The 123241-nt window shown below is 40.5% G+C and overlaps 3 protein-coding genes across 5 annotated transcripts; 2 read left to right on the forward strand and 1 right to left on the reverse strand.

Moving 5' to 3' along the window:
• Positions 1-3712: 3712 nt before the first annotated feature.
• On the reverse strand, positions 3713-21923 carry PECR (peroxisomal trans-2-enoyl-CoA reductase). Its single transcript, XM_084209547.1, has 8 exons — positions 21796-21923; positions 18648-18781; positions 11165-11330; positions 10412-10493; positions 8745-8841; positions 6447-6557; positions 5718-5829; positions 3713-5596 (listed from the first exon to the last, which is right to left on the reverse strand). Exons 1-8 carry the CDS (start codon positions 21914-21916, stop codon positions 5508-5510), a joined length of 912 nt encoding a protein of 303 aa, XP_084065673.1. The 5' UTR covers positions 21917-21923; the 3' UTR covers positions 3713-5507.
• An 82-nt stretch (positions 21924-22005) lies between these two features.
• Positions 22006-34267, forward strand: TMEM169 (transmembrane protein 169). The gene is made up of 3 exons (XM_084209308.1): positions 22006-22089; positions 31740-32178; positions 33625-34267. The coding sequence occupies exons 2-3, from the start codon at positions 31875-31877 to the stop codon at positions 34245-34247; spliced, it is 927 nt and encodes a 308-aa protein (XP_084065434.1). The 5' UTR covers positions 22006-22089; positions 31740-31874; the 3' UTR covers positions 34248-34267.
• A 15588-nt stretch (positions 34268-49855) lies between these two features.
• On the forward strand, positions 49856-99467 carry XRCC5 (X-ray repair cross complementing 5; the record flags this gene model as incomplete). Of its 3 annotated transcripts, none has more annotated exons than XM_084209275.1 (21): positions 49856-49897; positions 52069-52182; positions 52713-52896; positions 54570-54618; positions 56128-56250; positions 58886-59074; positions 61954-62068; positions 63688-63826; positions 65878-65990; positions 69378-69440; positions 70106-70243; positions 70890-70980; positions 72206-72333; positions 76359-76555; positions 80766-80856; positions 82285-82354; positions 89617-89726; positions 90209-90305; positions 92338-92405; positions 97103-97174; positions 97974-99467. In XM_084209275.1, the coding sequence occupies exons 1-21, from the start codon at positions 49880-49882 to the stop codon at positions 97986-97988; spliced, it is 2184 nt and encodes a 727-aa protein (XP_084065401.1). In that variant the 5' UTR covers positions 49856-49879. The 3 variants fall into 3 exon arrangements, with proteins under 3 accessions (XP_084065401.1, XP_084065402.1, XP_084065400.1); XM_084209276.1 differs by having other exon boundaries at positions 72263-72333; XM_084209274.1 differs by lacking the exon at positions 97974-99467 and having other exon boundaries at positions 97103-97219.
• Between the last annotated feature and the right edge of the window lie 23774 nt (positions 99468-123241).

A 123241-nucleotide genomic window follows, 5' to 3' on the forward strand; every position in this document is an offset into this window, starting at 1 on the left:
GCAAATCCTGGACAATCTCTCAAAATCTACCCAAAAAAGGGTTGGGAGGCTACTTTAGTCACCCTTAACAAACCCCTGAAATAATACTTGAAAAGAAGTTAAAGATTTACATGTCAATTTCCAGTGGGAACCACATATGGAACTAATTGCCTATCAAGGTCCATAACGTGATTATTTTGAGATCTTCAACGAAAATAGGCTGCAGAGAATGATAAAATAATATGCCATAATATTTTTTAAAAGGCACTGAAGAAGACGGTGCTAAAGACCAACTGATGAAGCACATCCAAGAAAGGCACGAGGCGAGGCACTGACTCACTGATTCCAGAGCCAGCATGCAGGAGACACAGTCATCTCAAAGCTAAGACACTTTGCTCCAGACTTGGGAAAATTGTCAGTGGTGTTCACAAGACACTTGTCATGATCAAGTCTTTAATGAGGAAGTTAAAAAGGTGACCTTTTCTGCCAAACGATAGGGAAACAGCCAAGAATATGCTGATGTGTGATGCTCCTGCACCATCAAGCAAAATCAATGAGCCACAGCTGCTTACACAGCTTTGAAAACACATCCAGTGTTTCCCTTGTCTCAATGTTCCATTTTATTGCCATTTGTCAGCTTTAGCATCTTGTTACTGGATTTAACTGATGGAGGAGGGCTTAGCCAATGATAGGTTTTAAAGTCAAAGTTCTTTCCCTACAGAAGAAGCCAGCAAGGATTGTGGAAGATCAACCCACATTCTTCTGCCCATGTGATGCTCTGTATTGCTGCACAAAGCCTGCCCAGCACAGAGCAGCATCCTGAGAGTGCCTTGCAGAGGTGATGTACATCCTGACAGGCACCAGTGTGACCATGCCATAATCCTGAAATCAGAGCATCTTCAGTACCAGGAACAGGATAAACATCTAAATACTGATTTGAGATAAAAAATACCTATCAACACCAAGGACCAGCACTTATGACACTAGCTTACACTGAGCTCAGGTCAAACCCAGGGGCATGGTGCTGGGATCATGTGTCATGCAAAATAAATCTTACAGGAACAGTGTAATTGCTGATATGAAAAATAACAGTAAAAAATAGCTGACAGGAGTTGAAATAAAGTATATCAGTTATTTATCCATTCACTTCAAACCCTGTACAGGTGACAGAAGTTGGGAGGTGTGGGGCTGGAAATTATAGAGTAAGCACATCCCAGGATAGTGTACTCAGGCAATTGACTAAAATCTGGCAGAATGGCTCTCCCTGAATTCCAGAATCAATACCTCATTGCAATGAGAGGTTCTCACCTCCTACATGTATTAGGCACATGAGGCTAACAAGTGCCTGTATTAGTTGACACTGGAGCCACAGCTTCTAAACACTCTAAAAAGGAACAAACCAGCCCCTTTTCAGAGTCATGCCATCATTCTCTTTTTTCTCCCACGTTTCTTTGCCTCCCCACCACTCCTTCCTATAGATGGCATCGTATTACCACATTTTGAATGGCATCCAGAAAAGGGTTAGTGATTAATTCAATATATATTTAATCAAATGAGGGGTTAACTGACAAAGGAACAAGCTGCTGGAGACAGAGCAGATAACAGAAGTCAAAATGGCTTCTTCTGGGAGATGCAGTAGAGTAAAGCTTGAGATGCCAGGATGTTATAACATGATCCAGAGTGTTTCCTCACCAGCAGGAGGGCCAACAGTCTGTTTATAAACTTAAATCCAGCTCACAAGCATTGAGGAAAGAGCAGTATTATTTCAAACCTTCGCTATCTTGTGTGCTATGGTCCTCTGCCTTCTCGTGACAGAAGGAAACAAGTGCCTGCATCTCAGTACTTGCACCCAATCTAAATGCACCATCACTGTAAGGCTGATGAGGAAAGAAAGGAAGAGCAAATATCTTGGGGAGGACAGTCCTAAACCACGGCTGGAAGATTTATAGAAATGTAATATACACTAAGTGATCTTGGGCAGCAGTACTCGTAGGTTTGTCTCCTCCAACCCCATCACTCAAGTTTACGAAGCAACTCATTTACCTTTAGGACTCAGCCATATTCAGTAACCCAGAATAAAGACAATGTTGACTTTACTAATAACACAATTCCCCTAACATCTGCAGCACTCAGCCATTTAACACAAGGCTGCTATTTGAGATGGCAAGGGGAAACTGGGAGATGCTGATTAGAAGTATATTAAATTACACTATCTTGCAAAGAGCACACTTTCTTAAAGATTTAGGGGATACTCTGTGTGACTGTTCAGAAGACTAAACACAGCAATAAATGCTTGTAACAAGCAAATGGTTGCCTCCTTTTTGTTCATTTACATCTTAAAGCAGACAAGGGACCTTACTGCAGAATGACACTGCACAGACTATTCTCCCTTTAGCAAACATGAAAACTGTTAATCTTTAAAGAATGAAGATTTTACAACACAGACTTCATTTTACACTAAGTAAACCCACAAAATAATCAAACTTCACTTTATGCTAAATAAATACCCTGAATGAACAATATTCTGCTGAAGAGTACAGATACAGATACAAAGAGTATCTGTAAAAGGTAAGGTAAGGCAAGTGCAGCTGAGAGAAGTTGACAGTAGTTTCCCTTCACTGAATTACACTGCTGTCACAAATGTAAAGTTCTATGACACATATTCAGATATAACACCAGATAGTGGTGTATTGCAGCAGTTGGTAAACACCTATTCATCCATCAAATGAATATCTGATAAGGGATAGGCAGAATAGGCACAGGCTTAGCCAGAAGTAAATACTAAAGCAACCAAAAAGAGATTTCTAACAGAATGGTAAATTAACTGTCATTCTAACATTCTTCTGTTTGCTTATTACAACTATACAGTGCAGTAAATGTTTACATTTCAGTGTTTGGTCAGTAAATTTTGATTCTTCCTGAGGTTCCTTAGCCCTTTTCTCACAGTTGCTTTCACCTCCCTTGTAAAATAAATGAAAGAAAATAAAGCCCTGTTCTCTGAACTCCAGATACCCCAGTCTTAAGGTCAAGGATGTTTTTGCTACCACACCCATTTCTTTTAACCTCTCAATGTCCTTTGATCAAGGGCTGTTGGCATAGCAAGAGCATTGCTATGGTTGATATTATCTGCAGAACTATATCGAAACCTGAAACAGTCTTGCTGCCAGCTGACACTGGGTATCTGCAAGGTGCTGCAAAACTTTTCAAATAATTTTAATCTACATAAAAATGGACTAAGAGGCAAGAACAAAATAAAACCTCTGTTCTGAGAATTAACCACTTAATGTAATACATTGTGCAAGATGAAAAACACAAAAACAAAGTAAACCCCCCAAAAATACAAATAAAAAAGGCAAAGAAAAGCTGACAACACTGATTTGTCCCCTTCTCCTTCCGAGGAGGTATTTGCTATATTTTTAAACCAGATTTACCCTTAGAGTGTTCTGAGTATATTCTCCTACTGCACTGAGCTAAGCACGTTACGTCTCCACAAATGCTGCCTGTTTCAACTTCCTGCCAGTTAAAAAGAAAAAGCACACACAGCCTCTTCTAAAGAACTAATATACATCTTCTTAGTACATCCATTGCTTTACTGAAAGTTAAAGAAGGCAAGGTCAAATTGTATTCAGAACAAGCAGAAAGGTTTGTTATAGTTTTACTTGTGAAGGAATTTATTAACTGCAGACTGAACCCCGTCTCCCACACAGGAGAATGCTCACCTTTCTAATGTTCTTATGATTTCCTGAGGTGAATGATTAATTTCCCCATCATTACATATAAACTTCCCCTCTTTATGAATATTCACACTATAGCATAGTTAAAGAGGAAATTTGCAAGATTAAAAATTGATGATTTCCAAGTTTGTACTCAAATATTTCAGTGAACATTTCTAGGATATAATAAAAGTAATCAATTCACTTCCATTTCACTTTAAAGCCACAGTGCACATGTACCACAGAAACTGACAGTCAAACATGAAGAGAAAGTAAGTTCCACAAGTCTCAAGCTTATTCATGTTCAACCTTCTTTTCCAGAATGATGTTAAGGATGTCAAAACAAAGTGTTAATAAACTAAATCATTTCACTTGAATGCAATGGGCTAGACTTCTAGAGTTAGTTATCTAACAGGTGCATATGCTTCCAGGAATCCTCTTGCTGAGTACCCTGAACTAATATTTGCAATAAACAAAATATACCTTGCACATGAGGTTTGAAAAAAGTTGGCTTTATCACTGTACCAATTTCTCACATAAATGACTGTCCAGTTACTAAGAAGATAAAGCAGAAAGAACACACATGATGGCTCAAACTCCTCCTCCCCCCAACACTGGTATTAATTTCATTTCCATGAAAAAGCAATCTACATGTACCTATATAAGAACACATATTTTACTGAAAGACACAAAAGTCAAACATCTCTGCAGAGAACAATCATCAGACTCTTACATTCAGTCCAAAATGAAGCATTAGAAGTTCCCTTCTGTAGCAGCAACTTGATTCCAGGAATTTCAGTTTTTACAGCAAACAAACACAGTCATTACATATTTTTTATATTTTCACTAAAGTGAGCAGACATGGGAACATTTGGCTTGAAGTGAATAAAAAATTTACAAATATAGTCTCTTCAAGTCACGTATTATAGGATTTCTGGTTTTTAAATGGTATCTCTGCATTGGTCACAAAAACCACACCTGAAGACAGTAATGAACAAAATTCTATTAACACTGTAAGACAACAAGTATGGATAAAAGGTGTTATAGCTGGCAAATGAATTCCAAATTTCTCCTTTACTAGCGTAGCATACTGCAGAGAGCACTGCAATATACACCACAGATTTTGTATGTTAAATTGTTGAATCTATAGCGTTCTGCATCACTGTATTTATTATCTGCTTATTCTGTTATCAAATTTAAGTTGCAGCCAGCTTAACTCCATTATGTCATTATATCAGCAAACAATTCAAAACATTCAAAATATGATATGCCATATAGTTTGAAATATTAATAACAGTATTCCATCTTATTTTTATTTATTTTCAGAGACATACTTACTCTACTCGGTCTTTAAAACCATTGTTGAACACTCAGTATGTGGCTGAACAGAAACAGTGAAGAGCTAACACTGACCCAAGGGTTACTGATGCAAGTAACAGTAAAAGATTTAAATTACCTTCTCTGTAAATTCATCAAGGACAGAAGGATTCCTAAACATTCCCTCCTGGCTGTCTTCACTGCAAAATAAGTATTCTTTTTATTCACTTCTGGCTGGGATTCTTCATTACTTAATGCCCATGCAAATGGATAATTTGTCTTTTATATCTTTTCCCTTCCCAAAAGACTGAATGTTTTCAGAGTGAGTGTTTTCAGAGAAGAGATGTACAGTGTAAAGCCTTTCAAAACTTTTACATATAAACCAACAAAAATCAAGGCACTTAATGCAGTTATATATGAGCAAAATAAATTATTAGTGAGAATAATAAGGTCAATCACAAAGTGAGATTATCAGCAAGGGTAACAAATCTCTTTCTTTTACAGCTTCGGTTTGAACTTGCCAGAAACCAGCTTTTCCAGCATTTCAGAATTTTTTCCTTCTGGTGGGGAAGGCCATCTGTCATGATCTGCAGAAAACAAAGAGAAAACAAACTTAGTTGATTGAGAAACTAGACATTTTACTTTTGTGTCCTCCCACTGCACAACTTCAGTCACTTGAAGGGCATTATTTTGTAGCCCAATTCTTACCAGGTATTTCTAGGCCATGGCCATACAAACTCTGGCCACCATCCACAACCATGGTTATCCCAGTTATGAATGATGCAGCTGGAGACAGCAGGAAACATACTGCAGGGGAGATCTAGCAAAAGAATGACATTTTAAAATCTTAATTTCAAAATCTCAAATTTTAATCTTTCTTAAACTGCTGGAAATTGTTCATGTCAAAGAAGCTTGGGAAAACTTTTACAAGCAAGATCTAGTAACATTTTCTACTTAGTAATAAAAACTGTAACAGCCTGAAAACCATCCTTCCAGCCACAAACATCAAGCATTTAACAGAGGAAAACCAGTAAGCTGTCACAGAGCAGCATCAGATACCAAAAAACAACAAAAAAAGGTTGATCAGTTTATCAAAGATGCATATTCTTGGTGGAAGAGAGCTAAGTGCTTTTAAGATACACCTTTTTCCCCCTTAATATTCATTCAGTCCCTCCTGCTAAAGTCAACTTTTTCAAGAAATAATGTCTACTATCAAACCCTTCAGCTGTAAGAGGCAGCTGAATTAAATTTTCTGTATAACAGTGACTACTGGTTAAGTCTCTCACTTTGCACAACCACACATTGGTACAAGCTTTCTTCTTTTTAAATATTCCATCACAGTGCAAAATTAAATCTTTTTTGTTCTCCATATAATAAAGAGGCTTCATAATAGAGACACAGAAGTAGGTGTACCAGAAGCACTGTGAAATACATTACCTCCTCAGGAACAGCTGACCTCTTGGCAGGAATCTCTGTTATCCTCTTTAACCACATCGTTACACCTTGTTCTCCATAGTTTGCAACAGCAGTTTCTGAAAATATCAGTCCCTATTTAAAAGAGCACAGTGAAACTTAAGTTCTCTTTGCATACATTTAAACTGATCATTCTAAAATTTGAAGTTGTCATTACTGATTTTCTGTGGGACTGAACTATCTAAAGAGCACTTGAATACAAGTTTTTGAATGTAATGGCATAGTATAATTTACACAAGAAGGTAATTTGGCTGCTAGCCACATCTCTGTTCAAGCACAATAATTCTGATTATTCCAATTCTCTGCTGTCACTTCAATAACAAAAAAGTGGAGTATAAAAAAACTCAGACGCTGCTTTGAAATTACAAGCATTTCATGTTAAATTACAGCAGGAAACTACAAAGCCACAAGAGCAAGTTCTCAAAAGTTTCTTGTCATCAGTAGGAGCACTAGAGCAATTCATTGTGAATTACATAAGCAGGCAGATTTCAGTCAGAATTCTGACTCTCCCTACTTAGCTGCTCCAGAAGCAGAAAAAGATGACTGTTTGCTCTGGTGACCACACCATCACCAGAGCGACTGGTGAGAAGGAAGTTTTGAGAAGGAAGATAGCAATGTGAACACAGAGTGACATCCACCAGTAAGGACAGAACTTTTGGGAGTCAAGTTAAAGTAAAATAGCAACATTTGAATTTACCCATGAAGCATATGCTAAGATGTTGAAGATACCTGTATAATGTATGTGAAACTCTTTTCTTCTGAATGCACACTTCCCTCTCTATGTACCTATTCCTTACAGGTTACTCTCCTCCCATAAAGCAGTAACAATTTTGTATTAGCACAGACCTGATGGGTCCACAAAGGTGACAGAAGAATTTCTGTAACTACAACATGGACTTTTGTTACCAGCATAGTAACAAAGCTAGCAAATACTTCTAAAAGAGCCAAAGCCCTGAAGTGTTTGCTTGTCAAAAATGTCTTCTGACATGTGCTATAATATCTAATCAGCATGATTCATTAGGTAATTAGCATGCCTGAAAAGTATATTCATATAATAATGCTGTCTTAATTACTTACTTCCCCAAGACTTGATAAATCAGAAAAAGCAGATAAACAGGAAATACAAGTCAGTACATCTTAACATTTAACATGTCTCCAGATGAATTTGGTCTCACAAAGGTTACATAAAAGCCTTTACCTGAATGATTAACAAACATCTGCCATTAAGCATTCTGTGCCATGTCAAACAAAGCAGGCCAGATGCTTTAGGACAAGAGGCAAAAAGAGTACACAGACATTCTACAAAAACAGTAGGAAGATCTTCCTAGGGATCACTTAAACAAACATGACACTTCACTTATGACACTTACTGTGAGATAAGCTAAATTCTGACTGTAGAAGTAGCTGGAAAAAGTTTATGTTTCCTCTTTTCATTTCAAGGGAGTAAATGTGCAAAATAAATTGTGGATAAGAGAGAATTATAACAGATCACACATTCTCAAATGTCAAGGCTAGAGCTTCTATGTAACTTCTGTATCTGCAGCACTACAAAACGTAGCTGCTCTTTCTATGCAGTTATTTAAAACAACTCTACCTGCAGTCTACTTCCTCAGAAATGTGGCAGGCATATTTCAGCTGACCTGTATAGTGGTTTCCTGTCTGCATCAATTTGTTACAAAAAAAAATCAAAACACACATTTTTACATATGATTTCTCTGAGAGAAGTTATACTCCAACTACGGTCTCTTTATATGCCTAAAGCTAAACTAATTTAACATGTAGGAGACAAATTAAAAGGCATTATGTGAGACATGCAGAGATTTTCAAAATAAGTTTGTAAACATAGGTGGAAACCATCAGCATACCTGAACCTCAAACAGAAAAGTTTTCCTGAACTCAGAAGTAATGTATCCATTACTGAAACACAGAGCATTCAGTAATTTTATGTCAAGGCTTTGTAAGACAGGTCACCAACTCCTACCAGTATTATTTCATTTAGCTATAAAAAACCAAAAAAACCAAGCGTGCCAAGTCAAGGCAGAAAGCAGAAGCAATTTTATCCCACATCCTCTGACTCATCATCCAAAAGTACAAAACACTGTCAAATGGTCCAAAGAACACAGTAAAGGAATTATAAATAAACAAATATATAAATAATCCACAAACGGTTACTCGTAATAAATTTAAAAATCTGTTTTGGTCCAAAAGCTCTAACTATGAACATAATAGCTACTTTTAATCAGACCATTTGCCATTACTTACAGGAGCAACGCTGTTGATTCTCACTCCCCTGTGAGCCCATTCTAAAGCTAAAGTCTTGGTTAGGTTATCCACTGCAGCTCTTGCAGCTCCTGAGTGCCTATGGAGACAAAAAAGCAAAGGAAGCATCTGTTCCCTTAGCTAGGAGTGTCCAGTTAATTCTACTGCAGCCTCATTAGGGTATTCAGAGTTGTTTTCTGTGGCTGGACCAAGCATCTGGAAGAGAGAGACTCTCTAGTTTCCAAGTTTGACCATAGCTTCAGTGTTTAAACAAGCCATGCTGTGATTTCCTGTCATTGCTAGAAATACTTAAAATCTCTTTCCCAATGCAACACGGGGTCAGCTACACTCTACTGCAGGAAGAGGCTTATAAAAAGAGAAACAACTGAAGTTCAAATTCTGTAAAAATACCTGCAGCTTGCACAGGTAAAGCAACGCTTGGAAGAACAGTGAGTGGCCTGGAAGATTGTTTAAATCTTCTGACAATCATGATTAAAGTAAATCACTTTACTTCAGTAAAGTAAATTCAAAAATTAGTGTGATTTCAAAAATTATTCAAAAATGACTGTGTAGGTGGATGGAGATAGAGACATGAGAGTCAGAGTGAACTCCTACACCTCACTGCTGTAGGTAACCAGTCTGAAATGATTACAAGCTTGAACAAATGCAAACAAAATTACTGCAGTAATGAATTGTTGACAGTTGGAGTCAGAGAAAATGAATAAATTTAGCTGCTTTAGCCTAGCAAAAGAAACTAGGAGGAGACAGACACAATAGGTTCTCAAATACAGGGAAAGAATAAGAAAAGAAAAACCTAAGATAACTTATTCATATGTTTAGGCCAGAAATAGATAACATTTAGGCACACTCTGAGGAAACATGACAACTTCTATATTCAAAATTAATATCTATAAAAAACTCCTATCAGGTGACTTTAGGCATGAGTGGTGGCTGGACTAGTAAAGGCATATCTTTTTCAACAGTACACTTCCGCAAGAAGTTCCAATCAATTTAATTTGGAAGTAGTTCTGTCGATCCATCTACATACAACGGTTACTTAGGAAAATTTTTTCACCATTATTCAGAATGAGCTTGTTTTTCCTCTCAGTTCAACTCAAAAAAAATCTTCAGCCTATTTGCCATGACAGCTGAACCAGATACCACAGTGGAGATACTCAAATAACTGCAGCTTTAGCACCACCGTGTGGATCTCTATATTTATTTTGTACTGTGATGAACAAGCTAGTGAGATAATATGCTGCTGTTCCTTAAAAATGTTGGTTTTGAAAGCATTCAACCCTGAATAAGGGCAAAGAGAGATAATGCAACACTTGCTCAAAATATATTTTTATATTTCTTCAACAAAAACTCAATTTCCAAGTTAAAAACAAACAAACAGCAAGGGGAGCCATTTCCAATTAAAGCTTCATAGTTAAGCCTTGCTTCATAGCTTCTTACAAACAAGTGGAGAGAGATCAGAGATGCCATCTACTGGATTAATAAGAGATCCCCACACATACAGCCAAGTGATACTCTTGCTCTCTCTTGACCTAACTACTATATTTCTATACTCTGCTGCTGCCCAGTACACACCTTTCTGAAGTGCTTAGGAACAGTTAGCCCTCCTGGGGGAAAAATATAGGAAAGTATAAAAAAAAAATATATATTACGACATTCCCGGAAAGCCATTTCTCACGGCAGCAGTAATGTTGACAATGGCTCCTCCATGCTCCTGCATCCAGGCATTGTACACTGTATGAAGGAGGAAGATAACCTATAAATATCAGAAGAAATGCATACAAATGAACTCGCCAACTGGAAACCAAATTTGGAGTCTTAACTGCAATCACACTACGCATTTGTCCTACTGGTTTAGAAAAACAATCTGCTGTTTGTACCCCAGCCTTGCCAATCCAGAGGTGAGGCCAGGAGGCAACAGGCACAGTCCAGGCAAGGCTCAAGGATTGCAAAGAAGCACTTGATGGAAATCCATTTCATGTTTCCATGTAAATTACTTTATTTTCCACATTCCAAATGTTATCTGAGAATGACATACCATACTTAAATTTAAGCCTAAATTGATATCCCTGAGGAAAGTATTTTTCTATGTTATACACAGTGAATACAGGCCATGAAAGTTAAGTGGTTTTCCTACAGTTCTTTAAATGAGTATCCAAGTCAACTGACTTCCCAAACCTGGCCTTAACCAGGAGATCATGCTTGCCTAAATGTATGTTTGTATTTATGAACAAATGTAATATACCATTTAATGCAAAGCTTTGGATAAGATTCAGGAAAGCAAAGATCCACTGGCATGTAAGTGCATGAAAAGAAGCAGCTAGGGAAACTTGACATTTCTTATCTTCTTGTATTTCTGTAAAAAAACCCAAGTAAACATAAAAAGCTTAATGTTCAGACCTTACCTGCTTTGCAACAATAGAAGGTCCCTGTCAGATTGGTTTCTATCACAGCATTCCAGCCTTTTGCACGGATGGCTTCAGAAGGACTTACAAACTGGCCCCCTCCATTATTCACCAGGAAGTCAATCTTCCCATGCAGACTCAGTGTAGACTTCACCAAAGCCTCTACCTGAAACAGTATTTGTTAGTGTGGTATGCTGATCGAGGTCTACACCCAGTTTTGTTCTCAGACAGTATATTCTCCCTCATGCCCTTTTCACAGAAAAAGAGGAGGGTCTAGCCTTCAGAGAGGCTGTAAGATTGGTATGACAGGATTAGCCAGCCAAGAAGGACTGGGCTGTATCCATGTTCACTTAGGAAATTTTGCTGGTATAATGCAGGTGCTGCATAAAATACCAGCACCCAAAGAAGAAGGGGATTTAAGCTGCTGAAGATTTGTCAAATCAAACACACACAAAAGCCCACTCACTACACACAACCTACTAAGAATCTCCTGATATTTTTCACAAGAGTGGGGGTGCTCACATGAGATCTGCAAAGAGTTCCACATAAGGTAGCTATTGTTACTTTTATCTGACCATATACCTGATCATTTTAAATAGAAAACATAACTCATCTTGTGGTCCTCATCTAGAAGTTTAGTATATTCACTACAGCTCTGACATATGAGTTGGCAATAGCCAGTCTTCTTAGAAAGAGCAAGAAGGTTAATTATCCTACAAAACATGAAGTCTAAAAAATGCTGGAAATACAAATTGTTTTCTTTAGTAAAAATATTATTGCAAGATAGTAATAAGAACGCCATAGCAACAACTTAATAATTTAATATTTATCTCAAGAAACAGGAAATGGGACAAAATTATGGTTTCCTGCTTACATCATCAATCATAACTAGATACCATGCATCAGTTATTCCTACTCAAGCATATATAAAAAGATAACCTGGCATCTGTGGTCAGAGAAAAACAGAAAAAAAATCCCCAAAAACCAGGTGGAGCAATACTGCCACTCAAACAGATTGGGCTAGGGGAAGGATATCAATCAGCCTTTCTCTGTATTGAGTTAGCAACAGAACATCAGAAACAGAAAAAAGTACAAGCAATGCATTATGTGTATCTCACAATGAGTGTTACCAATCCAGTCTCATAAAGGCTGCCTTACTATTTACTTACTAATCTTTTATTTCTAACAGCACAGAATGGTTTAATAGGGTAGTATGGATCCTGTAAGGATGCACCTCCTGAAAGAAAAAAACCCTAAGCAAGCACATAATGACTGAAAAACTAGTGCTTGCTGAGAAAAAATGCCTTCAATACACAAACCAAATCTTCAAATTCTGAATGTAATCTTATTCTTCACTTATTAGTCACTGCAGGTTTTGGGATGTGAGGAAAAAATGCAGAAAACCAAAACATTTGTAACAGCAGTCCCAAACTCATAGCTTGCAAGAACAGCCATGCCACAAGGACATTCTGGCTTTTACTTTTCTCTTGTTGTGAGCAAAAGGAAGTCATGTCTGGCTAGGCAGGAAAAGTTATACTTTGGTCAGCAATATCAAACTCTTCTCCCTGTCAGTCTGAGAATCTTGCTTTGAATATTATTCTCTGTAAGTAATGAAATATGGGCTCATTTATGGAACAGAAATTATTTAAGTACAAAGAAGATTTGAACAGACTAAGGCTATTCAGACTGTGGAGAAATGAGAGAGAGACTTAGAATGATAAAAAGAAAAGACTGAAAACAAATTAACAAGAAAAATCCACTGAGAACAGACATTAAAGCAGCTTTTCAACAGCTGGACAAAATGTATGTTTTATGTTATAGCATATCAATTCAAAATGCTGCACTTAAAGAACTGTTGTTGTTCCTACACGTTGCACCATATTCTCAGGAAAAAAAAAATTAAAAACCCAGCAACAACAAAAGCGTAACAGTTCTGCTTTCTGAAAGCCAGGAAAGGCCAGAAGGCTCTCCAGTGACAGTTCAGATGGCTCCAACTGTAGCAATCTTCACAAAGTCTTCTGTGCTGTAGAAAAGTATCACTGCAGTGCTTCTCCCAGTTACAATAAACACTGTGACTGCAGCCAGCAGCACAGGGAGAAGGAGGGTCTGGTAGAACACATTTAAATCACAGTGACTACAAAAGAAGATTCTTTTCTATTGCTATAATTAAAAAATCCACTTGGAAAGAACTTCTTAGAAAAGCTATTAAAGACTCTCTTTGGAAGCAAAGCAAAGCTGCATGAGGTAGAGCTACCAGTTTAAGACATTCTTCTGAAAAAGACAGAAAAGAACAAAATCAGGCACTTCAGACATAACCAGAAGATTGGAACACTGCAATAAGGAACTTTTGTGTGTGACTGCAACTTAGATGTATTAGTTACATACTTACAGACAATTGAAATGACAGCAGTCACTGACTCAGGGAAAAGGGACAAATGTCCACATGCATTCACAGGTGACCCTGAGTCAGTAACACACACAGGCAAACAAGCCACTACAGAGTTTTAGATTTGTGATTTGGTGGCTAGAACTAATAGGCATTCTGGCACAGTGGTAACAGGTATTTTTACTGTGTTACTGCTGTGTTATTTAAAAGTACAACAACAGGAATCTCTCATCCCCAACTCCCCACCAAGCCACAGTCTTTCACGACAGGCTTCACACAGACAGGCATTAAGTATTTATAAACCAACTGAGCCCGTGCTATGCTACAAAGTTTATTGGAAAAGAAAAGCTGCTAGTGAGCTCAAACACAAGGTATGTGCTAAGTAGCACTGCATTGAGTCTGTCTGAAGTTGTCTTGTTGATGCCCAGCTGACAGATTTTACCCTCGGGGTCTGGTCCAGCAGCAGGTTCTGCTGCTGAGTTCAAGTATGGAAAGGAAACATCGTGAACAGAATTCTGAATTGTTGATTTCAAGAACAGCCATGGCCTACCAGAAGCACAAGGATTTATCTTCCACTTCCCTAGACACGTAAGCTTCTACTTATCTAGGTGCCAGTTAAAGAAATGTTTGTCCCCAGAGTATAGCAAAAAGGCTTTACAAGTGTAAGGATTTAAAGAGTACTGTTGCCTGTCTCAAAACACTGTCAAGGAGCTCACCATAAGATGATAAGTCACCAAAGCAGGAACTTGAGAGAAGCACAGAAGGGAGGAATTTGCAACAGGAAATAGGCCTAGCAGAGCTAAGATCAGGTCAGACCATCTTGGTTAATGCATCTGGACAAAAGTGCCCACTGTGGCAAACTGTGGGAAAGGAAGCAAATGCTCATGCACATCACCCCACGTTATGAGAATGGCACCTGTGACCACCCCATGGGTACTTGAAACTTGGCCCATGTGAAGGTGGTACCCCCAGGAGACTGACAGGACACTGCTGCTTCCATGGCTTGTGACTCTCATCTGCTCGGTCTCTGTCTCTCCCAGTCTCTCTCCCTCCGTTCCTTCCCTTAATTCAGGCATTCATTCCTCACGTCCTGTCCCTGTCAACAGATTTTGCTGTAGCTCAAAATTCAAGACAAAAAAAGAGATAAATAAAGATACACGTGCACACAGAACTGCCTGGTTTGCATCTCAGCAAGAGCAAACTGATCTGCTCTCAACACATTATGAGGGTAGTGCCAAGAAATATGCAAACAATGAAAATCACTTCAGTTTCATAATCACTAAGAAGCAACATATATTACTATATAAACTCCAAACCACAGGAAAAGGGAACAGGTGCACAATCACTGCTCCAGGATAAGGCTCCATGACAGAATATAGAAATATATTCTGATGACAGAATAGAGAAACCTCAGGTCCTCCTATCCCAGAGCCCTCTACTCTGCCATTTAAAAAAATAAAACAGGTTTTTTATCCTTTACAGAACACTCAATGGAAAACTAGTCAAAGCAGCAGCAAACTCATGACAAAAATAAGCCTGACAGGTTATGCTGTGGTTCAAAATCCTCCATCAAGCAGGATTATTTCTTGCACATTAAACAAAAAGTAAGCTTTGCTAGAAAGCAAAAGGGCTTCAGAGGATGAAGATTTAGAGACTTAAAAATGTGAATTCATTAAGCTATTCCCATGATACTTGGCATCAAGCTTCTGCAGTAATTAATTCACTGCACCTTCTTTGCCTCTTCCTAGGCCAGAAAGAGCTCTAACAAACATCCTGGACTACATGATGAGGGATGAACCTTCCAATGCTTGAATTTCACAGCTCCAAACTAGAGGCATGAACCGTGTCATCCTCAAAGCAGGTCAGTTACTTTAAGATTTGCAATAGGAGGCAAAAAATAATCTTCTGGCAATTTGAAAGCACCTTCATCTTTCTTCAATTTTCCCTATTCAAAGTCCCTCCCTCCAGCTTATAAAATGCAAACCAGGACAAAATTTATAGCAGCCTTTAGAAAAATGCAGAACAACTGATCAAGAAGAAGGGATTAAAAAAATGGCATTCTGTAATAAGAAGAATGGCTGATCCTAATCCTATAGGTGATCAGGGTGGCTTCCTTTGAAAAAAGATTTACTCTTAGAAAGACTTCAGTGAGATGTCAGAGAGAATGATACATGAATTATGTAGTTCTTCAGGAAACTTCCTGGGCTTTGAAGCTTGTGATAGATCACTTCTGACATCTGAGGGAGCCTGAACTCCAAAGTTTTTTTTTCTTATTGAAACATTTATAATGTTTTTCTCCTGCACATGTCCTCTGGTACCTGGTATAAGAACTAAGAAGGAGGATGTAGTGACTCACAAAGAATTCTTGCAGAGGCTGCTCCTCTCTATCCAACAGTGTGCTCCCATGATTTCTGAGGTAAATACTCTTCACTTATACTAAGCTGAAAGCAAACAATGAATTGTAATGTTGCTAATGAGTAGCACACAAAGCCAACACAGTTGTAACTAGTCTCACTTCTTTTGTGAGGGAAACCAAAAGTTCACATGCCCTCCCATCCCCTCTTCTACTGTAACAGGAAGCTCTTCCTGTATTTGTGAAAATACTGAAGTGAGTTATATTACTGTGTTACCTCAACTCAATAGTTGCCTCCTAGGCTAGAAAAATCCTTAACAATATCTCTTACTGATTCCTGCTCCTATGACTCCAAGTCCCAGGCACTAAAACTTAAGTTAAGGATGGAGTAGGTTTGGAAAGTGGATGTACAACACTCTTTGAATCAAAGTAAAAGCCCAAAGGTACTTTTCCTCTAGTTTCCACAAGGGAAGCAAGTGCAAATTAGGAAAAAAGTGCTTTTCACCATTGTTGCTCTAGGAGACATAATAAATAAGCAATAATAAGCAGTGGGATGCGGAAAACCTGCCATACACCTCAGTTCTGATTGAGTTTTTAGCAGTGTTAAGTTAACAACTTTAATTTATCTAGTTTCAACTTACAAACCAAAGTTCCTAAGTGTAAGGAAGCTCTATCCTCACTACAAATTTGAGAGCTGAAAACACAAATTTCTGGTCCAACAGTAAGTAACATGTGGTCAGGATTTAGCAATCTTTGAGAATCTCAGCATTAACAGAAGAGAACAGAGCCAGAAAGGCACAAGCTAAAGAACAAAAATCGCAGGATATGGCTAACCAAGAAAATATCTGGTCTTGGAGATGGGCATCTGGAATGGAGAAATATTTACCAGGTACACAAGTTCTTATGTTAACACATAACAGAAACTGCATTCCTTGTTCAGATCATCAGCAAAAGGCTTATGAAATTTTCATAGTAATTTTTTTCTAAATAGGACTTCAACATAATAAATAGGAGCAGTTGCAGAAGTGAGTCAAACTATAAGAGTAAATCAATGACTGAAAAGTTCAAGACAAGAGTTTAATCTGGCTCGTTCCTCTGAAGCCTGTCTTCAATAGAAACGGACATGAAAGGACAATGGTTGAAGAGAACTTCCACTGATAGGAGACATCCAATAGAAGCCTCACTAATATCATATGAAAAGTTCTAGGAAAGTTCTGGTGCGCCTGTAAATGGGTAAAGTTTAAATTGGAAACAGGACGATTTTATGATAAAACTGCAAAGTAACAGCAAAGACAGAAGTTTCTTCAAGTACCAGTATGGCTACCCATACACAGAACTCTTTACACAGCATTATAAAGAAGCCTTGAAAAACACCTTCAAAAATTTCCAAAGCCACTTAGGCCTGTTTTGTCAAATAGATATTTAGGCACACTTAAGAAGGAAACAAAAAAGGCACAGCAGTTTAGTGGAGATTACCTCATTTCACCATCCAAGCAAGCCCCAAAGCATCTCACAGAACGCTGTATTTCTCACTAATCAATTTCAGACTGATATAGAAATAAGATTCGCCTGCAGAAGGTTATTAAGCATGCCAGAGTACTTTCTGCAAGAAACAGACCTGAAAAAAGCTTATACCTTTTTTCCTCTTTACCTCTTTTCTTTCCTGGAGCTTTAGTCATGCAAGTTGCCCTCTGACATCTGCCATAACCTATTATGTTGTGCTGCTGATGCCAGTAAATACACACCTAAAATTCACTGGTAGGTGAAGTGACATACTGCACAGCCCCAGGGTTCATCTCCTTCAGGAGAGAAAGTCTGAGTAGATCACTATAAATATTTTATGGCACGAACTGTTCCACAAGGGAAGAATTTTAATTTGTTTTATGGCTATATCCTAGGATATTTCCAGAATCCTTATAGATACTGAAGGTCATTAATATTTAGGTTAAGACAGACTTTGAGAGGTTTAAAAAAATGTAGCAATCAGTGGTTACTGGAAGATTTTCTAGCTGTTTTCAGAAACTTAAAAATCCAACCTGAAGTTGGACTTTTAAATATTTAATTACAGAGATAAAAAAATAGGAGGTGCATGCAGGCTTCTGAAGAACCTGAATTATGTACTTTTGCTCTTGATGTTCCATTTTTTGCAATATGAAGAAAATATTTAAAAATCAACTTGAATAGTAACAGAGTTTGCAATGAGGCAGACCTCAAACTGTAACCAAAATTTCTGACATGGCTAAAATATTATATATCTGTGGGGTTTTTGGCTTTAGTACAAGCCAAACTGACAATGCAGGGCACTTGTGTCAAGTCACAAGCATTCAGATTCCATGCTATGCCTTCCTGTTTGAAGAAACTATTCTGAGGTCTCCAATCTTCACAAGTTTACACCCCCTCACTTCTGTCACAGCAATGTGACAAAGAATCATGCTAAGTGGGCTCTGCCTCACTGTAGAACATGCCAGTTCCAAGGCCCGCATCTCCCAGAAATAGCTGAAATATGTAAGAGTGGTCAGAAAAATATTTGCCAATATTTACAAATGCTTTTTTGCTTAGGTGGCTAACAAATATCTTCCCTTGGGAAGCACACCTATCCAGATCAATTTGACTGATCTCTGCTCCACCTTTCCCTTGATCTAAGCTACTTTTGAGAAGTCCAGAAATCTTTAGAGATTTGAGAATTTATATACACAATATGCTTTTGATACATTCAGCCCCAGAACACGGTCAGTAATCTTTACCTCTTCTTCTTTGCGGATATTGCATTCCATGGGGGTCACTTGGGCAGGACTCATGGAGGCAAATCTGCTATTCAGCTCTTCTGCTGCAGCTTTTAATCGATCAAATTTACGAGAGGCAATAACAACACTGCAACCTGTGTGTGGAGACAAAATGAAACATCATTCAGCTAACACAATATTGCTATTTTTTTTAATAACATCATGGAGATATCTTGTAGGATGTGCATTTATTAGTCACTGACTAGAAAATACAGTGTTGAAGTTCTTGCAAGCGAGAGAAATACTGATGTCAGATGCTTCTTAGCAACAAGATCCCTCTGTGCCAGGAAAAGAGCAATTAAAAAAATGTCCACAAGATTTCCTCTCCTTCCTGCAGAAGGGAAGATAACCTGTGAGTTGCAGAGTCAGCAAAGCAGCTTTCAGACATCACTTCTGCTGCTTCTGCTCACAGCTGCCTCATTTATCAATTAAGTGATTTAAAGATGTTTCAGCAGGTCTTGATTACAAAAAATGCTTGCTCTTAGAACCACAAAAATAATCTTCTTGTACAACTGGCTGTAATTTTGACTAGAAGTGAGTAAATGTAATGGTCTGGTTTTTAACTCTACAGAGACTGAAGGGAAGGATAATAGCTTCACAAGATTAATCCCTATCTGCAGTCTACAGACAGCGGGAACAGAGCCCTCCCTGTGGCACTGCAGAATCCTAGCTGCAGAAAGGAGAGAAAAGAAAAAAAGGTAGGAGCTCAAGTACTCCTTTTTTTCAGCTTTTGGAGGCAGAAGGATTCATTCTACAGAGAAAAAAAACAATGCAGGTGCCAAATTTAAGTCAAACACTCACACTACAACCAGTCTAATTTCTTCTGTCACACCAGTGGACTCAGGACAGCTTTAAGGCTTCAGCAGTTGCTACTACACAGACTAAACCAAAGGACACCAAATTAATTCCTAGTGCAAATCCAGCAGGCAATTTCATGTAATGATAAGCAAATGGATAAGCAAATTACTAGCCAAGCAGGCAAGGAGGTCTTGCTGCCAGTTTGCTCCTTCCATCATCTTAGCATTTCAGTAGGCATCATCTCTTCTTCCTATCAGGTCTGCTGCTCATCTGCTTTAATACAAACCATCCTCAACCAGCCAAAAAAAAAAAAAAAAAAGGGAAAAGTTAACATCTTCCCAGGTGTGGGGATTTTTTTCCCCCTCTGTTGCAGAGTGGAACTTGGCCTCTCATGTGATCAAGCAAACATCAGAATCAACTCAAAATAACTAGGGGGAGGAAAGAGCAGCAAGCTGTTCATTTGACTCAGGCAGTCTTGTGAAACCATGTATTTAAAAAAAAAAAAGTTTAAAATAGAGGAGTTTAATTCTTCAGGGGTAAGCTTTACAACTACATATCCTTAGGAATAGGAGCTTCACCTTTAATTAGTGGTCATCTTAAAAAAACGCATACAAAGACAGGAGTCTCTGAGGTCTCCTGTTTGTTTGGGTTTTTTTTCCAATTAAGAACTCCATTCACTTGCACAACCACCTAACTAAAGGAAAGTTCATAAAATGCCACATACAATTACCAATTACCACAAAATACTGAATCACAGTAGCCCAGTTGTATTTACCAACTTAGAGTGCTTATTAATACACACATTGATATAGAATAAGGCCCAGTAAGAGACTATATTTTAGCTAGATATACTAATAGGGGGAGGGAGAGATTCTAATCACTTAAGAACATTTGGTACACACTGTACAAACTGACAACATCACTCAATTTTCTTCACAAAGAACAACCAAACCATTTCCTGATAGGGTCAGGGAAAAGGGCACAAGTTTCCAGATAACAGGTTTAAATTTGTCCAGAAGGCCTCAAAGGAGACTGGTTATATAAACAATGTATGTCATGACTAGCATTATGTGTCACTGCTCTTATGCCTGTAATAACCAGTCCCCCTTACCTGAAGCGCAGGGTAGTTCCTGATCATCAGGTAAGGAAGGTTATTCAGTCAGTCTAAAGCCCTGTATGGCTCTTTCTCCATTTTTTCCTCATGTGCTTTGTATAGATTTGTTTTCTATTGTGTTCTATTTAGGCTCTTAAGGACACACTTTTGTTATTGTATTTTGCTTGAGAAAAACTGCAAAGATCAAATTAAGCACAACTTTAAGATAACTGGGTAACATCACCAACCAACAGTGTGATAATGCTTAAAACGTGCTTCTTTAAAGCAGCATGTAAGGACCCCTAAAAAAAAATACTCAGTTCCCCAGTAATACAAAGGTAACAGAACGAACCCTCCATTCAGCTCTACAAAGCAAGTGGAAAGCTGCGGCAGAAAGGCCAGGAGAGGCACAGATGTCTCCCAGCACAGCCTTAACAAAGAAAGCTCTTTACTATGCAGTGCAGCGGTGCACATTCCAGAACGCAAACCGCGGGAGCTGACACCGAGAGGTGTAACACCAGCGCTGGCATTCTGACGGCGCTGAACCTAATCATGACAACCAACTACTCAAACCCAGGCTGATGCCGATGATCCCTAGCAGAGATGAAATCTGCAGGAAAGGTGTCGCAAGGTGGGTGTAGGAGTCATTCCTACCTCTCCTGGTCTCATGTCAGACAGTCAGGAGACTGCCTTTCACTCTAGGTTTTACCACTTCTCTGTATTCAGAGTGGAAAGAAAAGCTACGCCGTGCATCACGAAGACGTTCTTCAATTTCAGGACGTTTCTGAAATCGCAGACACTGGGAGAAGCACCACGTCTCTAAGACGCTACTGTGCGAACAGCAGTTTAAGGGTACGGCTCTGTAAGAGTCAAGGTTCGACAACTCGTAAATCCTCCAGTTAAAGCAAGACGAGAACTCATTGAAGGGAGAGTCTGAGAGAAAGGGTCCTGGTTTAACATAACCTCACTGACCTCTGCGTTTAAAATGGCGAGTGTTTTGCGGGCCAAAAGGCACAGCCACACACCAATCTCACCTCGTACCCCTTGCTGAGCCTGTCCCAATGTCCCATCCACGGGCTCCCTGCACCGTCAGCCCCCCAAAGGCAGCAGAGCCCGTGGGCACTTCCTGACGGCCCTTCCAACTCCATCCGCCCTCCCACCGTCCGCCTGGCCCCGCTGCCCCACCGGGGCTTCCTGCGGAGCCCGCCCCGCGCCCACCTAGCGCCAGCAGGTCGGCGGCGATGGCCTTGCCGATGCCGGTGCCGCCGCCGGTGACAATGGCGACCCGCCCGCGGAACAGCCCCGCCGCCAGCAGCCCGCGCCCCGCCGCCGCCGCCATCTTCCCCCTCCTCCCCTCCCTCCTGCCCGCCTCAGCCTCAGCCGCGCCCGCCCCCGCCGAGTGACGCGCGGCCCCGCCCGCCCGGGGCTCGGCGCCGGGGACGGCGGAGCGGTGCTGGCGGCGGCGGTGCCAGGGTCCTGTGGCGCGGCACAGCGCGGCACCGCGGGCGGCAGGTAAGGCAGGGGGAGCGGCTGTCCGCCGTCGGTATCGGCCGGGTCCCGCCCCGCGGGGCAGGCGCCGCTCAGCGCCCGGGAGGGGTCGGCGCCTCCGGTGGCGCCGCGGGGTCGCCGCTGCACCCCCGCAGTGAGCGCCCACCTGCCCGCAGCTGCGGGCTCGTCCGCTTGCAAGGGACGGGTTTTCTATTCGCTTTGGTTTTGTATTGCGCTTCGGGCCACCTTCCCCTGGACGCGGGCAGGCACCCTGAGGAGCAGCGGGAGCGGAGCCGCACCGGGAGCAGCCGGTGGGAAGCCCGGAGGATGTCACGGACAGAAGGTGCTGGTGTGCGCCTGCCACGGACCCGCGGGCGGGCGCTTCTCTCTCCGGGCATGGACTTTGCAGGGAAGAGGCCGTGAAAGCTGAGGTGACAGTGTTTATAGCATGTCCCCAGTAGAGTCATTTTGGGCTCAGTTGCCTTTGTGGTGGTGGTGGTGTCCGTCCCGCCTCTCCCGGCCCCCTTAAAATGGCCCTAAGTAAGCTCACTGTTAACTGCGCAGCTGACTCAGCGGACAGGCAGCATTATTTTCTTTTCTGTCCCACAGTGAAGTGACAGATCATCTTTGTCCGTTGCAGGTGATTTTAACCGGCGCTGATGTGCCCAGCAGCATGTGTGTGCATGTTCAGTGTCTTTCCAGGGATGTCTTCTGTCCTTTTCAATAGAAGAGACGTTTAAAAGTATGTCTCAATTTTGTCTTGTTATTTTTGCCTTAGGAGAGTTGGCTAATGTGAGGAGAGAGTGAGATTTTGGGTTTTTTTTTAATTTATATAAGTAAAGTGGGTGAATCATTGCATCTGTTTTGGGATTCTCATTTGTGAAACAAATTTATTTACTTTTCCAAAAGCATGTTTTAAGGTTTAATACTTTAATCCGGGACAGTTTTAGGATAATGTATTTATCCCGTAGTTGTGTGTTTCAATGGAAACTGTGTACTCTCTTTTTAAGTGTATGGGAGGGGAGGCACGGAGAAGTTAACAGTGTGTCCAGATTCATTGACCTGAAATGAAAGGGTGACAAGACAGGGGTGCATTTCTGCATCGTGACTTGGGCCAATAAGGCAACTGTTAGACAAAATTGCCTTTTTGGGGTGGGTGGGTGTTTGCAGAATATATCAGTGATGAAAGCATTCACACTTTCTGGGGGCAAAACGTGAAGCACTGTGAGTGACACTGCAAAAAATTTTTTTCCTTCCTTTAATATCTTCCACAATCTGAGACTTCACAGATTCCCATTAACTGTCTCTGGCTGCCCTACATATCTTAGGCAGGCCGTATCAGAGCAATCATTAATTAATCCCAGGGAGAAGCACTCATCTGTGCCAGTGAATTAGATCTTCATATTCCAGCCTGCCTGCCATCCCAACTGAGCTGCATGACTCCAAGGAAAATCCAGTAGGCTGTTCTACTCATGTGACCTCCTTGACTTCAGTGTTCTTCCTAGAGAGCACTATCAAAGAATTTTTCTTCCCTACCAGGATATATTTCTTGGTTTCTGGAATTTCCCCATAGCCACAGAAATGCCATTAATAAGGGGCTGAACCCATGAGTAAGGGTTCTGTGAGTGATGGGTGGGAGGAGAAAGGGGAAAGGCATCAAGACTGTAGAGGAAGGAGGAGGGAAAAGAGACATCCATTCCTTGGCATTCAGTGGAGGGTAACCCCTTCTGGTACAAAATGTATTCACAAAAAATAGAGCTGGAATAACCAATGCTCACAGATATTTTCAGCAAAGCAGTGGCTTCTGTTCACTGTTGTGTCTGTTGCCTTTGAACCAAGGATTCAAACTGTACCTTTGTGTGAATGGATTTTACCCCAGTCGTTGAAATTATTTAAGCTGAAAGGAAGAAAATCTTATTAACTAAAATCAATTTTAATCTCCTCATATGCTCGTACTTTCTAAATCACAAAGGAATGTTATTTTTCTTTTATTGATAGAAAGCATTAAAACACGTCGGTCTGTCACTCCACACAGACAGTGGTAAATTCAGTAAGCAAAGGCTTTTGCGTATTGATGTTACTCTATAAACTTAATGTTAAGATTCTGAATTTTTATGTGTTAGAAAATAGTGTCTGATTAGACAGCTTTTTTTTTTTTTCAGTATATGTCAGCTTGAATTTGGAAGAAAATAAATCAGCATTTAAAGCCTTGGAGTCTTAATTTTTGTTCTTTGAAGTTAACCATCTGACTTTTTTTGCCTTGTTATAACTATCACTTAAAACATCAACCATTCAAAAGTCAGAATGACAAAAAAGGAATTCAGTAATTTTTTCGAGTTGTCAGCTCATTTGGAGTTGTAGAATTAGCATATGTCATTCTTGAACATCTACTTTTTTATTTACATATTGAAGAGAAAAAACTAGATTTCCTGGTTTTTTTAGATTTCCTAGCTCCCAGATTGTGTCTTGGCTTTGAATGAAGTAGTTCAGTTTATTGAGATGAATAGGAAACTCTGCGTTTTCAGAAAAGGCTACTTTTGTCCAAAGCTGTCGTTGTGCTTTGCCAGCCTACGGCTCAGCTATTCAGCTGATGACACCTGCCAGTCCAGTATGCTGCCATGCTTTAAAAATCCTGGCACTGGTATGTACTGCCTTGAGAACTCCTTATGGCATCCTATCCTTCAGGGTGTCTGTGCCCTCCTATCGCTCAGAATCCACATTGGCAAGGGGAAAGGTCTCAAGAGTAGTTAAATACCAACCTGATGTGAGAGAAGAGGTGGCTCCAAACAGGAGAGAAACCTCCACGGGATCCAAACCCTGTGAGAGGTATGCCTGGGGTCAGCAGTCTCACAAGGAGGTGAGGGCAGAGAAGATTTAATGGAAAGCATCTTAGTGCCAGAAATAAAATTTTAAGGTTAGAGACAGTTTCTCATAGAGCATTTCTGCAAGTTAGCCTTCAGAAAAATGCAGGCTTGTACTTCAGTAGCCTCTGCTTTCCCAGACCCCTCTCTTATTGGTGCTTCAGGCTCCTATTTTTCTTCTCCTGGGACAGCAAAAACGACACAAAGTGTAACGACAATAACTACTACTCTCCCGTTACAAGAAATGCTTGGATTGAACCAAAACCAAATGAAAGCTGGTGTGAGTTTGTGTCCTTACCTCCCTAGACCTTTCCATGGGATTATGCAATTCCTCTTTGGAAATCCCTGCTACTTTCTCCTCCTGTCTGTACATTCTCTCCCGAGGCTGCTTTTCCTTTCATCATCTCTTAACAGCAACTGAGAGCCTTCCTGTTTAGTGGCTTCTGGTTTCCATGTCAGAACAGCCTCCTGGTCAGCCCCAGCTGATGTTCAGGCTTTCTGGTCAATTCATCTTTTTAGGGACTTCCTGTCTGGAAAGGCACTTTACTCTCAGCTATGTCTTGGGAGATTTCAGTCTAATTAGACGATAGTCAGGATTTTAAAATCTTTTATCATTATCCCTAGCAATTTCATTCCAATGATTTAAAAATAAAAATAAGGAGGCAGACATAGGAGACATACCAAGACACACATCCCACTCAAAGCAGAGTTTACAGTGGTGCAAGATACAGAATATCAGCATCAAACAGTTTGAAACAGGTTCATAGAAAGATTTTCTAAACAATTACGCACCCTGTTAATACCATACTAATGATAGTATGAAGCATTCACTTGTCTGCAGTTCAAAGTGCTGCATTTTTAATATCCTGGCATCACAGGTCTCTATCTGCACTTGTATCCAATCACAAGTCCCCTGAGCCAAGTAATTCCTTCTGCTGGAGATACTGTCTAAATATCCTAGATTGTATTTACTGTGCAATGCATTAAACAATCCTGAATCACTCCCAGGGGAATATTCCAGTTCACTCTCTGTGCAGTTGTGCTCTCCAGCAACTCCTGGGCTGCAGCCCAGTGTTACTCAGAGAAAGTTCTGATTTGAAGCCCTCAAATATCTTGCCTAAAGAAGAACCACAGGATGTGTGTATCTTGTTGTTGGTATTTTTCAGATAATGCTTTCCAGACTGGATTTATAATTGACTGTATTTTCCATTAGGCTATATGGCTGCAACTGCTTCCTCTCTAATTGCAGGTATTTCAATGTGTGGTTTCTCCTCATTTTGTCAGTAAAGTACTGTCTGGGGTGTTTGATCTTGTCAGCACAGAGCAGGGCAGGAAAGGGGACTGAGACTGTCAGGGGTCTTCTGTGTAGGAAGAAAGGAAAAAAAGCCTGAGGTGTTAACCAGGGTCCTTGCTTCTAGTTATTGTAAAGGTCAGAAAAGAGTTCAGCATGCATTGAAACCTTCTCTTGTGAGCATTGTGTGATGGAGGTCTTGGAGCTCTTCACTGGCATCCCCTGCAGTCTTGTCTGTAGCAGAAGTCCTGTGTTAGCCCAGGTGCTTCACACCCACCACCAGTGTTTCATGGCTTTGGAGCAACTCCCAGTGTTACCCACTTCCCTCTGTGTATGGATATGCTGTGTAGAAGGTGTTTTCTCTGCACTCTGGTTTGTGTATGCAGCAAGTTCTAGTGCATCTTCCAAACCCAGTGAAGGACAAGTTGGGTCTTATACCAATAAAAATAGATGCTACACTTGATCCCAGCCTAAAGGCACTGCTGTGGAAGCAGGATGTTTGACCAAAGCTGGTGGGATTGACTTTGGTCAGATGTTCCTATGGTGCAGTGTAATCCAGCAATGACTTGGGAGATGGGGTAGGGATTGCAATGAGCACCTGCTGTTTGGAGGTGCAGGATGGCCTGTTTTGGCAAGTCCAGAAGTGAGGGGTAGGGCAGGGAAAGCACGCCTCTACAGTTGAAATCTAGTTTTTCTTACAAAATTTAGAGTCTTTGGTTGAGTTTATTCAAGACTCATATCTGAATGCTTGGTTTGCTTTGAAGATTTCAAGACTTCCATTTCCAAATCAGGCTACTTTTAAAACCTTGGTTGTCTTTAAAGGCTAATGTGCCCATGCCATTCCTTGACATTTCTGGCATAGTGTAATAAACATAAAGAAACAGATATCATCCATGTGTAGGCAGTGGGAAGCTTTATGTCTTTTATCACAATTTATCTTTCTTCTAGCAGTCTGCTGAAATAAGTGGGAAGATGAGGGCAAGATAGCATTTCAAGCTTTTGCTCCAAAAAAGGTAGACTAGTACAGCTGGGGGATTTTTTAAATGTTGGTATGCAAGAAAATTGATTGGGCATTCCATTCAATACAAAATAAAAATGTTCAGCTTGTATGTTGTCTTCCAGTCTTCAGTAATAAGTGATCTGCACAGCAGTTATTGTTCTGTGACATTTGGAAAAGTTATGGAACAGCAAAAGAAAATAAAAAGAACTGATTCATAAAACAGATACTCTGCAAAATGTCCTTGACTTTTAAAAATATCCTTGGAAAATGTCATTCAGAAACAACAGTGATACTATGGAATATATCTCTCCACTACTTTTTTGTAGCTGTAGAATGCTGTCAGCTAGCATTTGGTGTCTTGTGGAAGAATGGAATGGAGAGCAAAGGTCCTGAGGCACTCAGCACGGCCCCAGGAGCAAGGAAGCCCTTAATCCACACCCAAGCAAGTCCAGTCTTGCTGCAGCTCCAGTGATGGTCAACAGCTGAGCTGGCCACAGCAGGTTTGGCTCATGGTGTGGTGCCGGGCGTGCCCTAATGGCACCTGCCAACAGGCAGGAGCTGTGTGCCTGTGATAAACTGGAGGGACTGGGCAAACTTGGGTCTGTCAGTTCTTGCCCCCAGAAATCATGTTGCTTGCCCACACCTCCCTTTGCTTTTAGCTTGAGCTTTCAGCACCCTCTGCTCCTGAGGGGAAGGCATGGAGCATGGGGGGCTCCACTAGCAAACACCTATAAACTTTTTGGTGACTTGGGTCATCTTACTGTGTTATCCCCAATGCTCGGGTGCTCAGTGCTGTCCTCTGCTTGTGTTAGTCCAGCTTAAGGTCTGCTCCTGCTTGGAAGCATGCCCAGAGAGAGCATAGTCATTTTTCTCATTTCTCTTTCCAAGAAATGAAAGTGCTTGGAAGCCTGTGGATTAAGCAGGGAGGGTGTGCACTTTGAATTTTGGTGTTTGCTTTCTTTTACCTTGCTGGCGTGGCAGAGGTAGATGTTTTTCTTTGTGTTTCTTGCTGTTGTTATACAGACAAGGCAGTTTGAAATCAGCCACTGCCAGGAGGGGTAGTTTTTCCCTCCTTCCTTAGACATTCCTTCCTGTAGAAGGAGCTGCTTGGTGAAGAATCTGTATGGCTAAAAATAACATTTTATTTTTTTCAGTGAGATAAATCCCCCTGTTAAGCTCACCACAAGCTGCACAGACCCTGGTACTGATAGGGAGGAGCTGTTCTTGCCTCACTGTCTAATATGTCATTCATCACAGCCTTGAGTATTTGCTAGTTTCAACTGTGCAGTCTAGTTTGAGCTATTTCACCATAAAATAAAAAGGAAAGACATCCTCTGTTTTAGCAGGTAAGGATGCATATGTGAAAGATAACGTGGAGTCATTTAGGTATTTAAAACAGATCCAAAGCTGTTGAAGGAGCCCTACTATTTGGCCCTTTTCCTACATAAAGTGTGAATTAAATTGGCTTTCTTATATATGTCTTGTCACATATTTTTCTAGGGCCTGGGGGCTGCATGTTCTGCGTTAGACGAATGCAGCTTGTCATAACAAAATTGGTTGGTGGCAGACAGATTTGTCCTGAACAGCTGGATTCCTCTAATACCACCTATTTTTCATGTGTGCAGTTTGCCTCTGCAGTTACAGCAGATAACCCCTTTAAAAATACTAGGGATTGGAAAAGATTCTTTGGGAAACATGCATGCTCAAAACCACACACATGCACATGCACAAAATCAGAGGCAGGGGTTTAGTGGAGATGGGATCAGGGATGCAGAGGTTATGGAGTAAAAGCAGCGAACAAAGGAAGATCTGTGGCTGGGAAGCTCTCCTAAGGTGTGTCTCTGGGGTAGATTTCCCTTCATCTCTTCCCCATCCTGCATAAATCACAGTGCTTCTAAAGCACAGGTTGTTTTTTTTGTTTCTGCAGACAACCCCTGCATGATGAGAGTGAAGACGCCGTGCCAGTTCTTCTTATGTTTTGTACATTTTATGTGACTATAAAAATAAAAATTTATGCTCCTTGCTGCTTACCATCTACATTTTTTCCTCTCATGTCTGCTCTGAGCAGTCATAAAAAGGTTACTTGTACTGTAGCTGGGATTTAAGATCAAGGATTTTATTAGCTTGCAGGAAGGCTCTTCCTCCCTGTCTGCGTTCAAACCAGATAATTTCCATTCTGTTAGCAGCAGGATCAAACCCTGAAAACCAATGGAAGAAGCTTCCTTTGACCTAAATGGTGCAAGGCCAAGCTTTTAGGCTCCTGTTTTGTGTGTCAAAGACTATTACTGTCACAGGAAGCATAAGCAGCCGTATCTTTCCTGCATAGTAACAGAAGACTGTGCTTCTAAAAATTACTCTACAAAGTGCTTTTGCAGAGCAGCCTCCCCAGGGTTCTCCATCTGTTTTCATATGGAGATTAATAACAAATTGTTTGGCTAATAAACTGCTCCTTGCTATCTCTGAAATATGACCATTTCTTTTCCTTCCCTCCCATGGACAGATATTAGATTCCTGTCTGCCCCTGTGCACCCACGTGGGGGGCATCACTAGTATGAGATGCACAGCAATTGTTAATGTTTCAGCTCCATAGCAAGGCTTTTAAAGGGTGAAGGTTTTGGTGGGTGGCTGAAGGAACTGGTGCTGTGGACAGCTGTGTAGTGCTGAGGGTTGGCCTTATTGTTAGAAGTGGTAAAGAAAAGGAAGAGAAGAAAATTAAGCTCTTTGTATACTATTGTGATTTCTGCAAGAGCCCATTTCTTGTTTGCAGCTACAGAGAAAATATTTCCAGGAAAAATGGGACTGAGGCTTGAACCTGTTCAACTCAGCAGCACTGCTGTGGGATGTAGAGCTGATGGTGGTATTTTGAAGTGCTGTTCAGAAGTTCTGGACCAGCTGGCAGGGGATATTCTAGCTGCTTCACTGGGAAACCGATGAGAGAAAAATAAACGTGTACTGTGAGAACAGGCATAAGATCAGGAGGGGTCTTTGTGATCTTCAATCTGACTGCTCCCTAATGCAAACATGAACACTTTCCCTCTTCTGGTCAAGTACAGGTGACAAAAATTCTGCCAAGACAGCCAGTCCAGATTTGGAAGTTTCCTGACAGTTTATCAGCAGTGATATACCAAGGGACACCTACCCACTTTGTTAAAACACCTACCTAACGTCTGCCTTTTTGCGTCTTTCAGCTTTTTATCTTGCTGCATCCTCCTCTGCTGGGTCATAAGGATCTCCTACATGCTTTTGCTTTTGATGTAGACAGACTGACATCAGATTTTACCTTCTTGTGCCTTAAACAGAATTATCTGGGCTCCTTCACTTCCTTATCCCAAGGGCATTGACTCAGCCACAGCAACAGTGCTTCTTAGGGGCTTGTCCCCCATTGCCTGTTCCCTCTCCTTTTATCAGCAGGAGGAGGAACTGAGCTGCCACTCTTGGATTACCCTGCTGTGGAGGTGTTTCTAGTCCTGGTGGTAACTCACAGAGGCAGTGGCTGCTAAAGTGGGGTGGGAACATCAGACATAGCAAAATAACTTGGGGATCCATGGGCATCTTCTGGTCATTAATCAGCGTTCTGCCTGTGTGGTGAGCACAAGAACAGGATACAGATTGCCAGTGCCTGTCTATGAGAGATTCAGGAGGAATATCACCTTGCTCCCTTCACAGTCAAGGCTGACATAGTCCTTTGGGCTTTGGCATCACACTGAGAACTGACATTAGCTTATCATCCACTGTGAGTTTAAGCAAGGCCACAGCTGGATTAACTTTAAGAAAAAAAAAACCAACAACCCAACTACAAATACTTGCCTGTAGCTTTGTGTTATTTTTAAATGTTACTTGTAAGTCATCCCCGTCTCAAGTCAGTAGGGACTGAACATAGAACTACAGCCAGGAACTTTAGGAATCTAATCAACTTCTGTGTCTCCAGACTTTTAGTAGATTATTCCAAAAGTGATGCTTTTGGTTTCTCTGTTTCCAGGCCTGTTTGGAAGCAGAATCTCACTGTTGACTCAGGGGCTCATTAGGCTCAATCACGTAATTTCAAGGTTTTAGAGATGCAAAACATAAAGTTTTACAGCTGATCTTCAGAGAAAAATGTTAGAGTCTGTTGTACTTCCTGAATGAATTTACTACAAAGAGTGAGTTTATTCCATTGCATAAATTAATTCCATTTACCCCTAAAAGCATTAAAACAAAAACTATTGTCTTGTGTTTGTTTCCAGCATTGCAGAGGAATGTTAAATTCATCCAGTAAGCTGGCTATGTTTAATTCCTTCTTATAAACATTAATACTCTTTCCAGTAGCTTTGGTTTGTTATACTGAAAACTGGACCCTAAGAATCAAGATAGATTAGACACCACAAAACATGTAGCTGTGTAAGAGAACTGATTTTCAGGACAGTAATAGAGATCTTCAGATGACATTTAAACCAGTTGGACGTAACTCTTTTGAGGGAAATTCTGCCAATCTTTTCTACTTGGTAAGACAAAGACACTTTTTCAGCCTTCTCTCTCATTTTAGGCTGGGAATGGAGTGCATAGTTTGGATACCAGCAGTGGGACATCTTACCAGAACAAAGCATCCATGGGACCATTGTTAATCAATGACTTCTAAGCGCAGGACTGGTGCTGTTGGATTGGAAACAGGTGCTACAAGATGCCAGGTGACGTGACTGAGAGCAGCAGTGGGATGGAGGAGACTGTGCAGAAAGACAGCAAGTCTGGAGGCCAGAGCCCTCGCTGGGGGACAATGAGAAGGGCTGTGGCAACCACTGTCACCTTTGATGGGGAAGCCACTATGGACCGCAGGAAAAAGAAGAAGAAAGAGTCCCGGCCCGAGTCAATAATCGTGTATCGGTCCGAGAATGACAATAAGGTGGAAGAAGAACAGGTGGAGGAAGAAGGAGGGGATAAGAGCTCTGAGGAAGGCTCCAAGTTCCTGGGTCAATCTATGACAGATGGTATGTAGTCCCGAGAACACTCACTTCACATAAGCTTTTTTGATGCCATCATGCTCTAAGGTCAAATGGAAGTGACTGTGGGACCAACTCTCTACAAGACTGCAGGCAAGGAGACCTTGAGTTCATACCTGAAAATGCTCTGAAACAGAAAGCATTACAGGCTGGTTTGGGATGTCTCCTGCAGTTCTTTGCAGACTTTGGTTATTGCTACAGTTTTAGCTTTAAATGTATGTGCTGGTTGGGGATGATGTGCTAGTTGCAGTGCTATGCATGCATTAAGCCAATGATGTCACTGTCCATGCCTGAACAACTGCCTGCTAAGTGAAAGGATGGAAGCAGATGGAGTTAGTGGCTCTACCTTTGATAGGGAATTTAACTCATTATCTAGGATTTGCTGTTGCCTTCTGTTTGCATGCACTCAGCACAGCTTCCTCTTGAAGGGTGATTATTTGGCAAGGTCATTAGGGGGGATCTTTGAGTCACTTTCACTTCTGCTATCTGGTACCCTTGCAGGGAAGAAGTGTGGAAGGCAGGTCCTGTGGCTAAATATTCCTGTGAGTCAGCAGTGCAGGCTGAGAGGGGCTCAAATGCTCCTGGTCCACCAGATGCCCCCATGATCCCAGACCCTATCATTTCTTGCCAGCTGCCTTCCTGCTTTTGTAGAGCACTTCAAGCTGCTCAGCCTCTTTTTAAGAGTTTCTGAAGACCTTCTTCCAAGCTAGTCAGGCTTAAGACCAGGAGGAAATAAACTGTAGCCCCAAAGAGAAGTTTATGGCCACTGCATGACCCATCCTAAACCAATGTCACTTGAAAGCTAAAGCAGTCCCTTTGTAACTTTAACAGCACTGCCCAGTTTGGTGCCTCTACTGATCTCTTCAAATGCAAATATAATTTTATGACAGTTTGTTAAGTTTTTCTAAACTTCAAAAATTAATTTGGATTGAGATACAATGCAAATGTAAAGTGAAATATTAGCTATTCAGGTATAATTCCATGTGTGCATGTGCTTATTCCAAAACAAGAGTCTCAGTGATATTTATCTAATTAATCCCAAGTGTCCATGCTGCTCAGCAATAAATCCATGAAGTACAGATAGAAAATACGTATACCATTTTCAATTGAGTTACTCTGTCTCATTCTCTCTCATTCTCCTATACTCTTGCAGCACTTTCCCTCCATGTATTGTCCCTAGTGGAGACACTGGACTTTTCTCTCTTGTGATTTCTATCATTTGGAATTCCTGTCTTTTTCCTCATTAGCTCTTCTTCCATTTTCTTCTGTGGTAATTTTCTTCATACTGCATTGCTTCTTGTTTTCCATTTTAAATTTGATTTTTCATGTAACTCCATATGGACTATCTAATTGTCTTTGGGGTCTTTGAAGATTTACACAAAATACTTTGTACAGAAAATAAATCTGATGTAGATGAGTTTATCTGTGTTGTAGGTGTCTGGAACATGCCTTTAGACAGCCGCTATGTCACCTTGACTGGAACAATCACCAGGGGAAAGAAGAAGGGTCAGATGGTGGACATCCACGTCACCCTAACAGATAAAGAGCTGCAGGAACTGGCTAAGTCAAAGGAGCCTCCTAAAGAAGATGTACCTGACAAGAAGAAGAAATGTGATGTTGGGTTAGACAGAGGACCTCACATCGTCCTCTGGACCATCATCTGCCTCCCTGTCATTTTTGTAGTGTCCTTTGTGGTTTCATTCTACTATGGAACCATTACATGGTACAACATCTTCTTGGTGTACAATGAAGAGAGGACCTTCTGGCACAAAATCACCTTTTGTCCCTTTTTGATTATCTCTTACCCAATTATAATTATGGTTGTTTCTTTCTCCCTAGGCCTGTATTCAGCTGTAGCCCAGGTAGCATGGTCCTTTGGGTACTGGTGGCATGCTGTCAGGGATATGGAGAAAGGATTCTGTGGCTGGCTCTGCAGCAAGCTGGGCTTGGAAGATTGTTCTCCGTACAGCATTGTCGAGCTGCTTGATTCTGACAATATCTCAGGTAGTCTCTCTGGCAAGAGCTCTGCGCAGGGGGTTGAGACCTCAGCAGTCTGAGCCTTTGTCCTGGATGACTATTTTGGTCATACACCAGTATTCTCACCTAGAAAATAACACACTGATTAAAAAAACAAAAACCAAACATATATATTTAAACACAAACTTAATGAATAAAATATTGGGCTGAGAGTCCTCTTTAAATGTCACAGAATGCAAGAATGCTAGCTTCACATGCTCTGGGTGGGGAGGTGCATGGCTTTCCAAGGATTTGTCATGTGTTGTAGCTAATTACAGCTTCTGGGAGTCACAAGAAAATCCAGGTCTGCAGGGCTCTGGCTGTTTGTGGAGTAGCAGAGACATATTATGAAAAGTCCATGTCTGTCAAGGTAGACTTTACTTTTTAGCAATAGGACATAATAGTGACCTATGACAGAGTGAGAAGAAGTCTCTGCTCAGGGCATGAACTTCATGAGGTAGGAACCCATTCAGAGGTAAAGGCTAAATTGCAAAATGTGTGATGTTCCTGCAGTTTTCTTAGAAAGGGAGTTTTCCCAGTCCTTCCAACAAGAGCAGCTAACTTAGGCAGGCTGACTGCTTAGACACTGTCAAAGTCCAGTGTCACAGACCACTGGAATAGTGGGAGAGGACAGCATAGCTGCCAACGAAGGCAAGTGAGTTGACCTGAAACAGCCCCATCCCACAATGGGAGAGCAGAGCTTGCTTTGTAATGTGGTGTGTGGGGACCTGATGGGGCTGTCACCAAGATCCCTCAAGTGACTGCAGGTGCTCAGATAGGTGCTTGGAACACATCTGCAGTAGATCTCTTGGTATGTGCACTGCTGGGGAGGAATGATCTACAGGAGTCATACACAGTGTGCAGTGCAAAAAGTTGTATTATAGGAAGGAAATACCTGCTCTGGGGAGGTGCCTGCCCCTAAGGAGGGGACAATCCATTTACATCGCACTGCAATGCAGGTGTGGACTTGCAGCACCTGGATTTAGGGAGGTGGAGTTGAAGGCACTTGGGATATGAAGGGCTCTGAAACAAGTTATTCTGGTTTTCAAGTTGTTCTTATGGAAGAGCTGTTAACCTCCCCTTTCAGAATGGGGAAGTCCAGAAGTTCATGTCTATCTGTGCCTCTGGAAATCTGTGTCGCCTTTCCCACCTCATCCCTCTTCCTGTTTAATTATGTGGAAGAGCAATGGATCGTACATCCTTCTCCCCTCATGTCTCATTTTCATAATGGGTTTCCCTCCTTTTTGCATTTTTCATGGCATCATAGTGGGCTCCCTGACCAGGCCGAGGTGGCCACCACAGGCTGGAGAAATTCTAAATGTCTGTTTAAAAAATGACTAGCAAAAAAGTTCTTTATTCTCGATCATCTATTGGGGTTTTGGCCTAAGAAGGAGATGAGCAAAATAAAAGAGAGGTATAGCAGATTCTAATGGGGACTGAGTAACACATCTGAAACATAGTTAATTTTCTCAGTGCTCCAGTTCAGCTGGTGCTGCTGGAAAGTCTGTGAGGCCCAAGCCAGAGGAGCCCACCATTTGCTTGCATGTAGGTAGGTAAGTGTGATGTGCAGTCTGTCAGCTGTGCAGTCACTCGTGTCTCTGGAGGTGTTTCCCTATGGGGGGGAACTGCTCTAGTTTTAGGATGGGAAAAAGAAACATTCAGAAGCTGAATTTCACAGAAACTAATGCTTTGTGTTGCATTTTAAGGTTGAGCTCAAGACTACACTGACTGTCCTGGTTAGAACATCTGGGAACTGGTGATGTATAAACAAGTCCATCTGATCCTCTAGTCCTGACACTGAGAAATAAATAGTTCCTGCTGCATCCTTGGTCCCTGGGAGGTCAAAGGAGCCTCTTAGCATTGGCTGAAGGCTCATCAGTAAATAATGCACAAGCCAAATATCAAGAGCAGTCTTGGCCCCACACTTAACTGAGAAAGCAGTGGTGCTCCCTGGGCACAGGTAGAGCCAGGCTGTGTTTGTTGCTTCCTATGTCATTTCTTACTGCTGAAGTCTTTCAAAGCAATTACTAACTTCCAGAAAAAAAGTAAAATAGACCCCAATCTGTGAGACAACATCAGGAAGTTTAGTGGGATTCAAAGATACTGACATACACATGGGACTGGTTCAAGCAGTGGAATGCCTTTCACAGGCCTGTTCCAATCAGGCAGGCTGATACGCCTCTGAATTAATGGAGATGCTGAGGATAAGCCATGCCAGTGCTGGCAGTCTGTAGTGACCCAGTGCAGCCACTCTGCTTAATGCTGCTCCACATGGAAATTGCAGGCTCCCACATGGCTGGAGGATGGGAATAAGTGATGCTTAACAAGCATTAAGGAAAAAGAAGGTCCACTGGCAAGTGTTCTCACGCTTTGCCTAGAGGGACACTGCTGGCATGAAAGGGGTGGATTGTGTATCTTGGCCCCAACATGCAGCAGACAAGTTTGGGGAAAGGATGGCTGGCAAGTGAGCATTGCTGCAGAGGGAGAAACCCGATTCAGCTGTCACTGCCAAACAGCAGCTGTTCAAGGCTAGACGAAAGGCTGGGGTCAGTAGCACAAAGAGCCTTCAGCTTACGGAGGGCTCGAATGATAAATACCAGCTCATTACAGAATACTTCCATGTGAAATGTCTGCTGAGCTGCAGGATTTGCTTTCAGGATTGCTAACAGCCCTCTGGAGTGGAGACAAAACCAAATCTGTGCCTCTTACTGCTACACAGACACAAAGGAGCATCAGAATACTCTCCCTCTGCAGTGCAGCTGTGCTTCTGGGTTTGGAGGTCACATTTTGGGGGATATGCTGGGACAATCCATCATGTGTTTTCTACTTCTTTACACTTAACTAAGCTTTTATTGGCTCCTGCTAAATTCAAGACATTCTGTCATTGATTTTGGTGGGGGCTATTTAAGCTTGGGGTTAGTTCTGGTGCTTGGGGTTAGTTTTGGTGCTATTTGTAAAAGTTTAATCAGACTTTTGTCTAAGCAACTGCATAGCTTTTTCTCTTGCCCATTGTCCTCTGTAGCAGTTTGCCTGTTGCAAAATATATAATAATTATAAATTGTTGTAATAGAAAAAAGCACAAGTTTTTGTCTTGTCCTACCCTGCTTTCAGAAACAAGTAATTTCTGTTTATGTGCCACTGTCAGACTGCAGGGAATTCCAGTTATTCCGATTGTTGAGTGTGTTTCTGGCTGCTCTAGTCTGGATGTTTTTTAATTAAAGATACTGTTTGCTGATTGTTATTTTTAATTGCATTCCCTTTTCCCATCCTTGCTGGCCTGGGTGGAGAATAAAGATGTATGTGGCTTTACAGGAGTGTTGCTCTCATGCTTCTGTTTTACTTTGTGTTAAAATCAGGGCTGTGGGATGGGCAGAGTCATTCTATGCTGATAATTGATTAGAATTCCTTGTGTTTGAAGATCCACTTTAAAGTGTGTCTGAAATGGGTCGAAGTTCTGCCCCTTGTTAAACAGTGCCTATCCAGAATTGTCATATATCTCCAGGGCCTGGGTTCTTTGTTTTTACTTCATAGCTCACAAATGAAAACTTTTTATTTAATTTTACTTATTGGGTGTCTGTTTCGCTTTAGCCACAATGATCTATAGTGGGGAACACACTTCCATACCAAAACAGGAAGTACTTATAACTCTTCAAACATGGTTTGTGTGTCTGTGACTGTGACTTGGAGCTGCTATTTACAGCTGTGCTGGGAAGATTTCTTACAACCCTTGGGTACTTCAAGCACAACTCTGAGAAGTCAAAGGAGAATCCACCAGCACAGTTATTCAAGGTGTCTAAATATTAAACGGCACCTTTGGATCTCTCCCACATAGTCTTATTACAGCCCTACCCTCCTGCTGGCACAGGGAAAATACTTACTCAAAATCTTCTTTCTTCTAAGAAGGATAGATGGATCTTCAGACAACCCAAACAAAATTCCTAGCTGAGGGCTAGCACAGCTTCAGTAAAACAGCTCTTTGAGCCAAAAAGCTACCTGTAGGTAATTCCCTCAAACTGGAAGTGCAACAGCTGGAAATAGCAGGAAGGTGCTTTCGGTTTGATGCCTGCTGCAAACACGGCCAAGGGAGTGCAGAATTTCTTATGTGGCAGATGTATGTTGGGGACTCCCCACCACTTCACCCAGTGAAGAACATAATGAAGGACACTCAGCTTCCTGTGAGATGGAGATAGTGGGCCCAGAGAATTTAGCTCATTAGCCTTTGCAGTTCTCACTTCTGAGGTGCAAGGTAATTATTTTATAAGATAATGGTTATCAGTGAGAGACTCCTATTGAAGATCTTTGCCTCAGGCAAAGCACACCTGTGTGACTGCACCCCATTCTCACCAGAGGGAGAGGAGGTGCCAATTCTGCCTGCTGACTTACCCACCCCATTCAGTTTCTCTGAGGACTGAAACAATACCAGCATGAATGTGCTTTTATCCACAGCAAGTCCCTTGAACTCACCCTTCTAGTCCCTCCAGCCTGTGCTTTGAATCCTAAGGCCAGGATCCTGCAATTCCTCGCTAAGATTGTCAGCAGAGGTTGCACAATGGATCCTCATAAGCACCCCCCACAGATACCTTTCAGAAGCTGCAACCACTAGCTAAGAAAAGCTACTCCAATGTGCTCTTGAGCACTGACACATGCAATTACACTAGCATTACAGAGAGAAAATAAGGATGCACAGACCACAGTTCTGCACTGTGATGGACACAATTTGGCTCAACATTTATGCAACCCCTTTTTGTCCCAGGCAGTGAATTATCTATGGGATCAGTGCCCTCCCTGCTTCTTTGCAAGCATTTGGCAATGTGGAGGCAGTTCTATTAATGTGTTTTCATCCCTAGATTAGTCTATGCATGTTTATTCCCTGAATGGAAAAGGGAGCTCAAAAAAACAAAAAAGAAAAAAAAAAAGGAAATAAAAAGAAAAAAGAGGTTGAATCAAATTCAGGAGGGGCTAATCCACTTGGAAACACAACTTTTCAATTAATTTAGTGAATTAGAATAGACACTGTGTTTGCTTGTCTTAACTACTAAAGCATGATTTCTCTTCCAACAGGCAGCCACTTAATGATGAGGGAGGGCTTGTGGTTGTGTGTTAGGTCCAGGTAAATTACCAGGGGGTTCAAAAATCCCTGAAGCATCCTTCCACATAACAGGTGAAGTGTGATTGCATGCAAACAAGCAGTCCAGAGAAATGAGGCTTGAGGGTCTGTCATGTATCCCCTCTGGTCACCCAGTTCCATTAACTTCCAGTTCTCCTAATTTCATGTCATTACACGGTAGCTGAAGTCTGTCAGAATGCATTAAAATACAGAGAATGCCTGAGTCAGGCCAACAATGCATTTTTCCCTGTGTTTAAAAAATACCCTTGCTTTTAGTGTGCTAAAACATAAAACCTTATTCCCAGAGTACAGCAGCTAAAATCCATTGTGGTTTGTATCCATTGAAATTAGATATGCCATGGATAAATTTGACCTGGAGCCCCTTAAGATACAAATCTTAGATGTGATCTCCTTGTCTTAGGGCTCCTTGTCCCAGCCATTTCTTCCAGGTGCAAACTCAGCTTTACAAGATAAAAAAGGATAACTACTGATTTCGGTAGTATGTTCTGCCTGCAAATAGGATAAACCCCCCACCTCCCAGGCAACATGTTCCCCCAGAGCAAGGTTTATTACAAGTTCCTCCAGCAGTAATGTACATTAAGACAAGTATATTTGAAGGTGCCTTAGACTATCTTCATATATATGCCAAATTCTTTCTGCTTCTACAGTGATAAGGTAAGAGAATCAATTCTACTACAAAATACCAGTGAACCAGCTCATTAGGATATAACACAAATATAGCTTAATTTATTCTAGCCTGATTATCTGAATAACCTGCAGTTGTGATCCGAACACCCCAAATATCATAAATAAATGGAATGGCTTTTATGGTGTCAGTGCTGGGAAAGAATCCAACACTCCTTAGGCAGCTCCTGGGGTAGTCAGCCTAAGGAGAGCATGCATTTTATTCAGTCTTCCTTTCTAAAATACATTCTTGTCCTGAAGTATGGAAGTGTCAGTTTCTAATGATGTACTTAAATGTATTTGTAGTGAGATGCCCTTATAATTACAGGCAATTACTAGAATATCCTTCCATGATAATAGAGATTTTCCTTAACACTTTATCCATGGAAAAATGGCATGCAGAATTAATAAACACAAGCAATTTTAACCTTCATTAATTTATTCAAATGAGCTCCTCTGTGACCTAAGAGAGGAACAGAAATAATTTGTCGTATCTGCATGTAGTAAAGAAAAAAGTGAAATATTTAATATAATGAGCAGTATCATCCCAAGGCACACATACTGTCATTGATAATGGTGTCTCAGTTCTCCCTAAATATGCGTTGGTGGAGCTGCCTTCAGTGACTCACAGTGATTATAGCACTGGCTTGTCTCTAATGCGATTAAACACCGCTGGAGCGATGGACTCTAATATCAAAACAGGCTCCAAGGCAAAAGTTTCATGTCATGGGGGTGATTTCACCCAGCCCCATGATCATAGCAGGATTGCTCTCAGGCTCCAGTTCCACCCTAAAACCAGGTCTGTGTTGATGGCTAAATTTGCCATTTATTTCAATAGAAAGTTATAAAAAATTAAATGTCTGTCTTGAGTGTCTAGTACAAAAAAACCTGCAGAAATCATTGTCATCTTGATGACTTCCTTCCAAGGAATTTCTGCAGAAAATAACTAACAGGGAAAACTTGAAATTATTCTTCCCCTGCCTCTACATTTGACACTGTCACATATCTGCTAGTGTAATGGGTTAGCATCAATTTACACAAATAGAAACCAAACTTAATCCCTTCTTTCCTCTCAAATATAAGCTCCCTCCTTCACATTGCAGCTTCATCCCTCAAAGCTGTACAAACAGAAAACTCACAAGAATTAAAACATGACATCCCCTCCTCAATGCTGCAGTGCTCCATTTCAAAAGTGCAATTAAAGCAAATATTTTTCAAAAGATCCAAAATTTCATCCTTTCAGTCTGATTTAATCTTCTTCCAGGTGCAGGCAAACAGAAATTTGAAATGGGATCCTCTCAGCTCAGAAAGAGCCTTGTTTCGCAGCTGAAGACTCCTCATCTCTTCCCACAATTGAATGGATAAGGAACAAAATCCTGTGCTACGAGGATTAAATTAGATTATTACCCAGCGCGCGCGTGCTGTGTGTGTGTGTGTGTGTGTGCAAAGACGCACGACGCTGGCGAGGGCAGGATGAAACTAAAGGGGAGGATACTAAAGGCTTATCCTTGTGCATCTGCTAAGCAAATCCTTGACGCAGTGAGTTATCCCAGCTAGCTTGTCCTGAACAATCTGCTGCATGAAAGCGCTTTCCAGAGCCCCTGCAAACACAGCTGCAGCGCTAATGGCTGCCAGCAAAGGCACTGCACAGGCAGCGGTGTGCTACAGACTGCCAAACAAAGGGCACGTGGAGAGCAAGATGGATGAGATTCTGCTTCTGCCACAACCCCAGCTGAAACAGCAGCGACCACTTGGTACTTGCCACCTCCTAAAAAAACACTGGCTTTAACTGTTTTCCAAACACTATTTGATACACTTTTGCCGGGCTGTTGCTTTCCCCAAAGCACATATACCTGACATGATCTGTCTGGTCTTCTCCAGGAATCCAGGTGCTCTGGAGCTCAGCTGAGCCCAACTATTTCTATTTGTTTGAAAGAAAATCAGACCCTACATAGGCAGATAGTCCTATAAAATGTAATGCAACAAATTATTTGTTGCAACAGATTCAACAACTAATCCAGAAAAGTCTGCCAGAGTTGTTTCCACGGCAAACACAGGTCTGGGGCTTTTCAGTTACTTAGTAGTGGGAAATATTTCGCCTCTCGTGATACCAGGCTGAGTGGCCCTTGCATCACTGCCTGCAGAAATCCTTTGGCAAATCCATGGATTTAGAACTCGCGAAGCAATCCCAAAGAGAAACACAGATTTTAGATGCAGGAAGACATTTTTAAATCTACTTCCCCCAAAGTTAAAATGTAAAAGCATATGGGGTTTTGCTGCTGTTATTGCCTAATTTCTGGCAGACTCATGAGCAGAAATTCCTCTGCAATTCGGCAGTGCTCCCTACCTACTCCTGCGGGCTGCAGAGGTGCCTCTGCCTGGTGTCTGGGATCACGTTGCCCTCCAGTGGCCGAACTGAAAAACGGGGATAAAAGGCCACCGCACTACTTCTCTCTGCTTTAGAAATGCATCCAGAGAGGTCTACGCGCCATGAAATTGCAACATACTAAGAATTTACGTCACGCTAATTTTTAATATATGAATATAAAACTAATCCTACCCTTCCTTCCTGTTCCTCGTAGGTCTGCAATCTGGAACAAGCTTCATCCTTAGGACTTCATGCTCCTTTTTCTCTGGCTTGCCAGGTTTACATAGTGGGCCATGGGAGAATGTTTAATGAGAGGCAAATACAGCATTTTGGTTTCCTTATATTTGAAAGTGTGGTCAAACTCCATTTTCACAGATTGTGCAAAGCAATCTCTTAATAATACATGCCACTGTAACATATACAGTCTTCTCAAAAATACTTTTGGGGGTTTTTTTTCCAATAACATGACATAAATGCTGATAAACTAGTATATGGAAACAAAGGCACAATATTTTAAAATATACAAAAGTATAAAGCTGAGCTGCCCCTTGCAGATGATTTTTTTGGAACATTTAACATAATGAGGCATTCTCTGTTTTGAAAGTGAAGCTCCATTCACAAATGCCTGTGAGTGCTCAACATTGATGCAGATCTGACATATCTCAAACTGAGCACTAAGAAAACGTGATTCACACAACCAGTGCTTACTGGTGAGAGACTTGGTTCAAGTGACACCTATATCAGATTACAGGCAATCTGCTGAACAAAACCAGAGTTTAATTCTTGCAGTGCCATTTAGTTACCATAATCATAAGAATTTCCTCTTTCACTCTCTGTCTCCCAATTTTTGGAACAAATGAGGCAAGAGTCTCATGACTCCTTGAGTACAAAGCCCTAACTTTATCCCAATATATATTGAAATAGATTATGACATTGTCAAAAAGTACTGGGCGCTGTAGTTGAATCGGAATCACAGCATAGAGAAATACTGGGTTAAGGTTGGAAAAAAAACTTTAATGTCAGAAATTCCTGTTATTTTGAAGCTGGACTTTTGCAACTTTAAGGTTCTCTTTACTTCTTACAGAAAAACAAATAAATAAAGAAAATGAAATTACATTAAATAGTCTCCTCCTGACAGTTACATGAGATTCAGCTGGGATGAAACCTTTAGACCCACAGCATATGCTTCTGCCTTTTGAGCTAATTAAATAATTGACAGCTGTGGAAGACTGTCCATTTACAAAGGTCATCTGCAATCAGGCAGCAACACAATTAACATCAGCAGCAAAAAGTGATTAGAGATAAAACAGGAAATGTCAGAGCTTTGGAGTGGAGATGTTTTCAAATCAGCTGAGCCAGGTGAATTCAATCCAAGGCAAATATAAAACTGCCCAAAGCAAGCTTTAATGATTTCCCTTGAAAGTCATGTGTGAGATTACAAATATAGCTTCTACTTTGAAAAGAGATGAGAGAGGGCAATGGTGTTAGGGAGTTAGAGGCTCTCTGGGTTCTAGAGAGTGGAAAGCAGTGTAACAAATAATTAAACCTTTAGTAGATACTCAGAACATAATAACATAAAAGGAAAACCAGGGGGATTTAAGGAAAAATGTTGTTAAATCATCCTCCCACCTTCCTTATTTTATTTAGAGAGTCTTTGATGCTGTTTTAAATGACATTCTCCTGAGCAGGCTGGGAAGTGTTGTGCATTTTGGTGCATGACAAAATAGCTGCAAAAGCAGGTAAAGTAATATATCTTAAGCTGTGCCTAGGTTATTCCTGGGACTGGCCATCTTGTGTTGCGCAGTGTCCCTTTATGATCTGGCTGAAGACAAACTAGTTCTTTTGAAATCTGGAAGTGTCATTAGAAGGAGGGGCATGACAAGCACCATGGCAGAGAAGATAAGAGCTAAAAAAAAGTTATTGTTGCAATTTCATAAATGGATTGAAAGAGGAAAGAAACCAGGATTGTTAGGCACAGGTGCCGTTTAGTTCATTGGGAATAAAAACCAGCAGGTGGAAGAACTACTGGATGGGCAGCAATTCTGCAGGACAGAACATGCAGGCTACAGAAGAGTGTGATTCTCAAGTGTGACTCCGTGACAGTGTGGAAAAGGTAAAAAACCACCTAGGGGGAGAATGGGCTATCAACACTGTTGGCCTGTGATTTCATGCTTTCCCTCTCTGTGGCACTTGATAAGGCCTCTGCTGGTGTATGACAGCCAGTGGAAGGGGTGTTTTTTCTGCCTGAGAAATGTGCAATTACTGCAAAATCTGGAGAAGGGAAAGATGAAGCTGTAAATTCAGCAGCTGGGCCAGGGGGCAGTGACAAGGAAAAGCAACAGTGACATGCCAGTGGGAGAGGAACTGAAAATATAGAGCCTCTGTCTCTCAGCTCCATGCTGAGGAATTTGAAGAGCCTTTTCTCCTCTGCAGTCCTATGGGAATTAGGAGTTCTGAGTACGCTGCTTTGAAGTAGTTTATCAACTATGATCTATTTAGGACTATTCAGGAGCTCCTGAACTGGAATGTGCCTGGCAGGACACACCCCGAGTCAATATATAAGCTTAACTCATTACTTCTCCTTCCTATGTATTTCTTTTGTGTTTTCAGGCAAGGCTAGATGATATGGTATAATCACAAGCCAGCCTTAGCCCCAGGCAGCTTTTATCGCCTAGGGTTAGGGTTCCACCTAGGGTTAGGGTTTTTAAAAAGACAAAGCCCACAGCTCCACGCACATTGCCGCTGCGAAAGGCACACCCAAGAGAGCATGAAAGCGCCACAACACGGCTTCCTCCATGGATTTTTCCTTGGAGCCAGCCTTAGCACCAGCCGGCTTTTACCGCCTCGGGTTAGGATTAGGGTTAGACAGGCTCGCACACTCACTCGCGACTCTTGCACACTTGCTCCTGCACTTTCTCGGACACTCACTTGCCACTGTTGCACACTCGCTCTTGCAAACTCACTCGCAAACACGCACTCTTGCACACTTGTGAGCGAGTCTTACACACTCGCTTGCGGCCTCTCTCGCGGACACTCGCACACTCGCTTGCGGCCTCTCTTGCGGACACATTCGCACACTCACTTGCACACTCGCTCGTGCTCTGGGTCACGGATGCTCTTGCACATTTGCTCACTCGCGGACACTCTTGTACACTCACTCGCGGACACTCTTGTACACTCACTCGCGGACACTCTTGTACACTCACTCGCGGCACAGTGAAGCTGTGGGCTTTGTCTTTTTAAAAACCCTAACCCTAGGTGGAACCCTAACTCTAACCCTCGGCGGTAAAAGCCTCGGCTTTTTCCTCGGAGCCAGCCTTCGCCCCAGGTGGCTTTTGCTGTCTACGGTTAGGATTAGGGTTTTTAAAAAGACAAAGCCCACAGCTCTGCGCATGCTGCCGCTGCAAAGAGCATGCCCAGGAGAGCACAAAAGCGCCACAACATGTAATTTCCCTACTGCAGTAATGTCTTTGTTTCCTAAGAGGCTCATTTCTTTGTGTTGCGTTAACTAAATTGAAAATGGACAGAACAGGTAGACCAACAGATGAAAACTGCTAAATCCCCGACAGGATTTTTTAGAAGTTATTTTCCAGTTTATTAAATGCACAGCTTTTAATGTGCCAAATGTTGTTGAGTCATGGAGAGAGAACAAGCCCTCTGGAGCTTGAGCTGAACCTCAAAGCCAAAGACCAGTTTTGCTTTAGAGAGTGTGTATTTTCCCTGCAGATGTATTCTACAGAAGTAACTAAGCAAACACTGTGAGTTGGGATGGTGTCCCTTGGGAAGGGCCATCAGAAATCACTAAATAGACATAATAAATACTAGTGTTAGTCTGCACCACAGTTTTGGCATGCGCTTTCAAGCAGGTGTTTGGAAAGACCTCTTGGGAGAAGACAACTACACACCTCACAAAGCCCAGTGTAGGAGGATGCTAACACATGTGCTTCCAAGCTCTGCTTTGTTTTGGGTGCCAATTTCCCATCTACTTTGTCTTCCAGCCTGCTGCCAAGCTTGTACTGATGGAAATACAAAGCTGATTGGTGTCACAGTGTGTTTACCCTACTTTATTTATATGAGGAAAATTCAGTTCATAATTCCTCAGTTTGCAGTTAGCACCCACTTTTATGTATCATCCCAGGCAAAGAATAGGTAATGACTGCAAAGTTAATTCTATTTTTCTGTAGAAAATTCTGCTTTATGTATCCATTTCAATAAAGCTATTGGGCTAGATCCCAGATGGCTTAGGTATTCATCTTTCCACCAGGCATTTATCCAAAGTTTTACCGTGTGGGTAAAGAGGGAGAAAGGCCAAGTCATCTTGCTACTTTTACATTTAAGCCTTTTACATTTGCTCAGAGATGCAATAAGCAGCTGGGTCTCAGCTATAGCTATAACACTCCGGGTAATACATTCCTTCTTGCAAAAAAAACAGGGAAGCCATTTTCCTTGTTGCCTTGTAAAGGCATTGAGTGAAGTTAAGCACAAAGAAGACCATTCCTTGCTGCTTCCCAGGAGTGTGCTTACTTAATCCAGGATTGGTTTGGGGGGGGGGGGGGGGGAATTAACCAAAGAAGGAATGAGCGGAGCAATGAGTGAGAACCTCACTGACACTGAGGGGGAACACACTTTGGAGTGAATGAGAGTACAGCTGATCACCCTGGATCCTGAGTCCTCTGAGATGTCACATATTTATTGTTTAGACCCAGAGACTGGCATTCTATTCAAAAGAAATGGACAATTAGTCACAGACTTGCTTTGCATGCTTTTACAAGCAGAGATCCTCAAATCTTCATCCAGGCTAAGAAAGCCCCAGTGCCCCAGATGGAGTTGATTAGTCAGGTTTCATGATTACCAATGAGGCAGCTCTGTTCAGACTTGCAAAGAAAAAAGGAAATGTGGATTAAGGTTTGTTTCAGGAATCATTAGCCAGTTTTCCTTGGAATGGTGGAAACAGCTCTGAAGAAATCTGGCAACATGAAGGTGTGAAGTGGAAGTGTTAGGGTTTATTGTTTGTGTATTTTACCAGAGAGCTAAAAGCCCCCATTTATGTCAGGCTGAGAGCTAAAGGACAGGAATATCACAGATGGAGTTTCATGGTTATAGGTGTCTTTAGTTTCACTCAGACTTTATAAGGAAATGAGATACTGGTACCTAGGCTGGGCATAGAAACCTCCTGCAATCAGAGGTTCCCAGTTCTGGCCTAAATTGGGTTTCCTTCAGTAATGTTTGCAATTACAGCTCTAGCTGCAAGAGCTTGGACCAAAGCCTGGGATTCAGCTTTCATGTCAAATCTAGGAGTCAGAGAGAAAGGGTTTATGTCAATATTCTGTTCCAGCAGTCAGGCCTGAGATTTTACTTTCCAACCCCAGCATAAAAATAAAATGTTCATTGATCATGATGCCTTGGAAAATGCTTTTCTGCTGGTGTTTGAAAAGCTATTGCTGATTAAATTGATGAGTTCTTGTTTCTCTATTCTTCCCTTGTGTGTGTGCACATCTCCTGTCTTGTCTCTAGAATTCAAGCTATGTTGGAAATCAGCTGGAGTGGGGTTTGCCTGGTTGTGAACCCAAGGGAGGGCTTTTGGACTCAGATAACATCAGGAATAATAATGATGATCGTAAGCAGCCTGATTTCCTTGGCTGATTAATCTGAAATCTCCTTAGAGACATTCAGGAAGACAATGCAAGATTTTCTCTGGCAGTAGCTGACTGGGGTTTTTTGTCTACCGGTTTCCCCTGAAATGTTTGTCACATTGCCAAACTGCTCTGTTCCTTTGATATGCAAAGTGCTTTGAAGAGAGAATCCCTCAATTACGAGTATTCCCAAAGCATGGCAATGTAGTAAGGAGGGAAAGGGGATTTTTGTCTTCAGACATCACTCAGTATAAAAAGGAAACATTTGTGTTTGTAGGGTCGTCTTCTGATACAAGATTTTTGAAGTGTTCGTGTAAGATTTACTCTTTTGTAGCTACACTAGTATCCCCACCTGGAGCTCTGTTTTGAGAATAAATATAGATAATGTATGGATTTTGAGGTATACCTAGAAGTGAAAGACACTGGTAATGATACCCTCAAAGGATACAGGGAAAGTAACGCAGAACAAGAATTACTAAATACATGTGATGAAATACTTGCCATTCTCATATATCTCTAATGATTTCATAGCCAATGGGCACCAAGATATACCTGATTTCGCATCTATTTTACTAGGACTTCTTAAAATCAGTGGGTTCCAGTTTGATCAAACAGCCTGGATGCAGTGTGGTTCTGAAATTCTCTCTGCTGTTAATGGTGGGACAAAGCTAGTGTTGTGCCAGTGTTTAATGAAACAATCCTAACCCACTGGTGATTCGCGGGCCGAATGCAACTTTTGGGATGCTTGGGGCAGATGAAATCCCTGTCCTAGTGGTGAAGGGGAATGGCTGCTCCCCAGCAGGGTGGTCCTGTGGGGTTCTGGGGTGCCATGAAGAGGAGGCTGGGGAGCCCTGGAGACAGCTCCTCTGGGGTGATGTGCTGGGTTTGGCTGTGATAGAGCTAATTTTCTTCACACCACTTGGTACGGGCATGTATTTTGGGTTTGTGCTGAACACAGGGTCGATAATATAGAGGTGTTTTTGTTTTTGCTGAGCAGAGCTTACAGAGCCAAGGCCTGTTCTGCTTTTTGTACGGCCGTGTTGGCAAGAGTTGGGCGTGACACAGCTGGGAGAGTGACCCCAGCTGACCAAAGGGGTATTCCAGCCTATATAACATCATAGCATATGAAGGGGAGAGGAAGAGGAGGAAGAGGGGCTATTTGGAGTGATGGAGTGTGGATATTTGGAGCCTTCCCAAGGCACCATTACACGTGCTGGGGCCCTGCTCTCCTGGAGATGGCTGAACACCTGCCTGCCCGGGGGAAGCAGTGAATTAATGCCGTGGTTTGCTTTGCTGGTGTGCATGGCTCTTGCTTTTCTTATTATACTGCCGTTACCTCAACCCACGAGTTTTCCAGCTTTAACCCTCCTGATGTCTCCCCAGTGCTGCTGGTGGGGACAAGTGAGCACCTGTGGGGCTGGGCTGACAGCCGGGCTTACATCCCGATGGCTGAGGGATGGGGGACCCGGGAGGTGCTCTAGGTCAGGGCAGGCAAAAGAGCCCCTGACACCTGCCCTGCCCCGCCTCTCCTCAGGGACCCCAGTCCACCTACCTCGGGCCTGTCCTGGGCTACGCTCCGCTCGAACTGCGGCCAAACTGACAGCCACGCCTGCGAGGTGCGGCACTTGGAGGGAGGGCTGCGGGGAGCCCTGAGGAGAAAGATGCGGAGGGCACCCGACATCTCCCTTCCCTCTCCGACAGCCCGGCCGCACCTCAGGCTCGCCCTCAGCCGGTGCCGAACCGGCAGCGCCGGCAGCGGCCCCGCCCGAGCCCCCGTCCGCCGCTAGGCGGCGCCGTCCCCGCCGCGGAACGCGAGGCGCCGCCGCCGTGTTCCCGGGGGGACGCGGGGCGGGCGGCGCACCGCGTCCGGGCACGAGCGCCATGGCGCCCAGCGGCAAGGTGAGGGCGGGGGCCGGGGGTCCCGGCGGCTCCGGGCACCCACATGCACCATCCCTGGCTCCGGGCACCCACATGCACCCATCCCTGGCTCCGGGCACCCACATGCACCCATCCCTGGCTCCGGGCACCCACATGCACCATCCTTGGCACCGGGTAACTGCTCCCCGTGCTGGCCGCCGAGCCGCTGCCGGTGCAAAGCTGAGTAGCTCAGAGGGAGTCAGTGTTTCTGCTTTAGAGCACAGTGCAGCTCCCGCAGCAGTGACTGGCGTTGCTCTTGCTAGAGTAATGATAGAACTGGTTTTGCTGTCTTGAAAATGCAAGTTGTATGTGTGGTGCGTTTAAGGGAACTTATTGGTGACAGCTATGTTCAGGTCTGTTGTGTTAGGGCAGTTTATTATCGGTTAAACGCAGCTTTATCTGTGCTGATGTAGCCATCTCTCTCTTTGCTTTATTATAGCTACTTCAGCACCGAGAGGTCAGAGATAAAGGCAGGCTTGTTCCACATCGCCCTTATCAGTTCTGAGCATGGCGGGTCGGTGTAGCTCAGGTGTGACAGTGCTGTCCCGCGGTCACACGTGCGGAGCTTCGGGCGAGTGCCGCTCCGGACGCTGCCCCTGCCAGCAGCAGCTCTGGGTGCTCAGGTGCGATGGCCAGAGGTGAATGGCAGGTTAATAACAGCTGGAGGGAGACGTAGAGGAGGGTTACTGCAGGAGCTGCCCCTCTTCCTGAAGAAAGATTCCACATACCTGAACAGGCGCCCAGCTTGGGTTTGCTGCCTTCCAGAAGAGCATCTTGGCACTTGACACTTGATGGTGTGCTTGTAGGCAAACAGCAGCTCTTCACTCCTGCTCTTCTGTGGCTTCTCTGCTGTCATCGTGCCGTCTATGAAGAGAACGTTACCCCTTTTGGAGAACAGGATGGATTTGGCTGCAAGCCACTGTGTGTTTTTAGGGAGCACAGCAGGCCAAGGAGGGTCTGCAGCTGCTGCTGTGGGTAGTAGATTCAGTAATTCCCCAGGCTGGAGGTGGGCACTGGCAAGGCTCTTGTGAGAACACAGTGCAGCCTCTGGAACTGCCTCTTCTCCACTCTGAGCTTCTGCAGACTTGGCTGGCTCATGCACTTACTCCCAGCTCCCAGGCAAGCCACTGGTGAAGGCAGGGTGAGGAGTAGAGAGCTGAGTGTAACCTGCTGGACAGCTTGTGGAGCTCTGCTGCTCAGCAGGTACTTGGAGTTGCTTGCAAGGCCGTATGCAGGGCTTAGACCAACGCCTTTTCTCGCTGTTCGTCCATTTTGCTTTGCAGACTCTACATCTTTTGGCACTTTACAGACTTAGGATCATTGCCCACATCCTTTTGTCAGTTTCAATTCTTCTGGAGTTGGATATATTTTGTATTTTAAAACAAGTCAGCTGGCTCCAGCCTAGGTAATACCCGACTTTCCTGTGCTCTGGCAAACAATTTTTTCAGGCAGTGTAATTAAATCTGCTGGCAGCCCATCAAGTAAGGTTTTGATGTATATTTAGGGACCTTTGGTTTAATCCACGGGAATAAATTTAAGCTGGCCTTGGACTTGCAGGGCCTCATTTTGCTGAATTCCTCTTGCAACTACATTCATGTGGATGATTAGTCAAGATAAGGGGAGTCTGTGAAAGAACTTCAGAGGAACTTAGAGTCAAATGAGAAATTGCAAGAAACAATTTTATTTATTTGTAGTGTGTGAATCAATTCATGGGCAGACTTGGGCAGTGTTTTCTATAGATCAGCTGAAGAGGTGATCACAAATGCAAAACATAGACTAATGTGAGGGATTTAAGCTCCTAAATTGAAATTGGAATTCATCCTTCCAATTGTCAACTAAAATATCTGTTTAATTTCCTGGTGCGGAAAAGCCCTTGGATCCCTAACGCATTAATGGGGTTTTATAGAAATTGCACGTCCCTTACAGGTTATTGTGTAACATAGGATTTTTTTGTGTTTTCCACTGAAATGTCTGGAACATGGTACAGGATGAAATTATTTTCTTTTCAGTGCAGTTATGCCAGTTCTGTCTTCCACCATTGTCTCTTATTAACAGTTGAAAGAAACCACTTGTGATGTTGGTATTTAGGTTTTGTATGTACCCTTTAAAGTAATTATGCTTGTATTTTATTTTTTATTCTCACTCCTTTCCAGGTGGCAACAGTGCTGTGCCTGGATGTAGGCCTTACAATGAGCAGTTCTTCCCCTGGTGCAGAGTCTTCACTTGACCAAGCCAGGAAGATTATGACAAAGTTTGTGCAGCGACAGGTGTGTGTGACTTCCTAAGTGTTAAAAACATCTATGAAACATTTTCCTATTTACTAATAATTGAAATAAATGAGGAATGAGTGAGAATTAGTCTCTGTTTATGCAGGAATGACAGGGCTCTTTGTTTCAGCTGTATTATTTTGTGTGTGAGATGTGGTAGTTGGGTTGGTCACGCTTTTTCTTCAGGGCAGTAGAGACTTTTAGGGAAAAGAATTGCTTTTCTCTTTCTCTGAAATATTTCAGCACTAATTAATTGCCACATAGAAGACTCATTTAGAGGACTGAATCTATCAATTTTATCTGTTTTATCCCAGATAGCCTCTTGTAAATTTGTTTGTTTAATTATATCTAACTTTGTGATTTCACTGTAAGTTTACATTTTGAGAGGATCGCACCAAATAAGTAAAAATCAGTAATTCCATTGTAATTGATGTTTCAAAATTAGTTCTGTTTGCTGTGATCTGCTTAATATAGTTGTGTATGAATATACCTGTGTTTTTATACCTGTTGTGTGTTCTCTATATCTGCAGGTTTTTGCTGAGAGTAAAGATGAAGTTGCTGTAGTTTTGTTTGGCACTAATGGCACTAGAAATGGCCTTGCCAGTGAGGATCAATACCAAAACATTACTGTACATCGATCACTAATGCTGCCAGATTTTGATCTGCTGGAAGACATTCAAAATGTGATTAAAGCAGGCTCTGCACAAGCAGACTGTATCCTTTTGCTGAAGAGCACTTCTTGAACTGATTCAGCTACGTAGGAGACAGGAAGTCAGTGTTGCGAAATTGGGCTCAGCCTCCCAAGTTTTAACTACTATCAGAGTTGAGCTAATTTGTGGTTGTAAGTCTGTCCAAAAGCAGACTTAGCTGCTTTTTGACGTTCTTTTAGGCTAACAGATGTAGCCTTGGCCTTAAAAGGAATCATTGCTTTTATGAAGTGTTCTGTTAATTAAAGAGAGCAAAGATAGTAATATAATTTTAGGCTTCAAATAAGGCATGTATTTTTAAAATAGCATTACAGAACTTGGTTTATGCTTTTTAATAAAAATGTTGTTTATGAAATAAGTTGGCAGAAGTTCCAGAAACCAGACTGTCGTGGTTTCAGCCCAGCTGGCAGCTCAGCCCCACACAGCTACTTGCTCATTCCCCTACCGGCTGCATGGGGGAGAGAACTAAAAGGGTAGAAGGGAGAAAACTCCTGGGTTGAGATAAAGAGAAGTTAATAGGGAAGTTAAAAGCTGTGCACACAAGCAGAGCAGAGCAAGGAATTATTCACTGCTTCCCCAGGGCAGACAGGTGTTCAGTCATCTCCAGGAGAGCAGGGCTCCATCAGACTTAACAGTTAACTGGGAAGACCAACACCAGAACTCTGAATATCCCCCCTTCCTCCTTCTTCCTGCCAGCTTTACATGGTGAATGTGATGCCAGGTGGTGTGGGATATCCCATTGGTCAGTTGGAACCAGCTGTCCCTGCTGTGTCTCCTCCTAACTTCTTGTGCCCCGCCAGCCTCCTCACTGGCAGGGTGGTGCAAGAACCAGAAAAGGCCTTGGCTCTGTGCAAGCACTACTCACCAACAGCTACAACATCCCTATATTATCATCACTGTTTCCAGCACAATTTCAAGACACAGCCCCATGTCAGCTTCTGTGAAGAAAACTATCTCTACCCCAGAGAAAGCAGAATAGAGGTTTATCAGATTGATTTACTTATAATGTATTTCTAACATTGCCAAATATTACTCCCTGGTTTGAATGCCATTCATGTTTGACTGTGTTCTGCTCTTAGTTCCATGTAGCTGAAGAGTTTTCAAGGGTGATCTATATAGTGTTCCTTCATGTGTTTCATTTACATTCAGTTCGGTTTCCTGTGTTGTCTCTCTCTGGCCATAAAACAATTGCTGTGAGCTCTGTCCAGGCAGTCAGAGCTGTTTCAGAAGTGTGCAGCCACTCAGCTGACTCACATATTCCCAGTAGACATTGTAAAGAGGGAGAGATTGTCAGGTGCAGGTGGTTCAAAGAAAACCTTCTGTGAGAAAATGATGTATGTTGAAATTTTGTTGGTGGATTCAGAGTAACATTCTAAAAGTTAGATTGCCTCTTCATGGACTTGAGCCTCTCACTGGCAGTTGAGAGGCTGGGATCTGAAGGAGTCTTTTTAGTGTTCCATTGGGTAAGTGGAGCAGAAACAAGATCACAATACACACAAGTTATATAGGAACCTCTTGCACATCAGTTATTTGAAAAGTATTTATCTCAAAAGAGTATTTCTTAGCTAAAATGCATGTTTGTCAGTCTTTGAGAGAGAGTGAAAATGTAAAATTGTTTTATACAAAAACCAGTATTCATTGCTTGATTCATATTCTGAGGTTTTTCTTAATTTTGCCGAGTTCTGGATGCTATTATTGTGTGTATGGACTTGCTTCAGAAAGAAACAATGTGAGTATGTAACCTGAGGGCTTATACAAAAGTCTGACTTTGTACTGATGTTTTCTTGTTGCTCTTATGTTTACTGTATGTATAAACATGGGAAGTGCTTTTGAAAAAAAAAACCAAGCAAACATTAGAGATAAACAGCACACTACAGAAGTTTGTCTCTAAAGAATCCTCATGAGACATCTGACTTGTCCAGACATTTGGAGAGCTTTTCTGAGACAACTGGCAACTCCGTAGTAGAGCCATGAGAGCATTAATGCCATTATAGAAGGCACAAAGCCTTCCATTTCTATCACATTCCTTGTGTTCTGCTTTCAAAAACTGTTAATCTGGATGTTAAAATGCTTAGGAAAGGGCCACTGAAGTTAAATGTGATGGCACATTGTAGAAAGAAAAAAGAAAACAAAACTAGAAAGGTGAATTTGTTTAGCCTAGAAATTTAAAGACTGTTGGAGATGCAGTGGCTGTTTGTAAATATGCAGGCTTTGGGAAATAAAGGTGCAATAGGAAAAAAACCTAAGCTGAGAAAAAATGTTGACATCAGTGTTTAAAAGTTATCAGTGAATGTATTTAGGCTGGCAAGGTGTTTCTAACACTCTCTGAACTAGTGGTGCAGGGAAAGGAAGGTAACTGCACTTCCTCTCAAACCAGAGTTTGATCATGTTTCTAAAAAGGTTGTATGATCTATCTGTGAATGCAGAAGCCTGGACTTGGTGATGCAACTTGTATTTTAAGAATAAAGTCTAATCAGTGTAGAAAGCTGTATCCATTTAATGGTTAAAACTGAGTTGTGAATGAAAATTACTGTATTTATGGCATTATAGTCTTGAACAGCTGTGGAACACTGGGTTTTGTTGTAACTTGTATACACCAACCCCTTTGCTATGGAGTTTGCTTTCATTTGAGAAAATACTATAGGGTAAAAATTCAAGAAAATCGCTCGTGTTTGATTATCCAGATTAAAACTGAATTCAGCCAGTTCAACTGAATTTTGTTCTGTCATTCACTGTTACTGCTTCTTAGTATATTTAATAGTCTTGAAAGTCCATTTTCTCCAATGAATCTACTGAATTAGATTACTAAAATGGAACCTCCACCAGCAACAGTAAGTTAAAATGCATTTTCACAAGAACAAACTTACAGCTGCAAAGGAAATAACCAGTGTAATCCCTAAACAGCCTAACATATTTTATTGGAATTTTATCCACATTGATGAAAATTGGCATTCATTTAGGTGTAGTTAGTGATTTATACAGTCACAGGGCTAGAATCCTCAGTTTTAAGGTAGGAGGGAGAAAGGGGAATCATATAAGCATTTAGGATGAATAGTATAATCTGTGATAGAACAACTTCTACCAAATAGGTTTATTTGCTTTATTTCATTCTACAAGTAAATTTCTTTGATAAAAGTAATTACAAATGTATTACTTTTGTTATTATTTTGTAAGGAAATTATTTTAAAATGGCCTGATAATATTTTCAATATATGTAATTTTTTTTCTCTATCTTAAGAGGAAAGAAATATGAAAAGAGACACATTGAATTGTTTACTGACCTTGGTAGTCCTGTCAGTGAGGATCAGCTGGGAATTATCATTGCTAACTTGAAGAAAACAGGAACTTCACTTCAGTTTTTGTAAGTATGAAAATGGCTGCTATGTACTATGCCATCTTTTAAATGGAAATTATTCTTTCTTAATAATTATCTTGAAATATCAAGTATTTCTATCAGTTATATGTACTTTGAATTCCACTTATGAGCCAAGTCCCCTTGGTTAAATAATGTGCAAATAAATATTAAGATGATGGCTTCTTCTCCACTTAAGCTTATAGCTTAGAGCCAAAGTGGAAAATGGAAGACAAAAGACAAATGTAAGCAGAGAATTAGAATTAGGAAACAATAAACCAAAAATAGCCTTGGAAACAGTGGTTTTGTCACAACAACAGCCTAGATCCTTTTAGATAAGGACATTACTGGGAAGAAATAATGAAGTAGTGTTGCAGATATGAATAGCTTGATTCTGGTGTCAATAGAGGAGCAGGTCTGAAGAGAAGGGTTGTATTCCCAGTGATGGGCTTGGAAGATGGAAGCAATCTTAAGTGTTCGCACAGGAATCCCTTGATTGTCATGCTGTAGATAGAGGTATTAATCCAAATAATCAGTGGTGGTGATAAGGTCTGTATGTAATGGCAGCTGGAAGCTGTGAGGCTTCTAGATGAGTTTGTTTAAAAGCAAAACTTTATGTGGCTGTTGATAATAAATACTTTCACATGAGCCCTAGTTTTACTTCTGACTATGTACTTTTACCTAGATCCAGCATTCTGTAAGGAACAATGTTGTGAACTTAATAATGAATTCATTTAAGCCATTAGCCAACACATCTGGAAGATAAAAGAGAGGTTAGGTAGGAAAATATGTCTGAAAATCATGGCCTGATCCTCCACAAACATCTTTGCCTTTGCTTAGGGGAGGCTGGATGCAAAAATATCAGGTTCTGTCTGCACAGGAAAAGCACTTATGCTTTCAGTGTGGCATGCCCCTCCTGGCTTATTTGAGCTGTTGTTGGCATTGGAAGCAGTAGAGGTGCATCACCGTGAATCTGAGTACTCTGCCAGTCAGAGTACATCTTTTGGAGCCCTGGTATTCAGCTGCTGCTGCCTTGTCTATGAAGCAGAAATGAAATGTTGCTGTTACAGCATTGGCTGCAGGTTTGCACCCTGTCTCCCAGCCACAGGAGCAAAGGATTATTTGATTTTTACATGCACAAATGTAAAACGCTTGTTTAAAAAAAATGTCTTGCTAAACCTTTTGTTATGACCTGTGCTTTCATCTCTTTTGCCCTGATCATAGACTAACTTGTGACTTGCAGCAGAGAGTTGGTTTTCCTCCCTGTTTGCAGGTGCCAAGCACATGCTGAGCACTGTGTAGTGCTGGGTATTACATACCCCTCATCACAGTAGACTCTGGGTATTGTACAGTGAGTGTAGCCTAACTTTACCTATCAGAGGCTTGAAGCTTTTTGATGTTGCCATATCAGCTTAAAAATACAGTTTCTATATTTTGTCAGTGGAATCTGCTTCCTAAAAAAGTACCAAACACTTTGCTGAAGCTTGATCTTTAATTTTGCTGTATGTGACACTGTTGTACGTAATGTTAACTCTGCTCATTATCTGTTGCTTCATGGATAAGTTTAGTGAGGACTAACGAGGCGGAAGTATGGTAGAGATGTGTAGGCTGCTTTTTAAAAAACATAATACAATGCTAAAGTTATTTCATTTTGTAAAAATGTGGTGAAAGGTGTCATGTGGTTCATTCAGAATTGGATCAGATGAAAAGATCTGCAGGTGTTTTCTGGGCCACAGAGTTGAGGATCTTACACCTCTTTCTCTACTGTGTTTGTTATACTTAGTTAACACTCTCCTATATTTTGAAGAGCAGCAAAATCATTTTATCTGTAACCCCTGGCTAAATTTTAAAATCTGATTCATGAAGTGCAGGAAAAATGTGTCATCTTCAGTCAGAAATTCACCCAGTGTTGTAAGCTATTAAAATCTCAAAGATTAACATTTGTTCCAGAAATACCTAATAGCTCTACTGCAAAGAATGTCCTGCTTGCTGGCATTTGGAGCTGATAGAGTCACAGGCCTGGAACAGCCTTTAACAAGTCATCTGGAGCAATCCTCGGCTTCAGACTGGGTCAGGTGTATGTCTGTCACTGCTGAGCAGTGTTTGTCTAACCTTCTGATAAAGATTTGCCGTGATGGAGACTCTTTTCTCTCCTCAGGCAGTTGGTTTTAGAGATTATCGTTTGAAATGCCTTTATCAGGTTTTTGAGTATCTGACCTGACTCCATGATGTGATTGGAGTGCAGGCAGAATACAAAGAACTGATTGTTTCCTTCTTCTCTGCAACAGCTTTTTATATTTAAGACTGTCTTTCTCTCTAATTCCCTTCTCTACGAGCTTTATTTTGTTCAATCTTTTTTAATGGATCTTGCTTTCTAATCAGCATTGACTTTACTATCTAATCTATTCCTGTATGTGGATGTCTTTATTGATGCACAATACCCAGAACTGGTGCATCGCTCTGGTCAAGATGTTATCAATGCCAAGTAGACTTGAAATACTGCTTAATTTGTTTTGCAAGTTCTGTGGCTCTTTATACATCTGTCTGCAGCTAGATAGAAATCGTTGATCCTATGAACATTTTTGTTTTGTTTTGCTTATTTTAATAAGGAAGAAAGTCTAACTGCTTCTTCTTTTGTTCTTAGTCTGCCATTCCCAGTGAGTGTTGATGATGGAAGTGAAGATAAAAGTGCCGGTGTACATGCTCATATGCACAGGAGCCCTGTTCTGATAAAGGGTTTAACTGAACAACAAAAGCAAGGTATTGATGTGGTGAGGAAGCTCATGTATACTTTGGATGAAGAAGGAGGGCTGGAAGAAATTTATACGTTCAGGTAAATTTGGCTAATCCTGCTTATTGTCCTATGGATATGCTTCCTGATTTCTTCTCCAAAAGATGAAGTGAAGTAATCTGTTGAAGTCAGTGAATTTTATGACTTACTGTACCCTCAGATCCCTTCATACAGCTTGTTCAGTGGCTTTAGAATAAGTAAAAGAGCTTAGAGATTTCAGGGGAAAATTAAGTTTCCATATCTGTATTTAAATAAAAAAATCAGTTTCCTTTCATCTTTAGTGTTGGAGGATTTTGGAGGGAACATTTCTGTAAATGTCATTTCAAAAGCATGTTTTAGAAAGAGGTGGAATTTGTGGCATAGTTCAGCTTGAATATCTGCATTTGTTGGTAGCCTTTGTTCCTTGGTTGCAGACTATTTTAGCTTGCTAGTTTGATAAACTCCCACGAATTCTTTGAGTAAATGTTGTTTTTTGAATCTTGCTCTTTAATCACAGTCTACTGTGCCACTGTGACAAACAGTATACTTTTTTATTTTTCATTTTTCTTGCATTAGGAATGCAAGAATTGAAAGAGGATTTTTCACTTCTTGTTTTCCCAATGAAAGAATAAACTTTGTGCATCTCTGAAAAACTGTAGCTAATGATACATCCAAGACTTTTCTACATAGGGGTTGTCTTAATCACGGCACCTACGTGCCTTTTCATAGTCTGATGTTACTGTCTCAGTAGTTCTGTTGTACAATTATGAAAAGTGATCTCTTAGACAATGTGATTTTCAGGAAGCTTAGCAGACCACAGCTGTAATGTTATTATTAAAGGTAATTTTTAGATGAGGGTTGATCCTGTAGGTTTGTATGCCATAATTCATCAGTTTATTTGTGGGATTTCCTTCCCTCCTCCAGCTCAGCTGGTCAGCTTTGCGCCTCAGCAGCCCCAGAAGCTGCTCCTTGAGCATTACTGTGCATTAGTGAAGAGACTCGTGTCACTGTGTCTGTGTTCTGTACTAGTCAACAGAACAGTCTGAGTCTCTAGAAAAAAGCAGGCTTTGTCACTGCTTCAAAGACTGCACAGAAAAGCAGAATCTTTCCTGGCCCATTTATCCTTTAGGATAATCCATATGCATGAACCTACCATGTGGCTTGGCCTCTTTATACTTTTTTTATCACAGACTCTTGCTACTTTACAAGCTGTCTTTGTGCCATACTTTCAAGGGAAATCCAAAATCTCTGGATAAATAGGCATTTGGCTAGTAGATTAAAGCTTTAGTTAGAAAAGTTGTTTAAGAGTATGTGAGGTTTTAGATGCAATTAAATTGCTTATCAAGCTTTAAGAAGTCAGCTTTGCAAATCTGTCATGATAATTGGCCAACACAGATACACTCTCCGTTTTCCTAGATTAATTATTACTGCTGGTAAAAATATTTCAACTCTTGTAAAAATAAATTAGCCATGCCAGGAAAGTGAGTGAGGAGGTTTTGTTGTGATTTTTTGTTATGATACTCAGCCTCTTAGACAGGAGTTACTGCTGCTGCTTATGGATTTGGAGCAAGGGATAGCAGAGCAGAAAGGTTGTGTTCATAAAATACAAGCTGAAATGTTTTATTGACTGGGTCATCTTTAATTACAGGCAGCATTTTTCTTCTGTAAATATAAGAAATTAAAGGATAGAGATGATAAATTGAACTTAAATTACATTTTTAGGCATTTGGCACTCATGTATTTGATTTTTGTGTTCATCCCTAAATGTATGTGTTGCAGTACTCCTAATGATGTAGGGCCATGTTCTTTTTTAAAATCCTGTGTTGGTGTCTTTATTGCTAGGAAAAAAAAAAATCTTCCTTTCCCTAAGGAAAAAACCCCCAAAACTAAAACGGGAAATCCAATGTTTGTCTCATGTAAAAATCCCAGTGTGTTTTTGCCTTTCATTGTGCTTTTAGAATTTAAGCAAACCAACCTAGGAAGCCTGAAAAGTAGAATGCCAAGTTGAATTCTCTACTGATCTTTTTAGGAGTTCATCTTGATTTCTGCCAGACAAGTACTTTAATCAAGAGAGTGGTAGATTCCAGGTTTTCTCATATTGTGATAAAGAGTAGTTCAACTTTGTTTTATCTTTGGTTTATCATGCAATAAAAGAAAAAAAATGGAGAGCTTTCTCTGTGTTGGAGTTTTACAGCCAAATTGCCAATACAGTTTGTATTAGTTGAAAGCTGTTCTGGGGGGCAAGCCTATTTGAATTCACAATGATATATTATAAATTACTGTGAGTTGTTAATTTTGGACTCCTTTGCTAAAAGTTGTGCAATTAAGTTAACAGTTTTTAATATAAATTCATTATGGTTCCTTTTTTGTGTTTTTTTAACTTAAATAGCTGCTGTTTAGGCTAGAAATAGTTGAAGTAACTTTTTTACTATGATAGAATGCCCTTAAATTAATGAGTTCACTAGCACTGTATAAAAAAAGTGTCAAAAGTTAATTTCTACATAAACAAAATCCTGTTAATTGAAACTGGATTCTTTATTTCTTCAGCTTCACTATAGAAAACATTTTACCACTTATAGAGCCTTTTCTAATTTGTATTGTTTAGCTTGCTACATGCCCTAATTGGATGAGCACAGAAAAATGGAAAATGCTTAAGAAGCAATTGTGTGGTTTTATCACTAGACCTAAGACAGTGCCTTTAAGGCCTAGTGTCACACCATCATAAAGGCTCAAGATGGGGTAATCTACTGTACCACCTCTTTTTATCATTCTCTTTTCTGACAATGGCTAATGGTAAGATTATTGATACAGTTTATTTGCTTCATGCAATCAAAGCTGGAACAGTTTGGACTCCTGCATTTCCTTAAGGAGAGTGTATTGTCTATAATACTTTATTACAGTTCACCAGAGTTCATTGCTGTTTTCCTGATTCCTTCATTTAGAGAGAGCCTGGAACGCCTGTCAATGTTTAAGAAAATCGAAAGGAAGCCTATGCCTTGGCCCTGCCAGCTGACTATTGGTCCTAATTTGTCTATAAGGATTGTGGCCTACAAATCAGTAAGTGTGTAAAATCATGTGTTCTAGTGTGATTTGGCAACAAGTTAGGTGCAACTGCATGGGGTTTTTTTCCTTAAAGCTAAGAAAATAAAGATAAAACAACATCCTGATAATTACAATAGAGATTTTTGTTTGGTTAGAAGCCAGTACATCTAAAATTGTGGTTCCCACAGCAACTTTAACTTCACCATACATGTTAAATAACTAAAATGCATAAGGTACAGAAATAGGAGTAATTGCTGTCTACTCTGGCACTTAGTGGTATTGAAGTTGATGACCCTGATTAAGAATGTTGTGATTGAAGATTTACATTTAGCATCAGTAATATGTGAGACTTTATATATATATATTCTTAAGCCCTAGGCATGAGAAGAATTTTGGACACGTGTGCATTAAGTGGTGGGTGTAAATGTTTTACCAGCCATTGTTTCAAATCACATCTGTTGTTATTTCAGACTTGGAATAAAAGGTCTGTTTTTTTCAACTTGTTTGTACTGTTTGGCAGAGCTTGGGCCCAGTCTGTTTCTTACGGTTTATATGGTTCCTTTAATCAGTGCAGGAAAAAATAAGTGTGTTAAAGGCAGCAAATGTGCAAATTTCTAGTTATAGACTAGTTAATAGGGAACTATGTAGTGTGGCAGTATTGATGGATCTGGTGAGGTGGAGTTTAATTGGTTTGCTATTTCAACACAAGACTGAGCCTGAGATTATGAAGATGAAATGAATCTGAAGTCTGAGAGCGGGGTATACTAGCCTTGAAAGACATCAACTTTCTATTTGTAGTTAATAAAAATTTCTTATTAGGCTGTTGTGCCAGACTGGTGCAAATAGACATAAAGAGTCCCCTCCCAAAGATGTTTACACACAAAATAAAGTAAGTTTGGGAGAATAATCAACATGAACTGAGTGACTGGCTTGAGGTCATAAGCAGTCTTACTGACATAATCTATTCTGCCTTTACTGTTTTCTGCTCAGCTCTACATTTTTCTTCTCATGTAGTAGCTATACCATCAATTTCACTTAAGCAGAGAGAAAAGAAAGCAGTTGTATTTCCCTGTAGTTGGAAAGCATTCACTTATGGTAAATACTTATTCCTTCTTTCCCTCCCAGTTCCATAATGCAACTTGGATCCTTTTGTCTTTTGGGGAAGTTGCAGTAATAGAAGGTATTTTTATCCCATAGAGTAGTAAGTCTGATGGAAAACTTGTCCAATCAAACAGAGTGAACATTGAGTCTTACTTTATCTTCAACATATTTCTTAATGCTTTGTCAAAAGTATTTATACAGCTGGAGGTAGTAAAGTGCATAGCAAGCAAGTTACATGGTATCCTGTGACTCAAAGGCTTCCACAAATGGCTTAACCTACAGGTTTAATGAAAAACCAGGAGAGGTATGCTGTCAATATGGTACAGTTCATGTGTTAGGTCTCATACAGATGAAGCAGTGCTGAAAGCACTGTGGTGGCTGCCACAGATGCATTATTTGACAGTCTTTATTAGTTCTTTGTTGGCAAAACAATGCAACACTCAGGCTAAGGCTTTTTTTTTGTGTGTTCTGGTAAGTACTCTGGATCCCACTGAAATGTTAAACATTCCTTTGCTTTGAATTCTGATACCAAGGTCACAGAAGAGAGGGTGAAAAAACTTTGGGCAATTGTGGATGCTAAAACCCTCAGAAAAGAGGATGTGCAAAAAGAAACTGTTTACTGCTTGAATGATGATGATGAGACAGAGGTTCAGAAGGATGATACTATTCAAGGTATGACATCTTTAAGTGCACCCTGAAGACAAAGGGAAGATAATGGCTTGGGCTCTTAGGTCACCTAGGGGCCTCTTAGTTTTATACCTTGAAGCCATGCTGTGGCCTTAGAATGTGAGCCCTGTAAGCTGGTGGAACAGAGACTGTTACATGAGACTCTTTGTTTTCACATATTAAAAAAAAAATCTTACTTTGCCAGTAGTAGGAATAATAATAATAATAGAAATAATAATGACAATGGGAATAATAATAATAGAACTAACAACAACAATAATAATAACAACAGATGGAGTTTAGAAGGCGCTACAGCTTTCTGAACTACACATTGTGGAAGTCCATACCTCTGTTCTGTAGTGAGTAGTTCTGCTAGCACTGTTCCATTTTTAGATTTCACTTATACTGATAACATGAATGCTTTCATCGTGCTGCTTTTTTGTAGATGAGCAACTGCTCTAGTTATTCTGCACTTGGAAAGATGAAGCCATCAAAGGAGGGTTTAGTGTTCAAGAGTACCAGCTTTGCTGTACTATAACAGGATCAATCTGAAGTAGTGGTACGCAACATACCTTTTATGACCTGCAGCTTCTGTCTGAGCAGATTAATTTCCTTAGAAGACTACAGGCCCCAGAAACAGCAGGAACTAGTGTACTTACTTTTAAAAATGGAATTAAGCAGATCTGTTTCATTTTTTGTGATTGTATAGATATATTTTGCTACTAGTTTTTTTCCTTTCCTTTGCTATTTCAATCCCACACAAGTAGGGCAAGTATATTAACTATAAAGAGCAGAACTATTCAGATAACAGTATAGAGAGTGCTGTCAGATGAATAACATAAATTGAAAATTAGAATAAGCTGTATTTTTAAATTTAATCTATTTCAATTTTAGCATTCATAGGTGTTTCATAGCAGTATCAGATAAAGTGCCAACGACAATATGACCTTCTTTAAGCGGAAATGATGGTTAAAAGATGGTCTAGTTACGTTTTACAGCTTCAAAACTGTTAAAAAAATCCACTTCTTACAGAGAATGCATTTTGAAGGATTTGTGACTGTTCTCAGCTAATCTTCTGACTGCTTAAGTTAGTAAGTAGCTGTGGGATACTAGTAAAAAGAAGTGGTGAGCAGTTCAATGTGAACAAAAGAGATAAAAGATTTCCCTGTCAGTGGTGTGATATTTCTAATGCTAAAAGAAGTACTGATTCCTCCTGGACTTTTGTGAATCCTTTGAGAAATGTCATAATTAGACAATATTTTGTATTTGCAGCACCCATACTGAAATTTCTTTCACTCTGTGTGGTTGCTTTTCAGGTTGTAGGAAAATGTATCTGCTTCTAGGTTTTTCATCCAGGGATTTATTTCTGTTCCTTCTGCTTTCTTCACACCTGAGGATATCATCCTTAGTCTGTGGCAGCATAATAAAGTGATGACATTACAGGGATGATATTGAAGCTGAGATAGGAGAGCAGTTGGAGCAGATGATATCTCTGAGAAATCACAGCTTCCTGTTTTGTGGACATATACCTGTAATGCATGGCATGGGGAGTAAAATACAGAAATATATAAAAAGACCAGTTCTGCATAGAAGAGTGTTTTGGTTTTCCATTGTGTACTTTGCTTCTACTGTTAGCACATTTTATTTTCTGAATCTCTTCTGGTGTCACCTCCTGTGGTATGATTTGTGGTATGTTTGAGGTTGCTTGTATTATGTTTGCAGAGAGTGTTGCAATCTGTTTGCTGAAATCTATTCTGATTTGCTTAAATCTATTCTGTGAGTGTAACTTTGTTAGGCAAGATGTTCCCTTATTTTCTTTCCTGCTCTCTGAGAGTACTTGTGTTACATAAAATGATGTACAAGGAGTGCTTTGCGAAGTACAAAATGTGTCTATGGGTGTTTGGGTTTTTTTTTGCTAACAGGGAAAGTAATTTGATGAGCATGTGTGGAACGTAGCTGTGGGGCATGAATGCATTGTTAAAATATTCAGAGAGCTAATTTCAGTGTTAAAATTGTAGGCCCATATGCTTACCAGATGCTCTTCTCTCGTTCTCCAGGTTTTCGGTATGGGAGTGATATAGTTCCTTTTTCCAAGGAAGATGAAGAGCAAATGAAATACAAAACAGAAGGAAAATGTTTTTCTGTTTTGGGATTCACTAGATCCTCTCAGGTGCGATACTAAATGTCTTCCTACTCAGCTTCCTGGGTTATTCAAGACGCTTGATCTTGGTTTGAATTCAGTAAAGTCATGGTGTTGTATTGGGTTTCAGTACTGGGAATGGGACGTCTCCACTCAGGTATGCAGGTGTGACTTATTTGCTGATTCTAGTGCATGTAAGCAATATGTGGTCTTGTGAAGGAGAGAAGCTCATAAGTGTGGCCATTGGTCCCTCAAGTGAAGCCAGAGCCACTGAACTCAGAACTCTGCAAAGAGGAGACAGAGGTATTGTGGTCTCATTTCATCTCACAGACTTTAATAGTCTGTCTTCTGTTCAGCTCAGGCAGCAGCCTTTCTGGGCTTTGTCCAGCCAAGAGTCTGGCTGCTTCTTAACAGAAGCTTCTCCCTCAACATTAATGTTAAAGCAAGCCTGAAGCTGACTCCATTCATTCCCAATTCCATAAGGATTAGTTTGTGAACCATGACTGGTCTCTTCTTTCTGTTGTGAAAAAACTTAAATGTAGTGAAGACTTCTTAGAGAAAGGTAGCTCAAAGGCTCTCCATATTTCCATGAGATGCTCGGTGTTTGTAATGCACTTATCTCTACTTGTAGTATTGACTTTGCTGTTTGTTGTCCCTGACAGTTGTAAGAAACTTACTTTGAGTAAGTACTTTAATAAGTTTCCCAGCACAAGGTGATTTCCTTCAGAAAATCCAGGAGTTAAGCATTAGCAAAGCCTTAGGCAAAGGCTTAACAAAACTGTTCTTGAAGAAGGACACATGAGGAGAGAGTACAGATATGTGAGTGCCAAGTAATTGCTGTGAATGTTAAGCTGCTCCTCATCTTTTTTCTCTGAAAAAGTTTCTGACTGAAACTTTACTCATCTTGGAGTTACCCACACCCAGTCCTCTTCACCAGTCAAAACTGAAATGAAGTCATAGGGCAGTTCTACACCTTCACTTCTGACAGCTCCCAGCCCTCCTGCTCTTTGAAATCTCTCACTGCCTGAACAAAGGAGAACTCTTGATAAAGGCTAAGGCATCATCACCTTTAGAATGAAGGAAATATGCTAATAAAATAGGAAGCATCTGTGGGAGCTTATTCCCAAGTGGATGTAACTGAACATCTTCTTACTTTACAAAACAGGTGACACAGAGACCTTGTGCATGTTGCTAGATGTCTCATTAGACTACTGCAGTGCAGGGTTCCAAAGCATAAGCACGGAGGAGCCAGGAAGTTATGTGATTTACTGTAAGGAGAAGCCAGCCCAACTGGAATCTGTAACCTGGTTGCTCCCTGAGGACTTTCAGACTTAGCTGTTGAGTAACGTGGGAGCTTGTGCACTGCAAGTCATTGATCAAGGAAACATCCCATGCTTGAGCTTATGTGCCCTAAATTGGCCAGGGCCAGAGAGGTGTTAGGGAGTGCTACCTCCTTAGCAGAAACTGGATCTAATAAGTGAAATATGTTTGAATCCTGTGTTCCAATGAGACAATTTCTTGGATCTCTTCATACATGATTAGCCTCCAGCTGAGTCTTACTACTGTCATTTAGTTCTGAAAGATGTATTTCACAGTGTGCAGAGTTTTCTTGTGCTGGAAGTTGCCCTCCTGTTTCATCTTAGTCTGCCTTTATTTGAAAATGGAAACTACGAGGAAAGCAAATGAGGAATATAGTGTTCCTGTGAGCAAACTGTTATTTCATGTGGAATTTTATTTTCCTGTCATTGGTCAGATAGTGTGGTAATACCTACAAATACATAGTTAATAATTGTAGGGTTACAGTTAATTTTAGGAATATTTTTTGAGTCACGTAAATATGCATGAAAGAATTAATAAGTTGTTTTTAAAAATTTTCAATCAAATATTGATTGCTTTTAGTTAATTTTTATTGTATACTTCTCTTGTCTCTGGATTTCATAACAAACAGAAATTATATCTTAAAGTGTACTCTGGTCCTGTAGTCAGGAGTGTGAGTAATTATGCCCAGTAGTAGCTGCACATCCCCTTAGTGGAATAAAATTATTCAGACGTGCTTGCAGGATTAAAATTATAGTGAATGGGTAATGATATCAGGGAGTTTTTAACTAAGCCTGGAATTTTCAAGACCCATATGTTATCTTAAGTTTTGCCTCCTAAATTTTGTTGTTTGGAATGATAAAACTGACACTACTCAAATGTGTGTTTTATATTAAATTGTTTTTTTAAAAAACTTCGATGGAAAAATGGTTCATTATTGACTAGAAAAACGGAAAAGCTCCAAATACATAATTAAATAAGGAATAGAACCACCTTGTATTCTTTTCCTGAGTTGTTCACATCCCTCAGGAAAGAAGATCAGAGGCCGCTTAAACTTTGATTTTTAATTTATAAGCCATGCCATACAAATCAAGAAATAATACTGCAAATATTACAAAGGGACAATGTCTTTTGCAAAGAAAAAAAGGTGTAGTGATACACACATCTGCTTATGTATACTATACTGAATGCAAAATTGCCTGAGCAGTTAGAGACAGAACAGGAAAGAAGGATTGCAGGTAGAATAATCTGAGCTGAAGAATTGTGCTGTAATACAGTGAACAGACCTGCTCTGGTGCAGGTTGTCACTGACTTCAACAGCCTTATGGTAATTTGGTAAATAAAGAAGATAAAATAAAAAATGAAATGAATGAAAGAAAAATCAAAGATATAATGAAGTTAGTTCTGAGACTGTAATTTAAAGAGTTTTTTCTTTAACAAAGAGAGGTTATTTTAATCAGTGTCCATAGTAGTGTGTGATCTTTGTGACAGGTCTTCTATGATTGCAGGCTTTCTCTGTGTGTGAGTTGCTGTAGCTCCAACTATTCCAGTGATGCCCCTTGATGAAACTATTTTTCCTTTTTGTTTTAGATTCAGCCATGTTCATGAATAGAATAAACTCTGTGACAGAAGTGCTTCTTTGCTAGCACAGCTGTATATACTCTGGGCTGGTGTTGAAGTCGCTTTATTAATTAAGAATGAGACTTTTTGCAGCTCCTTTTTGATGTATCTTTGCTAGAAAAATTTAATAGCATAGATATGGTAACTGTTAGATTTAGGTCTTGAATTAACTATTGTCATTTTCCACAATGACTTTTGAATTACTGAAGTATAATTCAGACTGGTAACAGCTGCCAGTAGTGCTGTCTTTCATTCCTACCCATCACTAGGAAGCTATGAGAATATCCTACCCAATATGACTGAATATCCATATTAAGTGATAAATGGAGATATTAAACAAATACAGGGCTTTAACCTCTATGCACTGTAATTAATTTTGGTGACTTGAGTAATGCTAGTTGTTTTGTAATTTAATTGGTGCAGTTGTATTAGTGACCTTTTCTTTAGGTCAGGCTAACTCTTGACCATTTGAATCTGTAGATCCAGAGGCATTACTACATGGGCAACCAAGCTCTGAAGGTCTTTGCAGCAAAAGATGATGAGGTAAGGTAAACTGAAGTGTAATGCTGAATGTATTTTGCTGCAGAACAAAAAAGAATAGTAGTGATGCTTGAGATTGTCCTGTCTTTCTGTGTTAGTAAATACTTGTAATGTAGTTTACAGGAATGTCTAATTTCATTGCCAGTAGGTTAAAAAGAAGTTGGATTAAACTCCAGATGAATACAGTATCTCATGAATAATGAAAAACTGGTAGATACTATGTTTGAGCAAGGTTATGAGGAACCTGAAATTGGTGCTGAAGTCGATTCTCATGCAGAGCAACAGTGTGCCCTGTCACTGTGTTATTTAGAACAGACCTTCAAAGAACTGGAGGTAAAAAGCTCACCGTGGAGCTCTAAAATGTTCCTTTAAAGGACCTTCCTCCCTTTCGCTATCTCATGCAAAACCTCTGAGAGTTCTTCACACCTGGTGAAAAAGATGGAATGTACTGAATCTAAAGTTGACTCAGCTTTGAATGGATCCACTATCGTGATGAGATTTGACCTTTCTGCCTCTTTGATTTATGAACATGAAAAAATGCTTTTGTTAAAGTTATAGCTGAAATGGAAACTAGTCTTGACTAAATCAATGCTGTTGAATTCCCTGTGAAAGATGTATTTCATGATTAAGAACTTGCATGATTTTTTAGACTTCTTTTTTCCCTCCAGAATGCAGCAGTTGCTTTTTCTGCACTTGTTCGTGCATTGGATGAGTTGAAAGTGGTGGCTATAGTGCGCTATGCTTATGATAGAAGATGCTATCCACAAATTGGAGTAGCTTTTCCATATATTAAGGATACATATGAGGTAATTCTTATCTCTTACCCTTCTGCAGAGAGACCCAGAAGCAACACAGTATGTCAGAACTTTTGCAGCATATGTTTCCCCTGATCTTTCTTACGAGAGACTATTGAAAGAGCTAAATATGTATAGCATGGCTGAGCAGTGACGGAGGTGGGGGCGGACACAACAATCTTCAGACTTTTGAAGGGTATAAACATAAAAGAAAGGAATTATTTCGGGTGGTATGAACTGGAGGAGGTAATTGAATAAAGAAAAAGTGAGGCAGAGAAATGTTAAAAAAACCAAATCCAGCTTTTGACTTTGGAATACAGTAAGCTGTGATAAAACCTCCCAAAGCGCCAATATATTGGATATTTAAAGCATGGATAACTGGAACTCTGCATGAGAAAAAGGGATCAGATGGGTTGGGAGGTCTTTATTCCACGAGCAGAAAAACTGAGTGTAGCCATCACTATGATATAAAATATAATGCTGTGTTTTATTTTGATTCAAATTGTGTTGCTCTGTACATATTTTAAATATTTTGATGTGCCCAGACATTGCATCTTCAGATTTTTCTTTGTTTTTATATTGCCCTGATATGGCACTCTGTTTTGGTTTTTTTGGGTTTTTTTTCAGACTTAGTTGTTTTTTCTTTCCTCTTGCACAGTGTCTCATCTATGTGCAGCTCCCCTATATGGAAGACTTAAGACAGTATGTATTTTCATCCTTGAAAAACAGTAAAAAATGCATTCCTACAGGTAAGACATTTGCTGGTCAAGTAACCTGCTTGTTGTCTTCTAAGATGCTCTAAAAGAGTTAAAATATTTGGCTCACCAATGAAAGCATAAGTTCTATTGGCTTAGGAAAATACCCAGGTATTTGGGCATCCATTATGGTGATGTCATCTTGAAGTGTAAATGTGTGTTAAAGCTTTGGCACTTCAGGTGCAGGCTGAGCAGACCTAAGTTTGCAGGCGGTATTTCAAGTGTCCTGTTAAATGACTTCTGGCTCAGGTTACAGCATTGTGAGTCTCTCAGGATCCTGTGATGGAGAGCTGCGATTAGTCCTCTGTATCCTTTGATCTTTGAACTAATTTGTGGGAGTAAATTGCCAAACCTTGTGGGATCTACAGTGTGTGATTAGCTAGCTAGAATTAGAACAGAGGCAGCTGCTCTGCTGGTGCAAAGCTGCTCCTGTAGCCATTTGCAGTATGGCCTGTTAATATAATGTACAAAGGCAAAGACAGTATTTTCTGTGGAGTGTTATTAAGCCATGTGCTTATTGGTGTCCAGCTTGAGATGGATGGCATCTTTGGAGAACATGCAGCTACACAAAACTTGACTTGCTGTTCTGAGAGTTGTGCACAGCAATGAGTCTTAAGTGGATGTAGTTTAAAATCCACTCCTGCTTCTTTCTTTTGTTATGAGATGCATTGAATGGGCACCTGCACGTCCGGGTATATTTAGCATGCTGGTTTGTTTCTATAGCTGTTTCTTGTTTTCTTGCCTGTAACTAGCAGTTTGATAACAAATCTAAAACCTGTCTTACCAAAGCAGTAGCTGGCTATTGTGAACTGTTAATTTGCAATCATAACTTTAAAAATTTATATTATACCATTTAGTTTTGCAAAACAACTGTTCTCCTTATTTTCTAAGTGGCCTATAAACCTTCTGTTGCAAATGAAAGCATCTTGAAAAAGAAAAGCTAAAGCAGAAAGGCAACAATAATTGAGGTCTTGGGGGAAAAGAAAAGGCTTTATGACTTTACACTGTAGTCCTTAAATAAAGCAGGGGTTTATTATTGTGTCCATTATCCATATTCTTTATTGGCACATCCATAGCTGCAGTGTGTTCTGTGGCATTTTCACCGTGACTTGGTGAAAATCTCACATTGTGAAGAGAATCTTCATTTATAAATGGCTTCAAGAAATCCACCCATCTGCAAGTGTATTTAATCTTCCTTTGTATGTAATTGCTGCTTTAGTGGATCAGTTATCTGCTGTTGACTCTCTGATTGATTCTATGAATTTGGTTCATGAAGATGGAGAAACTTTTGAGGACCTGTTTAAGCCCAGCAAAATTCCAAACCCTCATTTTCAGAGATTATATCAGGTGAGGTGAACGATATGGTATTTTTTTAAAACTTTTTTTCTTAAGACTTTTCAGCCTTCTATCTTGCTTTGATTCACGTTGGAAAGATCTGCATTGTGAAAATGCAGGTATAAATCTCTGTCATTAAAGGATATGGTAACCGATGAATTCTGTGTTGTCCCTCACATAGATTTATCTTCAAAATTTCTAGTTTCCAGGAAGAAAGGGAAATTATACCTGTGCTGAGGTGTCCACAACAGCATCAGTGATACTCACAGACACATAGACTAGGCAAGCTAAAACTTGCCTCTCAACACTGTATTGTAGACATAGATTCAGTCTTCGGCTTTTGGACAAAGAGAAAAATTGCCTGAAAATGGGGGATATCTTCAGCTTCTCATTCTGTGTCCCATCACTTTTCTGTGAAGTGTTGCATCTAGCAGCGTTCCAAACTAGGTCAGTCTGAGGTGAACTGGATCAGTAATAAATGGATATTAACATTGTTGACATTTAAAATGTTCTGTTGGGGTGTCTAAGCTGATGCACTTTACGAGCCAGCAGAACAGTTCACACTTCCTGCAGTTATTATATCAAGCTGTCTCCATTTTGATTTGCATTCCTTTCATATCACGAAGACTTTCATTGCAACTGTGAGGATGAGAGACTTAATTATATGCTGGAATTTAAGTGTTTAAAAAATGACGCAGCAAAATCAAAAATAAAGAAAATTATGTTGCAATTTAAGCAACTGCATAATTGTACTGTATGCAGAACCATAGAGATAGATTGAATGTGTGACTCTGCTCTGAAAATTGACCAAAAATGGTATTATAGCAATCATGTTCATATCTCAGCAATTCCACATGATTTATTTCGGTTTACAAGTAGGAAGAAGATATTTTTTTAATTAAGAAAACTTACCCTAGCTTCCCAAAGCCTTGCTTCCTCAGTGTTGTTAAAAAAACCAAAGGATCTGAAGGTCAATGTGTGCTTCAGGAGCACATGTAAGCCCACTGTCTTCAACCCTACTCTGATTGACACCTGAAGAACTCAGAGGTCTCATCAAGTTCTGCCAGTCATATTGACAAGACAGTGTGTAACTGAGTGCAAGATTTGATCAGTTGGAGGTTATTGCAGGGCAAGAGCTTAAAGTGAACTGACCTCTTCACAACTCTTATTTTAGGAAGGGTTGTCAAGCTTGGATATTACAAAACTTGGGCATTGCTTGTAAATGAAGTACTTGGGGGATAGAATTTCCTCTGTTATATTGCTAGAGTTTTGCATTCTTTTAGTTTAGTGGGTGTCATTAATTGGTGAAAGATGGGGTTTTTTAGGTGTGCTATTTGTCTTCTGAAATAGTGTCATGGTAGTGTTCCAGCACTTGAGTCAATTGCTGCTGGAAGAGGGTTAACTGAGTAACTTGCCAGTTTCCTTAGAGGATAATACCATTTTGTAACGGTGAGTGCTACTGGGTAGAAAGAGCATTTATTGACTGAATGTGTGGGGTAGGATGCAATTTCTGTCCTTGCTGTTCAGAAAGCCCTAAACTGCCAGTCCCCTTAGTGTTTGCTTTTGGCCACACTCAGCCCCATTTGTTTGTATGATCACAAAATTGTTATAATCTGTGTAAGTTGTTCTCTCCTTTGCTTTGAAGATAGCCCAGATTCTTAGTATTTTGCTCTTAGGCAAAATGACGCTGCTGGTTCCTTAAGAACTGTGAAGAAAAATTCTGCATCATCTTTTGACTGCAGCCAGTAAGTGGATTGGGCTGAATAGAACCTATAAATGGTTTTGAAAAATAACTCTGAAGAAAAGGATGAACTCCTACTTCATTTCCTTGCTTTGTTGCCTCATGAAGATATTTGGAATGATAAGTGACAAGAGCCAGAATTTAAACAAAAACATCAAGCTAAATTGCATCTCTGGAAGTAGCGGTAGGCATCAGGAAATGACAGAGTGGGTGAGAAGTAGTTGTTAATGCTTGCTGGAGTGGAAGATGAGGAATATCCTATATCCAGACTTTCAACTTTTATTTCTTGCTTCCAGAAAAAACTAGGTGAACTTCTGTAGCTTTTGTAGTGGTAGACTTCCAACATTATTGTTTAAGTTGTCCATCTGAAATACAGGGATTTGAATCACCTAAGATGTTTGGGGAATGCAGTGCATTTTATTTGTTAGCCAAATAAACAAATTGCTCAGCAGTGGTGGTTCTGAAGAGAGATGGACCTGTTGGTCTGTTGGTGCATGTATGTCATTGCTTATCACAGAATTAATGGTGTGAAGCCCACTTCATTACATCCATTGACCAGTATCTTGGTGTGACCCCTGTTCCTGGAAGCTGGCTGTGGAGATATAAGAAATTAGGAAGAGTAATGAGAAGCTAATGCCTTGGTGACAACGCACATGAATAGAGCAGTGAGTCTGCAAGGCAGTGGCAGTGTGGGTTTCCTCTAGCTGTGAGGGTAGGAGTGATTCTTGCTGGACACAGAACAAAGGGGGGAAGCAAGGTTAAGAGGAAAGATGTTGGTTTAGAAACTCCAGGTTGTCTGTTTAACTTAGTCTCCATTTAGCACCTGAGTTTTGACAGTACCTGCCATCTCAGGTTTCAGACGTAGTCATCTACTTTAAAAACAGGTACAAGTGGATGCTGTGGCCGCTCAGTCTGCTCAGCTCCTGCAGCTGCACACATTAAGATGTCAGTTACAAAAGCCTGAAACACAGGCATAACAGGGGACTTATGTTTTTTTGCTTTGTGAGTTTAATTCAATTACCTAATTTTTATTTTTATCACAAGAGCCATTACTGCAGCTTCCAGCAACATTTTTACTCTCTTTCAAAATAATTGTGCCTTAAATCATTACAAGTGTTTCCAAATCAGTAGCCTTGTACAACTGCCTCCTTTTGGCAGTATGTTCTAATATGGACTGGAATGTTAATGGCAGCCTGAACACACATCAGTATTGATGTGTCACATATTGTCTTGATTTTCTGTATTGGCAGATTTCCAGTATGAACAGGAGCTTTGATTTGCTTTGATTTTGTTTTTTAAATTAATGTCGTGTCTGACAGCCAACAGGGGCTCAAATCTCTGCTGTATTCCTATTTTACTGAGTAGGTACCTTCACAAGGGTGTCTCACGCACCTAGTACAATGGGCATAGAAAAAAATTTCTCTCCTCTGTATATTACATGTTTTGTGTGATACCTGTGCATGTGTGTATTTGTAAATGCACATACCTCTCTACTGCTATCTCACACTTCACAAAATTGTAAAGACATTTACTTTGTTTTCAAAACCCTCCATGGAATTTCTGTAGCCTGCCTCATTAACCTCATCTCTGCCCGTCTGCTTGACTCCATGACTGTGTGCACTGACTCTACACTTGGGTGAAAAATCTTTCTCCGTAGCTCTCACCATCTGTTCCAGCTTTGTGCATCTGTCAGGCCCCTTCATTCCCTACTCCTTTCAAAACTAGGTTCCAAAAATTCATATATTCTGTGCCTCACCTGTGCACATTTAATATTCTCTCTTTCTGTTTGCATTCTCTCTTAAGTTTGTGAACATTCCTCCTGTATGCATACTGGGTTTAATTGACTAAAAAGAAATATTTTCTTTGAGGGATGTTAAACTGTTACAATAACTGGAATGTGTGGTTGGGATAGATCTCATTTACTTAATTTTGAAGTGTATAGAAATCTCTCCCATGGGACTGTTTTATAAGAGAACTGCTTTTTATAGGTAGAGTGAAGCTAAAAATATAAACAGTTGCAGATGACTGTTTCCTTCCTGGAGTTTTTCTAATAATTTTCATAGAACTCATTCCAGTGAGTGTGGGAATTCTCATCTGCATCAGTATTCTTGTTTAATATCATTAATAATCTCCTTAAACAGTTGATCATAAACTTTCTGTCCGTTGTGAGACAGAATATTTTTCAGGAATACAAAGATAGTATGTTTAATATGGAAGATATTTTGCAGGTTCCACATAGTAAGTTTTTAATATAATTGAAAGTTCGACTTTGCTCAGATTGTTTTGTTTCTTGCAGTGTTTGCAGCACAAGGCTTTTCACTCTGATAAGCCCCTGCCACCAATAGAACAGCACCTTTTAGATATGCTGGAGATGCCTTGTGTGGTAAGAGAAAGGTGTCAGGCTCCTCTGGAAAGAGTAAAAGCACTTTTCCCCCTAAAGGAAGTTGGCAAGAAAAAAGAAGAGAAGACTGCACAGGACATCTTCAAAGACAAGTACGTTAGAAATGTATTATAGATTTTTTGAAACTTTTTTTTTTTTATACTTCAGGTTGTTTTTGCTGGATGAATCAGACTCAGAATCTTTTGAACAGAAAATCAATGAGTTACACACTGGAAAAAATGCTGATGGATAGAGAATATTGTGGTGCCACGGAATGTCTGGAGTATTTTGTGAATAGTGGTGGTCATACTGTTGCAGTGCAGGACACAATAGGAACCAGTAAATTCCTTGTGTCTGGGGAACCTGTACCTACTCATGTAATTTCCTCAAGTCTGTATTTGCTGTCCCAGAATCACAAAATCCATCAGATTGGAGTGGACCACTGGAGGCTTCTTGGTCAACCTGTTGCTCAAAGACCACCTGTGAGATCTAAGGAGGGATTCATACAGTCTGGCCTTGAAAACCTTCAGGGTTTGTGCATCCCTTCTGGGCAACCTGTTGCATTGCTTCTTGTCTCATGCTTAGACAGTTTGTCCTAGAGATGGTTACAAACTAGTTCAAATAACACTAAAGGAGGTCTAATTTAGTTCAGAATAAATACCATGGCTCTTTAAATTAGCCATGAAGGTGAGCCTTCCTTCTCAGCATGCTTGATTTAGGTAATTGTCTAGATTTCATTTTGAATATCAAAAGAAAAGTTTCATTATTATCGGCTGTGCAATTAATGTGGTTTTCTCCAAAAAAGTCAAGCTGTTACAGACTCTTCCTGGAACAGCTATTGTTTGAACAGTTTTAAGACAGGGTGTTTTTGTTGTTATTGAATATACTGTTTAGTTTATTTGTGCTGCATATAGGAAGAATAAATGCTAAATTGATACTGCAGTAGTGCTGTCACCCCAGCCTGAGAAATTAATTTATTGAAGTCTATAATATAGCTAGTGGGTCCCTGAGATGTTGGAGTGTTCTCAGTTAGCTCCTTCTCTCTTTATTTTGTCATTTTTGGTTCAGTCCTTTTAGCACTAGGAATGACATCTTTGAGATGTTTTGAGCTCTTGCTTAGCTCAGTCCTTTCCTCTGGGTTGGGTAGAGCCTCCTCAGGCGTGTTCTCTTTGGGAAGATATGACACAGGACTCCTCACCTTGCTGCTTGAGTCTAATGACCACATTCCTCTCTACAGACTGGGAAATACCTGGCTTTTTTGTTGTTGCTGTTGATTTCAGTGTATTCCTGTTGCCTTGGTGTCTCTGTGAATACGTACTGATTCAATTCTCTTTTCCGTACTGCCTGCCTCAGTTTCTCTGGGTTCATGTACATATATGCATTTATATGTATACCTTAAAAAGTGGTAGAGCCAGTTTAGAAATAAAGGCAAAAAATTGGGCTCAAACAAGCTAGAGAGAGAATTTAAACAAAAAGCAGTGACCCGTTACTGTTAGTTGCTTTAAAACGTATCTTCCCAAAAGCATCTGACGAGCAAGAAGGAAATCTATTTTGTATAAAAACTGGTTTCCTTTAGAGGGGTGATAAAAGTAGCTGTAAAAGTAATTTAGATAGAAATTGATGTTGGGCATTAAAATTTTTTTTTTTTTTAAAGCTGTAAAGGAAGGGAAGGGATTCAGACTCAGCTATGCAAAGAAGTAGTAATGATAGTTAAGATTTTTTAAACTTTCTAGAAAAATGGTATTGCTGTAGTAATGAATGAGACTGGTAGTATTTTATTATTGCTACAACAGCAGTCTTAACTTTGTTTTTGTTCTGTGTTTGGAGAAAAGCTGAGATGATAGAATTTATTCACTGGATAAAGAAAAGTGCATCACTCTGCAACAATGATTAAAGAAAATATTAAATAAAAGAGGCACAGAGAGGTTGTGGGTGCCCCTTCCTGGCAGTGTTCAAGGCCAGGTTTGGTGGGAGGTGTCCCTGGCCATGGCAGGGGTGTAGGAAGTGGGTGATCTTTAAGGTTCCTTCCAAACCAAACCATTCTGTGATTCTAAATACTATGGCTCTATGAGATTCCACTTATTAATACTAAGATATAGGTTGCATTTAAGTATTTGGAAAAAGTTGTTTCAAAGATGTCTTAACCATTATTTTTGTTTTCTAAAACTGATTTGTATCTCCTGTCATCATATTGACCAGATTCTTCTCTGTTAATTTTTAAGGTCTAATGGGACTAAAGCAGCATAATTGTAGGCATGATATCTTAATAGAGATTTCAGTATTCATTTGTATCACTTTTGCATAAGATCTGTGTAGTTTAAAAAAAAATAATTCCAGTAATATAGAAAACATTTTACTTTTTCCTTCTTAGGTTGGCTGTGGAGAGGCTGTTATCTCATCCAGCTTTGTAGGATGTGAAAGGCTTCTATATTAATGTAGAAGTGGGTGTTTTAAATTAATCTTCTATTTTATTAATTTTTCTCAAATAGTAATTGCACGTTTTGCAGTTTAAAAATACTGCTAATCAGTGCATATTCTAAATGTCAGATCCTTGGCTGGTATAAATGGCTATGGATTCATTAGTTTCTGCTGTGCTGCACTGATTAATGACAACTGTAGATTTGGTCCTAGGCTGTTAAATGCAGCATCATCATTTATTTTCTCCTTCCTCCAATCCCAAAGCATTTTGAATCAGTAAAAATAATGCAGGAAGAAAAAGAAGTTAAATTGATTGCCATATACTTTTGGAGGAGAAAATTCTGGAAGAAAGTTTTTGTTGTTCTTTAAACCTTTCATCAAACCATGTTAATATACAAGATTTTTGGTTCCAGCGGAGCTTCTAAACTCTGTTGTTGATAAGTATCAATTTCTCCTTCTACAGAGAGACACACTGGATGTTCAAAACAATCAAGCAACTTGTTCAAGGTTAGCCAGAAAGTCAGCAGAGTTGAGAATGAAGCAAAGGTATCCTATCCTTGTCCTTAGGCATAGCTAAAGTCATCATTTTTCCCAGAGTGATAAGTAAGGTTATGCTCAATGACAGGAGTTGCTGAGGAGAAGGGATTTCATTTTGGTAGTGACAAAATTAAGGACAGAGAAGATTGCTGAAACAAAGTGAGATAGACAGTGATTGTAAAGTAGGGGAGGAGTGTGCTATAGAAAGCAAAAAGGAAGATTCCACAAGCTCTTTCTAATAGTTGATTGCTTCTGAAATGTGCAATGCAGTTTTTGCAATCAGTTCTAATCTTGCACAATGAAAAGTGGCTCCTAGCCCAGGATTTCTGGCTTTGTCCCTACATCATCAAGCAGTTTCTTCTTTTCACAGTAGCAGAAGTTTTCAGAAAAACTTGTTATTTTGTTTTGGGATTCCTTGAACACAAATCCTGCCCTTTGGGTTGCTCAGTAGCTTTCAGTCATTCTTAAACGGAAATCAATTTGTCTGTGTCAGTAGCCTGACAGCATCTGATTTTCTTCTCCTTTTGTGATTATCTGGATTTTCCTCTGTTGCTGAGATATGCTTTAAAGTGTAGCATGTTACACGTTAGAATTAAGTTCCTAGTTTGAAAGTACACCTTGCTCTATGGTACCTGCAAGGACATAGCAAGAAAGTAGCCCAAAATCACAATTAGCTTTTTATAAACAATATTAGTTTTTTGAAAGTATTTTGAGATGTAGCTTAAAATCTCCTAAGATAATTCTGATCTGCTTAACTGGAGTTTGTCTAGCAGGTTTTAACAAATACAGGGTGGAAGTTTACAGAGCTCTCATGTGCTGATGGAGAATAGTGGTCATTAGACTCAAAAGCCACTGTGTAAACAGGTTTGTATTAGCTATAAATTCCAAGACAGGCTCTAGCAGGTTGTGTTTGAACAGTAAATTAATGTCTTACTAAAATGGTGAATGTTCACTGACAGGTCATGTTTAGAAAAAGTCTAGTGAAAATACCAAATGTCATGTTATATACTGTAAATTATCAAGGCTAACTCAACACAGAGGTTACAAATAAAGTGTTTGGAGATATTCTGTATTTAGAAAGATGAAGAAGGTCTGTATAAGGAAATTTGCACCTCAAATAGGCAGTACTAATCTCATATCTTCAACAAGTGATGCCTTTCTTGTATGTGAAGATGAAGTTTGATCTCTTTCTACTGTCTGGTTTGTGCAGCCCAAGGGAAAAATAAGGCATTTAAGTGTTGATTTTGGAACAGTTATGTAATGAAGTTTAGTTCAGTGTATATTTCATTAATTTATTGACTCCCTAGTTAGTAGGCAGGACAGTCATCTTCAAGCATTTGTATTCATTTTTGTTCTTCTCATTTGCAGTGAAGATGAACCCAGCCTTAAGAAACCAAAAATTGAAGATGAGGAAGAGAGCTTTAGCCTTATGAAACTTGCTGAAGGCAATATCACCTCTGTAAGCATATTTTTACAAACCTCCTTATCAAAGGGGAAGATTAATTCTCTAAGTCTATTGTAGTGAATATACAGAATTCCTGACAAAAGGATAGTTTCTGTCTGAAACATGACTGAAATACTGTCTACTTGTACATTTGAGACTCTGCTAGAGATTGTGAAGAGAACTTTCTCTGCCCTTAGGCATGTGTTAACACAAGTTTCCATCAGTCATGGATATTTTAGGACAAAATTCTCTCCTGGTGTTTAGAACTCTAAAAGGAAAGCCTGAGGATCTGAAGAAAACAAAATTGGAGCTCAGTGGTTGAATTTTGTTGTTGCTGTCTTTCATATCTTCTGCAACATAGAAGTTGCCTCTGTGTATTTAATCAAAAGTATTGCTGTGATTTTAGACATTGTTCTCTGCATTAATTGGGGGTCTAAATCAGAAATTTGGCTTCATCTTCCCTCTATGTCTAACTTACAATTTTATGGCTTAGGTGAAACCTGTATTGTAACTGTGCACCTTCCTTTATTTGATGTTTTCCTGTTATTAAAAAATAATTAATATTGAGCTAACTTCTTGTTTTCAGATGTGCTGTTCTTTAAGGTTAATTTTGAAAAAGAGCATTCTTGATACTTATAAAAATATTTTGAAGTCTAAAAAGATTTCAGTGTTCTGCACTTCTAATATAATTTTCTGATATTTCCTGAAAAGTGGCATTGCTAGGTCTTAAAGAAATACAGTGAGACCAAGCAAACTTCTTGCCAAGTACATGAATTATTTTGACAGAAAGCGTTAAAAAAAAAAAGTAGAAGAATTATGATTGCTTATAGGAAATTTTAAGCAATGTATGGTTGTTGGGTTTTTTTCCCCCTCAAGTTAATGCATCTGTTTTTCAGTGTTTATTTATATTTGACCTGGTTTTAGTTTCTTTGAAAGGTTTCTGCATTTGCATGCCCAATTAGAGCTTTGGCTTTAAGATGTCAGATTCTGCCAGAAAGCCTCGATGATTTAAGTGCAAGCTTTTTAATTTTGAGAGCCTATTGGAGTGGCAAGCCACTGATTCTGTACCCATGTGCCTGGGAGCTCACATTCCTCACTGAGCATCTGGTGACATTAGAGAGGTGTAAGAGGTCTGTGCTGCAGAAGATCTCAATGCTGAACTAGCAGATAACATGAATTGTTGTGCTTCTGTCCTCTCAGCACTAGAGAAGTGGCCAGCTTGTAATAGTGCAGCAGAATGAGTTCATAGCCAACCTTTGCCAGGAGTACCGTGCATTAACACACTTTATAAGACTTGCATTTTTGAGTTTGAATGCAGAGAAGTACACAGTTTCTGTTCTCATATTAAAATTAAAAAAAAAAAATTTAAAGGTTCTTAATGCCTGACAAGGAGAAAGATATGGATATTGGAAGACAATTGAATTGGTTTTGTACCTTTTGTAGGTAGGCAGTGTTAACTCAGCAGAAGATTTCCGAATTCTGGTGAGGAAGAAAAATGCTGACTTCAAAGATGGTAAATGACTTTTGTCTATCTTAATTATAGTAGTAGTACCTTCAGAGTTCAGTAGATGCAATTTATTTGTCTAAACTTAAGTTTCTAGTTCAATGTGAGTTCTCTGGAATTTACAGGTTAGCTTGTAGTGCCACTCAGCCAAGCAAAGTGTCATTTGTAATTCCCGTGTTAATACTTGCCTTCCCCCATTAAAAGTCTCAGGTAGCTGTATTTGGCTAAGAAGGCACTAGACAGCTGCACTGAGGCACCTGAGCAACCCCTCAGGTGTTTCTAACAGAAGACCCCTTGGTATTCACTGACTGCCTCATTCAGGATGAACTTCAGCTTCTCATTCCCAGGATCTTTCTGGCCTGAAGTGGAGAGCTGGTGGGTGTGCAGAGTGTGAGAAACCTGTCTCATGTTGCATGAACAAAAAAGAGACTCTCATGCCTGGGACTTAAATCCTCACATGCAAAGGTCATTTCTTACTGCTTGTAAAGAAATGCACAGGTGAATTCAGAGTGGAATAAGCAGGTGGTATTTGTAATCTGAAAGTTGAGAGAAGGCTCTGTGTGCACTGACTCTTCTCAGAGATGAAAAAGAACACAAGGCACAGGTCAAGCACTGTCTTGCATGGCCTAAGTCTGAAAATGCCATGAAATTATCATTGGTTTGTATGGTATTTTCTACTGGAGTGGCTATACAGAGATAGCTGTAATCCAAAGGTGTCTTAAGAAGAATGTATAAGACAGACAGGGTCCTTTATCTCATAAAGGGTGATTTGAAGGTTGTGGCAGAGTAAACCTGATCTGCCAAATAGCCATTAATGTCACATTCCTTTTCCAAGAAAGATTTGCAGAGGTGCTTAAGTGAGGTACTGGGTATTTCAACAAGACCTTTGGTCCTTTTGGATGTAGTTTCAGGAAGGTGTTTAGCAGTATATGGAGTTGTGATACAGCCTGTTAAAGCCTGCATAGCTATTTCTCTCCAAAATTTCCAGGCCTCTAAGCCAGCTAGCTAGCTTTTTTACATGGATTTTTCATTAGACCCAGAAGAAATTATTTCTTGAAGAAATATTTGGAGTTGAGTTCTTAAATTTCAGCTGTATTAATATGCAGTAAAAAAAGCATTGTACAATACATTAGAACACAGAAACTGTGAAACAGTTGACTACTTTGTTAGGGTGATAAATTTTATCATGTAGGAAAGCTTTAAGGCAGAAGTAAGCATAGTGATTACCCTTGAAGATGGTTTAACTAGAAAGAGTGCTTAAATATGTCCACTTGGTAGCTGTGCTGGAGATAACTGCAGCACATGGTTGGAAGGTTCTGGGTAGCTGGGCTGGAGGTAACTGCAGTACATGGTTGGAAGGTTCTGAAATTTTGAGCAATTTGCTTTTATTCTTTGTGATCTGCTCTGTAATGATAGCATGTAGTTAAACAGAATGTAGTGCAGTCACCCATTTAAAGGAGAGATAGAAGCCGCTATAAATAAAAACATACTTTGCATATTATCTCTTTCTTCTGGATAATCCTTTTTGTGCTTTAGAGCCTTTTAGGTGGCTTAATACATTGAACATTGCAGGCATGTTTTTAATGGCTTGCTGTATTGCACTTTGGTTATGTAAATAGTAAATTCTGCCTTAAAACTATTCAGTGGTTCTAAGGGGTTTTTTGGTATAATTTTGTCATTTAATGATGAAATTTTTCCCCTCTGCTAGAACATAAGAAATATAAAATTTTGCAGAAAAGGATAATCTGTGGTATTCAAATACTTATTTGTAAAAAGGGTAGCATTTTATGTGTCAGGATGCAGACAGGAGAACTGCTAGGTTGCATTCTGTTTTTCTTTCTTGTATTAAAAAAACATCTGCTACAGTCTTCCTAACTGAATAGAGCTTACATTCACTTTTTAAAATAACAGCAGTCCTTTCATTGGGAGGAGAAAGACCTTTCAACTGTTTGATTGGAGGTGGGTTTTTTTTTTAGTAGATAGAGAAGTTGTAGCAGTAGGAAGAGTTGTACTTTAAATAGTGACACTACAGTTGCTTTTTAATTCAGCTGCAGGTTAATGGCACACCCACACCAAAATTATAATGGTAGCAGTACCAGAGGATGGCAAGGTGATTATTTTTCTTTTTCTTCTGAAACAGCTTGTAGGAAGTCCTGATGGTATATTTATCACTGAAAATAGTTACCAGTATATTTCCTGCAGTGCCCTCACTGGGATGTGTTAATCAGGGTTTGTACCTTTCATAGCAGAAGTCTTAACTGGAAGCTAGTCTGTGTCTGATGCTGTGTGAGGTCTTTGCCACTAATGCCTAAATAAGTATTTGCAGAAAGTCAAAGGTTTTAAGATTGGTAGGGGTCTTAGAGACACAACTCAATTCCTGAAATAATCAACTTTGGTTTTACCTGAAAACTGTGTCCTTTATTAGAGTAGGGACCTGCTTAAGGGTTACATGGTGAGATATGTTTGATGGTTTCAGCTTACTGGTTAATGCTGATGCTCATGTAACTAGAATTGTGTTCCCCTCTAGACATCCTCTCTTATTTGCATTCATGGCCAGAGAGATGTTATGCAGGTCTTATTTTGAGCAAGTCACAAGTGTAGAGTCATCACAAAGAGATGTCTCCTGATAACAGCTTCTGACGTTTTTGTCAATGACTGCACATAAAATAGATTAGTTTACCTGAGTAGAATCTAATTGTTGCTCCCAAGTGTGTACAATGAGTTTTTTCATTGCCGTGGCTTCAGAGAAGGCTTCAGAAAATGCAGTCACTGCTTACCATCTTTGTAATGCCAAGGGAGTAGCCACGTACTACCAGTTCATCCTCCTATTTGGAGGTTTCCATCCATGTCTGCATCTCTGGAGAGCACATCATGTCTGATGTGTTGTATTGTATTTTCATAGGCTTCTGTATATGATAGAATCAGGGGAGTAGAAAAAGGTATTGACACATGCACAGTATTTTCTTTGATTTGTAAATTTTCTGTGTGAGTTTATAGGCCACATTTTATTGCATCTTACAGTACTCCTGTCTGACAACATGATGTTGAAAAAGCTTTTTTTTACTTACTGATTTTCAGCTGGGAGAGAAATCTGCATGTCCAGAGACAAATTGCACTAAGCTCTCATTTCTATATTTATAGTAAATTAGTTAATTTCTTTTTCCTAGGCATTTCTAGAAAAATATAGCTGAAAGAATCAGTAACTGCATGTGAACAAGGATGATATTTTATTGCAAGATTTTCTGTAGAAATAAGTAGAGTTAATTACCTTTCTGGAGCTAAGAGAGTTTTTTAAAAAGCTAATACTTAATTTAATTCTTTGTTGGCTGCATTTTTATCTTACTGGATGTTATTGTATATTTCAGAGACTATTTATGCTCTAATGCTAGGCAGGCCAAATGCAATGACTGGTTTGATGAAAATGATTCAGTCATTAGAAGGGTTTTTGCAAACCAAGTACTTGAATATATAGATCACTTTGAAGTTTTCTGTATATCTTCTTCACAGGGAAGATCAAGCCAGGTTTGTCTTTGAAGGGCATAGTGATTGGGTGAGACTCAAGGCTCTGAGTTGCAACAAACAGAATTTGAATTAGATATTACGGGTAAAAGGATAGTAGAGATCACAATGATGGGGCTCACACATAAAAAGGGGCCCATGAGAACTTTGAGGCTCTCCATCTTTGGAGCTACACAGAACTCAAGTCTGTGGAGCACTGAGGCACCTGTTCCACATTGAACCCCGTTTTTAGCAGGGATTTGAGTCATATGTCCTTCAGACATCCAGCCTCAATCATTCTGATTCATACTCACAGGACATTTAGAGGCACCATTTCAAAACTGGGCAGCACCTCATAGGGTACTGGATTAGTTCAACAGCCAACAGCTCTTGGTCTTAAAATTATTATTTCTTGGGTTAAAGATAAAGGAGGTCCTTGAAAATTAGTACAGTTTTCAGTTCAGAATTTCTTTCTTCTTCTCAATTCTAGAAAGATTTTACAGAGCAGTATTTTAAAATGAATTATCAGGTGATTTAAGTGATTTGTCAGTGAATCACACTTTAAGCACTGTCCATGAATACAAATCATTACCAGCAGCAGCACTTAAATCAGAAGGTTAACAATGGGAGTCTTTTGTCTAAAGGAAGAAATTTTTAACCTGATTTTTTTTTTTTGGGGGGGGGGGATCCCCAAGGAATCAAGCTTGGACTGTAAGAATAGACAGTTTTGTCTATTATTCTTGTGTAATCTGATTGGTATAGTAATAAAAACCAAGAGCTGAACTGAACAAACAGGAAAATATAACTGCACTTCTGTACTGTAGCTGTTCAGAGATAACAAGTAAATATAATTGTTCATGGCATATTTCACAAGAAATGACAGCACTAGTGAATGTATTTTGGAGTAGCAAATGTATCTGAATGCCAGAGGGGAAGGGATTAAATTCTGCTAGAATGAAAAGATCTTCTATTCTGGGATTTTTTTTTTTTCCCTGCAGTTCTCTAACCCTTAATAACTATATTTGTTATCTAACCAGTCAGGTACAGTAGAAAGGGGAGATGGGATGTTCTGCAGAATGTGGTGGTTGTTAGGTGTGCTGGAAATTCCAGTTAATGCAAAATGTAGAAGTCTGTTGTTAGTTCACGTCTTCAAATGTGTGTGGAGTGAGGAAAGTTGGGAGAGAAGAAAAAAGTTACAATTACACAGGAGTGGCCTGAATGGGCTGTCGGTTTGTAAATCAAGGGCCTGCTCTTCACAACCTCAATGCCTGAGATTTGTCTGGGACACGTTAGAGTTAATGCTTATCACAGCTTAGTTAAAAAGACATCTTTATGCAGAACATGCCTTGCTCCAAAAACAGGGACATCTATTTTTTGCTGCATCCAAACCCAAAGATTCAGACTAATGAAAAGGCAGCAGGAAATCAACGAAGTTCTCAGATTAGAAGTGTAAAGGAACAGGAACCACTTCAAGAATTTCCTGCTATAATCCTTATCTTCTGTCTTTAGTATTACTTTTGGCCCCCTGAAGTAATTTGGTAGTCTAATCAGAGCATAGGAATGTTTGTCTATTTTAGATTCACCTGTCATTGGCCTAATATTTAAGGGAAACCAAATGGACAGAATCAAGTTTTTAGCCCAGCTACTTCAGGATGTTAGAGGAATGTGACTTTAAATACTGTTGCCATGTAACCTGTTTGCTGCCTATATTATGGACTCTCAGTGCCTGGTAAAACATTGCAGGTTTCCTTTGGTTCCTTACAACAGATTTCAAAAGGAAGCATCTCACAGTCAGTAGCAAGAAAGTCTTTTCTTCCGATGGCTTCCAGGGCAATCAAATGGAAAGGGATTTTTAAAAAAATTAAATGCAAAAGAAGTAGTAGAGTGTCTGATAATTTCAAATAGTATGCTGGAATCTTTCTGACAATAAAGACTTTTATTGCACCCTTATAGTGCCTGGGGTTTTAATTTAACACATCAATGAGAAGGCAGTGTTTAAAAAAACACACCACCACCAGTGAAAACACCAGCAGGACTTGCTTTTATTAGTGCAATTCATAAGAAATTAGAACATTTAATGAGAAAATCATTAACCATGAAAAAAATGGACTGACTTAACTTGGGAAGCTTAAGTAGTTAGACTTCAATTTAGTTTGTCAGCTACTGGTGAAATAAATAGAGAGTGAGCTGATTACCTCTGGCACAGTAGGCGCTTTAGCGCACTTTCTTGTGCTGTAGCTGCTGTTGGGCAGAACCATTATCTGCCTCTTTTTCTAGAAACTGTCAAAACCTAGTGGGAGAATATCAAACATGCCTTGTTTCACACTATGCAGAGATATTGTCCTTCAGATTCAGTTCAATTAGGCATTTTATAGAAAATGATGCAACAGCTGGTGCTGTGCATACTCGCAAGAGCAGAGTGGAACACAGGACTTAAACAATGTCTCCTCCTTGGTGTGTTTACTTCTTGTTTCTTCCCCCACTCTGACAGGTGATTTTCTTTGTTGATGCTTTCATAGCTGAGATTCTTGAAATGATGCCTATGCCCATAACATCTGGAGCTGGGAAGGGCTATAGGTCAGAGGAAAGGTTCTGCTAATCCACTGACTGGTCTTTAACAGTACAAGAACAGGACAGGCAGATGCTGTGACTTGGTCAGAAAGCTTACCTGAATCTTTTTCCTCAATGGCAGCAACACGGGTAATCTCCCCTTACAGACATCCTCTTTTAAGAATTCTAAGAATTTGTTCATTTTAAAGTTATTAAAACTTAAATCAGGCTTTGGTAAAGGGATTAACTGCTGATACATGTTTCAAAAGATCCTGCTTTATTATTTGTTCTTAACCCAAGTCTTGGCTCTTGTTTTGAGAGAGGCAGGGCACTATCAACTCCCTATTCATTCTTTTCACAATGCTTCTGAGTTTATAGATTGCTGTTGTATCCTCCTCCCACTTGTTTTTTCCCTGGCTGAGGTGTTTGCCAGAGGGTAAAATTGGACAGTTCCTTAACTGTTAAGTAAACATGAAGAGAAAGTAAATTACTACAATGTAGCAGAAATTAGTTGGGATTTGCAGAACTCTCGGGTGATGTTTTCTCTTGTCTGTTTGCAGTGGTTTACAGCTACCTACCTTTTAGGACCTCAACAGTAAGGCTAAAACTGGTGTTCCCCTTCTTGTTGGTACAGGTCTCTCTGTTTACCTCTGCTTCTTTCTGTCAGGCATGCACAATTTATAATCTCTATAATAATAAAACTCTTTGCTCTGATAAAAAATTATCAAACTACCTGTACAAGAGACAGGACATATTCTGATGTCAATAGCAGCAAGGTCTTTTAACTGCAGTCACACATACTGGTTTGACATTATTACACCTTTTTTATAAAGTTAATGCTTTTGTTGAAATACACATCAATTGCAAAGAATGTTTAGGGGATACACTTGTGTTGTAGAACATTAACCTCCCTAAGCTTTAGGATTCCAAATTTTTATCAAACAAGTTAGGCCACTGCTTTTTTTCTTGGCTTTCAGGGGAAAGTATGCCTTGGACATGCTTGAGGTTCTTCCTAGTATATCTGGCTTTTCCAGAGCGGCTGAAATTATTGTCACTAGCTTATATAACAATTATCAACTTGGATAGCTTGAGGCAGTGTGGGTATGATTAACTACTTAGGTGCCTGTGGAGTAGAAAAAGAGAGATATAAAAGTTGGGTTTTTTTCCCTTGAAAGTGTGTATTCCTTTATTTATTTATCAGTTTATTTCTCCTTGTCTTCCAGTGAGTCAGCAATTGATAAACCGCATTGATCAGTTCTTGGAAAATAAAGGTTCCCAGTACTACATGAAAGGGATTGACTGTATCAGAGCTTTTAGAGAGGAGGCCATGAAGGTAATGTTCATGGGTGAATACTCTTACCTCTTTCAAATTAGAGGCAGGATGGGCCTGTTTGCTTGATAATTTATTGCTGCAGCAAAAAGAATTTAACTTTAAATATGTTTCAAATTTTAGAAATAGAGTTGCATTTTATGGGGGGGGGTTTATGGTTACTGGAATGGGGACTAGCCTCTCTGGTATTACTTGCTTGTTTTTGTTTAAACATAAAGCCTGTAAGGGCCTACGACCTGATGCATGTGCTAGTTAAAAGTGCAATCCTACAATTTTCTTCTTCAACAAAGCTAGTTACAAGAAAGTCTTTCTAGCTTTCTGAGAGGCGCTTTTTGTGGCTCACCTTTCCTTAGAACTCACAGTTTCAATAGAAATAAAATCCAAATTCTGTAGAGACTTTTGTGTTCACCATGTTAAATGACTTCAGGAAGAATTAAGCTTGCTTTAATATTTCTTGCTTACGGTTGCTGTTGCCTTTTTTTCAGCTGTCCAAGGTGCAGTGCTTTAATGACTTTCTGCAGGCATTGAAATCAAAGTTGGAAGATAAAGCCTTATCTGATTTCTGGGAGATCATGGTACAAGGTAGGATGGCATTAAAAAAACACTAGGCAATTTCTAGCTGTATTGCATTTATCCATTAAGGAGAACTTCATTAGCAGTGGGGCACTTAAACTAACCCCACTGCAGCATTTTGATATGCTTCATTCCTACAGCTATTTAAAAAAAAAACAACTTTCATGTTGCAGCTTCCTTTCCTTTTCTGCACTAATAGTTTCATATCAGAGTTATTCATAACATATTGCCAAGTCTTGTTGAAATTGTAAATTAATTGTGGAAGAAGAGACAAATTAAATGTTATGGGGTAAGGAGAAGACACAATTTCAGCTGAATTTCAGAATAAATGGAAAAAACTCATGCAGTAGAGCTATAAAAAGATTCTTGCAGTTTAGGCTTCCAAAAAGTCATAGATAGTGTTGAAATGTGTCACTGATCATCTTGTATTTAAGTAACCTGAAGGACAGAATATGTGGTAATATGACACCTACCTATGATTAAACTGGGAGATACAAGGCAGTACCATTCTAAGAGACATTCAGAGACTACACAAGTGATAAATAAAGGAACATTTTCACAAATAGAAAAATGTAGCAGACTAAAAAAAAATCTTTTACATCATACTCTTGTTTTTAATTGGATCCAATGCTAAGGAAATCTTTTAAATGCCCAGTTGTATCTCTTAAGGGTGCATGGTATAAAATGCAGTGCTGGGATTTTGTGTAGTACCATTCAAAGTGATGAACTCCAGACATGCTGTAATGTCTACTTTGTCCAACTTGAATTACAGGATGGGAATTTGCTTAGCAATGTGAAAAAACAGGACAGGACAACACTGACAAGAATATTATATTCAGTAGTGTTGTAGGGGACTGTCTCTGTATAAATTTGGAAAAAGAAACCAATAAACTTTGAAAATAGCAAACTTGGATCTTTCAAAGCCATGAATAATTTTTAGTTAGTATAAATCAGAGTTTTTGACAAACTGGAGTACGTTTTTGAGGAAAAAATCAAACAAACAAATACAAAGAGAGATGATATTTTCATACAGCATAGATTATCTTTCTTTGAGAACATGGTGAAATGAAATCTTGGTGCTTAACACACAGTCTGGCTGTTCTCAGTAGGCAGCTGAAATTGCTTTTTACTTGCTGCTAACAAGAGCAGAAGTTCTGTTTTCTCTCATTCTTGCCACATGATCCATCCCCTCTTTTCGACCAAGTGTGATGTGCATTGGGTCTTGTCGTGAGTGACTGCCATCACCAAAAGAAGATGGATGTAAGTCAATGAGTTAGTGGCTCAGAAGAAAGGCAGATCTGTTTGACAGATTCCTTTGTTTCATGAAACCCTGCCCATGTGGTTCTGTGGGCACATGAAGGTGATTCTACACTTACACTGCTGCTGAAATTTTTATAAATCTCCTATTCTTTGCTCTCACCCCTGCAGCTGCTTATTCAGGCACAAGCACATTTGTATGGCCAAGTGATGAACTAGGCTGGAAGAAATATTGGGGTCAAAATAAATTGAGATTTTTTTTGAAGGGTTTTTTTTTGGGGGGTGGGATATCACTGCACAGGGTGGTCCTGCTGGCACAACCAAGGAGCAAAGTGGGGCAGGACCAGCACTTAGGTAGTCAGCCTAAGTAATCACAGCACAAGTGTCTGAATGCTAAGAGTTAATTTTTTCTGAGGACCTAAGAGCATGCTGTGAGTGACTAAAAGTGCAGTATCTAATAGATTTTCAGGATTTCATCTTTTCATCTGTGATCTGTGATTTCAGTGTCTCATTAGTTTGATTGTCACAATATTAGCAGTTTCCTAAATGGATACTTCCACAAGCTTATGAATATGCTCATTAATTTATTTTTATATCATATTTTATATCCCAGTTGACTCATTTATGCAAGTCACATTTTCCTTTGAGTGATACTCTCTTTTTTGCTGGTGATGATGACACATTCAGAAGTTGGAATGTGGAACATTTTTTTCACTTCTAACATTAGGTGAATTTTTGGGAAGCCTTCTAATGATATTTTTATGTTTGTGGGTTTTTTTTTCAGAAAGGATTTCTTTGATCAGTAAAGATGAAGCGGAAGGAAGTTTGGTGACAGGTGAAGAGGCTGAGAAGGTATCGTTTTTTTAATGAGCATCTGTTTGTATAGAGCCCTTGCTGTGGAACTGAAGACTTTTTCACGTGGATAAATCTTCAGCTGAATGAAATAAGATCCATATGAAGAAATAAGAATGTTCATTTGCCACACAATTGAAACTTCTGCATTCCAGAGCAAAAATACCTTGACATGTTCTACAAGTTTTACTGTAATTGGTCTTTAAAAAGTAGCATGTATTGAAATGATCTGAAAATATCCTCTACAAAGAATAGGAACTTGAGCAACTCAGTGTAATGGAACAGCAGAGTGCTATTTACATATGTAAGATCACTATTTGAACTTCACAGAAAGAAATATGTTCTCACTGGTAGCACAAGTTTAAAAATCTGCTACTTTTTAAAAAAGGTTTTGGGAACTCCAGCAATTCAAGTTGTTGAGGCTAATTTTCACCATACATGCAGTGATACCCATATTTTCACTTTATGCAGCTTTTGTGGATGGGTGGACATCATACATGATGCTGGGGGTATTACTGGTGACCATATTAGATCCTTTTGGAAATGGGAGTTTTAGATTATTTACAGGTATAATTTCTACAGATATGTAGCATTTTAGTAACTACAGTGGTGAATGAAGGATGTCCCAGTTACAAAGGGCTGAATTGTAACAGGCAGAATGGTGCCTCCTCTTTGGAAGGAAGCAGAATTCAGAGCTGCTGTCAAAAATGATACTGTGTGGAGAGGATAAGATGGATGCTTTTGTATCAGGCTGCTAGTTTAGGAGAAAGGTCCTTGTATCACAGACCCCCCCCCCCAAAGGTAAAACTGTCTAAAATCACCATTTTGCAGAGAAGTAGCTTTTATAAAAGATGCCACATTGATTTTTGCAGCTTCCAGGCCTTCTGTAAGCAATAGGCAGAAGTGGGTAGACGTAGGTTCCCTATGATTTAGTTAATGAGTAGAAAAAGGTTGTATTTTAGAAACTGCTTTTTTCATCTGTAACAATTTATCTCAAGGTGAAGAAGGCACAGAAGTGTCATGAAAATGAAAAGCTAAAAAACTAGGAATCCAGAAAGCTGAGCACATGTGCAGGATGTGAATGACAGAGTATGATGATTTTTCTAGATGTGAAGGACCTACTGGCTATTTATCATTACACATAAATGTGAAAAGCAGCTTTGCCCCCAGTGGTGGTTTTAAAGAGTATCAGTCTTTTTTATCTATTTCAAGTGCTATGAATTTACTTGGAAACTTCCTAAGACAAAAATGTTCTTGAGAGCTGTACTTTCTAGTCTGAAACTACCACTGATGCTCAAAAAATGTGCTAATGCTGTGTGAAATAGCCAGTGTTCCTTAAGGAAATCTCTACTAACCACAAAGACCTTGCAGCATACCATTGTCTTCCCTGTGAGCTTGTGGTGGCTAAAAAATACTGTGCCTGCATAGGAATGCAGCACAAATGATAGAGTATCAAGGACTGGATTCACAGCTGCCAAGCTAAGCTGGAGAAGGCATTTATAGACTGACTGCAAATTTGCATTTCTGTTTGCCATCATCCTGCAATCACCACATATTGCAATACAGGAATCTATTTTGTGATTGAAGGTCATACAATAGCCACATCTTCCCATTAAATTGGAGAAATACAAGATATTGCATGAAATCAGTTTTCTGGCAGAGTTCTCTGAGATGGCAGTTACCTTAACTACCAGAGTAATTGGATTGCATCTCTTTGCTAACTAAGCAGTTGGCACTTCCAGATATTCACTAGATAACCATCTCCCCACTCACTGTCCAAATCCAAGCCCAGAACCCTAATTGCCCTTAAGGCCTCATATGACTTTTTCATAAGAAACTGCAAGACTGCGTATTCTTGGAGTAAGATCTGCAGGGTTAAAATATTTTATCTTGGTATTGTGGGGCTGGTATAAAATCTAGTCCTCTTTGGTCCAGTTAAACCCTGCCACAGTTTTCCTGTGTGATACAAAGCCAGCATTTTCCTAGGTGTACAAGGATTGCAAAAGTGGCTCATTTATTTTCTGTACTGAAAGTGATACCTTTCACTTAAGGGTTATATTGGATTTTTTCAAATATCTCCCAACAGAGTAAAGTGCAAGTTTTCTTCACCTCTGTAGAGGTTATGTGCAAGCCTGTAGAGCATGGGGTTGTCTGTCAGTGTTGTCCTTTTTGACACAAAAGCCTTTCTTCTTACATGCTGTTTACTAGTTGCTAGTAGTTTCAAGACTGTTTTGTCTGTAAGATTACAGTTTTATAGGGTTGCTGTCTGTAGGAAAAAGGAAGACTTACCAGGCTGCTTATTAGACAGGTCAAACTTTCCTTTTTCTTTTTGCTTGAGGTAGATCATGCATGCATATTTTCCTATCACTGAGAAAAAAAAATTGTTTTTTCTCTGTAATAGTGAAGATATTCTTTTTAGAGCATGAGGATGGTAGGTTAAAAGAGCAGGAATGTCAAGTGCTTTTTCTGGTTGCTTTGGGGAAGATAATGGGTTTCAGCACAGCTATTATATGTAATTTGCTTTTGCATAAATGTAAAACAGGTTTTCAGAAAAAAATACCCAACTTTGGATGTTCAGCATTTGATGGAAACTTCAGGTTTCAATTTACTGCAAATCTTCATTGTACATTTCTCTAGCTTTTAGCTTCCTTTGCATAATTTAGCATGAGAAAGCTGATTGTAAAAATTTTGAAAAATGTGCTACTTCCAGAAATACCAATTGACTCTTAATTAAATGTGAAAAAAGGAAATTTGATCTGGCACAAAAAGCCTTTCAGAGCTATCAAATGTCATTAGCTTTTAGTTTCATAGTATGTGCTTTATATTACTACTAGATAAGGAACTCTTGCAGCAAAAAAGATAAACAGACGTACAGCGACCTGAAATTCTAATTCCTTCTGTCACATTCCCTGCCTTTCTTTTTTTTTCCGCTACAGAATCTCTATGATAAGTTAAACTCAGCATGTTAGAACATGAATGTTGTTTGTGGAGTGAGATTTCTATGTTTCTCTTGGATGTTGCTGCTTAGGATGTGGGAAAGGTCTGACCTTTGGTCACTGGGACGATGAGGCAGAGGTCACCTGTCCTCTGTTGTTGGTGTTACCCAAACATGATGTATTTGCTTTTCATCCTAGAGCATGCAACAGGAAAGTCAGAGTTTTACCCCATGCCTAAAGCTGTCACTGGGGTTCTAGAGAAGGATCAGAATCTTTTATTTATTAAAATAATGTTTAAGCTTTTCACACAACGAATGTATGGCCTCAGAGATGGATGATGTTGAGATGGATCCCATGGCCTCTTACACAACCTCTCTGGTTGATACAGTTGAAGTCCCCAGCTGAACAGCAGCTCCCTTTTTAGGAGCACAAAAGAGTTATCTAAGCAGGTATTTATAGCCTGTTTAATGTGGCTTTTTTCTGCTTAGCTGTTCTCTTTCATCATCTGGAGCTATAGTGAAGTTGTTTCTGACTTAAGGATGACAGGACTCCAAGTCTGGGAATGTGGCTTTTTCTTGTTAGCTTCAAGCCTATGTTTTCTTGTGGGGCAGGGTTGTTTCTAGCTCTGTATACTTGTTCTGGAGCATTTTAATAATAATAAAAAAAAATATTTTATACTAAGAATATTGGTAAAAAAGTAGTAACTAGGATTTGTAGACAACAGGATGCTTTTTTAAGTAAGAGTTAAGTATTGCCATTTTTTCCCTACCATTTAGTGTTTTGGGTTTTTTTAGGCTAAGAGAAAAATCTGTGAAAAAATTTGGAGGTGGTTGTACTCCAGATATTGTCTGTATATTTGATTTCAGTTTTTATAGTATCTGAGCCAACTTACCTTTCTCTTCTGTTTATGAATGTCATGCTTTAAGTGAAGAGCATATGGTGAGTTGTATCAGCAACTACGGCAATGTAATTTTACATAATGAATTTTCCATTTTTAAGACTGGCATTCTAACCATCTTGCATGTTAGAGGGTTTTTTTAAAAATTCATATCTTTGTTCATTTTGTAAATGTTAATTGAATTAAATGGGGAAGCTTATAAATTCAACACAGAACTAGAATGCTGTGTGTAGGAAATGTCTCAAAGAAGCCCTTGGTCACCCTCATGTATGTACTCATATCATTGGGGTTATTTTGTTATCCCTGAGAATAGCTACACACAATATTTTTGAAGAACATAAACCTGGTCAAACTGAAATGGATAAAATTTCCATCTAATCCAGAATCCCATCTGACAGTGGACAAAAAGGGATGGGTAGAGAAAAATGTATAGTCCTAGGCTGCAGGCACTGGTGTTTCAAAAACTTCTTATGCCTGAGGTTGTTTCTGTGGTCTTAGTAGACTTCAAATGATTTCTCTTCTATGCATCTTTCTTATCTCCCCCTGAGTCCAGGGAAAAATATTTGCAGCCTCCTTATCACAGGGTTCTCTGCAGCCTAACAGTGTGTTGTCTCAAGAACCATATCCTTATGTCTGGTGTTGACACACTTCACCATAAAATCCTTTAAGAGCAAGTCTTACAAAGTGTTTTGTTGTTTAATATGGTTTTGGAAGGTGGAAACCAGAAAACACTTCATTCCTGATTTTTAATTTCAGGTGGCTTTGTTTTGATATACAGAGAAGGCATTCTGTTAATTAAAATTAAAGGCTCTCAGTTTTGTCAGTATCACATAAATGCTTTTTTTTTTTTTTTTTTTTTTAAGTTCTTGGCTCCAAAAGAACAGAAAAAGGAAACTCTGCCTCCTACAGATGAAGGTGGTGATGTTGATGATCTGGTGAGTACCATGAAGTTGTTGTGGTGTGGCTTTAGAATTAAGTGAAAGGTGCAGTGAGAGAGCCAAATGCTTCTTAAAGCAGTAGATATTAGAGTGCATGGCTTAGAAAACCACCTAAGGAATTGAATCAGAAGAGCCACATGAAATGACTTTCTTGCTATTGTAAGAGTTAGCCAGGTATGTAATTTCATGATGGCAAATACTATGTGATGTAGTAACATAGGTGTTTACAGGGGTGAAGTGTGTCCTCTAATATGCTTCAAAAGAGCCAGTGAGCCAGTCATTTAACAATGGATTGGTGTCATTTACTATAATAGCTTTTTAAAAGGTTTGTAGATCTTGAACTGCTAGTTATGTGGGTTGAAAACTCAAAAACATTTTTAAAAAGATGTTTTGATCTTTTAAATTAAACTTCTCTATATAGACTTGCTGAAATTCAAGGATATCAGGTTTTTTAATAAATATTTTAGCCATCTTTTACAGGCTGACTCATTACAAATCTGTCTCCAAGGCTTAAGCTGATGGTGTAGATGGTTTTAAAGAAGCTTCGATAACAGACAGATTTCTACATTTGGACTGTACTTTTAAAAATCTATAAATTGCACATATGATTATGTGAAGATGAGATTTTTCAGTTTGTTTTTGGACTTTATAGAATATTAGTACTGAATTCTGTGCAACCTATTTATGTTACATGATAAACCAGGATTTCTAAATTTGCTTGGTTTTCTCAGCACTAAACACATGTAAGAAATAACTTCAGTGCTGCTTCTTTCAAATCTGTTTCTTCTGTTTGCAGCTGGACATGATGTGACCGGTGATATATGGTGACTGTGGAAGCAAAGTTTTGGAAGAGATGGCTCTGTGAGATGGGGACAAAAAAAATGCTAATGAGAAGACAGTACATCCATTTTTATTTTCTCAAATGAGAGCAGAAATCCCAGAAACGTTTCCAGCTGGTATAAATGGCATCTGACTTTCAAAACTAGAACAGAAGATTGAAATTGTCTGAAGTATTTGGGCAATAATGATACCTTTAAGGCATCTTTTTTTTTTTCTTCTTTTCTTTAGAACTGAGTTTAGCTTGTCCTTTGTATTGCTTTTAGCTGAACACTACTAGATTTAATGAGAATCTGCTCTGGTGCCTGAAATTCCTCTTGCATTGCCTGGGAAGGAAGACAGAAATGTCACAGCAAGGTTGCCAGGTACTACTGAATATTTAGTGGAGGTAACCCTATAGATTTATTGTTACAGAAGGGAAAAAGTCTCTTATTTTCATGCTTTAAAAAGAGCAACCAATTCAAATAAACAAAAAACAAGATAGAGCAAAAAAAAAAAAAAAATCCAACAAAGCACCATGAAAACCACCACAGAGGCTTGTGGGAAAAAATTCTAGGTCAGGGACTTGCAAGTTAATAGTTTGAAATACACAACAGAATCTAAAGCACACAGCAGAGCCAGGTGTGCTGATTTTGCCACACTGACCCCAGATCAGTAATTATGGTCTTCTGTGTACTACAGGTTCTCTATCCTGTCAGCTCAGCAGCAGCCCAAGGTCTCTGTCCCTTTCTGCGACACATTTTCCTGTTTCATGTGCTGGGAGCTTTGATTTTTTTTTAGACTTCTAACTAGTACAGTTACTGTAGATGCTCCTGGTGCTAAAAGGAGAATGGATCAGTTCTCTGTCCATTGCATACTCTGCTGAGAACTGCTAACCCAGATCAGAAGAATCCCTCAAAGCTGTACACTGACAGCTGGGATAGGTAAGTGATAATGGTTAACACTGGTAACCAGGATGGAGTCTACACACAGCAATCCAAACTAGTCAAATACTGCTTAGAAAGAGACATTCAAGTCTGATTACAGAGCTGAAGAGTAATGACACCTTCACACATGCTTGTCTCTTAGAACCAGATTCATTCCTTTAAAAGCTGTTGCTTCATTATTATAAATGTATAAATGTACTGTGCAAAATGGTATTAAGATCACAAAAAAAGGGAAAATCATGATCTGTAGTTGCAAAATGCTAAAATTTGCACTTTAGAGTGGCCAACAGCTCCTGTGTGGAAAATAGCAATTGTTTTTTGCCCCTACTTCCTTACACAGCAACCTGTCTTACATCCTATCCTGACTGAGTTGAAAGCATTTCTCAAATGCAGATGGCTGGGAGCAAGTGATTTTTGCCGATCTTTATAGCTTTTGTATCACCAGAAGATATTTTTCTCAACTGTAAATAAAGATTATTTGATCAGTGTTTTAAAGGCCAATATATGGAGTATCCTGGCTGGGGGTTTCTTTTACACTTTATTATTTTTTTTTTTGTTTAATAAAAATATTTTAAAGGTCAGGGTTTGTCTTCAGAGCCATGTTTGCTAAAATCAGGTGACTACTTATGCAGTGCCTAAAGGAAACAATCAAAAGCCCCTTTTCTGGGCCTACAATGCAAACATTGAATATCAAAATCCCTCCACAGAAGCAGAGTATATCTGTCCTATTCTTTACAAACTCTAAACTTTACAACACCCTAGTAAAGTAGTTTTTATTGTGTTGCAGAGATTATGAGAAAATCTTGGGTCAAGACCACACAGAATATCGAACCTGGTGACCAGAATATGGAGTTACTTTGTTTCTCTTGATTTAGTTGACCGCATTTCTAGAATGTATTGCTTCTGTCAAGGAATACACATTTAGTTCATGGAGAATTGCTGCATAGATCTTTTTGCTACCTGTACAGCACAGTATGTACAGGTAGGCTCAGTGTGGTGATTGAGTTGCTAGTACTGAGAAGAGGAATGAGAATTTATGACTCAAAGTAAATAAAAGTTAATTCTTGGAAGGCAAGAAGAGCATCTTTCATTCTGCCCAGGCTTCTGAGTTCAGTCTTCAGAAGCTTCTGATCTTAAGGAGGGTCTGTCAGATTAGCAGCCTGATTTGTTCTTTGGCAAGGGCCAGTTTTCAGGTTCTCATTCAATGACTGGAAGAGATCTTGCATTTAGTTTAAGCTCACATTTTCAGTTACAAAGTCTGACTTACTGTTTAGTAGGCTGACTCGCTGTTTACACTGAGAATTCTCATTTTCAGTTGCTACACTGACCAGTCCTCAGAAGCACTAGAGCAGCTAGTTGTCCACTTCAAAAGCAGCTATAAAGGAAACATAAAGTGCATTTGTTTTCCTGCCAGCAGCAGGACATTCCTTGTAATGTACTTTATAGGCAGAGAAATTATCAGAGCATCTACAAAAAAGAAGACTCTCAAGACTTCTCTTCCTTAATTAGAAGAGGGGTGTGGGCTAAAAAAAATACTTTGCAGTATGGACTTTGGGAGGTGGAGAATATCCAAAAGTATTATACCAGAAAGTGTAAATATTATGTGAGAGAGCTGGGACCATAGCATGGAACTGAGAGTACTCCACAGAAAAGGACAAAATACTGGGTTTGGGAGTCACAGAGGAAGAGTAAGACTCTTCAGGTTACAATATACTGTGAATCTATAAGTGTCTAGGCTATATCAATTCTGCACAAAGCATTTTGGTCTGTCATTGGGTAGGGGGGGTCTGCTACCTGTTACGCAGTTCTCAAGTTTGGTCTCATTCCTTTTGTACTCAGAAAAGAAATTTGTCCTCTTGGACAGTTGTCAATATGCCACAGTAATAAAAATAACTTCTAGAATGTTACATAGTTGAAGACTTGTGATTTGTGTGATATTAATCAGGTTGAAATGAATGTCAGGTCAATAGTGTGATGTCAACATGTTTGGAGAATTCTGAAAGCAAGGCTTCATCTCTGTCCTTGGAATGTGGCACAGAAGTATTACACATGCCATCAAAACACTTTTAATGTGAAGAGACCTGCTCTGCTGCACTGTGGTCTCTTAGTTGCCAGAGTGAATTTACGTCTTTCTAACTTTCCTGGTATTTGGGTTTTGACAGAATTGTCTGTTTGATGTTGCAGCAGGATCTTTGGAATTAGAAAATGAGGAAGGAAAAGCAGTTATCTCAGTTGTGAATTCTAAAGACACAGGCCATTTTTATAGTCTGCATTTGCACATGATAAAAGGCAAGGGAGGAATTCCCTTGTGATCTCAGTAGGGTTGGGGATAATCTGGAAAGAAGAGTTTTGACTTGGCATGTTGCTAAGCTGGCAAATACACTGGTAGATGTTGCTGCTGTGCTTGTAATGGTGAGTTTGGATTTGTTCAGCCTCACCACTGTCAGTGTGAAATAAGCACTTTAATTTAGCTGTTGGTTTGTGACAGTGGAAAACTCATTTCCACTAAATTTTCAGCTTTGCTTCCTTTCCCCTTCCATCTTCATTCTTCTCTTGGTACCATTACAGTAATGGAGCTCAGTGCTGGGAGCACTTGTGAATGTCAGATGTAGGAAACTTCCAAGTTTTCTTGTGTCTCTTTTGAGATGTGGGTTACAAAGAATTTTTAAAAACTCAAAATGTTCCCAGTACTAGCAGGGGACTGGAGGCCCACCCAGGCTTTTCTTTCTTAATTCTTTGAAGAACTACCACATAGAAAAAACAGTTTTTTCAACAATCCCTCACCACTTAAAGGTGCTGGTAGAGTAATGCAGCATTGACTTCTTCAAGAAGTGACTTGTCTTTCTAGGGGTGGAGTTTGTGTATAGCCTTTCTCTGCACTGTTTTGAGGGCAGCTCTACAAGTTCTGTACCAGTTTGGGCTCTTTTCTTGTGATTATTGAACCTGAAAATTTTAGAGCAATAGATTACCATATATTAAAGAAAATAAAGGAAACCAGAATAGGTGAAGTTCTCTTTTGTAATACTATCATATTCTGATATGAAGGTCTGAAATAGATATATTGAAAAAGGCAAGGCTGTGATTTTTAGCCTCTCTTATCTTTCCCAAAGGATCAAAGCTCACATTGAACTCTGCATAAAAAATTGGCATAGAGATACTCTTTACAGGAAAATTACCTAGAAAACATTTGAACAAAGCTTAGCCTAAAGTTTGATCATATTTTTCCATGCAGCAAGTTTTGGTAAGTGGAAAGATTATGTCCCACTCTACCTTCCCTCTTCTACTGTTCTGGAATAGTGCATGCTTTTATGAAAATAGAAGAACTAAACAGGAACTAGAAAACCTCTCAATTTTGTTTTTACAAACCGGAATAACTTTAGTGCATCTGTGAGATGAGTGCCTTAAAATAGACTCTTTGCTCATCTGACTCTGCACATACTGTACTTTAGTGACTTAAGCTGGATAGAAATTAATCTGCTTCTTCCCAATAAACTTTGTGAAGACAGCATGACTAAGACATAGTAAAATTAATTCTGTTCCTTCTGATGCTTCCCCAGTACAAGTCTCAACAGATGATCATCAAAAGCACCTCTTTTGGCAGGAACCTGAAATACAGTACTTTTTGCTGTTACCAAATAATGAATTATTCTGCACCACTAAAAACTACTCAGATTTGATCACATATATATTTACTGGTGTATTAATTCTTAGGACCCCTTCCTATACACTAAATCAGCTGTATGGACTGCTGTAAGAGTCTGGGGACTGTATAATGAAATTACTAGGTTGACCATGGAAATAGATTCACTGTTGCTTTAAATATATCAAACCAAAGGATTGTTTTTCTTCATGGTCTCACTGAGTTCCAACTCTGTGTCATCCTTTCTTCCTATTTTAATGTACAATAATAGGCAGTAATAGCTGTCATTTTCTTTTCCTCCAGAAGGGAGTGAATCTTACAGCTTTCAAGATATTATCAGAAAACAGAAATACCTCCAATGTAGGGTATAACTAGAAACGTTTTCTGTCTGCTGTCTGAGACAATGCATAAGGGGAGCACAAGCCCCTGAGGAGACCAACTGTGGTGCAGATATTTTTGCCTGAAGCATGTGGATCAGACATAATGCTAGGAAAAGAAAGGTAAAATAGCTGTTAGTTCCTGATTGCTGGAGTTTTATATGACTGGGATGTATGAGAATGCCTTCTCCAGCCTGCTAATGCAAGTAGTCAAATGACAGATGTTCTCTCCCCATGGAGTGAGTACATCTGCAGTGTGAAAAAATGGCCCCTATGCTGACTTTTCACAAGAGTTACAGGAGCTGTATCAGAATGCTTTAGGGACCCTTTAATTACTGAAAAAGGAGGGAGTGGGGTGGAGAGAATTTTTTTCCTTGGTCCCAAGCAGGCCAGCATTGAAGGCCCTGATCTGAATGGGTGAGAGCCTGCCAAGAGCGTTCATTTTCCTGTGATGGCTTAGTACTGTGTGAGTCCTGGGTGAATTTGATCTCCTAGTCCACAGTTGTCCTGAATGTTGAGGTGTCATTTCTCTGCCTGCAAAGGATGAAAAATGACTCAGCAAAGGTGAGTTGAGAAATCATATGATCTTTGTCTAGTGATTGTGATGTAGATTCCTCCCTATTACTTACTCCGTGGGAAGTTTCAGTAGTTGCCACCTGTAGGATCTCTACATTTCAGTTCAACACCAAGATTTAGAAGGCTAAATTCTCTCCAAGAAGAGCATAGCACAAGTGATAGTAATCCACCTTTCATAGAACTGTGCTGGGTACTGTACAAATTTGTATATCATCTGAATCCCACCTTTAACTAACATCTGATCTTCTAGCAGTTCAACTTGCTGATTCATTTCATTTTCTTGGGCAGGCTGGGGGAAATTCATCAAAGATAACATCAGCCAGCAAGTATATCCTTTTTCTCCCTGAATAAGAGGAATAAAGATTTTGGAAAGGGATGTTGGTTTGGTGATGGAGAAATTGCATATGTTTAATGAACTTGCTTTTGCTTTAAATGCTATCCCTTAAAGTACCAGGACTCTCAGTGTGTTTTGTAGCTATTTAGGCATTGATTAGTAGCAACAGTAACATTATCTTTGGATAATGCACTTGCTGCAGAAATGCCTTGAAGAGGCAGAGATAGGGAAGGTTTCTGTTTTTAGTATTTTTGCTGGCTAACAAACAAGGAAAATTTGGGAGCACCTGCACTTTCGGGGACCATATGCATAGCTCTGCTGGGTGGGCTTGCTTCATGTTGTTAGTAAGGGGTCTGTGGCTTTGTCACAAGGGGTGGCTCAAAACTCTGTGAGATCTGGTGATCAGGCTTCATGGAAGATAAAGGAGGTACTCCAGAAGAGGTGAGTTCTATAACAGGTGAATCCTCAAGGATTCCATCTAAATCAACTTTTAAATTAAACAGTAAGAGAAACAGGCTGTGTCCTCCATAGCTGCATTAAAATTTTCTCATTGTTTTATTTTCATATTTAAGAATATAAGAGAGCTAATATGGTTCAGTAGTTGAGGACAGCAATAGTAGGGTTTTATTCCTAGTTCTGTTGAAGGGTCATCAGGGGCCATTTATTCACAGTTTCACAGAATATCCTGAGTAAGAAGGGACACAAGGATGATCGAGTCCAACTTTTAAGTGAGGGCCCATACAGGCAGTGAATTCACAACCTTGGTGTTGTTAGCACCATGCTCTGACCAAAAATCTCTTTGCCTGTTGATTATTCTCCCTCTGTAATTGGGGAAAGTTGTTTACTTATGGGATCTCCCAGAGAAGGCAGATGAGAGACTTTTGATAGACTTTGGTTGGATGAGACTTCATATACAGAAGATATGTCAGTGCAAAAGTTTTATGACAGAAGATTTGGGGGATGGGAATAAATGAAGAAAAAAAAGTGAGTTATTGTGATGTTCCCTGGGCATGAGGAGAACATGATCATTAGTCTTGAGGAGAAATGGAACAGTGGGAGTTCCATTAAGTGTCCCACAGGCACCAGGAATATATGAGAGGCAGACATTAAACAGACAAAGACTGAGGTATTCTGGAGAAATGGAGAAGCAGTTATTCCACTTAATGACTTTGAAAGGCAAGGAGAGGAAACAGATGAGGTTTCAAAGGTTATTATTGGAAAGAACAGCCTTTCTATATCTCTTTTCACATTCCAGAAAGAATGATCTGTTTTACATAATGAGCATTTACTTACAGTTCTCCTAGACACACACACTGACCTATTTAAAAATGCAAATGGTCATGAAGTTCCCTTCGGGCAGCAGTGACAAAATCAATGTAGAAGGAATAGGGTTAGTCCAGCAAGACAAGATGTAATTGGGTTGTAGTTTGTCTGCAAGAGATTTCTCTGCAGTCCTCGGGAAATGGGAGCAATATAGGCTTTAACATTGAATGACTCACTGTTCAAGGTTTACACATGAGATTGTGTATAATCCCTGTTAACCTAAAGCTGATGATGATTCAGAAGTAAGAGCTGTGATGAGACAGAGGACATGTGAAAAGGAACAAACATGATGAGAGAAAAACATGCAAGAATGACCTTTTGCTACCGACAGGTCACTGTAACTTAAAAGACAAGAATGACACATACCCAAGGGGAGCACTGGAATCACGGGAGCCACACTATGGATACATGTTACAGATTGAATGTGTGCTGGAAGGCACCACCAGCTTCACCTTCTAGACAGCTGTGTACTCCTCAAGGGAAGATTATTCTGCAGAGTCTAGTTCTTCACAGAAGAGCTGTGGGCAGTTGCAGAGATTTATTGTGGAGTTGAGAGAATTGAAATGCCAAGTCACAACTACATAGAGAAAACGCATGTTAGGTATCCAAAGCAAAATAATATCCTTCTCTGACGTTTAACTGCTGGGGGTTTTGTGCAGGGATTTCCTTGTGATAGAATCTGGTCTTTAGGTTGCCAGTATCTGGTCTTGAAATCAATTACTCTAGGCCAGGCTGCAAATGATTTGTGGCTGGTACAAAAACTCATCCTATGGGATGAGTGAAACTGAAGAAAATACCGTTCTATCGCTCACTCGATAGCTGCAGAATGGTAGGAATTGTTGGGATCTAATTCTGTATTTTGTTGGGCTTTAAGTCTTAGAGTAGTTTGGCTTGGAAGGTGTGGTAGGCACACAGTTTGTGGTGATTGGGAGTGGGGCTGTGGCAGAGCCCCATCCCCATGGGCACAGCTGTGAGCAGCAGGTGAGCAGCACTGACAGCAGTGAGCCATGGGGTGCCCAGGGGCACTGAGCAACACCAAAGGGAGCAGAGGGCACACAGGGCACTGCATCAACAGGGGGGATAAAAGGCTGGGCTGAAGAACAAGGTGGGCAGACACTTGCAGCCTTCTGAGGGGGTATTACTCTGTAGGGGCAGATGCCTGAAGCCCTCTGATGAGGTGTGGTGTCACTCTGTATGAGTTGAAGCCTTCTGGTGTTGTATGGTGACACTGTGTGTACCGTGGCTGTCTCGACTGTGCCCTGTGCTGTAGCACGTGCTGCGATAGGAAGGGGTTTTGAAAAGTCATCTGTCCAGCTGCTCTGCAATGTTCCTTAAAGAAACAATCAACCCCACTTTCCAATTCCTAGAAGAGCAAATGCATCTGAAGCTAATGTACCCTTGGCTAAAGTCTTTGTCGTACAGAGATTTCCTAAAGTCTCTGAGGATTTTCTGTGTACTCTTAGAGACAGCACAAAACCAGCCAATGGGGCAGAAGCTGATGTCTTCATTGCACTACAATTTTCCTCTGGGTAACGTTGACTGCCAAGATGATACTGAGGCAAAATCCCCAGGTACACCTAGGACTGGCAGCCTGGTTGGTCAGGTTCTAAATGCTCTGGTGGCAGGGTGCAGGGAAGCTTGCACAACTGCTGTGAATGCTCTTCCTCTAGACTCTTTTGGGGATTTGTTTGGTACCCAACAAGCCAGGCATGTCTGTGGAGCACAAATTTTTCCCTGCATGAGTTAAAGGCATCCAGGCACCTGAGACAGGGAGAAGGAAAAGGCAACTCAAAAAGCATTTACAGTTTGAAGTCAGATATTAGCTGAAGAAACAGTTCTGCTAAATTGCAGCTCCAAGCCATATGATTCCCTTTCCAGCCTGTTTTGCAGCTGTGCTTCATTCCCAGCTCTTACCTTCAGACAAAATCAGCAATGTGTGCTGCACTTCCAGGTTTGGGAGTCAAAACCATTAATTGCAGGAAATTGCCATCTGATTCTGACTATTGGGGACTGGAATGAGAGCCCCTCAAATCCTTCTGTCATAATGGCTTTTCAGAAGTTACCTCTCCAGAAGGGTACCAATGAGGCTCCAAGGTACCATTCTTTGGGGACATAACTATTTCTCCAATGCTGCATGGTAGACCTCTTGCCAATTTGTCGTGCTAGGCTGCTCCATTATAGCTTTTCATCTTGCTGTACAACTAATCTCTGCTCTCTGAGGCCAGTGTCAGCCTGGTGACCCATAATTATCGCTCCCTGAGTTTTCTTGTGATCACTAGTTCCTGAAAATCATTTTGGATGATAAGGTGAGAAAAACTCACATTATGGTGCTGCTATATGAGCAGTTATGGTGTCAAGCGTATGTATTTAATTCATGTCCGGAAACTTCTGTGAGTAATGATCCAAGGATTCAGGTTTCCCTGCTGCTGAATTTCCAGCATGTAAAGGTGGTAAGGGTTTTTTTCAGTGAGAATCTGCTAAGATTTCAGGACTTTGTGCTTTTATTAATAACTTAGTGGTACAGAGAGTATTGTAGCCGATTACTTTCATCCTGAGGTTTTCAAAAGAAAAAGTATTGCTCCTATTTTTCATCTGAGTGGTTTATACTATACAGAGGCAATGTGCACACAGATAGGTCAGTATGGGTAGAAATGCAGGTGTAGGCAGGACAAGATTGTTCCTGTGGAGGATTTTGAAGATGCCCATTTTGGGCCGGGGCACAGTCAGTGGCAAAGGCTGTGCTCTGCCTGCATATTCTGTGTGCATGTTACAGTGTGCCAAGGCTGCATTGATTTCCTTGCAAAATTAACAAAGAAGCTGTTCTTTAGCCACAGGCCTCGAGGGTAGGTGTCCTCAGATGGTGTCTGCAAAAATAGGTTAGATCTGAAAAAAATCCAGTGGAAGCAGGCTGGTTGTGCTGTTCCCTTACCCCCTTATTGTCTGTTCTACTCAGGAGGCTAAAGCATCTTCTAGCAATGACAGAGTTTCAAATTTAAATCCTTCCTCTAGCTGATTCCCCTTGGGTGCTAATCTCTAGTCTGTGTCTTTATCAGTGAAGATGTGCTCTTGTATATTCACAGGGTGACCAGCTGGAAGCTGTGTCTAGGAGATGACTGTGAAGTACCAACCTGGAGCTGCCTTTTTTGGGACACTCTCAGCCTCCTTTGCAGACCTCATCCACTCTGGGCCACCAGCTGCTTAGAAAAGAGGCCCTTTGCTGTGAGGACAGTGTCTGTTTGACCACACTCTAAACAAACAAACCCTGTATTTTGCACTTCTGGAGGAGTATGTAGGAGGAAGGTGGAGGGAGGTGGACTAAATAAAACAGGACATCATTTTACAGAAAAGGAGAGCTAGCTCTGCTCTGGGTTCTGTCACAGATACTCTGCACCTACATCCACTGTACTCCTCATTTCCTCCCTGTACCTGATTGTAGAGTGGCCATTTATCTGTGCAGAGGATAGATCCTCCATCTGGATCATGGTGGAAATGCTGTGTTTGCTTAGTGACAGCTCCTCTTCCAGCTGAACTTTGGAGCTGAACTCTGCTCCCTGTGTTACAGTGAGTCATTTAGCATGGCAATTTTGACCATACAGTTTGTATCACAAAGGAATGATTTTTTAGCTCAAATAAGATCAAGCATAGATGATCTTTTAATGAAGTGATCCTTGTGCCTGATTGTATTAACATCACAGGGAAACAAATGAACCTGAGCTGCAAAGACCCCCCCTGCAGCTATAATTAGATGAATAAAGAGGTTCATATTGATCTATCCATTGCCATGAGGAGGGAAAGAGCATCACCCATATTAGCTTTCAAGACCAAAAGCTGGCACAGGCTGCAGAGATGTCAACTTAAAATTGTGATCCTAAAACAAGTTTCAACCTGCTTGTATGATACTGTTCCACCTACTCTGCAAAAGAGCTGGCCTGGAGCAGAGTCTGTGCCACTGGAGCTTTTGGGGTCACTGTTGCCTGGGAGGAGCTGTGTTTTGTGTAGTGTGACTAAGAGAGCAGCTGTGCTTGGTTGATCTAGCAATGAGCAAGGTGGTGGTCTGGTATCCTAAGAAAACCCATTGTAGGATTTTCCTTCTTTCTTGGCACCAAGTTGGCTTGTGCCCAGTAGTTCCTGAGCACTGATCATCACCTTCTGGCCAATTCCCCCAGTCTATACACTGAGCATGAGGTTCTGTGGTATGGAATATCCCTTCTGTCAGATTGGGTCAGCTGTTCTGGCCATGCTTTCTCCTGGCTTCTCATGCACCTACTCACTGGCAGAGCATCAGAAACAAAAAAGTCCTTGATTTAGGGTAGAGTGCTACTTAGCAACAACTAAGACATCAGTAGTTATAAACATTATTCTTACAGTAAATCCGAAACACAGCCATGTACCAGCTACTAAGAAGAAAGTTAACTCTCTCCCAGCCAAAAGCAGGACACTGCTGTAGCCCAGGATGTAGGTGTTTGCTGTCTCATGCAGCTGCCTGAGATCCTCACTCCAGAGGGAACATAATCCCTTTCAACTAGGCCTTCACTCCCTTGATTGATTTTTAAAATGTCTAAAAAAACTTTTTCAGAACTATCCAAGGAATCTAATCATCTGTTCATCCTTAAATCAGTGTGAGCTTACAAGAGGTCTCCAGTCAACAATTGCTTCAATGCAAGGGGTTGTTCCTGCACTCTGTGCTGCCTGCTGCAGTGTGGCTGATGGAGGACACAAAGCAGGCATGTGTCATTGGAGTTGGTGTTGCACTCTGCTTGGCAAAACAAAACATATAAAAGCATTTCAAAGGTCTTATGTGCTAGAAAACATATGCTCTGATGGCTAATCAGTGGTACTTGTGATTAGGACATATGGGATTTACTTGCAATTTTGCTGAGTTCTACCCTCAGGGGAGGTGGTTTAGGTCAATTCTCTGAGCAGAGCGTTGAACAGGATTTTAACATCAGCTTTCAGTGCTGGTACACCCTTTGCCTTGCTCAGTTTTTGTGTTAGAGGGACAATGCAGTTTCAGTGCACCTTTGTTTGAGAGCAATTTGCTGGGCGGTTCTTGTGCCCTTTGGTAGATTCAACATATCTTTTACAGTTTTTGGACAGCCATCCTTCCCCTTTCTGTGCCTCAGAAGGAATACCTGGCTCAGAGGCCGCCTGTGAAGGAACTGTGAAAATGCAGTGTTAAGTACATGAGATGGAAAAGGATGAGAAAAGTTGTAATAATTTTGTTAGAGAAGAAGACATTAAAAGCTGTATTATATACATGGGTGAGGGGAGAATCAGGTGAATTTAGAGGTGAGCTTGAATCAAAAATTAATATCTCTAATTCTCTCAAACCTAAACGGTGTTTTTGTGTTTTGAACTGAGTTCTTATCAGCTGAACCAGACCAAACTGCTCAACTCCAGCCATATATGAATGGTCTGAGACATCATCTGTGATTGCAGATCTCAGACCAAGATAAAAATCCTTGAAGCAATGTGTTGCATTTTGATTTTATTTTTGCTGGTTTGCAGACCAATACAGTTTCACTAACTTCACCAGAGAGATGCTTGTTTTATATATTCTTGTGAATAAAATAAGTCCCTCTGCATATCCAGATGGGTCTATGACAAAAATAAGGCAGCTACACTGCTGTTACTGGTTAGTCAAGAACTGTACTACATTAGAGAAGAGCTGGTTTTGGTTTCCCTCTTCCTCCTCACACAGCTTCTAAAGGTAAAAATGAGGCATTCTCCTGACATTGAGAACTGAGAATGCAATTGTCTATTGTGCCAGGCTAATTAGTGCTTCTCTTGACTGTCCACACTATAGAACTGGAGGTATTAAATGATTTCTAAAACAGGAGTTAGAAAGTGATATTTATGGTTTTTTATTACTCTTCTACTACGTGCCTGCTTGTGGAAGAACAGGAGAGAAGTGTAGTAGAGAATCACTAATTCAATATGACACTTGTTTTGCAGTGTGGCAGGTTACACCAAGTTCTTCTGTAGTACCTGGTCTGTACACTGGGTAAAAATAACACTGGGGCTTGCCTCAAACTGACAGTGGTAAGAAAGAAATTTGAGGCTAATGTTATTCCCACATCCCCATCTTACCTTGTAATGGCCAAATACTGCAGGGAGCCTGGAATGATGGTTCTCTTTGCAGTGTGCAGTAAGGTTTTAATGTTGTTACAAAAAGTGTTTCTTCTAACATGGTTTTTTGGAGGGAGCCAAAATTTTAACATTAAAAGTCAATATGTGAAATGGGCTTAAGCCTAAAACTGGGACTAAGAAAAAAAATCCCTGTCCTTGGTGCATGGTTTCTCATACTTTTCCTGAATGTGCAGTCTTTTGGGGCTGGACAACAAGGGAAGGGCTCTTGGAGATTTTGATGAGTTAAATTTGTAATACCTGGAGGGTTAGAAAGCAAAAAGATGTGAAAGCCCCAAATCCCTACCACATCCTTGCTCTCTGGTTTTTGGAATGGTCTTTAGTTGAGCTGCGGGTGGAGTCAGAAAATCTGATCCAAATCTTAGGTTGAGTAATGGATTCAGTCCCCAGTGGATGCACATGTCTGTACCTATCTGTCACGTCAGCTGATCTGCAGAGACATGCCACATTATCTGCTTCCTGAAGATGGCTTAAAATGCACTGGTGGAGGATTAACCTCCTCTTGCCCTTTGGGCTCAGGGGAGCACAGTGTTCTGAGGAGATACTCGCATAGCTCTGACCCAGCTGGCTTTTCTGAGATGCCTGGGGCACTTCTGCATGCTCCTGTTCTGCATGATACAGACACACCTTGAGGCAGCTGGGGCTCACCTGAGCAATAACAGCTCCTTGTGTGTTTCAGTTAGTCTTCAAAAATTTTAATCCTTAAACATCTGGTCTGTTCTAATTTCTCTTCTATTCTTCTCCTGAGAAATATAGGTATGTATGTGGCATCTGTCCCTCACCCTCCTTTGCTCAGATGGAGGTAAGAGTTTTACTATTTGTAAATGGCCACAGCACCTGTTGGAAAGTACCTTCCCCATTTCAGCTCTATTTCTTTCCTTGACTGTTTTCCTCTTTTTCTGGAACTGGAAAAGGGGGCCATTGTTACTTTACTTGTATGTTAGAAGTTACTTTGCTTTTTGAAACACTGTAAGAACCAGGAACTGTAATTTGAAACGAGCCCTGTGAGCAAACCCATTTTGTTGTCCTCTGCTAACTGGATCATGTCTTACCCCTTGATATGTTTCCTTTTTGAAAATTACTGAACTAATGACCCAGCAATAAGCAGGAGCCCTGCACCCTGGGGATAATCGCCCTCTCTCTAATGTGGGGCTGGCAAGTCACTGGAGCAGGTTGCCTGTTGTGGATACCCCATTCCTGAAAATGTTCAGAGCCAGGCTGGATGGGGTTTGGAAGGCAGGAAAGTTGAAATAAGATGATCTGTAAGGTGCCTTCCAACTCAAACCTTCTATGATCATAAAACAGTGGTCTCTGTATTTACTTCAGCATGTCTAAACTTGCTGTTCCTTGTTCCATTCCAGCCTGAGAAGCTATGGGAAGTTGCAGCTGCATCACACTGAGCTGAGCTGGTGCTGCAGAGGACTGTCCTCTTGTCCTCAGGAGCAAGGCAGTGTTTAATGAGAGCAGCTGGCATCATCCCATGCACTGATGCCTCCAAGTGACTGGCAGGCAGTGGGATTGTTGCATTATGGCCATAATAACTAATCACTGCTGATAACTGTTATTAATCATTGGTCTGTAGTATGAAGCTTTATTTCCTCAATTGTTACTGTCCCAGGTGAAATGCAAGAACTGGTTAACAATGCATAAGTAGGATAAAAATGGAAGGAAAGGCTTTTCCTCCCCATCTCTCTGAAACAGCAGCACCTTTGCAAGGTCTCCAAACCACATGTGTGAGCTGCACTGGCTTTGAAGATGATCTGGTACCCTCTAGCTCTGTTTCTTGCACAAGAAAGTGGACTTTTGTGGTGTTCCCCCAAAAATCCCTTGCCTTGTAGTTGTGCTTAGTTTGTATAACTTCTGTGCAGACAGAAGGCAAAAAGGGAAAAGCACTAATTCCTCCCCCCTGGCTGTGGGCATTTCTCTGCAGTACAGTGACAACATTTTTTGGGTTTAAATGGCTGTGCACTAGGGCTTCCTTCTTTTCCCTCCTTTGGAATGTGGTTCTGGAGTCTGGGATTTCTTACAGTAGAAAGTGCCTTGATCAGCTTTACCCTGTTGGACTCGAGGATCATTGTGTTCAATCTCAGGATATTTTCTGGTTCTGTCATGCCCTGCCTTTGCTCTGATGGAATCAGGACACATGGTTTGTGTCTGCTTTCTCAAAGTCTTTCCTTGACCTGCCCACAGGTGCCCTGTTTGCCAGCACTTTCTGAGCAACTGCTGCTGATTGCTGTCATTCTTCAATTGCTGAACACAGGAAGCATTGGAAGAGTTTGGCTTCCTGTTGCATTTCCAAAATCCCTCTTTGTCAGGACTGGTTACAACTGGTCCAAGGAGAACAGACACTCAAGAGAAAAAATGCAGCCCAGTGCTTACAGAACCTGGACAAAGGACAAAAAGGGCCAAACCCCTAATTTCCTCAGCAGTTCCTGTCCTTTACTGAGACTGCCCCTTCTGATGCTGAGCAGTAAGAAAAGGTGATGAAACAAGTTAAGACTCCTAGGCCCCAGCTCCCAGCAACACCAACAGATTAATGCATCATGCTGGGGATGCTTCAAACTCCATGATATGCTCTGCTGCCTCTGTTCTGGGGCTGTTCACAGTGGACTCTTCTGCCAGTTCACTCAGTGATGCTGTTAGATTTATTGAGGACTTTGGCAATTAATTGCTTTCAGTCCTGAGAAGGGCCTCATTGTTGTCCATCAGAGTTTTAATTAATCAAAGTGGCAGATGGGTAGTATCAGCCTCAAATGGTGGTGTAATTAACTCATTCATTATCATGTTCTCCTGCTCTGTGACGGTTTATAAAGTGCATCTTTAATCTAGCTGTCATGATGTTGTCCCCATAGTAGGAGTTAAATCATCAGTCCTTACCATAATTACCTTCTGTCCAGGATAACATTAGGGAAAATGCTGATTTTTGCCAATAATTATGGAGGCCCCCCTTGGTTTCAGACAGGTGAGTAGAGTTTGACCTGCAAAGATGAGCAGGGCTGGTGAAATTAGAGATCCCTTTGAAAGTCTCTGGAGCACACCTTTTTAGGCCCTCAAAACCAGCTGTGCAAATTGCTTCAGGAGGGTTTTGTTTGCAGCTGACCAAGTCCTTGCTGGGATATAGTGCCAGTTTGGGAGGAGTTTCTTGGGTCTTTCTGAATATTTGAGACATGTCCTTGTAATGAATGGATGCCCAGGAAACACTCCCAGGCTCATCTTGGTAAGTTATTAACACAGATTTTGACCTGCTTTTGGTCCAAGCTGTCAGCATGAGGGTACCCAGCAGAATTCAGGAGCTGACATGCGTCAGGAGGAATGGACAGTTTGGATGTGGCCACCCTTTGGCCTTTTCTGCCCTGAGGAATAAGAGTTTGGACTTGGCTGAGTCTTTTCCCATTGACATTGGCACCAGAAAAAGGTCCTGAGCACACTGGAATAACTGTTGCCATAGATACACTTATCATGCACGAAATGAAGAGTTTGCAGTAGAACCAGAAGCAAAGAAACAAAGACCTTAAATTCTGTGTATCAGAAATATGACTAGTACTCTTCCTAAATCATGCCTGGGAGGATTTCTGGCTGTCTTGTGGCAGCAACTGCTTCAGGAGCTTTGGAGTGACCTGCCCATACCCAAATGGCTGCTTGCAGCCTGACAGGGCTGAAATGCTGTTTCCCAGATTGCCTGTGGGGTTGTGAAAAGGCAGAGACTTCAGCCTGCTGAGGAGCCTTTTGTCCTGGATGCTCTTCCTAAGAAGTGGAGGGAAGGTCACAGCTTTACCTCAGCTGTGGCCCCTTAGGGATGGAGGCGACCTCTCCACGGCACTGTCCCTCCCAGCTGAAGCCAGTGCTTCTCTCCAGCACTGAGGCATCTTAAATAATGAGAGCATCCACCTCTAATGTGGCATCAAGAGGGCAAAGGAAAGAGTTTGTAGCTCTGACTGTTGTGTGAAGACTTTCCTGCTGCCTGCAGTGTTGCTTTCAAAACATTTGTTAGGAACAAAAAAACCATTAAAATTTAGACCAAAATCCTCAGCCAAACCAATACTGTGACTTTATTAAGCACAAGGTTTGGGAAAAGAACAGCTTGGCTGTTCTTAATTAAGGTTGTCTTTCCCTGGCAGATTAATTACCCAGAATTCATTGCAGATTGCTGGCACCATGGATGTTATTGATCCAGTCAGGATGATAGTGTGTGCTTGCAGGGATCTGTCTATGATCCTCCTTCCATGGGAATTTGGGGAGGGAGGGAAGGAGGGAGCTGGCTGGGAGTTAATAATAACATTTGGAGCAGGTTTTTTCCCCATGCTGATTAAATCAAAATGCTAGACAGTTGCATAATCTCGTGCATCTGAGTAACAGCAGCAAGTACCACCACCACCACAGGGCAGAGAAAAGTGTGGAAGAAGTGTGGGGACAGATGCCAAAGGAAGCAGTGAATGTTTTTTCTGGAGATAAAGTAATGGGGTTTTTTTACACATGTTCAGAAGCAGAGTGCTGAGAGTGTACAGCACAGAGTGCTGTGGATGCTTCCAATGCCTCCTGGGCTGTAGTTCTAGTGTAAAATGATGTGTTCCAATCAAGTCAAGGCAAGGAGTAGAGTTGCTGGTACCCTGTGATGTGCACCTGCAGGTCAGGGCTGATCCCACCAGTGCTGGTGAGCTCAGCCCAAGGGCCACTTGTGGTGGGGAGAGGAAGGCAGTGACCTCTGCTCCTGCCCTGCAGGAGAACACCATCTTGGCTTTCCTGAGACAGGCAGCAGGTCAGGTGATGGGAGAGGAGCATTGCTGTTTGGGTAGCTGAGAAAGGCAGTCCAAGGAATTGTCTCCTGGGTGCAGAGCTCTCCCTGAAAACATCAGTTCCTTGCTGTGTGAGATCATGAGTGATTCGCTTTCACAGATTTGTTACTTCGCCAAATTTAATGGGCACCACCAGCTTTACCTTGTTGAGCCTCTGATCTCCTTCAACCTTGCAAATTGTATTTTAAAGCCTCAAAACACCTCCTTGTGTGCTTCTTGTTTGCTTTGGCTGTCAGACAAATGCCTTAGCTAAACATTTTCAGGCATGATTTCTAATCCTGAGGCTGTCCTTTAGCATGAGGCTGTGCTTTCCATCAGGCCAGCTTGTTGGCTATGGTGGCTTTACTTGCTCCATTTTGTCTGGTACTCAGCCTCTTTCTACCTTTCTTTTTCTGTTTTCTCAGGATTTTTTGCAGGCTTTAAACAAGAAAGCAAACTATTCCCCAAAGCTCTGAAAGATGCTCCTGTTCCAAGGTGTGCAGTAATGATGAGAGTCACAAATGGTGACAGGCACAGGACTAGCTGCCTTGCTCTTTAGAGAAAAACTTTTTGCCAGGCTCCATCCACAGCCTTGAAGAATTTGCTGTTTAAAAAATCCTGGGCCTCCCCTGAGTGTTTAGAAATTCAGGCCTGAATTTTCCAGAGGTAACAGTAATTTGAGGTGCTAAATTGGCCTAGAAAGTGTTTTGGTTTGGTTTTTTTTTAATTTTAGGGAAAGTTGAACAGTGTTTTATTTATGCTTTTTGTAAATTCAGAACTGAAGTTGAGAATAGGAGGCAGGTTTCAAGCAACAATGATCTGTAATGATCTGTAGACCCCAAGCACAATTAATGCAGGGCTGAGAGGTTTGGAAGCTGAAGTCTCACACTGACTGTGGACTGCAGGAGCACCTCACAGTTCCTGTAGGTTCCTCTCCCTTTTTCAGTGAGTGAAGAAACAACTGCTTTGGGGACCACATCTTGTGTTCAGCCTGGGCAGCCAAACTTGTTTCCTCTGATTAATGCACTCAGGGGGAAAATGACTGATGCAACTGCTGGGTATGTGGTACATGCAAAATTGGGGTGGGTGTTTTTTTCCTAACTTTACAGATAGGTGTCAATTTAAAATTGAGACAATGGAGGCCAGTCAAGCATCTCAAATCATGCTAGACAACTGTGTGGGCCGTTTGGTGCTGAACACAATTGAGATGAATAATTCCTAGGAGGTACCTATTTTTCTCTGATGATTACTAAAGAAGCTTAGAGTTTGACAAGTGGCCTTTAGATGTATAAATTTGGGTGAGCTGTAGCTGTAGATGACTACATTAATTATGTACAAAGGCAGGTGGAAATAGATGGCCTTAAGCATTGCTCAACTGGCAGAGGTGGTTTACTGGAGATTGAAGGCACAGAGAGCTTCAAGGGTCACTCCATGTGCTGTGAGCAGAGACAGCTCCAGATCTGGCATCTTTCACCACCAAGAAGCCTTATCTGAGTGGAAAAGACACGGCTTGTATGTGAAATTGCACTCAGTGAAATGCTTTTGCCTTTCCATACATCAGTTATAGCTTTGAAAATTATTTATTATGTTCTGACCTGAGACCACTCCAAAGTTTGATAGGGCTTTAGCGGTGCAATAAAGTTCACAGTAGTCACAAATTAGAGAGAAGGCTTGGGCTATGTAAAATAAGTGAGTTTATGGCTGTCTGTTGTTATTTAATGCATTAAATAACCAGGGCGCTGTTTACATTAAGTAATCAGCGCTTGTTGCTCCCAGCTAAACCTGAAGTGAGACTGAGCGAAATACTTTAATTATTCTCTGTAAGGTGTGCAACTCTGTGACTGTGTCTTGCCTGGATGCATGGGGCTATTTTTGGCTCCTTTTGAGGATGGGAGGCCTTGTTTACAAATGTAACTGACCTTGGTAAGAACTCAGAATATTTCAGCTGATTACCATACCTGCCTGTGAACAGGCTCTTTTCCCTTGCAGATGCAGGTGCCTAACCACGGATCCCCTTTGGCTGATGTCCGTTCATGGGGCAGTAAGACATGCCAGGAGTCATGTTGGGTGGCCTTGCACTGGCTTTGGGAGTGTCTGAGCAGTGCCACCTCACACAGGCACATGCTTACACACGTGGGCATGACTGGGTGCAGCTCTGTCGACCCACACGAGGTTTTTGCAAATGTGATGCTTTAAAATTTAATGCTATTAATTCAATGGGAAACATGGGGTAAGGAGGGGGCTGTATGGTTAAAATAGTAATTTTTGCAAATCCTGCAGCAACACAGGCTCAGCTGACCTCACAGAGCTGATCCACTTACTGCTCTTTCTCAAGGATTGCAAAACTAGAAAAGTACTGAAAAGCTGGGAGAACAAAATGCCCCAAGGGCACAGCCCTGGTCTTATGCATGCACTCAAGTCTGGGAAAAAATCTTGCAGATTTCAGTCAGGTTTATGTCAACCCCTTAGGTGATCTCATTCCAAATTAATAAACTTGTTGTTTACTCAATAGCCTTATATTACATTGGGAACTTTACCACTGTAATTGCAGACAGTTGTTTGATATCTTCTTTAGATAGGGCATCCTCTGGCCTTTGAGTGGACAGTGTTATATTGCCTCTAGAAGTGGCCAGTAACTTCTGGATGGGAGGCACTGACTTGCTGCTTGGAATTCTCAAACAAGATTATTTTCTCTTTAAGATTCAGGTAAATATATTCCCATTCAGATTATACCAACATTCATTGTAGTTTAGGTTTTGAAATTTCCTCCCATTTCTAAACCAAAATACTTGCATATTTCCAGGAGTTAGAACATCTTCCTGCCATCACCTTGCCTCTAAAACTTTTTATTCTTGTGCCTGCAATTTTTGCGATTCTGCCGTGAATTTTGCAGCTTGAGCTCAGATCCCAATGTTTTGGCAACACTCCTTTTGGTGTGTGAGGGAATCCAGGCTGCAATATCACTCAAACCTCCTAGTTTTACAGACTGCCTTACATCTCTGTAGAGCAACCCAGTGTTTCAGTATCCCTGTTCTCTTGAAATCCACTGAGGTGGCAAAGACCACCGTGTGTTACAGCTGCTACAGTTCAGCAGAGCCATGGTTGGCTGGGGTAGGAAATTCCTCTTGGTCTGAGCAGGTGCAGGGCACATGATGGCTTTTAGCAATGGAGCTGTGTGCACTGAATAACACCAGCCCTTGGGGGCCCCTTTGAATTAGGAATAATGCATTCTATTAAGAATAATTGGGTTTGAGGTAAGATGATGTTTGCAGTGATTTGTGTTTGTCTAGCCTGGGTGATGCAGGTTTTTGTTAATCAGGGGATATGATCTGGCAAGTCTGTCAGGCTGCAGTCTGTGAAAGAACCAGTTTTGGTACTGGACTCATAGGCTGGTTGGAGAAGGCTCCTTGAAGTCCATTTTGTCCATGTTTCATGCCTTCTTCCTCATTTCCCTGAGGCCGCTCTAGGACCTGTCTTGTCCTCTTTATTCCAAACCATCAGTGTTATCACTGCAGTGATCAATAACTGCCACCAGCCTCTTAATTTATCTTCCTTCTCTCTATCAGTCCTCTCCCTGCTCCCACTGTCATAGCCCTTCTTCTTTGTCTCTCATTTCTGATTAGCACAGCTGTTTCTTTACAGGCACCTCCTTGTCCTGCCTGTTTCCTTTTTCTCTATTTGTTCTTTTCTCCCTGTCCGTCTCTCTCTGCATTTCAATAGACTTACTGGAATAGACCTACATTTAAAAAAAAAGGGAGAGAAGAAAAGGACTTGTCTGCTTCCAGGGGATGGATAAGGAACCGACTGCCTAACCCTACAGCAAGCATGGGAAAGTTCAGTGATCTTTTGGCATAAGTAGAGTTTTCAGCTCCTTGTGACCATCTTGCAGTGAAGCACTGCCCCTGCTTTCCTTCTGAGATAGGAAGGCTGTGTGGCTGATGGCACTGGGCTTCTGGGCATGTCACCTTGACAAGTGATGCTCTAGGCATTCAGCAGGCGCCTCAGAAACAAGGGGCAGCCTCAGGAGATGTCCTGGGGTACAGCTTGGCTGCCCTGTGCACTCGGGACAGGAGCTGTGGATCTAGCCTAGCTCTTTACCATCCCTTCCAACCATGTCACTGGTGGTTGCTTCCCCTGTCCTCCCTTCCCCCGTGCATGCTTTGCTCTGAGCATTGCCTGTGTCTTGGTGTTCCCACAGCAATCTGTGGAAGATACAGCCCTGGAGCAGAGGTTGACTCCAGCACTGTTTTGACAGGAGATTTCTCTGTTGAGGGCAGTTCTGTACAGTCCCTGGGAAGGACACAGCACATCAGGGTGGGTACTCTGAAAACAGCTGCATGTACTTACCATGGTTGCCTCAAGCTTCTCTCTTGAACATAGGGAAGACACCACACAGGAGCCTTATAGTGATGTTGGGTAAACAATTTTTGCTGTTGAATGCCATAAACAAATGATAAGTCAAAGTGCTAGCACATTGTGCCAGGCATGCTGAGCCCTGGTCCCTTGTTCAAATATCCTTATGTGAAGTCTTTGCCTCTGATGTGTAAAGAGAAGATGAAAGTTTACTGTGTAAGGCCCTGTGTGAATTGTGACCAGAGAGAAACTTTTTATTGTAGCAAACAAACAAGAAAGGAAGTGAATTTCACAATGTGTTACAAGCCAAGAGAGGAAAGGAAAAGATTACCAAGAGTCATAAATTTTCCTTTTTTATTATGTATATTTTCATTAGAAAACAATCTTGAACACCCAGGAATAGTTTTCTAATAAACGTAAGCTCATGAAGAGCACTTGGAAGTTTCCATTCTGGGTTCAGGAGAATGACGGGACAGTAACACAGTCGACATGGTCATTCCTCTTAGTCAGCCCCTCCCTTGTGGCTGATCTTTCCTTACATCGCAGCCTTCCCTTCCCCGTGCTTCCTGCCCTGGACAAAACCACCCCCTCCCTCCCAACCCCACGGACACCTCTGTAGTAGTCTCAAAGAGAGCATTTCTGCATGGACACACCACCGACTCATCTCACCCCTCAGTGGACGCTGTGATTTCTGGCAGGCCTGAATGAGGATCCCGGCAGCAGACCTGGGGGATCCATGCAGAGACACTGCTTCCTCTCCTGGGCAGACCCTGTAGTAGTGAAGGAGGCCTTAGGAGTGACTTCAAAGGGGACTCACATGTAGAGATGCAAAATTTGCCCCCTGGGGACGAAGATCCAGGGAAGTGTTCTTGCCATCCCTGCCAGCTACTTCCATTCTTGCGCTCAGCCTCTCGGGGGCAAAAGTCCTGAAGGGATTGATGCATAGCTACGGGCTGGTTGTGCTTCTGGAATGAGGAAGATTTCCTCCCCAGGCCTGGCCTGCATTGCCTACAGCAGGGTTTGTTTATAATGGAGAGCTGATGTAAATGAGCCAAAACCACGAGGGAACGAGGCCATTTTGCTTTGCTACCATATGAAGCTGACAAAGATTCTTGCTCTCCTGTCATTGGAACAAGCCTCACCCAGGTTTTACCACCATCCAAAATACAAGTGCTTTGTCCTCACTGTGTTTCTGGCTCAGGTACATCATCCACTGTAGTTACCCTGAGGCTAAGAAACAAAAGATTCCCCATGCTATTATCCCACAGCTTGATAGCAGTGAAGGAGATGCTTGAAAGAAGTTGCTCTTCTGGATCAAGAAGTGAAACTCCATGAAAAAGGGTTCTGCTGGCCACATCAGTCTAGAGGAGTCGGAGGAAGGTTTGTGTGCCTGTTAGCAAGGAGTAGAAGGGCTGTCCAGACTCCCATCTCAGAGAGATTGCTACCATTTGGTAGCAATGAATTGTGCCTTTCCAAAGGAAAGCGAAGATGATGGAGTAGTAAGTCAAAGGGGAGAGGGAATATCATCTCATAAGAGCATAGGTACTGAGATCAGCTGGTCAGAGAACGTTAATTTTTGTCTCTCTAGCTAGAAAAGAAGATCAGGTGGGTTAGTTAGAAGTCTGTTCATCCTTATAAGAAAATGAATCTCTATAAAGTGTAGTAGAAGAACACCCAGAGAAGTGTGGCAGGCTGGATTTTAAAGGAAAGCTCTCCTGTGATGAAGACCAAAGAGCAGAGTAGCTCTCATCAGCTTGAGATGTGAAAGGATGAGACAGGTCACTTGCAGGGACACGATGAGCATGTGTCCAATTTTTGTGATTATTAATATCATAACCTATATCAGTTGATGAAAGCTGCCCAACAGTGACTTGCTAACAACAGGTGGTGATCCTGCCACAGAAGAGTGCAGCTGGAGGCAAACAGCCTGATGCCAGCTATCCCATCCAGTGGGAGCTCTGGGACTCTGGTGAAGGCTACACTCCAGGAAGTCTCCTTGAGCAGACTCAGTCACTGAGACTTTCTTTGAATGATCAGGGAACTGAATGTGATATCCTAATTCTGTTTGGCAAAGCACATATTGATGCATAATATAACATAGAAAGGGGCATCTTCTCTTAGTACCTCTTCTCTGCTTACTTCTTTAAGACTTGGGTATCAGAACATTCCTTTTTAATTTTCTCACTTTTTTTTTTTTTCCTTTTTTAAGTAAGAAATATGGGAAATGTGGCTTGGAAAAGAATTTCTGTCTGAGTTCTTGTCCCATTTAGAAATCCATCTCTTTTCAAGCAGTTGTGATGGTGGCTGTTTGTGCTTTTGCATCATTGTGCTTGTTTGAGGCTCAGATAATTTTGAGGGGCCTTTAGTCTGTTTCCTGTTGCTGGAGCTGAGTGTCTGTTTTCCACATATTTCTGTCTTAATTAAATGCTATACAATAATGAGCATGAACTAAAGGTAGGCCAAGAGTGCCATAAAAGTGTTTCCCTCTTCTGTCTTCTCTTTGCCTGAAGTCAAACCCTATGTCACATTTTCCACACAGCAACTCCCTGGCTTCTGACAAGACCTATTCAAAAACCAAGTATTGTTGTAGGTTTATTTAGGTTTTTATCTCTTCTTTATGTTTTCAGGATAACATTTATAAATGTATATGTTTACATATCTATTATCTTGCAATTCCAGTTCTGAAAGAGAAAACATCATTCTTTCATCAAAGGGGAAATTCACCCACTGACCTGGAGGTAATTTGAATAATGAACTAAGATAGTTTTTGATGTTTGTG

The sequence above is a fragment of the Fringilla coelebs genome (genome assembly GCF_963513975.1).
Source record: "Fringilla coelebs genome assembly, chromosome: 7".
NCBI classification, from domain to species: domain Eukaryota; kingdom Metazoa; phylum Chordata; class Aves; order Passeriformes; family Fringillidae; genus Fringilla; species Fringilla coelebs.

Excerpts from the sequence above, each read along its gene's own strand:
- PECR (XM_084209547.1), bottom strand. The coding sequence starts at position 21,916 with ATGGCGGCGGCGGCGGGGCGCGGGCTGCTGGCGGCGGGGCTGTTCCGC. Across the intron at positions 10,494-11,164 it reads CTTCTATTGTTGCAAAGCAG|TGTACAATGCCTGGATGCAG; the intron begins GTAAGGTCTGAA and ends TCCTTCATACAG. Across the intron at positions 5,830-6,446 it reads GGTCAGCTGTTCCTGAGGAG|ATCTCCCCTGCAGTATGTTT; the intron begins GTAATGTATTTC and ends TTCTTTTGCTAG.
- TMEM169 (XM_084209308.1), top strand. The coding sequence starts at position 31,875 with ATGCCAGGTGACGTGACTGAGAGCAGCAGTGGGATGGAGGAGACTGTG. Across the intron at positions 32,179-33,624 it reads GGGTCAATCTATGACAGATG|GTGTCTGGAACATGCCTTTA; the intron begins GTATGTAGTCCC and ends TCTGTGTTGTAG.